Raw genomic sequence first — 106,504 nt, forward strand, 5'->3', positions numbered from 1 at the left:
CTCAGCTAACAGTGTTCAATTAGCTTGCCTAACAACGTTTTATGACCCAGTAATGTTCAGTTTCTCAAGCTGACGTTAGGCGTTATGAAAATCACATTAGCTTTGCAGACGGACAAGTCAGCCGCATCAAGGCTGGCTTCCTGTCAGCCTCCACACATCTCACCCCGTGAGTTTCTGAATTCTGAGTCCTGCTTCAGGTACACAGACATGCCCTCATCTGCCAGGGCCACAGATAAGATGAGAGATAAGAATCAGACCTTTAATTTCCTCAAAGCCTGGAAAATTCTCAACCCACCTAAGTAAAGAAATAAAAATTAAAATACATATTTAACTGGGATGAATTGGGTGATTGGGATTAACATATATACACTAATATGTATAAAATAGGTAACTAATAAGAACCTGCTGTCTAAAAAAATTAAATTAAATTAAAAAAAAAATACCTAACTAAGGTGTGATTCTGATTCTTCCCTATCAGAAATACACTGAAACCCAGGAAATAAAATCTCTCTCCTAATGAGCCCTGGTGCATTTGAAGAGCTCTCCTTTGACATTCTAAGGTTCTTTTCATTCCATTGTTGGAATTAAATTTTTTAAAATAAATTTATTTTATTTATTTACTTTTGGCTGCATTGGGTCTTCGTTGCTGCGCACGGGCTTTCTCTAGTTGCGGCGAGTGGGGGCTACCCTTCTTTGCGGTGCGCGGGCTTCTCATTGCGGTAGTTTCTCTTGTTGTGGAGCATGGGCTCTAGGCACGTGGGCTTCAGTAGTTGTGGCACGTGGGCTCAGTAGTTGTGGCTCGTGGGCTCTAGAGCGCAGGCTCAGTAGTTGTGGTGCACGGGCTTAGTTGCTCCACGGCATGTGGGATCTTCCCAGACCAGGGCTCGAACCTGTGTCCTCTGCATTGGCAGGCGGATTCTTAACCACTCTGCCACCAGGGAAGTCTGGAATGAAATTTAAATTGACTTTTCATAAGCAAAAGTCCACCCAAAGGAGGGATTGGTGCCTCCCCCATCACTGGTTTTCAGCCTGCGGCACTGCAGCCAACAGTAATGATTTCTATTCAAAAAACAAACCTCAGTTACACACGTGTACACGCTGAGTAAAAGAATTTGTGCAGTGTGTTCATTGCTTACTTTTCTCCTGGAATACATGATGAATTTTTATGGAGGGTAGGATAGGAAGGGAAGAACCACATTCAAGTGAAACCCAACATCATTCTCCTCTACAGTGTCATTTCAAAAGCCAGATAAAAGCCAAACGAGGAGGCTGGGAGAAGAGTGTCCAACGTAGCTGTTCTGAAAACCACCCTCCATTTCATTCTGGAGCAGGGAGGTTATACCACACATCACAAAAGCTTCTCTCCTCGCAGAAAATTAACTGGTAAGTGCTTTCTTGTTTTCTTTGAACTGCCGCGTTTGGAACTGACCTGATGAGGATGCCTGCAGATGATTTATTTATAAAGCAGTATTTGGACTAACTACCAGCTGGCAAAAAAGGAAAAGGACTCCTGATAGTTTATGAAAAGCTCTCTGTGCAGATTCATATTTTTGGTCCTGTCAAAAGTGTTTAGGAAGAGTGTAACAGGGTTTACAACAGCTGTGATTAAATCTAAAACCCTGAGATAACAGGAGGAGGTTGGTAGGGTAGGGGTTGGAAGGGCACAATGAACTTTCAGTCATTTCCTCAGCTTTTACCTAGCAAATTACAACTCATAAATGTAGTCTTGACTCAAAAATGTCAAACATCATTAGTGGAAAGCCCACTGTAGTGAAATCGAGTAGGAGGAAATGGTAGTCAAGATGAAAATTGACTTTGCCCTCCTTCAATTACAAGGCAGGAAAAAAGTTCTAAATTGAGTTGTAATGTGGCTTGGTTTTCTCCTGTCTTTTTAAAATGAATAGCTTGTGGCTCTTCAAAACAAACATTTCTTTGTTGTTGCTGCATTTTTTGAAATCTCCTAATCAATTGCCTGTTAGAATAATTGGTATCTGGGCTCATCTAATGAAGGACAAATGGCTAATTGAAGGCAAGTACTTGGAAGAAAAGGTTCAGCTAACTTGACTCTTCTTTTGGTAGTCAGATAACTGGGAGTACCAATTGTTTCTTGTCTGATCGTTTATCCTTCCCTCCAAATGAAAGCTAGTGAAAACCAAATGAAAATTTGATAACGGAACTTTCACCAGCAATTATTCTCTTAAATTGGCCCTTCTCACTTAAAAGAAAACTCGTTCACCCAAGCTTCCACAAACTTGTTGCTAAATTAATCCACTAGTATGTTTTGTTTTGTTTCGTGAAAAATTCAAGGGACTGCTCTTGAATCTCAAATTACCTAGTTCAAATAATTCCTCTTTCTAAATAATTCTCATCATGTTTGCACTTCTTCCAAACACTAAATGATTTTTAAGTTTTTTCACGGCCTTTATTTATGATTTTACCCAAGACTTAAGTCCTTTAGTTTATAAAAGAATGTCATACATTTTCTGTGTTACTTTACCACTGTCATCTCCCCGAGAGATAGCTATTTAACCCAACATTCCCCTTTCAAAGGCTACAGCAGTTGAAGCTAACTCATGGAAGTAATTTTAAAAGAAGAAAAAGTTTTATGCTAAAAGACTTTTTTCCAAATTGCTTTTAATTTTAAAAAGTCAGAAGCTACCTAAATATCCAACAAATATGCAACAAATAGCTTTCTAGTGCAACCCAAATCTATGGTTGCACTAGAAAGCTAGTTAAGAAACGTCTTGTATATTATCTCAATGGAAATATTTAGTAGTCATTAAGTTATAACTTGGAGGGATGTGTAGCATCATGGATGAGTACTCATAATACTAACAATAATTATAATTATGTAAAAAAGTAAATGGAGTTGAAAAAATTGAAGAAAAATATGCAAAATTGAAAATGGTTGTGTTAAGCTGATAGTGAACTGATGGTATATCAGGGAGGAAAAACTTTTACTCTGTCCTCTTAAGTTCTGGTTCTGAAGGCCTGTGAATTAAACTAACGAATGACAGATTAGCAAGAGATAACACAACAAAATTTAATCATGTATTTTTATTAACATACATAGGGGAGTTCACAGAAAATTGTGACTCAAAGGGAAGGCTAGAATTTGGAGCTTATATACCATCTTAAGGGGAAGGGGAGAGAGAGAAAGATACAGGAAAACAAGTGACTTCTTAATAAGGGAAGGGGAGAGGGAGAAAGGGGGCTTATGGGAAAACAAATGACTTCTTAGAAATATAAATGGGCTTTAGGAGAATAGATAGACTATACGATAGTTTTTGTGAGACTTCTCATCTACGGCGATGAGTCAACCTTTCCTTGTTGCTCCTGGGGAGGGGATTTATGACAATTGAGTTCTTTTGGGACCTCAAATGCCTTCTGCTCAAAATAATTTTTATGCCACAGTAGCATATGCTGGACCCCTTCAGATGATATAGCTCTTCTTTTTTCCCCAAATTTTCTCTAATAGTCCATTACTTGTATAATTTTAAAACTTCAAAATTTTGAAAAGTCCCATCTACTTTTTTCTTCAGGTCTCAATTTTCATATAAACCCCAAAAAGTTAAACCCTCAATCTGGTGGGAGGTCTTCAGTTCTAATTCACCTGGTTTCTTTGGTGGCATTAACTTTAGTAAAGGTTCCTGCCTCATAAAACTTCTTTTTTAAAAGGAAGATTTATTGAAGTATAGCTGTCTTACAATGTTGTATTTAATTTATTTTTTTTTCTTTTTTTTTTTTAAGTTCATTTATTTATTTATTTTTGGCTGCGTTGCTGCACGCGGGCTTTCTCTAGTTGTGGCGAGCAGGGGCTACTCTTTGTTGTGGTGCGTGGGCTACTCTTTGTTGTGGTGCGTGGGCTTCTTATTGCAGTGGCTTCTCTTGTTGTGGAGCACGTGCTCTAGGTGTGCAGGCTTCAGTAGTTGCGGCATGAGGGCTCAGTAGTTGTGCCTTGAGGGCTCTAGAGCACAGGCTCAGTAGTCGGTGGTTCACAGGCTTAGCTGCTCCGTGGCATATGGGATCTTCCCAGACCAGGGATCGAACCCATGTCCCCTGCATTGGCAGGCGGATTCTCAACCACTGTACCACCAGGGAAGTCCCCTTGTGTTTAATTTCTACTGTACAGCAAAGTGACTCAGTTATACATGTATATATTCTTTTTCATATTCTTTTCCATTACGGTTTATCACAAGCTATTGAATATAGTTCCCTGTGCTCTACAGTAGGACCTTGTTGTTTATCCATCCTACATGTAATAGTTTGCATCTGCTAATCCCAAACTCCCAATCCATCCCTCCCCCACCCCCACTGCCTCATTAAACTTCTAATGAAAGTAGTAAAAGCCAAGACCACAATAAAAACTGATAGTATAAAAATTTTAAAGATAGAAAAAACAGAACTAGCTAAATGAAGGTTAGTAATGCAGCATTATCTTAAATTGGACAATTTCCAAACATGCCGCCAATCTGTGGTTCCACAATATCTTTTTTTTCTCGGTACGCAGGCCTCGCACCACTGTGGCCTCTCCCGTTGCGGAGCACAGGCTCCGGACGCGCAGGCTCAGCGGCCATGGCTCACGGGCCCAGCCGCTCCGCGGCATGTGGGATCTTCCCGGATGGGGGCACGAACCCGTGTCCCCTGCATCGGCAGGCGGACTCTCAACCACTGTGCCACCAGGGAAGCCCCACAATATCTTTATATTTGCTATTTTGCTTCTGTCTGTCACCCCAGAGTTTAATCCCAACTATGCCTCTGACTTGTTTCATGGCTTGAGGCAGAGCAAACTTCATGGGCCTCAGTTTCCTTTCCTCTTAAATAAACCTGACGGGCAAGGTTCCTTCCAGTACTCCAATCTCACCCCCTTCCCCTTTTTTCAACCTCTGCTTACTAAGTCATTGCTCAATGTGCTATATATAATGGGTTCCTAGCACATACAGTGGGTACCTAATAAGTATTTGGTGAGACAAATCTTTTATTCAGATTCTATGCTTTCATATTCTTCAGTTGTCATAGTATGTTCTGATTATTCCAAGATACCCAGATAAGATGAAAAATGCTCTTCATTGTTAAAGAAACTGGTGTCAGTAGGAACAAAGTAAATATAAGTCAGGCACAAACTTTTTGCTAGAAATTATTTGCAAGTCCTTCCTTCAGCCTAATGAATATAATGGGCAAGATGATTCATTAGAAGGTAGAAGGGCAGGGGTTAAATAGACCCTGGCTTTGCCTCTGGAAGAGTTTCTCTCTGTGTGAAGCATACTGACCCAGGCAAGAGCCAACCATCCAACCTTAGTCTCATTGGCCCCTTGTTCAGCAAACACAATCAACCAGCCCATGTGAACGCGAGTGTGTGAAACACTGCACACAGCAAGTCTTTGCAGGATGAGTACAAATAAAGAATTTGCTTGTGATAAAGGAATTTATCACATCAAATGAAGAAGGTATGTTAGGGCTTTCTGAATGATTTAAATTTTGTTTTGTTTTGTTTTGGAAGTTTGCTATTTTCCATTATGGGGGTGGTGAAGGAGGTTGTTTGTTTATCATTAACTAAGAGAAACCATCTGACATATCACATTCAGTCAAGCAAATATTGAACCATCAGCTGATTTGCTAGGAGAGGACACAAGGATTTTAATGGAAAGTTCTTGCCCTCAGTAAGCTTAGAGTTGTGCTGCCTGGGAGACATAATTAAGTTATTAAACTAAAAAGTTTTAAAACTGGGCTTCCCTGGTGGCGCAGTGGTTGAGAGTCCGCCTGCCAATGCAGGGCACACGGGTTCGTGCCCCGGTCCGGGAAGATCCCACGTGCCGCGGAGCGGCTGGGCCCGTGAGCCATGGCCGCTGAGCCTGCGCGTCCGGAGCCTGTGCTCCGCAACGGGAGAGGCCACAGCAGTGAGAGGCCCGCATACCGCAAAAAAAAAAAAAAAAAAAACCTATGTAATACTTACAGGATATAGAGTTTAGAAAAGGGAGGGATGGAGGTGGATGCGAGTATGCAAGTTAACAGTTTATGCAAGAGGTGACACAGTGAGAGAGGTGGGTACTGGTGTCCCATCATGAGTCAAAGTGAGATGACAAGATTTGGACTTGACTGAGCAACTGATGGAGTGTACCCACTAGAAGTCCTTCTTGGCCTGAGGAAGCTTGTGGAAGAACTTGCTGGAGGGGGATCCCAGAACAGCCTATGACCTCTGAGAGGAGAGGGGGTGTAAGAGCAGCATGCAATTAAAAATGCAGAGTTGGGCTTCCCTGGTGGCGCAGTGGTTGAGAGTCCACCTGCCGATGCAGGGGACGCGGGTTCGTGCCCCGGTCCGGGAGGGTCCCACGTGCCGCAGAGTGGCTGGGCCCGTGAGCCACGGCCGCTGAGCCTGCGCGTCCGGAGCCTGTGCTCCGCGACGGGAGAGGCCACAGCAGTGAGAGGCCCTTGTACCGCAAAAAAAAAAAAAAAAAAAATGCGGAGTTGTTTCCACTAAAACATCAGGGCACAAGCAGGCCTATTTTGGGTCTCCTCTAACAAAAAAAAAGATCTATATAATGGAAGCGAATTGAGCCCACTGCCCTCACTTCATCCCCAGTCTCTAGCCAGCTTTGACAAGGCGGGTAGCCAGCACTCTGGCAGCTCACCTGATGGAGTCGTGGTACCCAAGAGGAGCAAACGTGTCTACAGACACATGTAATGCATCTTCTGGAGGCCCTGGAAATACTTTCCAGTGAACTCTTCTCAAGTATGATCTCTTTATTGGGCAAACATAGTGGATATTACATCAGCCAATGGGGACACCTTAATGAATCCTGAATTAAAATTCTAAATACTACCCCATTTGTGCCCACTGTCAACAGGGGAAATTTTCAGGTTACAATAAAAATATACTTACATAGCACTTTACAGTTTTCTCTGTGTTATTTCTGTTCTCTAGGAAATCCATGCCTAATTAAATTCTGCATTGAAGTTTCTCATTATGTCCTGAAAACCTGTAATACCAGTGTTGCTGATATACATACAGTATTTCAGAATTTAACCAAGCCAGATAATATAGGTGCAACTCAAAGCCAGGCTAACCCAACTAGGACCAAGAAATTCTCAAGTGGACTTTACTTGGGGTGTATTTTTTATTTTTTTAATTGTATTTTTTAATTTAAAAATTATTTATTTATTTGGCTGTGCCAGGTCTTTAGTTGCGGCACACGGGATCTTTGTTGAGGCATGAGGGCTCTAGTTCCCTGACCAGGATTGAACCTGGGCCCCCCTCACTGGGGGCCCCTGCATTGGGAGCTCGGAGTCTTTTTTTATTTATTTATTTTTGGCTGCACTGGGTCTTCGTTGCTGCGCGCAGGCTTTCTCTAGTTGCGGCAAGCCGGGGCTACTCTTCGTTGTGGTGTGCAGGCTTCTCATTGTGGTGGCTTCTCTTGTTGCGGAGCACGGGCTCTAGGTGTGCAGGCTTCAGTAGTTGTGGCACACGGGCTCACTAGTTGTGGCTCGCAGGCTCTAGAGCGCAGGCTCCGTAGTTGTGGTGCACGGGCTTAGTTGCTTCGCGGCATGTGGGATCTTCGCAGACCAGGGCTCGAACCAGTGTCCCCTGCATTGGCAGGTGGATTCTTAACCACTGCGCCGCCAGGGAAGTCCCAGGGTGTAGCTTTTAAATTGAATACTGAAGTAGAGTAGAAAAAGAATTCAGGCCCACCAGGGGGTTAGATGGACTAAGTTAGAACACCAAAAACATGAGACCTTGTTGGTACTGCTGACAAAAATGCAATCACTAGATGGCAAAGTTCAAAGCATGGTGAAACCAAGAAAGTAATTTATTTCATAAAATTTAGCATATGAAGAATTCAGTAAGGAGAGGTCATAGTCTTCGCTCAGGAATCATGCAGAAGCAAAGGTTACGCTGTGTGCTTTGAAAGCCCTCAAGGGTTACTCTCTGAAGTTCTAATTTTGTGTTTCTTTTTATGCAAGAAACAAAAAAGTTATTTAAGAACAGTCCATGGTCAACCAGCCAGTCACTTAGTATAATAACCAAATCAGTTGGGTATTGTAGGGGTAGAAAACTTTTCCCTTCTTCCCTTCTAAGTTCTTTGGCTGGTGTAATAATTAAATCAGCATCAAACTGATTAACAGGAGAAAAATTTAATGTCATGTGTACGGGAGTCCATATAATAAGAGATTCAAAGAAGTAACCAAGGCAGGCAGATTTGATACCTTTTAGACAAAGAAACAATAAATTTGTGAAGAATTGACAGTACAAAGAAGTTTGGGTTTGGGGTAGTAAATTAGTGAAGAAGTAACAAGTTTTGTTTATACAGCCTTCTTGGCCCTAAATTCCCTATTTCTGGTGATAAGGATATCTTCTACCCTCCTGATACTGGGAGGGTACCTTTCACATAGGAAATTTATTTTCTGCTTTCATGAGGACAAAGGAGGGTCAGAGTGTCCTTCTTGTACCAGCTGTTTCTCAAGTAATTTTAATTCAAAATATTAACATGCCAAAGTGGCATATTTGGGGGTGGCATATTCTGCTCCCTTTCAGTATAGTTCCTCCATTATAAATGCTTTACACAATCTTGTATAACAGACCCCAGCATTCAACAAAAAGTGATCATTATACACAGATATAATAATTATAGAAGTGTTCGAGGAACACTAGGGGGTGCATCAGGGCTTGGGATAAAGGCAGAGTTAATACTAAAAAGGGAGAACTTCATGAAGAAGGACTTCTGCAAGGAGGTATGCAACCTGGCAGCTTAGAAAAGAGAGAATCAAAGCCAAGTGTAATAATATGTGCTGGGTTAATTTTCATTAGGACCTAAGGGCATGAAAAATAATTTGTATATGAAATTAGATCATTAGACCTAGAAGAAAGTGCTTATAGATATGACACCCTTAATTTTTCATAAAACTTTCTCTTTGGCGGTTTATAATGATAAACCTCTGTTTCAGTGGAAAACATCTGGTAATGGAGCATTCTGCTTAATTATGTAGCTAAGAGTTGACATAGGTTTTTTTTTTTAATGAAGTTATACCATATAAAAGTGCTGTTATTTGACCTTGACAATGTCGTATGCTTCAACATAAAATATGGATTACTAATTTAACAAAAACAGTAAGATATATTCATATATTATTTGTTTTATTACATAAGTATTTGTTTGATTTGTGTATTTTATTTATGCCCATTATATAGTTAACTATGTTTAACACTAAAACTGTACTAAACTTACTATAGTTTTGAGGATGAGAAAGTACTTCCTGGGGCTTCCCTGGTGGCGCAGTGGTTGAGAGTCCGCCTGCTGATGCAGGGGACATGGGTTTGTGACCCGGTCCAGGAGGATCCCACATGCCACGGAGCAGCTGGGCCTGTGAGCCATGACCACTGAGCCTGCGCGTCTGGAGCCTGTGCTCCGCAACGGGAGAGGCCACAACAGTGAGAGGCCTGCGTACCACAAAAAAAAAACAAAAAAAGAAAGTACTTCCTCTTTCATTCACTAAACTTTTATTGAGCACCTATTATGTTTCCTGCACTCTGTTCTGTACTTGAGATACAAGGATGAGTAAAACTTAGACCTTGCCCTTAAGGCTCTCACGTTAAGCAAGGGAGATGAACACCTTAACAGATGATTACTACAGAGACGTTGTGTACAAGGATTAAGAAGGAAGTCCCTGAAGTCAGACAGACCCAGAAGTCTTGCCTGGGCTTCACCACTTTTGCTAATTGCCCAACCTCTCTTAGCCTTATAGAAATAATAATAGTACCTCACAGGGTTGTTGTGAAAATGCATGTAAAGTTGCTTAGCATTGTAGCGTACTTAACAAGTACTCAGGAGGTGTTACCGTATTACTGTAATGTGTTAAAAGGTATTATATACTTAGGTGTGCTTGGTATTTGCTTCCTCATTTTGCATGTATTAGGTAAACTGGTCTTAATTATAAGTAATACATTATTAGACAACTGGTTTATAGTGAAGTAATTTGCTCCTGATAATAGTTTAGAGAAAAACCTCATCATCTTTCCCTGTAAGTGGGACCTGTTGTCATTTAAAAGTCCTGGTCTAATTAAGTGGCCAGACAGATTTAATACATCTCTAAGGAGTGAGATGCAACATTCTTTTTAACACCTTTAATAAGACGAGGAACTGAGAACAAGACCTAATGGATTTGATGGTAATTAAGAGCTTAAATTTCCTTCTCAAACTCACCTTTGCCTTCTCAGACAAATATAAATAAATGTTAGTTGCTGCGATGCCCGTGAGCATGAATGCCTTTTATCAAAACCCACTGAATAGCTGTTCTTCTAGTCAATAAATATTATTGAGCTCTATTCTCTGCCTGGCATTGTGCTAGGTTCTGGGAGTATAAGGTAAGCAAAACTACATTCTGGTGGAGGAGAGACATTCATCAAATAAGCATTCAAACATATAACTAAAAATTCTGTGTGAAGAGTGTAGAGCAGGGACCCTGAAATAAGTTGGGGGATAGGCTCGTAGAGATCAGGCAAGAATTCATTAGGAAAGTAATATCTAAAAACACAGCTTACCCTTTAGAAGAAATGGTGGTTTTCTCCTTAATACCAAACCATCAGCAAGTTCAGGAAATAAGAGCTTAGTCAAATCAATTGTTTGGTTACTTTACAGGAAATACTAAGTGTAAACAAATTGTTTATTCTATTACCCAACTGTATAGATAATACTAAACATGACTCTTCTGTTTGATTGTCATTCTGCCCCATATGGGCTTTCATTTCATTAACTCTATTCAAAATAAAACCATTCACCTCTGGGGTGATTTTATCATTATCAACACACTCACACACACAACGTATTTAATTCAGTTCTTTACATGCACCAACCAAGAAGATGGAAAAACTTAGAAGATAGTAAAATGACTAAATTCTTCCTTCCTTGTGTGGGAGAGATGCCTTGCTCTGGAATGATATTTCATGTATAAGCATAGCGTTTCTCCTTGGTTTGGTTTTTGAGAGATTGAATAAGGAAGGGGGAACTTCAGCACACACCTAAAACTGTTTATCTCTTAAGAGGAATTATAATATACCAAACACAATATAAAAGTGGTATTCTCAGATTTCCTCAGAAATGTATTCTATCCCCCAGAACACGGGCAGGCGTGGAGATGACTGTGGAGAGTGTCTCTTCATTTTAACGTTTTATTAGATTATTTACAAGAATATTCACTCATTTTATTTCAGTCTTAATTAAACAAAAGCTTGATTTGTTAAAAACTACATCTATTTTCAAGCCACGTCAAATGCAATCTGCTCAAATTCACTGAGTGCACTTCAATAATTTTCTTGAAAATGACCATTTCAGGACTTCCCTGGTGGCACAGTGTTTAAGAATCCACCTGCCAATGCAGGGGACATAGGTTTGAGCCCTAGTCCAGGAAGATCCCACATGCCACAGAGCAACTAAGCCCATGTGCCACAACTACTGAGCCTGCGCTCTAGAGCCCATGAGCCACAACTACTGAAGCCCATGTGCCACAACTACTGAAGCCCGCGTGCCTAGAGCCCGTGCTCCACAACAAGAGAAGCCACTGCAATGAGAAGCCTGTGCACCACAACAAAGAGTAGGCCCCACTCGCTGCAACTAAAGAAAGCCCGCGCGCAGCAATGAATACCCAAAGCAGCCAAAAATAAATAAATTTTTTTTAAAAGGCCATTTCTTCCTTTTTACACTTTCTCAAGCTCAGTAAACAATTCATTCATCAAACTGGAGAGAATGCCCAAACAGAATTTCTTTGGGAAAGCTCGTTTTTTGTTTTATTTTTTTTTTCTGAGCCAGACAATTGTTGTATTTTCTAGCCAGTTGGATTACAGCAAGTCAGTGAGATTACAGCAAGAAGCTCAGCTACTTCGTTTCCATCTTCATCACAAGAAATGAACTCATCTACATGAATCATTTGATGTAAAATAAAATAAACTCCTTTAAGTAAAACATTATCACAGGGTCAAAATGTCCCCCTTTGGAAAGGAAGGAATGAGCATAATGTAGCTTTACTGTAACAGTAGGAAACCATTATTTTGTTGCTCAGAGTGGTATCTTTCAGCTAATGTTTTCTTTTAGGATGAAACGTAAGTCCAAAATGATATCTAAACTAATTACAAATAATATCATCAAACGAGCTCTCTGATTAGAACCAGTGATCATTAAACTAGCTGCAAGCCCAAGAATTCCCTACTTTTCAACAAAGCGATATGTTAGTTATGTGAATTATTTCATAATACACCCTAATGAAAGGATTAATAAAGTGAGATACAACACAATTCCTGAGCTCTTACTAGGAGCCAGGCACTGTGCTAGGCACTTATATACATTATCTTGTTTAATTCTTACAACAGCCTTACAATGGTTTACTGATGGTGTTTCTCCCCAGATCACAGATGAAGAAACTGAAATTGCTTGTAATCAAAAAATATGGTACATGTGACCACTGTCATTGATTTGCTAATGTAGGGGAGGAAAAAAATATCATTTCTTCCTCTTCTAAAGTCTCAGCTGGGGCACTTATAACAAAAGACAGGTTAACAGGGGGAAGGCATACACATTTTTAAATAAAAGTTTTACATGACATAGGAGCTTTCATAAGAAAATGAAGACCCGAGGAAATAGTTTAACCTGAGTATTTTTTTTTTTTTTGCGGTTCGCGGCCCTCTCACTGCCGTGGCCTCTCCCGTCGTGGAGCACAGGCTCCGGACCCGCAGGCCCAGCGGCCGTGGCCCACGGGCCCAGCCGCTCCGTGGCATGTGGGATCCCCCCGGACCGGGGCACGAACCCGCGTCCCCTGCATCGGCAGGCGGACTCAACCACTGTGCCACCAGGGAAGCCCAAACCTGAGTATTTTTATGTGTACTAGGTTGCATGAAAAGTGGTCATCGAGAAATGTGATAGGACCAAAGGGGTATGTGCTAAGGGTGGTAAATTGGGGGAAACTTAGCAAGGCCTGTTCATTCAGATTCCTCTCAGAATCCCTCCTTCTTTGGAGATAAAGATGCTCCTTTCCTAAGGGTGTGGAGAGGGCACCTCTCACATGAGGATCTCACGTCCTGACTCAGGGGAAGGTCAGAAATCCTTCCTGTACCTGTTGTTTCTCATATTTCTTCAGTTTAAACTATTCCAGGGCTTCCCTGGTGGCACAGTGGTTACGAATCTGTCTGCCAATACAGGGGACACGAGTTCGAGCCCTGGTCCTGGAAGATCCCACATGCCTCGGTGCAACTAAGCCCGTGCGCCACAATTACTGAGCCCATGAGCCACACTACTGAAGCCCACACACCTAGAGCCCGTGCTCTGCAACAAGAGAAGTCACCACAATGAGAGGCCCGTGCACGCAAAGAAGAGTAGCCCCCGCTCGCCGCAACTAGAGAAAAACCCGTGCGCAGCAACGAAAACCCAGTGCAGGCAAAAATAAATAAAATAAAATAAATATTAAAAAAAAAACTATTCCATATGCCAAGGTGTCATATTTGGGGCTAGCATGTCTTGAACCTCATCAGTATCTATGTTGGACTGAGGGGAAAAATGTGAAGTAGTACCTACAAATAAGAAAATAGGAAATTGGGCTTCCCTGGTGGCATAGTGGTTGGGAGTCTGCCTGCTGATGCAGGGGGCACGGGTTCGTGCCCTGGTCTGGGGGGATCCCACATGCCCCGGAGCAGCTGGGCCCGTGGGCCATGGCCGCTGAGCCTATGCGTCCGGAGCCAAGGCCCGCGTACCGCAGAAAAAAAAAAAAGAAAATAGGAAATAGAAGTACACTAGAAACAGAGGGAAAATAGGAAATAGGAGACTGGAAACTGAGAAGAAGGTTATAGTCATAACAGATGACTGTGTCCGACACTGAGCTTCACTCCATTGCCTCATTTCCTCCTCACAGCTGCCCGATAAAGTAGATATTATTGTCCCTGTTATCATTTTTACAGATGGAAAAACTGATGGTTAGAGCTTTTGACTGACTTCCCAAGGCCACACAGGTAGGTGGTAAGTGGCACTGCAGTTAGAAGCCGAGGCCTGTCTGACCCCAGGGCTCTCATTCTTAACCACCATAAAATACTGTCCAGAAAGGATGGTAATTGTTTCTGGATTACGTCGAAGCACGTGGTCAGGAGGCACTGGTAGGGAAGAGGAAATTTTAACCAAGGGGACAGAAGAGAAAGAAGACGGACCGGGAGGACTGGAGAAGGGAATGTAGAAATAAAAGTCCACTCTGCATAAACACCCTGATGGGTTTAGTTATCCCAAGGGAGAGCTGAGGCAAGGGCAGGAGCCGATCAGATAGTACTGGGACTTCTCTTCATCCCTCTTCGGTGAGGCAGACAGTGTATCCATCCTCAGGCCGAGGAAGGCATTCTGTGTTCTCCAGCTGCAGCGCTGATCAGGCAAAGTGCCATGTCTAACCAATTATTTTGGAGTTTGGTGTGGCTAGAACACTGGCTTGACTCCCTTCCTCTGAGTAGCAGCTGAAGGGATTAAGAGGCCTCAGTCTGACTGCAAAAAAAATAAAAGAGAGAGAGAGAGAAAAGGAAAGCTGCACATATTTGAATGCTGTGCTAATATCCTGGCTGTGTCAAACAAGTGTATTAATCTTCCAGCAGTCATATCAAGGGCCTGGCTTTAACATATGGCCTTAAAGAGAGCAGATAGGAATGAAGGATGCAGGGAAAAGAGGCTGGGATCCCTAAAGAAAGAATTTGCCTCAGCAATACAAATGTGGGGGGGTATCAGAATTCTCTCTCCTTCAGCCCTTCCCTGCTTGCCTGGTATTGCACCTAAACCAAGCCCCCCAGCCCTACCCCACCCCTTTCCCCTAAATGAGTGCTTCCCCCTGTCCCGATGCTCAGTTCCATCATCATCTTAGGAGTGGAAGGTAAATTTAGGTTTTGGAAATTGAGTGGGCCAGAAAAAAACTTCATGTACACTTTTTAAAAAACCACCTCTCCCTACTCATTTGTCCTCCTAAGGTCAGACTAATACTTTTAGACTAAAGGCCTATTAAAAGACCATTTTTTAAAAAACAGGTAAATCATGACTCACAAATATAAAGTTAACCTGTTTCAAAGGTTTTATTTAACTCTATTAATGATAGAATCAGTTAAGATGTTACAATGGGGGGCTTCCCTGGTGGCGCAGTGGTTGAGAGTCCACCTGCCGATGCAGGGGACGCGGGTTCGTGCCCCCGTCCGGGAGGATCCCGCGTGCCGCGGAGCGGCTGGGCCTGTGAGCCATGGCCGCTGAGCCTGCATGTCCTGTGCTCCGCAACGGGAGAGGCCACAGCAGTGAGAGGCCCGTGTAACCGCAAAAAAAAAAAAAGAAAGAAAGAAGATGTTACAATGGGTAAAAAGAATTCACAGTCTCACAAATGTGTAGACCATCAGGAATGTTGAAATGGATTTATAAACAGTTACAAAACTGGCAGAACTCGTCGGTATTTACAGGGCAATAACTGATTGCATTCCATTAGACACAATTCATTTGTATTTCTCTGGATGAGACTATTACACGATTGCAAAATAGACGAAGACAATGACAAGCAGAGAGAACCTGAAATAAAACCCAGCCATAAACCGTATTTTTCAGGATGCCTAAATATCATAAGTCATGTCTGACAGCGTACCTCTGTATCAAGACCACTGTACTGATTTTACTTCCAGTGTTCCACCTCAATGTGTCAAGAAATGGAGGAGTGTGGTCCTTTTTAAGCAGTATGATAAGACGTCACTTTGAAAACATTTCAGATAATTTGCTGATCTGTTAGTTTAAAAGATAATTTTAAATTATTCAATGCAAAATAATTATAAATTTAAACACATTATTTTGAATAAAAGTTGCCTAGGGAGAAAACAGCTTTCTAGATTTGCAAATGAGAAGGTGGGCTCTGGATGGGAGGATAAAGATGAAAAATTGCAGGCTCTTGGTGATACTTTGCTCTACTTTCTCTGATTCTGAGCTGGAAGTAGAAACAGTAAGGATAGTAAAGCAGAATATAAAGGGTGCCCTGAAACAACAGCAGCGTGTGCCTCAGAGGGACACTTTAGCCCCAGTTAGCCACAAGCACCGTCAGCCCCAGTGGTTTGTCAGGAGGTCATGATCATGGGAAGGCTCTTGTTTCATGGTTAACACTTCTACCCAGGCCCATGTGGGGAAACAGCCAAACAGGACAAAACTGATGCCTCCAGCCGCTGTGCCCTATTTCCACATCGGTTTAGTTTCCTCTTGGTTCCTGCTCCAGTCCTAATTTCTGCATTCTGATTCCTGGCTACTCTGTCTCCTGCAGCTTTAGTCATTTCCAGTCTCACTGAGTGAGTACTGACAATTTGCTAATAAATGGGCTATATTCTCTGACGTGCAGCTTCATAGAGCCTCCTGACTTCAATCCTCCACATGTAGTGGAGCATTGGTTCTCCTGTTTCAAGTCGGCTCAATCCTGTGTGGTGGGTCCTCTCCTCCTAAGCCCTTAGCTACCATTGCACCTCTTTCCTCAAGGTCACCCTGCACCTGAGCACCCTAATGGGTTTGCATTCAAAAGACTCTCTGCTGCTTCCCCCAGGAACCCAGAAGCACTACTTCAAGCTACTTCCCGGCTCAGCTTCACCCTGATTAACTACTTGTTTGCTGAAATAATGACAAAATTCTGATTCTCCCAACTTGTAGTAAGAAAGAGAAAGTAAGCAAAAACAGTAAAACCAAATTTAATTTTGACCATAATGATAGGAGTTGATTTGGTAGGTAAAAGAGTTGATTTGATAGGAGTTTGGTAGGTAAAATTATTCATCTATACCAAAATCATAGTTATTTTAGATCTTCCTCACTTGTTCCTTTAACAGGTATTTACAGAGCATATTCCATGTTCTAGGAATTTATCTAGCAACTAAGGACATAGTAGAGAATAAAAAAAGCCAAAGTTTTGGTACTCAGAGTTTATACTGTATATCTAACAGGGTTTCTTAGAGTGAGGAGGTAAATAGTTAATGATCTACAGAGTTCTACTTTATAGAGGGGGAAATTTTAAGAGTCTAATTGGTATGCTAATCTGTGTTCTCTAAGTTAATCACAAATAGAGTGACCAAAAGCTCGTGGCAGCAACCTGAAATAAAGGCATAATCTTTTATTTTATTTTATTTTATTTTATTTTTGGCTGTGTTGGTTCTTCGTTGTTGCCCATGGGCTTTCTCTAGTTGCGGCGCGCGGGGGGCTACTCTTTGTTGAGGTGCACGGACTTCTCATTGTGGTGGCTTCTCTTGTTGCAGAGCATGGGCTCTAGGCGCTTGGGCTTCAGTAGTTGCAGAGCGCAGGCTCAGTAGTTGTGGTGCACAGGCTTAGTTGCTCCGCGGCATGTGGGATCTTCCCGGACAAGGGCTTGAACCCGTGTCCCCTGCATTGGCAGGCGGATTCTTAACCACACCACCAGGGAAGCCCTAAAGGCATAATCTTGCAAGCCTTAAAGAGGTAAGCCACAGCAAACATCCTGGCCTGTATTTTCTTTCCAAATTATCATTATGAAAAATTTTTAACATTCAGAGAAGTTCAAAGAATAGGACAGAGAGCAACTATATACTTATAACATAAATCAATTGTTAACATTTTGCTACAGCTGGTTGATCTGTTATTATTTATATTTATATATACATATATATGTACATATATTTAATTTTTTATTTGAAAATAATTTCAGGCCTACAGAAAAGTTGCAAGAAAAGTAAGAAGAATCCTCTCACACCCCCTTTACCTAGCTTCACCAACTTTTAGACTCTTGCCCCATTTGCTTTTTTTTTTGGCCAACCTATGATTGAACCTGGGCCCTGGGCAGTGAGAGTGCAGAGTCCTAACCACTGGACCACCAGGGGATTCCCTGCCCCATTTTCTTTTACTATATTCTATGTATGTGTGTATGTACGTTTTCTGAACCGTTCAAGAGGAAGTTGCATGCAATGTGCCCCCTTTCCCCTATATTTTTCAGTGTCTATTTCCTAAGAACAAGGACATTTTCCTACATAACCACTGTATATTTACCAATTACAGGAAATTTAAAATTGATGCTGTACTTTTTCTTAATTGAAGTATAGTTGATTTACAAGGTTGTGTTCATTTCTGCTGTAGAGCAAAGTGATTCAGTTATACATATATACACATTTTTAGAAAAATATTTATTTGGTTGTGCTGGGTCTTAGTTGAGGCAGGCAGGCTCCTTAGTTGTGGCATGTGAACTCTTAGTTGCGGCATATACGTGGGATCTAGTTCCCTAGCCAGGGATCAAACCCAGGCCCCCTGCATTGGGAGCATGGAGTCTTAACCACTGTGCCACCAGGGAAGTCCCTATACATTCTTTTTTTAAATATTCTTTTCCATTATAGTTTATCACAGGATATTGAATATAGTTCCCTGTGCTATACAGTAGGAACTTGCTGTTTATCCATTCTATATATAATAGTTTTGATGCAATACTTTTTAAAATCTCATCTGTAATCCACATTCTAGTTTGTCAATTGATCCAGCAGTGTTCTTTTTGGTCTTTTATTTTCCTCTAGTACAGGATGCAGTCCAACATCACATATCTCATTTAGTTGTCATGCGTTTCTCTAGTCTGTTTTATTTTATAAATTTATTTATTTTACTTATTTATTTTTGGCTGCATTGGGTCTTCATTGCTGCGCGCGGGCTTTCTCTAGTTGGCGCAAGCGGGGGCTGCTTCTTCGATGTGGTGCACGGGCTTCTCATTGCGGTCGCAGAGCACGGGCTCTAGGCTCATGGGCTTCAGTAGTTGTGGTTCGAGGGCTCTAGAGCACAGGCCCAGTAGTTGTTGGTGCACGGACTTAGTTGCTCCGCAGCATGTGGGATGCTCCCGGACTAGGGATCGCACCCCTGTCCCCCCAACCGGGGACAGGCGGATTCCTAACCACTGCGCCACCAGGGAAGCCCTCTAGCCTCTTTTAATTCAGAACATTTCCACAGCTTTTCTTTGTTTTTGATGACACTGCTATTTTTTAAGAAAACAGAACTTTAAAAAAAAATGTTCATCATTTAGAGGTTGTCTGATATCCATCTTGTGTCGCAGATTCAGTTCTCCTAGAAGACGACTTTGAGACAGAATTTAAGGGTCAGATATTTACTAGGTTGTGCCCTTAGGATCGATACCTGCATGTGGAATGGGGCGGGGCATTGGGGGAACAACACAACCAGGCAGAGGGAGAAGTTGAGCTGTAAGGTAGGACTGACAGACAGAGCTGACTCCAAATGGACCTCTGAAGCTAAAATGGACCCATCAGGAATTATCCCCCATTGTTCCAAAGTGACCAGGCCTTTCTACTTCCACCTCAATCACCGCTGACAGTTGGCTATCCTAGAAGGGCATGACCTTGGGCAAAGGGGCTCTGTGTAGTAGCAGCAGTCTCTGAAGGGCTATTAGTTGGATGTGGCCTCTTGACAGCTCTCCCAGGAGTTAGTTTGTCCTTGTAGGGGGATCTGGACAATGCATTTCCATTTACCACATTTCATGATTGAAATCAGATTTTACATGCCCAGCTAGACAACTACTATGTGTGTGTACATATATATATATATTTCTTTTCTTGTCTTTTGATTTACAATGCTGTGTTAATTTCTGCTGTACAGCAAAGTGACTCAATTATACATATATATACATTCTTTTTTTTACATTATTTTCTATTATGGTTTATCCCAGGACTATATATATATATCTTTCTGAATCTTTTGAAAGTTAAGTTGTAGACTTCAGCCCTAAAAACTTCAGCATGCACCTATAATAAAGAAGATTCTCCTACAAAACAAGATCATTAATATACCTAAGAAAATGAAAAGATATCTTAATGATATTCAATTCATATTCAAATTCTCCCTATTATCCTCAAAATATGTTTTATAGTGTTTTAAAATCAGTATCTACTCAATAGTCATGTTAAATTCCTTTTTTTTTTTTTTTTTTTGGTCTTTTCTCTTTTAAACTGGAACAATCCCTCTGTTTTTCCATATCAAAGACTTTCTAAGGAGACTGGGTGTGATGTCTTGAAGAACCTTCCTATTTTTCAGAGTGTTTTTTGTTTGTTTGTTTTTCAAATTTGAAAGACATAATGTCACAAGAACTGAGGAAAATACCATTTGCTTTTTCTTAGATGATTTTAAGTATTAATACAGATGAAAGAATTTTTAAAGATGTGGACTATCTTTGTTAGAATAATAATTAAAGGTCTGCTTTTATATCCATTATTAATTAAGGAGAGTCAAAGAGAAGTAAAGAGATACAACGTTTTGGTTTTTTTTTATAAAACGGTTTTTATACCGTTTTCATTACATTTTTATAAAATTGAGTTGTCATTATTTGTGCACGTATGTGTTTGTGTGTGAAAACAGCCAGATTCTACTTAACGTTCACATCTTCTCTAACAAAATAAAGCAAAATGAAAAGCCACTTAGTTGTTTTTGTAATGTGTTAGTGAGAACAGGAAATGAAAGAATCATATTATCTTATCCCATCATATTATGTTATATCATAATCATATTATATTGTTAGTCCTTTAAATGTAGCACTCTCATTATAAGCAGCTCTAATCCTCTTAATATATTATGACTCATTCATTATAACAAATTAAGAAAGACATGAGACACAAGAATCTTTTCAGATGATTTCCAAACAGGCTTCTTTACCTAATACCCTTCAATTGAGTTAGTTATGAGTTTTCTGATGGAAAATAAGCCTATTTCTGCTAGGTGTTTGTCAGAATACTTGCAAAATTTGTCAGTGGCCACCACCTTGACAACTGACAAGAATATCTTCCTGTCTCCTCCCTCCTTTCTCCTTTCTTCTTTTTTTTAATGGAAAGAATTTACTGTTAAAACTATATTATAGGCTCTTGGTCGCGTTGACTGGCTGTGTGTAACCGCGGGTCACGGGCGCTCGCCTCCCACCACAGCTCAGCCCAGCGCCGCTGAGGCCGTTGGCCCCGAGCCTCCGCCATGGACTTCGAGGACGATTACACACACTTTGCTTGCAGAAATACTTATCAGAGCTTTAATGGAATGGATCGTGATTATGGCCCCGGATCTTATGGAGGGATGGATCGTGACTATGGCCATGGATCCTAGGGGGGTCCAAGATCCATGGACTCCTACCTAAACCAGTCATATGGCATGGACAGTCACAGTGGTGGTGGGGGTAGCAGGTAAATTGCTTCATCACTTGGCCAAATAATTAGATGACTGTAAGATTCTGGATATTCTGATTTCCTATTCCTTAGGCATGTGACGCTACTTGAACTTTGCTATTTAGAATCACCTTAAATGTTGAAAGGTGTTAGTGGTTCTAAAAATTATCTCAGCATCACTGGCAGACATTAGGAAAATCTCAGGAAAACCTTTATCATTTCATTATAATAGAATAAGATTTCCTGTCTTTAGCGGTGAGCATTTTTTTTCCTTCTTTTACCTTTAACTGCTTATCAATCAGAATGTCCTGAACAAATGATATAAAAATGTTATTGGAAATATTATTTGTGAAGCTTTTTGTTGTGAATCTCCAAAAATCTTTACTACTGTGGGGTACTCTATAAAGCAGCAAAGCAGTCTTTGACTAGAATGGGTTTAACTGAACCAGTCTAGCAACATTCAATTTCTAAGAAACATTTAAAATAGTTATTCTTTTAATTTTAAAGTAAGTTACAAGAGCATATTGTAATAATAAAAGTGTTCTTTAGGGCTTCCCTGGTGGTGCAGTGGTTGAGAGTCCGCCTGCCAATGCAGGGGACATGGGTTCGTGCCCCGGTCCGGGAAGATCCCACATGCCGCGGAGCGGCTAGGCACGTGAGCCATGGCCGCTGAGCCTGAGCGTCCGGAGCCTGTGCTCCACAACGGGAGAGGCCACAACAGTGAGAGGCCCGCATACCGCAAAAAAACAAACAAACCAAAAAAAAAAAAAAAAAGTGTTCTTTAAATCATGTCTAGATTATTTATTGGCAGGTACTGCTTATACCAGAAACACTTGTGCTCTAGACTAGGAACATTATATTAAAGCCATGAGTATGATACCTTTGCTTATTTTAGTGCAGTAGAATTTAGATTGTACTTATGTTTCACTGTCAATGCTGTGTAAAGCTTAAACCTAGTTGAACTCCTACAGGCTTTAGGGTTGACCACATTTCAGGTCAAGGGGGGTCTACTGTTGGAGGCACAAAGATTCCTACTAGATATAAGTAAAACTAGTTAGGAAACATTTGAAAGTATTGTCCTTCTTCATAAATTGAAGGATCTGGATTCCTTAAGGATGGACCGAATGATGCTTACTTTTCTTTTTTCTGCTTCAAGTGTGCCATTATGGTTTAGAGTAGAGAAAAATCAAGAAGATAGATACAACAATTTTGTTTACGTGATAGATGTTTTGAAAAATGTAGTTGAAAAGAGGAATAATTTTTATATGGTTACTAGGATTCAGAAGTAAATAGTACCTTCTATTTAGTGATCTGTAAATAATTGAAGTAATGTAACACATTTAAATGTTTTACCATATCTCTTCCTGCCCTATTACATTGTATGTAACGTGCGTAAACTATGTAGATGTTATCATTTATCTCGTGTAATTGTGGGCCTTTATAAAACTATGTTGTAAGTTTAAAAAAAAAAAATCTATATTATAGGACTTATTTTTTACCCGAACTAAGATATAGCTATCCCATAAAAACTAAAGGAAGTGGGAACTCTTCAATATAAAAAGTATACAATTTTATGTGGGATAAATATAAATCCAAATATTTAATGTTATGAATAGGATAAGATATAATAGAGAACAGGTCAATTTTGCCTATTTTGAGCCAATCCATTTTGGCTCAGCACTATTCCTTGAGTGTCCATTATGTTTAAGTCCCTGTACTGGACCCTTTGATGAGTCACGGATTTAACTGATTAATTCATTTATTTATTCATTCACTTTTATAGTCTCTAGGGCTAAATCAAGCTTAAGAAGGAGAAGGAAATGGTGGGAAAATATACATTTTTCCATAGGAATTTAACTATTAAGTAGTCTACATTCCTCCTAGATTTCATAAGCCTAATTTTTAAAAGAACACCATGCTATTTGGGCCAAGTGGTTTCCAGACACACAGAGTATGCCAGTTCAAACTCCCTATCGAGGTGACATCAGCAAAAATAGTGGAGTAAGGACCTCAGAAAATTCTCTCTTCCACAGAAGCAACAAGAAACTGGCTAATGGTCAGAATCAAATGTTGCAGAACTCTGGAAATTTCCCAAAGGCTTGCAACAATCCGGGGAGTGTTTAAAAAGAAGGAGGAGGAGGAGAAGGAGGGGAAAAAACTGTTCAATCTCAGTAAAAGCAATGAGCTCTGTGGCATTTTTCACTTGCCCTAGTCCCATCTCGGACTCTCCTGCTTTGTGATATCCTTGAAAACCAACAGCCTGCATTCATGGTGAAGACCAGCAGCCCGACAGCCACTGGAAGGAACAGAAAGGGGCTGGAGCTCCTTCAAAGCTTCATCCCCAGAGACTTACTATATGACCTGTTTGTTCCCTGGAAAATCCCACTTGCAAGACTGACTTAACTCAGAGCTCATTAAGTGTGAAAAACTTTTTCCCCATAAACATTTGTCGAAAACAATTACAGGCAATTACTTAACCTTGCAGCTGTCTGAGGTGATGGATACCAGTTGGGGGAAAACATTAGACTAACAAAAAATTAAAAACAGAATGAGACATACAGAGGGGCTTTGGGAAGCTTCTGAATCAAGAAGGCCACATGCATGTATAGGGTGGTGCACATGCCCAGGGCTCTGTGCATTGACAAGAAAGACCCGAAAAGGCCCTAAGCTCTCACCTCTGGATGACCTTGAGATTCTGTGCAAGGAAAGTGGAAGCTAAGGCAGAGTTGAAAATGCACCCCCAATATGCACACAGAGCCTCTCACCAAAAACTGGGTTGCTTATTGGTTCTAGGCATTTAAGGAAATTTCCAGGTCCTACCTTATACCTTCTGAGCTTTGCATGGAGGTAAGAACAAAGGAAAGATCACATGGGTGATAAGACAGCCAAAAACTATGATGTCTCTCTAGATTCCTGCTCCCATTTCAGTTCAGGCCACTAAGGATTTTCCTTACTTTATTGCTAGCTCAGCCATACATTTAAAAAGATGATTTTTACATTTAGTACAGTGGCTTTTAGAGATTTTGTAGTGAAAAGATTTAAAAGAATATCTATAATACCATATTGCCAGAAACACAACTCCACCTAGCTTTTGAGATATTATTGTTGTCCTTAGGAAGGTTCTACCTACACTGTCATTTCTTATCTGACTATAGTAAGGAGGAAAAACTTATTATGTTGACTGCAGTGATACATTGTTGGGGAATCCTGCTTGTGTTTCTCTACTGTTCAACCTCAGAGCCAGGCTTGAACCAGCTGCCGGTTTTCTCTTCTTATCCTTGAGGAGCCCCAGAAACTCCGCACTTTCCTCTCTCTCAGTAGCTGACTCTACCTACTTCTCTTGTCACAAATCTCTCCAACTTCCATATTCTTTGCTCCGCAAAAATTTATATTTGTCTTAAGGACTTTCCTATTACTCACTAGAGGAGAATACTTAGATAGCAAAAACATGATCAATATGAGAAATTTACAGGCATTTCATAATTTTACAAATCACGGTTCTCATTTCCTTTTAGGATGATTTTTGTCTTCCAATTTTATTCTCTTAAAGAGTTGTTCTGTAGTTAGATGAAGACCACAGGAATCCTTCCTCCTAAACCACAGATGTAAGGGTTTGTGGATGCTCTCAAGACAATGGGGGACCCTCTCCTCTCCAGAGAATATCTGGCACCTCTGAGAACCACCAGATTGAGTGGTACCCAAATCAGTCATCCTCTGTCCTGATTAGGACTATTATGGACATTATTTTATAATCCTTTATTATTGAATGATCAAAACATCTGAATATAAACTAGATTCTGATTGTGGATACACTTTTTCTTTTGTCTTTATTTTTAAAATTTTTTTAAAGATTCTTGGCTTTTACTTTCTTTCTTTTTTGTTTATTTATTTAGGTTGCGCCATGCCTTAGTTGCAGCACGTGAGATCTTCCTTGCGGATGCAGACTCTTAGTTGTGGCATGCATGTGGGATCTAGTTCCCTGACCAGGGATTGAACCCAGGGCCCCTCCGTGGGGAGCACGGAGTCTTACCCACTGGCCCACCAGGGAAGTCCCTGTGCATCCACTTTTAACCACCTGGTTAACACAAGGCTTTATCCCTTCTGAAACTCTGAGTTGATATATGTTAGATCTTCTTACTCTTTGCTCCTCATTTTTTAGCCTTCCTTTCATACCTTTCATATCATTGTCTCTCTGTGTTACATTTTGGATAACTTCTTCAGATATGTCTTCTAGTTTACATTCTCCCTTCAACTGGGTCTAAGCTACATCTTATGCATCCATTAAATTAAATTTCAAGATTAACTTTGTAATTTCTAGAAGTTCTATTTGATTCTTTTTTTGGCCGTGCCATGCGGTATGTGGGATCTTAGTTCACCAGCCAGGGATTGAACCCGTGCCCCCTCCACTGGGAGGGCAGAGTCTTAACCACTGGACCACCAGGGAAGTCCCTCTGTTTGATTCTTCATAAAACTTTCTTTGCCCAAAGTCGATATTCTGCCTAAAATTCTAGTGGTTATTGGTGCTTCTGTCTTTCTATTCAGGTCTTTTAAAGTGTTCTGCTAAATTTCTGTTTTCTTGTGTGACCAGAGTAGATTATCTCTACTATCTCATCTTACTTTAAGGACTATGATTCTGTGGTTTTTAGCCACCTGACTCCTTCCTCCTTCAAAGAGATTAAAGAATTGAAACTGGTCTGTAAAGGAAGAGCTCCCATTCCCCAAGCAATAATGGCAAGTTGAAAAAGAATAAAAGTAATAGAAATGACAACCAGATCTTTGGGGGTGAATATGGGACATAAGAAAATTGTTTCCCTTCACTGTACGTCACATATGAAAGAACTTTTATAGTGTTTTCTCTCCATGCCACCCCATCCCTCTTAGCACAAAATAAAATAAAATAAAATGAAGCTACACTTAGCAAAGGCAGCACTGCATATACGCATTGACTGATAGAAGACCATGGCTAAGCCACAGAATCAGAGCCATACATCCTGACCCATGGCCAGGAGAGCCATCAAACTGCATCAAGTGTAACATGAGAGTAAACAAAACATAGAGTTTCAGGGTTGGCAGAATTTTAGACATTAAGTCCAGTCACATTCGATGCCAGAAAAACCTTCAATTTATGGTTGTCTCATTAAACATCTCTAAGTGTGAGAAATGGGCCGTTATCTGACAAAGCTTTGTGCTAGGCTGAAAGCTCCATGGCTTCAGCTCATCGCTATTCGCTTCTGTTTCACTGGGGCCTAGAACACGTAGGAGATGCTCAGGAAATACGTATTAAATGAAGAAATGCCAATTTTTAACAACTATAATCTCTAGAAAGTTTTGCTTCATACTGAGCTAAAATTTCTCTTTCCCTCATATTCTTAGCTTTACTCTCTGGCCAGATAAAACAATTCCCTTCTCTGCATGAAAAACGTTATCCTGCTCTTTCATTTCCAGGATAAATAGCTTCCACCAGTTCATTCAGCACTCCTCCCATGATGTCATTTTAAGCTTTCTCTTCAACCTGTTCCCTCTCTTCTGGACATGCTCCAGTTTATCCTTGTTCTTCATAAATTTAATTCCAAGGAAAGAACACAGCACCCCCGGGTGCATTCTGACCAGCTCAGGCAGAGTTGGACAAATCCTCCCCCAATTCTGTGAAAACAGCCAAGGGCAAATTCACTCCCCCTCTTTTTATTTTAGGCTGCCACATCCCTTTCTTGACTTACTTGAGCTCACGGTCAAGGAGAAAGCTTGTACTGAGCAGAAATTTAGCATGCCCAAAGGTCAGAAGAGGTCACCAAAGGGCACCAATCTCAGTACCTGGGTGAATGGTGCCCATCCCATGGAAATGCAGGTGAAAGTGGTTGATTGGGATACCTTCTGGGTACATCACATCGACTCCCTTCTCATGGTTGTTGAAAAGGCACTGAATAAGCCATGAGTTCATATTATCTATCTCTTCAATGCAGGCTTACCAAATCCATTTTAGGGTAATAATTCAGGGCCTGTAACTGCTGCCTCAGCACATTACAGCTGGGAGAACCTGTTTGAGAAGATGATTTGCTTTGCACTGTAACTGGCATAAAGTTCAACGCAGGTGTTGCTTAACAAGCTAGTTCCGAAGTGAAAGACAGGTAAATTCTAAAGGACATTCTGGACACTGCCTTTCAGTCAATTTTCCAGGTCGGTATGGTGGAATTAGACTTTTTTGGGGTTTTTTGTTTGTTTGTGTGTTTGTTTGTTTGTTTTGCGGTACATGGGCCTCGCACTGTTGTGGCCTCTCCCGTTGCGGAGCACAGGCTCCGGACGCGCAGGCTCAGCAGCCCTGGCTCGCGGGCCCAGCCGCTCCGCGGCATGTGGGATCTTCCCGGACCGGGTCACGAACCCGTGTCCCCTGCATCGGCAGGCGGACACTCAACCACTGCACCACCAGGGAATCCCGGAATTAGACTTTTTTAGAAGTAACAGAATGACCATTCTGAATGTCTCTTTCCGGAAGCTTCAAAACTTTATCTTGAATGCAAGCAAAACTAAAGTGTTTTTGACTCAAGATATCGATGGTTACTATTAACATGACTATTCTTAAGTGGCTTTAAAGTTGAGCTTAGAATTGCCAAGATTTTTCTTTTAATAACTAGTCACATGAGTTATTAAACATAGTCTCAGGGAATCAGACTTTAGGCTTGAAGTGGTTTGTCTGACTTTGTCTTATTAGAGAAAATCTGTGATGGACAGAAAAGATAGAGGAAAGTGTTCTAAAAGTAGAATTTTTAAAAAGAAATTTTATTGTATCAAGTGATTTGCTACTCAGTTTCTTCCAAGCTCCTTGTCAGGAAATCAACTGCTTGCATTATGTTTCAGTGATGATACATTGTGTTACTTGTATAGGTGCCAGGACATCTTCTGACTGCTTTCTTAGGCTTGAGTGCTTGGAGAAATACTTGGCTTTTGAATTATCCAAAGTACAGACCGTCCCCGACTTATGATGATTCAACTTATTTTTTGACTTTATGATTGTGCAAAAGCAAAGCACATTCAGTAGAAACTGTACTTGGAATTTTGGATTTTGACCTTTTCCCAGCTAGCAATATGCAGTATATGATATAGCGATACACTCTCTCCTGATGCTGGGGAGCAGCGGCAGACACAGCTCCCAGGCAGCCATGGGATCACGAGGGCAAACAACCAGTCCACTTACAACCATTCAACCGTAGCCCCCTGCAGTGGAAGCGGGGGCTTTTGCTTCCACTGACGTCAATGGGCTCAGGTGTCATGGCAGGGCTGGAACTAGGGTGAGGTAATTAAGGCAAAATTTAACAGGCACCAAAAATCTCAGTAAACAAAATGTATGTAAAAGATCCATGCTGAACAAACTATCAAAATTTTAAGTGAAGTCAGGATCTGGCTCTGTACTTGCATGACCCAACCTCACTTGCCTCACCCTAATCTTGACCCTATGTCATGCAATCTGAATTTGTGGGTGGACCAATGGGGAAAGCCAACAAGAAACTATTCTGGAACCGGGACACCAGGGATAATTGTGAAGGAATCCTGGAATGGATAGAGTAAGATGTCCAGATGTTCAGAGATGGGTCACAAGTATCCACAGTAGTGTACTGAGATAAAATAGCTCTCGTTTGTTTCAATAAGAAACATATCTAAGGTAAGAGGAAAATCTCGAGATGTGACGATGGGTCATGCCAACCTCTAGGGGGCACTGCTCCCATGAAGAACCTGGTTCCTGTTGAGGGCTCTGCTAGGTGAGGACAAAATGGAGTCCTCAGAGCCTCACAGTGGGGTTTGGTTGGAGGGCTTTGATCAGAAATAGAAACTGGGGGGCTTCCCTAGTGGCGCAGTGGTTAAGAATCCGCCTGCCAATGCAGGGACACGGGTTCGAGCTCTGGTCCGGGAAGATCCCACATGCCGCGGAGCAACTAAGTCCATGCACCGCAACTACTGAGCCTGCGAGCCACAACTACTGAAGCCCACGTGCCACAACTACTGAAGCCCGCGTGCCTAGAGCCCGTGCTCCGCAGCAAGAGAAGCCACTGCAATGAGAAGCCCGCGCACCACAACGAAGAGTAGCCCCTGCTCGCTGCAACTAGACAAAGCCCGCGCGCAGCAACGAAGACCCAATGAAGCCACAAATAAAAAGATAAAGAAAGAATAAATTAATTTAAAAAAAAAAGAACTAGAAACTGGATTAAATTTTTCTTCGTCTTTCTGATTTTCTTCTCTCTCACCTATGTCCTGTGCCTGAAGTGTTAAGCCAAGATGTGGATATGCACCCTTTGAAAGTACCCTTGCCCATTGTAGGACAAGAAGAAATCACAGTGGGGTCCCGGCAGAAAGAAGAGGCTCTTGGGCAAATGCAGTCCATATATGGCCCAGGTCACCATAAGAGACCACGAGGGGACTTGAGACTTAACCTGCTATGGAGCAGTAAAGAATATGTGTTTGCCTAATGTCCTCAGAATCCAGCTGCCGTGGCTGGATAGGAGTCCAGCCATGGTCTGGTAATTTGGCTCCTGGTCTGGTAATTTGGTTCTTCACTTTTCCACATTTGCAGTAACTTTAACAGCAGAGTTAGAACCAGGCCCAGGAATAGAATAGATTCTGGGTAAATACGGGCCTCTGGCACAGCACTGCTGTGTAGCCACAACACAAGCTCAAAGATAAAAACCGTTCTCACAAGCTGGGGCCACTGGGCCTTGGGGGGGGCGGTGAGGAGTGGTGAGAAAGGGTCTAATTAAAAAACAAAGAGGATTTCTTTATCTTATATCATTCTGAGCTTCCTCCAACGTAGTCTTCCTCAGGGGAGAGTGGTTTATTTTTGTTTTGCTTTTTTATTCAGCCACAGGTATAGTTCTAGAAAAGGAAAGTCGAATTATTCTCTAAATTCAGTGTCATTCTCAAAAACTATTTCCTTAAACACTCTTGAGGAAGGATTCTTGTACCTTGGGTGCCCAGAGGGTAAAAACTTGGGCACTTACACATTTCGATAAGAATCTAACCGTGGCAACTTGCCAACTGAATGGTTTTTGCAGTTTCCTCACCTTCAGTTTCCTAAGCAGTAAATAGAGAATAAGGGCTCAAAAGTAATGTCTATTATCATAGACTCTTGTCCTTAATGGATGATGTTAAAGACCCCCTGAGTGCAGATGTCAGTGCCATCTACAGTGTCCCCACCAGCAGCCATTCAAGTGCAATGTATACATATCTCTTTGGTTTGTTGGTTGGTTTTCTCTTTTTTTTTGGCCTTGTCTCACAGCGTGCGGGATCTTAGTTCCCTGATCAGAGATCAAACCCAGGCCCCCTGCAGTGGCAGCATGGAGCCCTACCCACTGGGCATCCAGGGCATTCCAGTTGGTAGGTTTTGAACAGCTATAAGTTCTTGGTTCCACTAAGCCAAACGTTTTTTTTAATATTTATTTTATTTATTTCTTTTCTTTTTTTTTTTTGGCTGCGTTGGGTCTTAGGTGTAGCACTTGGGATCTTCGTTGAGGCATGCGGGATCTTTTGCTTCAGCGCAGGCTCTTTTGCAGCACACAGGCTTCTCTCTAGTTGTGGCATGAGGGTTTTCTCTCTCTAGTTGTGGTGCGCAGGCTCCAGGGTGCATGGGCTCCGTAGTTGTGGCGCACGGGCTCCAGAGTGCATGGGTTCTGTAGTTTGTGGCACTCAGGCTTTCTCGTTGAGGCGCGCGAGCTCAGTAGTTGTGGCACGTGGGCTTAGTTGCCCCGCGGCACGTGGGATCTTAGTTCCCTGACCAGGGATCGAACCTGTGTCCCCTGCGTTGGAAGGCGGATTCTTTACCACTGGACCACCAGGGAAATCCCATCCACTAAGTCAAACTTTTCCTAGCTATTATGCCAACCAATTTTTTGCCCTAGCTCCAACTTTGGAATCAACATAAATATCTTACTATTTATGACCTTAAGACAGCATAAATGTCTTACTTTTTCCTCATCTTCAAGTATCTGAAAACAGCTCTCAGACTCCTTTATTTTTAATTAATTAGTTTATTTATTTATTTTTATTTTATATTGGAACATAGTTGATTAACAGTGTTGTGTTTCAAGTGTACAGTAAAGTGATTCAATTATACATATACATGTATCTATTCTTTTTCAAATTCTTTTCCCATTTAGGTTATTGCAGAATATTGAGCAGTATTCCCTGTGCTATACAGTAGGTCCTTGCTGGTTGTCCATTTTAAATATAGCAGTGTGTACATGTCAATCCCAAACTCCCAATCTATCCCTCCTCCCCTACCCTTCCCCCTCCATAACCATAATTTCATCCTCTAAGTCTGTGAGTCTGTTTCTGTTTTGTAAATAAGTTCATTTTATCGTTTTTTTTTAAAGATTCAGCATATAAGTGATATCATATGATATTTGTCTTTCTCTGTCTGATGTACTTCACTTAGTACGATAATCTCCAGGTCCATGCATGTTGCTGCAAATGGCATTATCTCATTCTTTTTAATGGCTGAGTAGTATTCCATTGCATATATGTACCGCATCTTTTTTTTAATCCATTCATGTGTCAGTGGACATTTAAGTTGCTTCCATATCTTGGCTACTATAAACAGCGCTGCAATCTCAGACTCCTTTAGTCTTCCTTTCTCACTGATTCCTTCAACCATTCCAACAGATATAATTCAGTCTCTGGAGTCCTTTCTTCTGCACTGCTTTTTTTTCCAGTGGTCTCCTCAACATCTGTTTTTGCAGACCTCTACAAACTACACCTAATATAGACTGACCATGATAAAGTGGAATGCTGAGCCTGCTAGCTTTACTTTCACTACTGTCAAATAATTAAAAGTGTTCATGAAGGATGTCTCTAAACCATCGCAATAATGATTGTGGAATTCAACGTTTGTTTACTGTCAATGGGCAAATCTTTCAAATGGTGCTTTATTTTATCTTCCACTACTACATTTGATCCTATACTCCCTCCTATATCTCCTTCTAAGTGAAAAAAAGGCAGAAATATTTTCAGGCGTAATCTTGTATGAATGGGAGGAAGTTCTAGAATTGTTGTCCCTCCCACCTCCCCCCACTTTTCTGCTTCTGTCTTGAAAAACATTACCGTTGCTACCAAAACAAGTTTCCCGTCCACCTGCTTTACCAAGTTCACTACCTCCCTCTCTGGATGATGAATAGTTTTGTGAAGTGTCTGCAACTTCAATACATTTTGCAAATTACTTGAGTGTTGTTCCTTCTTTTTTTTTAGAAAGGAAATACCTTGATACAAATTGAATAAGCATATAATAGCTGCTAATTCAGTTTCTATCCTCAACTGGGAATTCTTCCTAGATTTCTGTCAATGTTATTGACAATATGTGATTAAGGCCAAAACATTTTTAGTGCCAAGTAATGATGAAACAGAAAACAGAGGTATATTACGGTAGCAGCACAAACTTCCACTCGGTGTCCCTGAGTTTTCTGAAGCATATCTTTGCAGAGATTTCAGGTCATGGTTAACGATTTTAGACGCAGACCAATATAGTCACGTACAACCTTTTTTTACTGTCTAAACCATGGTATCAATTTTTGAGCAGTTTAATAATCTGGTAGGTATTCTGTTGTGGCTGCTGCTTCCAAGATCAGTTCTTCAGTAGACATAACATTGCCCCGAAGACCCTAAAAAGGATGAAAGCTCTAATTTTGACTGCTTATGTGGAGGAAAATATCCACGACATAAATTGAACAATTCAGATCTCCAGTAGCTATCTAGTCATATGCCTACAAAAACAGAGTTACAGAAGTCCTATGGCATCAAGGTTTCCAAATTAAGTGCCTACTTCTTCTTGCCAAAAAAATTATTTGCATACATAGAAATCACTTTTTAAGGAAATATAGGGATTTCTGCTCTGACCAAGGCTTTGAAACATTACATTGCTAATGGTGGTGATTCTTTCCCAGACTCTAGATAAAATTTGGAGAAAAGTGAGGTAAAGACCTAGACCTTTAACAAAAGATGAAAATAGCTTTTTTAAAAAGGAAGAGAAATATAATGCTTTACAGTGTCTATTTTCTCACCACTCTTGGTCAGATTTGGGGATAATAGTGGCCTTTGGGGGCTCGACATAGGGGTCCCCCAACTGCCTTCAGAAGGCAGGCATCTAACAAGGTGTGATCTCAATACAGATCAATATTTTTCAAAATACAAAACACGCAAAACAAGTTTTAAAATCTGTACTTAAATCTTCTCATTTTTCTCCTGAAGTGATACAAAGAAATCTCGTTACCTTTCTACTTTCCCTCTACCCCCCTCCATTGTGTACTGCTTTTAGTCTTCAACTGGTAGTAATCAATAGCTATAATTATTGAGCATGCTCTCTGTGCCGGGCACTGACCTAGTCACTTTCTGAGGATTTCCTTTTGTGATCATCATTAGCAACCCTATGAGTTAGAACTATTACTACTCTCATTGTACAAATGAGGAAACTGAGGCTTCAAGGTAGTAGGTGATTTGTCTAAGATTCCACAGCCAGGAAGAAATAGACTGGGATTTGAAAGCAGGCATTCTGATTCCAGAGCGATAGACCACGTTATGGCCTGATATTTAAATTTTACCCATGTGTTCATTATCTTAAAGCCTTGCAAAGAAATTAAGCCTGAAAGTTTCTCCCTGACCCAAGGTTAATCATTCACTCTGTTTTCCTCCCCACAATCAACAGAGCCATACAGATTGTACAAATCGGGACACAAACTTCTGGGTGGAGCATTAAATCAACTGTTATGTAAGTAGGCGTTGACCTTTCAAATATGTGCTGCTGTTCTCTTAAACTGTCCTAGTGAAGCCTGAGGGTAGGACATGCAAATCAGCCTGCAAGTGCCTTTTATGAAAAGACCTTGATCTCAACAGAGTGAAAATAGGTATCATTTCATGTGCACTTGATTCAATTGTATTTTTTTCATAAAGAAAAAATTTTCTCTTCCCCCACCCCATTGCCTTTAAAATGGAATAAAACATTTGTATGCCTGAAATTAGCTATAGTTTTTCTATCCAGGGTTGATTTTCAATGACAACTCAATAAAAAAAGTTATGGTGAAGGTTATCCTAGCTTAGCTAAGCTTCCTGAAAGCTTCTATTAATTTCCTAAATGAATGTCTTTCAAATAAGTCTCCCTCATCTCCATTCTAACTCTCACTGCCTAAGGCCCTTCCATCTTTGACTTCAATTGCAGCAATATCTCCCAAACTGCTACCAGATGATCTTTACAAAAACAAAAATTCAGCAATGCCACTCCCTGCTACAAACATTTTTATTTGCTCCCAGCTGACAATGCAATAAAATCCAAATGCTTAAGTATGACCTTCAAAGGCCTTCATTACCAAAACACTCCTTTTTTTGTTGTGTCTTTTCCAGCCAATCCAAAACACTTACATTTATCCTAATAAGCCAAAGAATATTGTCATTTGTCTTAAAGTATGGCATTAAGCAATAAATGACATGGGAGCTACAGATAGGCAAGACGCTTCTCTTATTCAAGGTGAGGCTGTGCCAGGCCTTGGGGTGGAAAGGTGCAATCCAACAGTTACCTTTCTACCACCTCCCTACCCCAGGAACCATCAATATCACACTCAACCTTCAATTTCCATTGAAAACTCCCTTGTTTCTCTTGGGTGAATAAACAGGGAATCTTTATAAAATACTACTGTGCCCCAACACCTTCCAAGCAGAGATCGCTTTTCCAAAGGGTAGCAAAATATTCTGCTGGTGCCAAACATCTTGAGCACAAACTGGGGTGTGGTATACAGTTTATATTTGATAGTTAGTGGAAAATATTGAGCAATGACCTCAAATAACTCCCCCCACCCTCACACACACACACACACACACACACACACACATGCTTTTCAACAAAATCTCTCTTCCCTAAGTAGATGGCTCTTGAAAAGTAAAGTTTGCTGACGATGTATGTTTGCCGGGTAATGGATCTGTGGTTTTCACCAAAGAGTTTCTCTCTCATGTCCATTGATTCTTTCTACTCATTCCTGTCATTCAATCAGAAGCAGAGTACAGGTTCCCTCAAGCGCCCCTGTTCTTTTCACGGGAGATGCATTTTACAGGAGATACGTTCTTTTCTTTTTTTCTTTTTTTTTTTTTTTTTTGCAGTAGGCGGGCCTCTCACTGTTGTGGCCTCTCCCGTTGCGGAGCACAGGCTGCGGACGCGCAGGCTCAGCGGCCACGGCTCACGGGCCCAGCTGCTCCATGGCATGTGGGATCTTCCCGGACCGGGGCACGAACCTGCGTCCCCTGCATCGGCCGGCGGACTCTCAACCACTGCGCCACCAGGGAAGCCCAGAAGATACATTCTTGAGTTCTTTTTTATCAGCGTGTATGGGGAACTCTACAAAGGCAATCCACGTAGACAACTGTCAGCAACACCAAATCCTTCTCTCTGATCAAAGCAGATAAGAGCCTAAGTTTTCTTAAGGTTCTGTTAGGTATACATTTCTGCAATGGTCCATGAAAACCCATCTAACTCAACGATATGGAACTAGATTGAACCCCTCTGCATTCACCAAATGTTCTGCCAGAAAGAATCTGTGTTTTGTCAAGGTGGATAAACAAAATGTTTCCCTCTACAGCCAAGCCTCATTTAAAACCACACTTAAAAGTTTAATGATACACATTTCTACCAGACGTCCTTTCCCCCAATCATCTGGATTTTATAGACTATTTATCACTATTCTTTCTGCCAGAACTCTTTGTAGTGAAATCTATTTACTCAGAAAAGAGTTTCAGCTTTACCATCTATTAAATCTGCATAGATAAGAAACCCGTTTGTTTAATTCAATAAACAGTTCTGTGCTCCAGAACTAGATATTTGTCACTTGAGTATCGAAGTAAATGTAACCCAGGAATGTGATAACTTGGTTCCTCACAGCAGCTGAATCCCTGTAGTAAATATGCCTCTTCACATTCTTTGGAAACCAAACCACAAACTTGAGGGATGCTTCTCTGAACTTTGCTGCACACCAAGCATTTTTCACACATTTCTAATGGACTTGGGTGGACCTGTTTATATTCATGTCCACAATGCAGCTTGGCACTCACTTCAGTGGCTACTCAAAAGATTTAAGATCATATAGATCTTTATTAGTCTTTATTTCAGTCAGAATTATTTATTTGCCTTTCAGCAACACAAATGGTTTAAGACAAATACAGTAGCTATTTCCTCTTTTCAGTCAAGTCTAAAGCCTCATCCTGGCATTGTTATTGTGCTCTTCTAAACTGAGAAAAATATATGACATCTCAATGGAAAGTCACTGCCAGCCAAGACGGTTTGCCTCTTCCTATTTAATAAATGACAGTTTCCTTTAAACCTGGATTTAAAGACCTACGTCTGCCTGCTACCCATCTTCATTTCTGGTTACTGCCTAGCAAGGCTTTTTTCTATTGCCCAGATATCCCTCTAGTTTCACCTCTGCATCTCTGGGAAATTGGGATTGACATATATACACTAATATGTATAAAATGGATAACTAATAAGAACCTGCTGTATAAAAAAACAAATAAGGGGCTTCCCTGGTGGCGCAGTGGTTGAGAGTCGGCCTGCCGATGCAGAGGACACGGGTTCGTGCCCCAGTCTGGGAAGATCCCACATGCCGCGGAGCGGCTGGGCCCGTGAGCCATGGCCCCTGAGCCTCTGTGGCCGGAGCCTGTGCTCCGCAACGGGAGAGGCCACAACAGTGAGAGGCCTGCGTACCGCAAAAAAAAAAAATAATAAATAAAAATATAAAATAAAATATGAAAAAAAAGTAGTGTGTGTATATATATATATATATATATATATATATATATATACACACACACACATATATGCATATGTATGTACCTGTGTATGTATATATATAGCCACATGGTGAAACTGAGCGCAAATTCCCCCATATTTTCTTTCTGCACCTCTTTTTGCTCTTTCTCTCTTATCTCATTAAGAATAAACAGATCAGTATAACACATCATGATGGATGATACAGCAGAACATCAGTTTTTAAAAGTTTAAAAATACATGTTCTTAAAAAAAAAAAAATACATGTTCTTAAATGTAGGTCCTTAAATTTAAATTGGCAGAAATGCCCAAGGCAGTAACCTTTCTTTGCAGACCACATTTTTACTTTGAGATTGCAGATATTATCTTGAGATTGCATTATCACACACTTCATTTGCACCCTCATATGTGTATAGTTTTATTTTTTTCAATAATTTTATTTCTTTTTTTCTTTAAATTTATTTATTTTTGGCTGTGTTGGGTCTTCGTTGCTGCGCGCGGGCTTTCTCTAGTTGGGACAAGTGGGGGCTACTCTTCTTTGCAGTGCGCAGGCCTCTCATTGCAGTGGCTTCTCTTGTTGCGGAGCACAGGCTCTAGGCATGCGGGCTTCAGTAGTTGTGGCTTGTGGGCTCTAGAGCACAGGCTCAGTAGTTGTGGCACACGGGCTTAGTTGCTCTGCAGCATGTGGGATCTTCCCGGACCAGGGCTTGAACCCGCATCCCCTGCATTGGCAGGTGGATTCTTAACCACTGCGCCATCAGGGAAGCCCAGTAATTTTATTTCTTACTATATACAAGGCATAGTGTTAGCAAAGACTTCAAATTCAAGTACTGACAGCATCCTGGAAAGTGTCATAAATGAGTGATTTGGAAGTGGTGGTGACCATGGCAAGTCAGAGTACATACCTTGTCTGGAGAGGAATGCAAATGCTGCTACAGAAAATACAGGCCCGTTATTACCAGATGATACAAATTATCAAAAGAAGCTAAAAACTGCAATATTTTTGTGAAGTCTATTAATGTTTTGTTTTTGTTTGTTTTGTTTTTGCGGTACGCGGGCCTCTCACTGTTGTGGCCTCTCCCATTGCGGAGCACAGGCTCCGGACACGCAGGCTCAGCGGCCATGGCTCACAGGCCTAGCCGCTCCACGGCATGTGGGATCTTCCCGGACCGGGGCATGAACCTGTGTCCCCTGCATCGGCAGGCGGACTCTCAACCACTGCTCCAACAGGGAAGCCCTCTATTAATGTTTAATATTAGCATCTACACCAAACATCTTTAACACTTTTTCAACCACAGACACACAGACCAACACACAGACTAACAGTCTGCAACCTCTATAAAACACAGTTGGTTGGTAGCGGGATAGAGCAGACCAGGCCAAGCCAGGACTCCCAAGATGAAGGTGCCCACGGGAAAAGAGCAGATTCAGCAGCAAGAGATAGAAGAAAGGAGTTCAGACTGAGCTCAATGTGTGTAGATCAGGGTTTCTTACCTTTGGCATCCTTGACTTTTGGGGCAAGATAATTCCTTGTTGTGGGGAGCTGTCTATTACAGGGTGCCTAGCAGCATCCTTGGCCTCTACTCACTAGGTACCAGTAGCATTTCCCCCCTCATCCTCCATCCCCTGTTGTGACAATCAACAATGTCTCTAGACATTGTCAAATATCCCCTGGGAGGCAAAATTGTCCCTGGTTGAGTACCGCTGGTACAGATGTTGGTGGTAATAAGGGATGAGAATTAGTGTCAGAGCAATGCCTCCTGGGGTGGTAAGTCAGTAGTCTAACCAATGTAGGAGAGAAGCATGGATCCTCCCAGAGAGCAAAGGAGCAGAGTCATGGAAATGTGGTAACAGAGGTCAGTGTTTTCCAGAGGACCTAAGGTATGGCAATCCAAAACTGGAACCTGGGAGCAAGGACGAGGGACAAGGCAATAACCCAGTTACCCAAATCAGAGAATGAAGTAGAAAGAGAACCATGGATCAGCATGACTGCTAAGTTACACTTTGAACAAGGAACATATTTGAGTTCAAGTCTGGGGCACAGCAGAGCTTACAGGTAGGAGTTGAAAGGCCCAAGTTGTGGGACTTAGAGCAATGATGAGGCGGGGACATAGGGATCTAATGAGAGGTGGCAGAAGACAGGGTGAGGGTCATTTAGCAGGGAGTTTACTCACCATTCCTCTTGAGAACCAGCTTTGTTACCACTCCAAGGAATAGCTCTGGTTCTAGGTTATGATCCATTTCTTTGCCTTTCTTATCATGGTCCTCTGTAGTAACTCTAACAGAAACCCAGTAAGGTTAGGAACTTGTACATAGCATCTTTTTTCCTGGAGAAAAAAAGAGTTGTCTCAACTCTTATAGTCAATCTCTTATATCAAATTGGAGAAGGTTAAAATGAGGATCTATGGAGAGGCCCCGAGGAGCATAAAATCTTATGGTTGCCTTGCTGGGACAAAGAGGCAAGTCATTCTCAGAGGCCAACTCAGAGTTTCTATTTCCATTTTATTTTTATTTATTTATTTGTTTGTTTTTTGAGATTATGGAAGTCAATTTTTATTTTCTCCTTTTATACTTTATACTTTTCTAACTTTTCTACAATGAACATTTACTATGTTTATACACAGAAGATAAAAACTATATATGTGTGTGTTGTTTATTCAATTCTTTAATTATAAGACAAGACAGAGATCACTTCTTCCAGAAAGTCTCTGAATTTCTTTCTTTCTTTTCTTTTTTTATTGTGGGAAAATATATGTAACATAAAATTTACCATTTTAACCATTTTAAGTGTACGCTTCTGTAGCATTATATACGTTCACATCGTTGTACAACCGTCACCATTATCCATCTCCAGAACTTTTTCACCTTCTCCAACTGAAACTCTGTACCCATTAAACAATAAATTCCCATTTCCAGTCTTCCCCTAGTCCCTAGCAACAACCATTCTACTTTTTGTGTCTATGAACCTGAATAGTTATGCATACAAGAACAATCATACGTTTGTCCTTTTGTTCCTGTCTTATTTAATGTATAGCCTCCTCCTATGCTTTTGAAAAGCTCAGAGTCTTCAAAGAGTTTGCCTTCCCCAGAGGTCACAAATTTATAGCTGGGCTGAATACAGCCCGCAACTATTTCGTTTTAAAACAGTAGTTTAGGAGTTGGAAACTTTTCACATTAAAAATATAGATATTCAGCCATTTGTCAAAAACTCTGGCAACCCTAAGCCCTCATTTCCCACGTGGAAGCAGTTGGCTGGAACTGAGTAGCTGCTCTCCACTGAAAGCAAGTCCACTGCTCTTTGGTTTACCCAAATCCCATTGTCTCCCCAACTTGGACTGTTGCATCCATTAAAGTTCCCTGCCCTTGGGACATTTAAATTATGAAATAAAGGGCAGAGGTTGTTTAACTCTGCCCGAATAACATAGGTCTATTACAACTCTAGATCTGCCCCTCATTTCCTTACAAAGCAGGAGTCTTACCAGCCCACCGTAATCAATTGAATCAATTGCAAAAACTCTCTCACATTCTCTTTTGATGGCTAAAAAGGATGTTCATTAAATGGCTCCCTGACCATTGCTGGGGTAAAAGAGATCCTCCTTACAAAGCCAGGTTTTTCCTCTTTGTGCTCTCCCTAAGGGAAGCTCCCCTCTCTTTCTTCCGGAAGCCATGACGATTGTTAGGAACAGTTCCCACCTCAAGGGTTTCTTATAACATCTTTCATAGGAGGTGAGCACTGACAAGTCTCCACCACAGTGCTTAAAGTCAAGGCCTAGAGAAGCTATATTAGTTAGGATACAGGTTCAGCTGCTTTAAAAGAATAGTGGGGGAAATATTTTCTCACTTAGTAATCCAGAAGGAGGTGGTTCAGAGAAGTAGGGCAGCTCTGCTCCATGAGGTCATCCAGGGACCCAAGCTTCTACCCTGTGAACAATCATGTTTTCCTTATCCACCTGGTACATGATGGCTCATCACTGCATCCTCATTCAGCCAATGAGAAGAAGAGAAAGAGGGTAGGGGAAGGCCCGAGACTCTGGCGTAGAACGAAGAGGTCAAAACATCTTGTTGCATGTACAAGCCAAGAACTGCCAAAGTTTGCCAACAAACCACTGGAATCTAGACAAGAAGCATGGAACAAATTCTCACTGATAGCCCTCAGAAGGAAACAACCCTGCCTACACCTTGATTTCAGTTTTCTCCAGACTTTGAAACAATAACTTTGTTATTTTAAGCTATCCAGTTTAGAGTACTTTGTTACAGTAGCCCTGGGAAACTAATACAGTTAGTTAGTCTCTAGATATTTGGGTAGGTCTAAGTAAGGTTTGGAAATTCTATCTGGAGGTGCCTATAAACTATAAAGCAATATACAAACAAGGTACAATAATTAAGCAAGAATATGCCCTCAAGGGTTAACTGTCTCTAGCCAAGGACTTGGTAGGATAGTTGGCTGAATTCTGTCTTACTTCTCACTTTTCTTCATCCCACCCCTCCCTCTCACCATCACCAGCACACAAAAACATCTACTCAAGTCCGAGGGGAATTCCTAGCTTATATTTGTTGTGAAGGATTCAGCTGGGCAGTATTCAGCTCCTCTTTTTTTTTTTGTATAATGCTGTAAAAAGCTGCATTTATTGCAATTTTTTTTCTTTTTTTTTGAATTTTATTTTATTTTTTTTATACAGCAGGTTCTTATTAGTTATCCATTTTATACACATCAGTGTATACATGTCAATCCCAATCTCCCAATTCATCCCACCCCCACCCCCACCACCCACTGCTTTCCCCCTTGGTGTCCATATGTTTGTTCTCTACTTCTGTGTCTCTATTTCTGCCCTGCAGACCAGTTCATCTGTACCATTTTTCTAGATTCCACATATATGTATTAATACACGATATTTGTTTTTCTCTTTCTAACTTACTTCACTCTGTATGACAGTCTCTAAGTCCATCCATGTCTCTACAAATGACCCAGCTTTGTTCCTTTTTATGGCTGAGTAATATTCTATTGTATATATGTACCACATCTTCTTTATCCATTCTTCTGTCGACGGGCATTTAGGTTGCTTCCATGACCTGGCTATTGTAAATAGTGCTGCAATGAACATTGGGGTGCATGTGTCTTTTTGAACTGTGGTTTTCTCTGGGTATATGCCCAGTAGTGGGATTGCTGGGTCATATGGTAGTTCTCTTTTTAGTTTTTTAAGGAACCTCCTTACTGTTCTTCATAGTGGCTGCATCAATTTACATTCCCACCAACAGTGCAGGAGGGTTCCCTTTTCTCCACACAGTATTCAGCTCCTCTTGAAGATCTTTCTCCAAGCCTGAACTGTTCATTGCATCTAACCTACTCATCTGCTTTCTGGAAGATTAGGAATTTCTCTGGAACAAGGGTTTCTGTTTGAAGGGATTCTGTTCAGAAAAATCACTCATCCTCAAGGTACCTCCCCCTGCCCCAAGAGAAACGGGATGAGGGGTGGTTGGAATCCTTCAGCAGGCCCTGCGACCATTCCGGCTCAGCACAGTCAGCAATGACTTTGTAAGCTCCTGACTTGCTGAGGATAGTGGTTTTGTGTAATTAGAAGTCCTCCACTGGCTTTTCTATATTTGGGGAATCAAGTTCCATCTACTCACCGCTTAGGGTTTTGTAAGGTGATTTAGGGCCATTTGACCTCAGAATTGCTCATAGTCTAAAAGAATAGGTCATAGGCACCAGGAAGGTAAGGGTGTCTTAGTATACAGGCAGAAAACCAAGACAGGGAGTTGGAGATTAGGCTGGAAAGGATTTGACATGGAGGGGGTTCAGCTACCAGAAGGAGTGAAGAGGGCAGAGTAAGGTCCCAGACCTGAAAGAAAAAGGTAGCGGGAAAGAAGCCAGTCTTGGACACATGAAGGAAAGGACTCAGTGACAAGGAACAAGTCTAGATCTTGAGGATAGAACTGTGGGTCAAGGCCAGAGAGATTCTGGCAATGAGAGTGACTTAGGGGTGAACTCACAAACTCTCACCTGAGGCTTTAAAATTACATTTGGTTCTGAACAGGCTTTCTAGCAGAGCCAGTTATTTACTGAGCACATGTTGAGCACCTGTGAGATGTTAAGACCTGTACTAGGCACTGTGGGTTACAGAGATGACAGTCATTCTCAAGGAGTTCACAGTTTGGTAGGGCAGGAATCAAAGAGAAATCAGTGACAGTATAGTGTATTAAGTACAATAAGAGAAGTATGGCAGAAGAGGGGAATGTCGTAGTGGTTAAAAGCCCAGGATCTGGCTTCAACAGATTTGAATTTAATCTTGACTCTCCAATTATAGGTTGCGTGAAACTGGGAAAGTCACTAAGCTTCTTGAAGTTTCAGTATTTTTTCTTGGAGATGGAAATAACAGTAGTACTTATCCACTTTATATGATTCTTTCAAGGGTCAAATTAGATCATACATGCCTGGCATCTAGTAAATTCCCAATAGCATTGACTATTGTGTGTAATAATAGTTGTTATTATGTATTATAATTATATGGGGGAAGGTAATGTCAGAAAATGTTTCCAAGAAAAGGTGGCATTTGAGCTGAATGTTGAAAGATAAAGAGAAGTTAGCTGGGTCTGGGGTTGGGAGAATGCTAATGAAGTGCTTTTGTTTTTAACTATGCTCTGCTAGATTCCTCAAATGATTTTAGGTAGGATGATGAATTTAGTGTTAGTCAAATTGAGTCTGAGCTGGCTGTGAGCAACACAAGATGTTTTGACCTCTTGGTTCTAACCCTACTATAATCTCAAATCTTACATATTTGCCCCATTAATGATTAGAGCTCCATGAAATGAATATAACTATTAGTCTTTTTTCTACTTGATTTTGAATACTACAGATAGAAATAACACAAAATAAATTGATGAAGCTATATTTACACCCAGTAAACAATTTGGTTGAAAAATTGACATTCAAGTCTTCTTAACGCAGGAAACTGGACTGGATAGCAGGGGGAAAAAAAAAAAGGCCACAAAAGAAAACTTACTTTGCATGAAATTATAATAGATAACATTTGGTATGGATAAAAATAAACAAAATAGGGGTGAGATAGGGAGTGTGGGAGGGAGACGCAAGAGGGAGAAGATATGGGGATATATGTATATGTATAGCTGATTCACTTTGTTATACAGCAGAAACTAACACACCATTGTAAAGCAATTATACTCCAATAAAGATGTGAAAAAAATAAAGGGCTTCCCTGGTGGCGCAGTGGTTGAGAGTCCGCCTGCCGATGTAGGGGACACGGGTTTATGCCCTGGTCCGGGAAGATCCCACATGCCGCGGAGCGGCTGGGCCTGTGAGCCATGGACGCTGAGCCTTCGGGTCTGGAGCCTGTGCTGGAGGAGCCTGGGCCACAACAGTGAGAGGCCCGCATACCACAAAAAATAAAAAAATAAAAATAAAACTGATTAATAAATCAAATCTTTGTTGTAATGTAGAAAAGAATTACTTTGAATTAATTCAAAACAAAGTAATTTCAGGAAAATAAAAAATTTAAATAAAGCTTAACTGCACTCTATAAGAAATTAATATAGAAATTAAGTGGTCATAGTCAAGTTCATTCCAAAATATATCTTGTAGTTGAAAAGCCTTCCATATTGATATAATTCTGATGAACATATTTGAATTTATAAACCTAGAATCAAAACATCCATGGGTGCAAAACAGTGGGTCAAAATCTCCAGTGCTTGCCCGTGACATCCAGGTGGATGAGCCAAAGAAGCAATTGGAACTCTGTCTAGATCTTAAGAAGTCAGGGTACAAATAAGGATTTTGAAGTCATCACCACATAAGTATTCATCTGTTTTCTTTTGCATCTTCCATAAAATAATAATGCCTGGTAAGAACTTAATAAATATTTGTTGAATGTTAGATTCTCTCTAGTCAGCCCTACAAGCATTATGAACATAGGAATTGTACCTATAGAGTCAATCATTTTAATTTAGCACTTACTGAATACTTTACAAAACTAAACTCTCACAGCTTTGAGAATAATTATAGCAACACTTAGGTCCACTGAGACTTGGACACCTGGAGTGTCCAACAGAAATATACTATTTCTAGTTCATAAGATGAAAAACTTTTTTTTAACATATGATATTTCTTTAATGGTTGTAAGTCTATTCAGGTTTTGTTTCTGCTTGTGTCCATTTTGGAAGAGTACTTTTTTTCTAGGAAACATTTTGCCAAATATTTCAAATAAGTATTTTTTTCATAGCTTCCTCTCATTTAAAAAATCTCTACTTCTGTGGTTACGTCCCCCTTTTGGTCCTAAATTGTTATTAGTGTCTATTAAGATAAAATATTTTTATCCTTATGTTCTGTATCATTCACTAAACATTTGTTCTTTTAAAAATTGTTTTCTTTCTTTTTAAATTTGCTTCCATAGATTTCTTCATTCTGCATTTAGCAAGGTCATGGAAGATCTAGAGGAAACATTATTTGAAGACTTTGAGAACTACTCCTATGCCCTGGAATATTACTCCCCAGAGACTGATTTGGAGGAGAAAGCACACCTAGGAGTCATTCACTGGGTCTCCCTTGTGTTATACTGTTTGGCATTTGTTCTGGGCATTCTAGGAAATGCCCTTGTCATTTGGTTTACGGGATTCAAGTGGAAGAAGACAGTCACCACTCTCTGGTTCCTCAATCTAGCCATCGCAGATTTCATTTTTCTTCTCTTCTTGCCCCTGTACATCTCCTATGTGGCCATGAATTTCCACTGGCCCTTTGGCATCTGGTTGTGCAAGGCCAATTCCTTCATTGCCCAGTTGAACATGTTTGCCAGTGTTTTCTTCCTGACGGTGATAAGCCTGGACCGCTATATCTACTTGATCCACCCTGTCTTATCTCATCGGTACCGGACCCTAAGGAACTCTCTGATTGTTATTATAGTTGTTTGGCTTTTGGCTTCACTAATGGGTGGTCCCACCCTGTTTTTCCGGGACACTCTGGAGTTCAATAACCACACTCTTTGCTATAACAACTTCCACGAGCATGATCCTGACCTCACGTTGATGAGGCATCATATTCTGACCTGGGTGAAAGTCATTGTTGGGTACCTCTTCCCTCTTCTAACAATGAGCATTTGCTACTTGTGCCTCATCTTCAAGGTGAAGAAGCGAAGCATCCTGATCTCCAGTAAGCACTTCTGGACCATCCTGGCTGTGGTCATTGCCTTTTTGATTTGCTGGACTCCGTATCACCTGTTTAGCATTTGGGAGCTCACGATTCACCACAATAGCTATTTCCACCAGGTGCTGCAGGCTGGAATCCCCCTCTCCACTGGCTTGGCATTCCTCAATAGTTGCTTGAACCCCATTCTTTATGTCTTAATTAGTAAGAAGTTCCAAGCACGCTTTCGGGCCTCAGTTGCTGAGATACTAAAATATACGCTGTGGGAAGTGAGCTCTTCTGGCATAGTAAGTGAACAGCTCAGGAACTCTGAAACCAAGAATCCGTCTCTCCTGGAAACAGCCCAGTGAATTCTTACTCTTGCACAGATCATATGGCTTTTGTGTGGGTCCCCTGACAGATGCTTTCGGATTGTTTGGGTCCAAGACATAGAGCTGACTGTATCTTTTTATTGTTTTTGGTCATTTTATTGGCATCATATTTTTCTATTGATATAAAACATAAGAAGAATCTTCATTTTTTTCCAGCAACTTAAATTATGTGTTATTCTTGCTAATTATACTGTAGTGGATTAATTAACACTATTTTTTCAATTTTAATGACTTTTTAAAAGTTCTAAATCTTAATATTAAATATATGACTAATTTCAAAAATATAAAAACATGTGTGCTTAAGCTCACTTTAATTTTGCACAAGTAACCTATTAGACCTAGTCTTAAAATACAACATATGTACTTAATTTCTTTATTTCATGTAATCTGTATTTGCATTTATGAATTAAAGTAATAGTTGGTTAGAGTAGGTTAAAACTGTCCCAAAATCTAGTCGCTTAAAATAGCAATTTATTATTATTATTATATCTCACAAGTCTGAGGATCAGCAATTTAAACAAGGCACAGAAGGGAGGTTTGCCTCTCTGCTTCGCAATATCCGGAGCCTCAGCTGGACCAGGATGACCCAGCTGCCTGAGGTTTAGAACAGCTGGGGACTGGCTGAGCGGCTCTCCTCCCTTCTCCCCATCCCCTTCCCTTCCTTCTCCTTCCCCTCTCTCTCCTCCCCTTCCCTCCTCCCTTCTTCTCCTCTCCTTTCTTCACACGGGTATTCCAGCATAGCACCTCAGGGTTAGCCAGACTTATATGGCAGTGTGGGGCTCTAGAGACCAGGGTAGAAATTCCTACTCCTCTTAAAGGCTATGCCAGACACTTGCACAGTATCACTTCCACTGTACTCTATTGACCAAAGCAGTCACTGGCCAGCTCAGATTCAAAGGGAGGGGACATATACCCTACCTCTCAATGGGGATATATGCCCATCTTTAATTCCCCATGATATCATTATAAACATTAATGTTGGGCTTCCCTGGTGGCGCAGTGGTTGAGAGTCTGCCTGCCGTTGCAGGGGACATGGGTTCGTGCCCTGGTCTGGGAGGATCCCACATGCCGCGGAGCGGCTGGGCCCATGAGCCATGGCCACTGAGCCTGCGCCTCCGGAGCCTGTGCTCCGCAACAGGAGAGGCCACAACAGTGAGAGGCCCGCGTACCGCCAAAAAAAAAAAAAAAATTAATGTTTTTGGAAAATTCTGAGTATGTATATACGCAAATAAGTATAAGATTGCTATAAACATGAAACACTGACATCCAGATAGTAGATAGGCCAGCTCAATATCAGAATGATTTCAGGAAAATAAAGCATGTATGACGTATTGATATATTTCTACCTTCTATTCCTATATTTATAAGACCAATAAAGTATACCTTTAAGTCAGTGACCTCTTCATGGTGCAAATCTGTTGCACTTAAGACTAATAGTATTTTGACTTCTATTCATTTATGCCTTTAGCAAATAGATGAATAAGAGTTATACAGAACCATGGTAGACAGATACTGTGAGGGATGCCAAGATGCATAAGGTACTTATAGGGGGTGAGATTAAACTTGCATAAAAACAATCCTAAAAAAAAAAAAAAAATCCTAAAACAAGGTAGACAGTAGTAAGTGCCGTAAGAGAGCCAAGACAAATGTAGACTGTTCAGAGGAAAGAGATGGCCTCCAGTGTGCAGGTCAAGAAACACTGGAAATCTATGTCCTTGCAGTTGGGGTTTCCTAAAGATCCTGCTCCTTTTTCACGTCTCTGTTTGTACCCTTTTATGAATACAAACTCTGCTATTTACTGCAATTTTAAAAACATTTAATTTTCTATAATTTCTCGGTTTTATTTTGAAAGTCGTGAGGGGAGCTATGTTATTCCTTGAATCGGTATCCTTTTTTATTTCATCTCATAGTTTTTAAAAATGCTAAGATCAGATCATTTATTGGCTCTGTTCTTTACTGTTAGCCCCATGCAACAATCAGATCTGGTTTGGAAATCATTCCAAGAAAAAAAATGTGTGGCATAGCTCAGCCTATCCCAAATTTCTGTCGTTCCCAAGATTCCTGGCTTCTGCCATACTCAGTATGGGTTAAGGGAAGACAAGGAGAGAAAGGCTCATTGTGAGTTTCCAGCCCTTTGTGCACCCTTGAACCCCGCCCCTGCACCACCAGGGCTTGCGATATTCCACTCTGATGTCCCCCTCGACCCTCAATGGACAGGCTCTCAGGATCAGGAGAAAAGCTGGAGGATCCAAGAAAGAAAAGAGAATTCTGTAGGTTCATCCCTAGTTTGGGCAAAGGGAGACACTGACTCTGAAGGCTGGGGGAGAAAGAGGAAGGCTGAGGAGCAGGAAGGAAGGGGATTAAGCAACCAGGGGCAAGAGTACTTACAGAGCTGGTGGTGGTCGGGAAGTTACATTTCAGGGCGGTGCTTCCTAAGCTTTGTGAGTTAGGAACCCGGGCGGAGCTGTTCGTTTTCCCCACGCTACGGGCTACAGGCACAGTATCTAGGGCTTGTGAGCTTTCCAGAGGCCTATGAAAATATTTGAGATCCTGAAAAGTATCATTGGCTCTAGAATAGAAAAAGAAAACTTGAGGGAATTCCCTGGTGGTCCAGTGGCTAGGACTCCGAGCTTTCCGTGCCAGGGGCCTGGGTTCGATCCCTGGTCGGGGAACTAAGATCCAGCAAGGCTCGCAGCATGGCCAATAAATAAATAATAAATAACTTGAAAAGTCAGAATTAATAAATACTCTGAATTCATTTGAAAATCGATGGAAAGTTATGGGTCCTTTCCCTAGAAAAAATGCTTTTAAATAAAATTTCAGGGGATCCTTGTACCCTAGGCTAAGAACTCCAGTTTTAGTGGCTTTTTAAATAGCTGAGAGTGGGGCTGGGACTTACAGGAATCTACCTGTAGAAAGTAGCAACCAGGGCAGGAACTTTCCAGCAGAAACAGGAGTTAATTTTTTAGTCTCAGCTTGAGGGAAGATCTAAAGTGTAGCATAGGACCCAAGCTTGGACCCAGCATTGGAGACTCCCCAGCCAGCTTCCTCCCCTGGCAGCTGGAATCTGGATAGTGGGGCTCTCCAGGGGTCTAATGACCCCTAATGGGCAGGATGAGTGACTGAAAGGACAGAGGGGCTGGAGGAGAGGAGGGCACTGGGGCAATCTGAGGAGGAAGCAAGGAAGCTCAATGCCTAGTTGGCAGGAGAATAAAGAATCTCAGGGCTCCCAGGGACTGGGGCATAAACCCAACAAGACAGACCTGGCTCCCTCTCGATGGAAGGAAGCTCTTCGAAACAGTGGGCAAGTTTCAGGGACTCCAGAGGCAGGATATCTGGCTTTGCATTATGGCTCCAATATATCCTAGCTCTATGACCTTGGCTAAATTAATCCAAATTTCTATACCTCAGTTTCCCCCATCTGCAAAATGGGATCACAATAGTAGTAACTGCCACATAGGGTTATTATGAAAATTAAATGAATTGACACAGGTAAAGCACTAAAAGTGGTGCTTAGCCCTATAAATACCTATTATTAATATAATATTACCTGGTATTATACTTATTCAGTGAAACTCTTGGCACCTTCTGACATAGTAATTACCTAGTAAATGTTAGATCCCTTCTTCCTCTTGAATGAATGTAAAAATCTCATAGGAAGAATAAGGGAACTTACACAAAGAACTTCAAAATTTATACATTTTATTAAAAAATTCATAAAGTTTATTGGGAATTCCCTGGTGGTCCAGTGGTTAAGCCTCCGTGCTCTCACTGCCTAGGGCCTGGGTTCAATGCCTGGTCAGGGAACTAAGATCCCACAAGCCACGAGGTGTGGCCAAATAAATAAATTAATTAAATGTTTTCTAAATTTTTTTTAATTTACACAGTTTATAAATACTATAAAAGGATATGGGCTGAGAGGCTGCAAGGGGCAGGAAAAAGTAGATTGAAAGACTTCTTGAAAGAGGTAATTTAAGTGCATCTTGAAGAATGACTATAATTTTAACAAGTGCAGGTGAAAAAACGCTATTTCAGGTAGGTGGCATAGCAAGAGCAAATGTTCAGAGGCTGGAAAACAGGCTACGTTCAGAAAAGAGAGACTAGTCCCATTTTATAGGGACAAAGTGAGGAGAGAAGATTCCCAGGTTGGAATCAGGCTTGAATAGTAATTCATAGTTCTTTAATATTCTCACATATGAGCAGTAGTTCTTTTTTTTTTTTTTCCGCACTACGCGGGCCTCTCACTGTTGTGGCCTCCTGAGCAGTAGTTCTTTAGGTGATGCATACTTAGAAGTCTACGGACAGTTTCCTCTGATTTTTACTTTACTAAAAGCTATTCAGGCCAATAACATTCCAAATGACAGACTTCCATTTGGGACATTTTCTAAATGCAACTAATATCATCTATACAGGGCATGTATTGAGAGAATATCTGTTTAACTGCCTCAATTTTCATTTTAGGTTTACACTTATGTGATTTTAACGTTCTTACTTTTCCTAATTGAGGGTATGAAGAAAGGGTTACGTGAAACAGAATCAAATTTCTAAAAGCAGGGATGAAGAACTTTCCCCATTATTGCCAATACATTATCTGGCCCATGAAGACCTGGTTTTGAGTTCCTCCTCTCTCACTTACTAGGTGGATAACTGGGGAATCATCTTTCAGAGTTGTCTCCTCACCTGTAAGTGCTGATAACAGTGTTTGCCTTTATCTCACAGGCTTATAATGGGGTTCATATTAGACAATGTATGTGAGGCATGCATTTTTTTTCCTTTTTTGTTCTAAGGACACATAACTGCCATTGCCAAATGTATTTGTTTGGGAAAAAATGACACATACATCCCCCAACACTAATGCAACTCTTTTGGTGTCTTTGTCCATAAGTTTATCTTTTCATAGTTACAGTCAATGAAAAATCAAACATTTTTCAATGCTGCTATAATCTCCATTACTTTCTAAAGTAAATATATTAAATTTATAAAATGTTTCACATATGCCATAATTTAGCCCTTTCTGTTTATTAAAACAGTCCTCTTATTTCCCTGATTCTATCCACATCATCTCCAGATTGGAGCTCTGCCTTTTTTTTTTTACTGAAATACAGTTGACATTCAATATTATATTAGTTTCAGGCGTACAACATAGTGGTTTGACATCTATAAACATTAAAATTGATCACTACAGTAAGTCTGGTAATCACTTGTCACCATACAAAGTTATTACAATTTTACTGACTATATTCCCTATGCTGTACATCATATCCCCGTGACTTATTGTATAATCGGAAGTTTGTCCCTCTTAATTCCTCTCATCTATTTCACCACCCTCCACCCCTCCCACCCATTCCCACCTCCACCTCTGCTCTGCTTTTGTCATTCTCTGGCTTGGAAACCAGGCTTCCCATTGCGCTCACAGAATGAGCCAGCCTATAATTCAGATGCCTCTAAAACCTGGCCCTATCTAATCCCAAACTGACGCTGCAAAATCCAGCCAAACTGGTCTAATTGCCTCCCAAACCTCTGTTCTCATTCTTGCCTTTATCATTCTGCCTTTCACAGCATCCTGGATTTTTTTTTTTTTTTAAACGGATTACTAAGGTCTCTCCAGCTCAAGTCCTAACTCCTCTAAAAAAACTTTTATTTAATTCTAGCCTTCCCTGACCCTCTGGACTTTTGGATTATTGTCAGCCCTCCTTATCTGCAGGTTCTACACCCACAGATTCAACCAATCACGAATCAAAAATATCTGAAAAAAGTCCAGGAAGTTGCAAAACAACAAAACTTGAATTTGTCGCCTGCTGGCAACTACTTACATAGCATTTACATTGTACTAGATATTATGAGTAGTCTACAGATGATTTAATGAGGAGGGTGTTAGCAGGTTAAGGTTATATGCAGATACTACACCATTTTATATAAGGAACTTGAGCATCTGAGGATTTTGGTACCTGAGGGTTGGGGGGTGGTTCCTGGAACCAATCCCCCCTCAGATACTGAGGAATGACTGTACTTGTTTAATCACAAAATTACTTTTATTCTTAACAGTTTTAAGTATGTTTGAACCACCTCCCTTATGGTTTCTTAATCCTTTTGTATTTTTATAGCATCTAACATAGTGACATTAAATGAATCAGTTTTGAATTCCCACACTGTGCCCAGTCCTTGTACTAGCTATGGCTGAATGTGAAAAAGAAACAAGGTTTCAGGGTCATGTAATCACTTATGGAGCATGCAAAAAAACGTGGGTTCTTATTCCAAAGCCAGAAACAATAAAAAAAAAAAATCTCTTTATGTATACCTGTGCCTTCTGAACCCACTGGTTCAAAAACAGTTCATTCAGTATCCTGGCTCACATGAATATGTAAGCACTGCTCGTAAGAGCAAAACACTGAAAGCAAACTAAGGATCCAATAACTAGACTGGTTCAGTAAGATATGAGACAATGGATTCTGTAACTGTTAAAATATGAGGAAATCTTTTATGTACCGATACAAAATATCCAAGATATAATCTCCAAGATATCCAAGTCTATTTCTAGGGACAAAACTTAAGATGCAGAAGTTTGTGTCATATGCTACAATTAGCCTACATATATGCTTAGACTAGCTCTGGAAAGACCTAAAAAACTGGTGACATTGGTTGCTTTTATGGAAGTGAATGGGAGACCTGGGGGACAGGGGAGGTGTAACTGTATAACCTCTAGAATTTTGAATGATGTTAATGTATTATCTACCTTTTAAAATGACATTAAAAGATACCATTAAACATTTTTTATTCAAGGCCATAGAGTCAAGATCTTAAAAGTCACATGCTTCATCATTCATTATTTTAAGATTCACAAGACAGCTGTGGTTTGTTGACTATTTAAATTTTTTAACCACATTTTTAATCATTTATCAATAATTTTTTTTGTTTTGTTTTTTGCGGTACGCAGGCCTCTCACTGTTGTGGCCTCTCCCGTTGCGGAGCACTGGCTCCGGACGCGCAGGCTCATCGGCCATGGCTCACGGGCCCAGCCACTCTGTGGCATGTGGGATCTTCCCAGACCGGGGCACGAATCCGTGTCCCCTGCATCGGCAGGCGGACTCTCAAATCATTAATAATTTTTAATACTTAATGTTTTGGCCAAACTATTTGGTACTCAATCAAGCTGTTACTCATCTCACTGGTTGTGAATTAGTTTTTGGCTATTCACTACTACACCTCTACTTTTCCACAGCATTTCCAGAATCCCCGGGCTCTCCTGTTCTCCAGAAAATGAAGTGCTGCCCTCTGCTGGCTCTCACGATACTGAAAACCTGAAAATTTCCCCAGTGATTTTAGACTGAGTCTGTTGGACTAAATGTTGAAGGTGATTTTATTCATCAGTACATATATGTCCGATTGAGTACATTTTCTTTAGAATTTAAACAATTTCCCACATTCAAGTTGGGTGGCCACATACAAAGAAAATCAGATTGGGAGGGAAGAAAACAGCATCGTCTGGTTCAGCTAGGAAAACCTGGACCTCATTCAATTTCCTTGGCCTACAGAGACTACAAAATGATTTGTAGAGGTCTACAATTCCCAAGCCCTACTTTTGTGAACACTACTACTGTAAAAAATATGTACTCAAATATTCGATACATCCCAAATTTAACTGTTAAGATGCAGTGGTTTCCAATACTGGAGTCTCACCTGACTACAGTAACACCATCCTCTGAGTACACTCACCTGCAGCACCACCGTAGTACTGAAGTCTCCACACCCCAACAGGCTCAATCAGACTTACAAACCCAGGTAAGATGTCCCACCTCCACACCCAAGCCAGGCTTATGAACTGCACCCAAGGGATCAGTCACCCATGTAGGCTCCCTCCCAGGACACACTACTACTCAAAATCACATGCTCAACACAACTTCTCCCTGAACAGTACAGGAGGCATCCCTTAAATTTGCAACATCTGCCTCCACAAACTCTGGGACTCCTCCCCTCCCCTGGGTTAGGCGTCCTTTAGTAAATCGCACGTGCCAACTCATAACATTAATTTTAGGTGGGATTTGTAAACGTGTGATTTTTTTTTTTTAGTCACAAGTAACCCCTAACTTGAAGATGCTAGGTCACAACAAATTACTTTGTCAGCCACTGTAAAGTCACTGGTTACTAACTATAAATTAGTCCTGGCATTTAATTCCTTTATCTCCAAATGTTTCATGACCTGGCAAATGACATTATTTGCTGTGTATTGACCTGAGCACTTCCCTGTTTTTGACTCATTTCTCGATTCTTTAAGGTACTCCCAACATTCACATCGAGGAAAGCCAGCTCAGATATTAAAGAACTTTGTAACCCCTTGCAAAGGGCAAGGTCTTGAACCATTATATATGGGACTAATCATCTAAAATCAAAACTCTTGGGAGTTCCCTGGTGGTCCAGTGGTTAGGACTGGCTGCTTTCACTGCCTTGGGCCCAGGTTCAATCCCTGGTCCGAGAACTAAGGTCCCGCAAGCCGCGTGATGTGGTCAAAAAACAAACAAACAAAAAAACCTCTTACTACAAAATTTTCAGTCAAGTTTACCTCCGCGATTTCTTGTAAAAAACAAGGCAAATATAAACACTTGAAATACTGTAGTAAAAGTTGTATCATCGCATACTGAGGACATCACTAATGGGTAAAGAAGTTGTACTGAGTCCACTTCTGTTAATTTGTTTATGAAGTCTACTCTACATCTATGCATAGTCACAGTATTTACAACAGGTAGTTCCCTCCTTCTTTGGGCTAAACGTCGAACGACAATGCGGACCCAAATTTATATTATTTATGAATTATCTATCCATTAAATTTCTTCCTTCAAAATGGAAGGAATATAAATAAATACCATCCTCTTATTTAGGAGTCAAGAGCCAAGAGTGTCTTTCAAGCTTTTATTTAAGAGCACTGATCCACGATGGATTTTAGATCTTGTTGAACGCAGCCACGTCCATAGACTGCACATACTCGTCAAAAGCAGTGATCTGCTCCTCCAGCATATCCGTTCCAACTTTATCGTCTTCAACTACACACTGTATTTGAAGTTTTTTAATTCCATACCCCACCGGAACTAGTTTAGCTGAAAAGAGCATCAAGAAAAATCTTAGTTAGATAAGTCCTGTTGATTGACAAAGGTTTAAACTGTATGCAAACTCCAGATGCCAGTGTCAAAAAGGCAAAGACTAAACTCACAAGAGCCCCAGACTAAGCCGTCTGCTTGAATGCTTCTGACGCACTCCTCTAGTTTTGCCATATCTGTCTCATCATCCCAAGGTTTCACATCTAATAAGATGGAAGACTTGGCAACAAGTGCTGGTTCTAAAAAAGAGTACAAGGAACAGCATTATTCAAATAATTATTTTTGCCCTACTTCAAGACACTTAACAAATCTTAATTTGTTTCTAAATGGATCATCTCCTTAGCCACATAAAACTATAGAAAATACACCTTGTGTTCGTCACACATATGCCCACTTTCTATTTTGCTGAGAAAGAGGTGTTTAGTTGTGTAACAGTTTCTTTCCCACAGAGGAATGCCACAACTGCTACCATAAAAACAGCTGCAGACCAGTAGCTGTGGAAGTTTTGAAGCTCCACTTCAACAGAAGGTTTTGAAATACTGACATATTCAACGAATGGGGAGGAAAAGAAATTACTTTGGGGATCAGTCTTTGAAAAAGATTATTCAAATTATTATGAAAACAATTAAGTTAAACACAAATTATAAAATGACCTACTTTTGGCTTTCTTTGACTCATACTGTGCAAGGCGTTCTTCTCTTAGCCTCTTGGCTTCTTCACTTTCCTGTAAAGAAAAAATTTAATATACTTCACAAAGCTGGTTGTTCCTCAGCTTAAGGCTGGTGGGTCCTCAGCTTAAAGCAGACCAGCTTTATCAGAAAAAAGCAAATCCATCATGAGCTCAGCCGAAAGATGGCGATTTAATTTTATTCATCATGTAGCCAGTGAGAATTTTTAAAAGGCAGGTAATAAAGTGAAGCCAGGATTCAAACCCAGGCACTTTGGCTACAGAGCCTGTGCTTAAGCACAATGATACGCACAAATGTCAACTTATGCCATACCTCCTCATCATCAGATCCAAAGAGGTCAATGTCATCATCATCTTTACTATCTGTAGCTCCACTTTCTGTGGTGTCTTCCACATTAGCAGGGCCATACTTGCCCAAAGCTTTCTTCACTCCTGGCAGGCTTGAAAAAAATTTAATCAGCTAGCTACTATTAGGTCGGTATGATGTCCCTTTTCAAACAATACATGAGAACTTGTTTTCATTACAAGTTATCAATAGACCCCTTTTGTACCAAGAATTTACCCTTCAACATTCCCAGGTAAATGCTTTTATATGTTTAGCTCCTCACCCAACAAACATTAGTAGCATGTGAAACACTATATTCAATACGCACAAAGATTTACTTTCAGAATGAGTATTTCTGTTTGAGATTTCATTAAGTACGCTCAGTTCCATTCTTAGTGAACTGGAGTCCACCTGCCCAAACTTCCATCCTTGTTAGCCATTTCAGAAGAATGGCAAAGGACTGAAAGAATGAGCCACCCCTCACCCCTGAGGTGGGTCCCCCAGGCCAGGGTGGGGAAAAGCTGAATTGCTGTTGTTGATGAACTAAAATTCATATTTTGTGGCAAGACAAGACAAATTTAAACATAAAAATTTTCTTTGCCTGTTTGGGCCACCTCCCTCCTCTATACTGTGTATCGTGCACCTGCATTAACCAGCCCTCCTGAGGAGATAACATTCCTTCTGAATCTTGGGCCATGATGACCCATGACCCACTACTCGCTTTGCACCTGTAGATCTGGATTGTATAAACTGTCAATAATACATTATTTAATGCGCAACCTTGTCTCAAAAACTTATATGCGAAGTGAGAGAGTAGCATGGACATGTATACACTACCAAATGTAAAACAGATAGCTAGTGGGAAGCAGCCGCATAGCACACAGCACAGGGATATCAGGTCTGGGCTTTGTGTCCACCTAGAGGGGTGGGATAGGGAGGGTGGGAGGGAGGGAGACGCAAGAGGGAAGAGATATGGGGATATACGTATATGTATAGCTGATTCACTTTGTTATACAGCAGAAACTAACACACCATTGTGAAGCAATTATACTCCAATAAAGATGTTAAAAAAAACAAAACACAACACGAAAACCCAAAACAAAACAAAAACAAAACAAGAACTTATATGGATGGAGACTTCCCTGGTGGTGCAGTGGTTAAGAATCTGCCTGTAAATGTAAATGCAGGAGACACGGGATCGAGCCCTGGTCTGGGAAGATCCCACATGCCCCGGAGCAACTAAGCCCATGTGCCACAACTACTGAAGCCACACAGGCCACAACTACTGAGCCCGTGAGCCACAACTACTGAAGCCCACGCGCCTAGAGCCTGTGCTCCGCAACAAGAGAAGCCACGACGATGAGAAGGCTGTGCACTGCAACAAAGACCCCAACACAGCCACAAGTAAATAAATAAATTTAAAAAAAAACCACTTATATGCACAGAACAGTTTTCAGAGGTTTCTGATGGGCTTTTCACAGGTTATAATCCTCAATGTGGCTTGAATAAAATTTTCTCTTTCTTAGATTGACTAATTGTTTCTTCAAAATTGTCATGTTCTACCTGTTACATGTTCTACATGAAAAAATGGAGGATTTCAGCCTCTTGGCCTTCTAAAGTCACAGAGAAATTTAGCTTACAATATCCCCACAAAACTAAAGTAGCCTGAACCCTAACTTGTCACGTGAAAACCCTGAGTTTAAGCTTAGAAAGCATTCTATTCTTCAGATAAACACAAAGATACTTTTACCTGGCCTTTTCCTTTTCGTAAGATTTGATGTGATTATACCAACGTAGGGCATGACACAAGTCGGCAGGTGGTGGGCCGGAGACTGCTTCAAATACTGCCACATCTGCTTGTGATGGAACATACCTGCCAACGATGCAAAAGTAACTGCACACACCTTTAAAAGAAAAACCACAAACACCAGCCAACGAACGACAAACGCTAGCTACAACCGTCAAATTAGTGGTAATTCGCCCTCTTGTTACCGGGCTACCTAAGCAGCTTTAGTTTTCTGTAAAAAATAAACTCCTTAGGATCAGGAATCATTTATTTGGTTCTCCGAGCTACCCTGAGACACAACTGCCACTTCGACCTCAGAAATTGCAATCGCTAACGTGGACCTACAGGTTTACATTTGTTAACTGAGCAAAGACGCGGAAACACCTGGTGGAGTCAAGTAAGCCGAAACAAAGCACATTTTTAACCCTTCTCCCCTCGCAGTCCCCTCCCGGGGGAGAGCCCTGGGGTCGGGCTTCCTTTCCTCCAGCCGCAGCCGAGGCCGCGCCACGTGGCACCACTGCTCCCGGCCCTGCCCAGACCCCGGCCCGTCAGCTCACCCTTCGATGTAGCTCTTGTCCGCCAAGTAGTCGTTGAGCACCTGGAGGCCGGCGGGGCTTTTCAGGTCTCCAAAACCCATGGCGACGGCTGACAGGGAACTGGGAGGCAGCGGAGGAAAAGAGGAGCGCAGACGGTCACTGCCGAGCGCTAACAGGAAAAAAGGCCCGCAACGAGGCCGGAAATGCCTTATATAGAGACGGAGGCGTTTCTCTCCGATGCCCCCAGCCGCAGGTTAAAAGTAAATTACGTTAAGATTTCTCAACGTAAAAATCAAGGGCTCTTAATTAACGGCCCACAAATTATCCGCCGAGCTTTCTTTGTGTTTGCAAATCAATTAATAAAATCGGCATTGCTTAAATCACAACCTCCTAGGTTTGCAAAGACTACCGGAACCGCCCATTGAAGCGCCGGAAATGACGGAAGACGCTCGGCCTCGGCCCCAGGTTACTTCCGGCGGAACTTCCCGCCCCCGCTTCCTCCCGGCTGCTACGTCCTCCACCCCGCCCTCTGTCAAGCTGACGGAAGTTGCCGAGCTCAATCTAAACGGGAAATTGTCGAATTGTGGTTTCTAGTCCCTCCCGACTTTCCGTTCTTCCAGGCCCGGCTGACTGAGATACCCGAGGCCGCCATATTGAATAAGAAACCCGGCCTCTGAAGGAGACGGCAGGTAGGAGACAATTCTGCAGGGCAGCCTCGGCGGCGCCAGGGAGAAGGTGAGGTTGTGTTTGGGGGAGAAGGCTGAGGTGCCTTGGTCCCCGGAGTGTGTTTATTGACGAGACTGTTTTCTTTGGCCCAACCGACTCATTCTCCTCTTGTCCTTGAATGGGCGCCGCGTCCCACCCCGCCTCCTCGGGAACCCCCGAGAGCTGGCAGGTGAGGACTGTTAGCCAACGTCTGTGCTCTGACGGAGCAGCGAGGAGAAGGAAATCACGAGGCCCTGGGGAGCACTGGCCCGAGTGCAGCCTTGTGGGTGACCTTCCGTCTGCAGGGGAATGCAGGACAGTCCCCTTCCTGGAGAGGAGGCCGTTTTGTTTCCCGGGAGAGGACCTGTCAAGTGACTTAGGCCTAAAGACTGAGCTTTTCCCCCCAATTACTACATAGCTGGTATAGTGCATCCTTGTTTGGCTGCTGTTGCCTTAGCAACCGTCCATGCCTCTGTTGTTTTGTGTTTTGGTTTTGTCCATAGATTGCGTTGGCTAATACTTCCTATTCTTTTCACTGGTGGGGCAACTGAGGAAAAAAGACATTTGAAAAGTTGGCTCAAGGTCGCACTGCAAATAACAAAGCTACGTTGTTTAAAAATTTTGGGAATCCAGTGCATGTACATGTACTGTAAAAACGTGGATCCGATACAGCTCTGCTCAAAAACGAATTGAGGGTATAGAAAATGTAACGTGAACTGTTTCTGATGAATAAACATCAAGTTGGTTTTTTGCGGAACGTCCTTTTTTCCCACTGAATTGTGTGTGCATCTTTAAGCAGGGTGTTGTAAGGCTGCCGGAGCACCTGCACTCTTTAATACCAGGAAAGTGGAAGTGATGGCCAGGGAGTAGAGATAGAATTCATTTAACAGATAGTTGTTGAATACCTATTATAAGCTATAAGTGAGTCCACAAGGAAGAATTAAATGGGTGATGTGACTGGGGAGTAGTTAGGATATTTTGGTTAGGCTGGTCAAGGAAAGTCTCCCTGAGAAATGCCTTTTAAGCCAAAATTTGGAGGATGAGGAGAGGCCAGAAAGATCTGAGGGAAGAGCATTTCCGTCTGAGGTCACAGCCCCTGGGAAGATGGGAGAGGCTGTGGGAGCAGTGTGGAAGCCAGGAGACCTATTAGGGGGCTACTGTAACAGTCCAGGCAAGAGATGATGTGGCTTGGAATAGGACAGTACCTAGAGAGAGAAGTGGATGGATGCGGGATACCTGGTGGAGAATGTGTAGTAGTATTGTCCCTGCACCAAAAAGTGTCCAGTCTAGTTTTAGAAATGATTATTCATTAGCATTTTCCCATCTTAGAGATGATTATTTCTGTTCTTACATGGTAGCCAAATAAGTGTAAAGTGCTTATCAAAGTTTTGCAAATCTGTATTTCTTATGTTGGGGCTATGCAGTCTTCCACTTGACGCTGGGTTTTCAACAGACAGCCTAGTCCTGGTGGATTTCCTAGCTAAAGTGGGCACCACTTTCATATTGTCTTGGAGACAAATGTAATATTAAAGTTTTTACATTGTTGTATGAAATATTGTTGATTTTGATCTGTCTTTAACTTAGCAAGTTCAGTTTTACCTTTATATGAATAGATTTTAATAGGACAGATGCTATTCATTCTGGAACTTGGTGGTAAGACTACAGTTGACCCTTGAGCAATGAGAGGATTAAGGGTTCCAACCATTTGTGCAGTCGAAAATCTGTATATAACTTACAGTTGGCCTTTTATATCCATGGTTCTGCATCTGAGGATTCATCTCAGGATTCAACCAATCTCATATCTTGTAGTATTGTAGTATTTACTATTGAAAAAAAATCGCCTGTAAGTGGACCTGTGCAGTTTAAACCCATATTGTTTAAGGGTCAACTCTGTTTGATGGTTCATTTTCTTAGGGGCACTGTGCTAGGTCTTCAGAAAAGGGAAATGACCAAAGTGCACCATTCCTTGTCAAGGAGCTTACAGACTAGAGATACTGAAATTGATTGCTAACTTACAGTTTAGTAGGTGGAATAATAAAGATATATATATGTGTGTGTGTGTATATATATATATATGTGTATATATACACACACATATACACAGTGTGTGCTGGTAGTAAAGAGAAGGAGCACAAAGGAAGAGCCCTTTAAAACTGATTTTCAGTGGCTAGTACCGTCTAAATTGAATTCAGATATAACTGACATTTATTGAGCTCCTACTGGTAACACATAGCCTAAGAGGTATTGTTTTCTTTTATAGATAAAGAGACAGAAACTGTGATTTACCAAAAAGTCACTCACTAGTAGGTGACAGATGTCTGCAGATTCAGTATCACAAATTCTGAATTAATGAATTGTTTGAGTTATTGATGTCTGAATTAATGAAATTTCTGTGAAACATGCTTAAAACTTATGTATATATACAGTTTTCTACTATAAACTTTGAAATTCTTTATGCGATACATTCTGATCACATAATTTGTTGTATTTTTAAGAGTTCCAAATGAAAAATTAGATGCTTAGCCCATATAATCAAGTGAGTAGACAGAAAGTTCAGTGCTTCGCCGATATGATCAAGTGAATGGACAAAAAACTCTAAAAGATCAGATAACTTTTCTCTCTTTTTTGCTTATGAATACCTTTAATTGGTGTTAATTTATATAATCCACTTCCATTTATTTCAGTAATTCAGCAAATCCTTTAGAGAGGGCTCCTCAACTGCAAATCTGTTGACACTTTAGGTAATTCTTTATTATGGGAGATTGTCCTGAGCCTTGTAGGATCTTTAGTAGCACGCTGACCTCAACCCACTTGATGCCAATAGCTTTCCACTAGTCTCGACAACAGTTTGTCCAGACATTGCTAAATGTTCCCTGGGAAGCAAAATTATCTCTTATAGAGAACCACTGTTTTAGAGCTTACTGTGTGGCAGCCTTGGGGGTAGGTACTGAGGATAGAAAGATTAAAGAAGTTCATAATACAGGGGGGGTAGAACAGGCACATAAACAGATAATTGCAAATCTGTAAGATAAATGTACTACTGGACACAGAAAATAGCACTCCAGAGTTTTTAAAGGCTTGGGCTTGTGAGCCAGCTCAGAATATCTCAGAAGCATTTAGTAGATAACTGCTCAGAACGTAGAATGTTAGAATGCATTTTAGCAGGAAATGAAGGCAGAAAGGTAGGCTTTATTTTACATAGCAATTAATGATAAACTCACTGTTTTTAGTAAAATAAAATAAATTTGAAATAAACAAAAATAAATTTATAGTAAAATAAATTTGAAATAAATTTTTCAAATTTATTTTACTATATAGTAATATATTAAGTTTGATCATTTGTTTATAATTAAAAACAACAAATCTGCCCTTTATATAGAATTAGAAGATTCAAATTTATGTGCTAGCTGCTCCTTTGTAGCTTCTTAATGTTGTACAAGTCAGTTAATCTGTCTGAGATGGAGTATTCTCATCTCTAGAATTTCAGGAAAAATATCAGGACTTGTGAAATGTTCAATGAAATAATGTATATATATGAAGTGCTTTAAAACCATAAAATATTATCCAAAAGTTTGTGATTGGCATTGTTTTTCCTATGATAATATAACTCTTCTTTGTTTTATTCTTAGCAATATGTTAAGGATACCTGTAAGAAGGGCCTTAGTGAGCCTTTCTAAGTCTCCTAAAGGATGTGGTGAGTGTCTTTTTTTGAATTTGCGTTTGTGGGTACTAGACTTTCTGTCTTTGTAAATTCATAAGTTTATGGAATGTTTCTTGAAAGACCCATAATATATTTTAAATAAAAATGGAAACAGTGACCCAAGTTGAATAGAATAATTTTCAAAATACAACTTTAAACATTTTATAGAAATTATCGTGGAATAGAAAGTAGTAGGAATTGCCCATCAGTGCCAAAATGGAAAAAGCAGTCATTTTGCTTTTGAGAAGTGGTCTTCCCAGGAACATATTTTCAGTGGTATTAAAAGTTACAACTTAAACTGCTGTTAAAAGTAGACAGCCATTTTCTGTTTGGTATTCAGGACCGGAAAAGCTTTCCTCTAAGTCAATAATTTAGAAGTTTGCGTCTAGAGAAATAGAAGGGAATAGTACAAAATGAGGAAAAAATTTAGATGTGAAGGTTAATTAATCCATTATCCTCTGCTGTAATAACTTGAACTCTGTTAATTTCATTTTCACCTCAATATTTTTGATGGTCAGTTCGAACAACTGCCACAGCAGCAAGCAACTTGATTGAAGTATTTGTTGATGGTCAGTCTGTCATGGTGGAACCAGGAACTACCGTCCTCCAAGTAGGCGTTCATTTTAATTCTTTATTTTTGCGTTTGTTCTGATTTAAAAAAACAAAAATAATTTATTTTCTTTATACTGTTCATTTGCTTCTAAAATTTTCAAGATTCCTTGACAAATGCTCATTAAAGAACTATATATAGATAGTAAACTTATATGAAAATAAGTTTGATTTGAAATCTTGGCATTTCAGAGTGAGTGAACTATCATTTATCAGTTTCTGACTTTCTAAGTGAACTGTGGCCGTTCTTTTGTTTCACTTCTGCCTTCAAATAAATTCCCGTTTAGAAGTTTTAAGTTACCTAAAATAAAATTTTAGTTAATATAGGTAAGTTTGGGGAAAAGGTGACCTTTGTTGTGAGCCTGCTTGATGCTTTTCACTTTTATGTAACCTTTCTATCTTTAATAATATTTCTAGGAATGTGTCCTACAAAGCAGATAAATGGAGGGTAGTAGGTTCTCGAATTTATGCCCTAAGTATTTAATTTCTCCAAATTCCTCCAGAACTAACAGAGTTGGTCATGGAGAAGAAGTGCTTCATTCCATCGTAAATTATTGCAGAGCTAAATGCTCTTTATTCATTTTAACAGTAATTTCTAGACTGTCAGGCATACACATGTAAACATAAATATATAACAAAATTATGTACAATGTACAGTGGAGAGTATTTTGGCATGTATAGATAGAAAGAGATGTCAGGAATATCTCAGGTGACCTCTGAGAAGATTTTAAAGGATGAGTAGGTTTTTATATGTGGACAAGGAAGCTTCAGGTAGTTTGGTATTGATGGAACATAAGGTATGTGTAGAAGAGGAGATAACAGGAAAGCAGATTATTCTGGTAGAGAAGGTCTGGTCATTAAAGACAATCTATGCAATGTTGAAGAGCTTATAGTTTGGACCATCAAGAATATTCATGGCTACTAAGCAGTATGACAGTGACTGTAGAGGATGGTGGTTTGGAGAATAATAAGACTGGAATGAGACACAGAAAGAGTATATCTTGCATTAGTGGAGCAGGAAGTGAAAAGGCCTAAAATAGTGGCAATGGAAATGAAAACAAGAGGGTATATTCAGGGGAGAGTGAGATGTAGATAGACAGGCCTTTAGGAATGATGAAGAGCAGAGGAGTTTTTATGATTTCTGCCTTTGTTAGCTTATTTGGGGATGTATAGTAGGGGACAGAAATAGATTGAATTTTAACTGTCTGTAGAGTGTACACATGTGAATGCCTACTTACATCTAAAGAAGTGGAGGCCTATCAGGGCTGCAGACCCTCAGGGCCACAGATGAAGTTTTGAATGTAATCATACGTAAATGAGCTAGTGTGAAGGCTGGGACAGTTGACCCACCGCATCTAGCACCCAGGAAGACTCCATACGTTTTTGCTAAGTAGTTAAAATATTGAAAATCGATGAGATTGCTTTAGAGTGAGGGCTAAGGATGGAAGAACTAATTCTAGAGGAAGTTTGAGTATGTTTATAGGCTCAGAGAAGGAGCAGGGATAATTGGTAGAGGGAACTAATATCCTTCACTAAGCAAATGGGAACTGGGAAGGGAGTGAGAGTCCTGGCTGGGGTATTTGGAGCCAAAGATAGAACCAGATTATAGTCAGCTGGAAGGTGTAAAGTGGAGTCTAATCTAAAGGAGGAGGGCTAGTCAATGAGGAAGTCAAGGTATGAAACCACTGGGACAGAGTTTGAAGGAGGAGTCTTTGTAGACAATGGTTCAGAGTAGAAATGGGGAATCAAGCCTTTAGCACAGTCTGAATATGCTTCTTTATCCAGTTTCTTTCACGTAAGGTATAGGCACGGTGAGGATCTTTAAAGAGGTAGCTTCAGAGCAGACAGGGGTTGGAATCAAGAGGAAAGAAAAGGAGGGGAATCTCTCTGAGGATCAAGTTACAGATATTTGTAGGTAGGAGTAATAAGATAGGTAGGGGATGGCCTCATGTTTTTTTGTTTGTTTTTTGTTTGTTTTTACTGTGTTTTAGACAAGACAAGGATGAGGTCAGGTTATTCTAGTGCAAACGTTTTTTACTTTGTCTTCTAGGCTTGTGAGAAGGTTGGCATGCAGGTCCCTCGATTCTGTTATCATGAAAGGTTGTCTGTTGCTGGAAACTGCAGGATGTGCCTTGTTGAAATTGAGAAAGCTCCTAAGGTACTTGATACCTAAAATTCCACACCATGCTGTAGAAGGTAGAAAACTTTAAATCTTGCAGCAGACTTTATTTAGAATCAGTATTGTTGTAGTGGAGAATCTGGTCCTGTTTACTTCTGTCTTTAAGTTTATTTTTTGTGTGATTGATTCTCTTCATTTCAAAACTGGAAACACATTGAAGAAAGTGCTTTATATAAATGCAAGTGGCATATAATGGTAACATTTAGAAATTAAATGGGTCTTTTTAGAGCACTCACTATTTCCAAATGGTGTGTGACACACAAGTAGGATGTGGAGCTGCCAAGCAGCACATTAGAAGTGCTTATGCTGTGCCATTTTCACTAGAGAAAAGGGTTGCAGTGAAGAGGTTCACTTTCAGTTTAATTTCATTTTGTCTTGTGCAATTTTAATTCAGTACTGCCTGCTAATCAAAACACAGTTATTTGACGTTCTATTTCAGAGCCTCTTATAAAAAATCTCATTAATTATTAGAATAAAATTAAGATGTCTAGTTTCTAAGAGAACTGTATCGTGCCAGATTGTCATATTATAAATATGAAAACTAAAAAACTCAGTCTTCAAAAATACTCTGTTCTTTCCTGGTTTTCTAATGTTAATTTAATATTTTTGTATATTGGGTTAACTTATAATTACAAATAAATACAAATACTTAGAGATTTTTGCATTGAAATTCCAGGTTGTAGCTGCTTGTGCCATGCCAGTAATGAAAGGTTGGAATATCCTGACAAACTCAGAGAAAACTAAGAAAGCCAGGTACTTTATTGTTAACTTGGCATAGTGACTTTTATTAGAGCAGAAAATTGCACTTTTCAGTATGTAGACCTTCCCATAGACGAGAAATTCAGTATCAAGCTCTGAAGAAGTTGGCGTGCTTGGCTTCTAGGAGCAGTTGGAAGTGAGTACACATAGAGGAGGTGAAGTCAGGTGTTTATGGTTTTGAGCCTGCGGCAGAATCAGCATTAAAATCCCTTGTTTAGAACCTTGCTCATCTTGTGGTAACAGTGAGTTTGTTTGGGGCTTATTGAACTGAGATTATTGCAGTGATATTGTACTGTACTGTACTGGCACTGATTGTGTTTGTTTTTGCTTTACATTCATGTTTTTTTGAATTAATGCCAGTGTTTTCTGAAGACCATTCAGCAACTTTTGGTATTTCTGTATTGTTAAAACTCAATTTTCTAGGTTCTCTAATGATGTTTTATTCTGGACTCCTATAAACATTTTTTAGATTATGTATTTAATACTACTCTTATGATAGTTACATTGGCGTTTCTTATAGTAAATGTAAAATCCATGTTAACTATATTAGAGTATACATCTGTGACAGTTATTTAAATAGGCTATATGTAAACCATTTTGAATGTCAGCAATTTATGTAATTATATATATTACAATTTTCTTTACAGGGAAGGTGTGATGGAGTTCCTACTAGCAAATCACCCACTGGATTGTCCTATTTGTGACCAGGGAGGTGAATGTGATCTGCAGGTATGTAGTCTAATTCCTTAAATCTTTTTGTTTTAATTTTGTTAGCAAAATTTGGTTAACTCTTTCATAATCTACTTAAGGACCAGTCCATGATGTTTGGAAGTGATAGGAGCCGGTTTTTAGAGGGGAAACGTGCTGTGGAGGACAAGAACATTGGGCCATTGATAAAAACCATTATGACTAGATGTATACAGTGTACTCGGTGCATCAGGTAATCTTTTTCTCCTTCTCTCTTCTGCAATATCATTTGTATACTTATTTAATATTCACAAAATTTGGTGGAATAACACCACTGGAACGGATATCAGCTTTTATTTGGTGAAAGAAGAGGAATGTTGTATTCAGTGTTTTTTACATAAGCCAGTAAAATGGATAAGTTTTCACTTTTAGTTAATATCAACTTCACTTGGATTTAAAAATCAAAATCTACAAGCATTAACTTTGTGATAACTTGCTGAGCTGTGCACATGATTTGTGCAATTTTTTGTACGTGTGTTACACCTCAAATTAAATGGAAACATTTATTATTTTTATTCAGGGACTACATTTTCCATTGAAAATCTATCTTTCTAGTGTTTGGAAAATCATTACCTTTGTGATAATGAATAGGAAATGAGGTAAGTTTGCTGCGTTTGACCATTTGATGGTACATTTTTATCTTGCAGATTTGCAAGTGAGATTGCAGGAGTAGATGATCTGGGAACAACAGGCAGAGGAAATGATATGCAAGTTGGCACATACATTGAAAAGATGTTCATGTCTGAACTTTCTGGGAATATCATTGACATCTGCCCTGTAGGTGCCCTGACCTCTAAGCCCTATGCCTTTACTGCTCGGCCTTGGGAAACAAGGTATTCATCATGGTATTTTTTGTCCTTTAATTCAGTACTATTCAAAAAATTTTAAGATTCATTTTCTTCATGAGTTCTAATTGTTCTGGTCCAAGTTTTTATTTATTTGCTTTAAGTAAAACCCTTTTAATAGAAGATAAGTTGTTAAATTGAAGGATAGGATGAAACTGTGCAAATTAATTGTAATTTTCTTGGAAATTAATTCCAAAGTACTTAATCACAAAATTATTTTATTCACTTGTTCTTCCAAGGAATAAGATTGTCTTGATTTTTAAAAATTTATAGTTTCCTCTCATTGTACATTAAATTTTCAACCACGTATACATATTATACTTTAATTAGTTCTTATTAGTTCTTTATAATTACAAATCTATTTATTAAAATCTATCTATCTATTTATTTATTTATGGCTGTGTTGGGTCTTCATTGCTGTGCATGGACTTTCTCTAGTTGCTGCAAGTGGGGTCTACTCTTCATTGCAGTGCGCAAACTTCTCATTGCGGTGGCTTTTTCTTGTTGCAGAGCACGGGCTCTAGGCGTGCGGGCTTCAGTATTTGTGGCACATGGGCTTAGTTGCTCTGTGGCATGTGGAATCTTCCTGGATCAGAGCTCGAACCAGTGTCCCTTACATTGGCAGGTGGATTCTTAACCACTGCACCACCAGGGAAGTCCTACAAATCTAAAATAAACATATTTATAACTTTTCTTATATATCTCTGATTCTTCTGATTAAATTAGGAAATGAAATAGATCGTTGCAATAAACTTGTATACTTTTAAGGTTCTAGAAATATATCATCAAATTGCCTTCTGATTTTAAACTCCTACCAGAGTACCAGAGTATATGGGAGTATCTTAAAATTCCAGGCTTAAAAAAAAAAAAAAAAATTCCAGACTTTAAACCATGTATTTGTGTATACAAAAGGTTTAGGGAGCTGGGGGCAGGGAGGAGACAGTACATAATTGAAATGTCTAAATAGAGAGTGTTTTCTCCTCTCCATAATACATACAAATGCTACACTTAATGTTGTGTCACAGGTCTTTGAGACACTATTCATTTTTCTTAAAACTTTTTTTTTCTTTATTCTTCAGATTGGATGAATTCTGTTGATCTGTTGTCAAGTTCATTCATTCATTCTTTTGTCATCTCAAATCTGCTGTTCAACCCCTATAGTGATTTGTTTTATTACAGTTATACTTTCCAACTCCAGAATTTCTATTTCGTTCTTTTTTGTAATTTCTGTATCCTTACTGGGAGTCTTTGTTGATTCAATGCTTCATACTTCCCTTTAATCTTTAAACATGATTTTCCTTATTTCTTTGAACATATTTTAATATTCTTGTTTTTATTTTTAAGCAAGGCTTCTTAGGAGTTGCTCCTGTGTCTGCATAGCTTAGTAGTCAGATAATGACTGTGCTTAAATTCTTTGAGCCAATAAAGCTTTCATCCTCTGCCATTGGATCTGTGTGTGAATAGAAGAGCATATTCAGAGATAAGGCTGTTTTCAAGTCTACCCAGCTTGTACTTTACACCAGGTCCTTTGGGTCTCTGTGTTGTCCAGGAGAGTGTGAATAGCCTGGGCTCTCTCTGGTTTCAGCTGCACATATGTGCAGCCTCCACTAGGAATGCTTGCCCTGACTGTGACTACAGCCTCAGGCTAGTACTGTTGACTTTCCTCGGCTCGGTGGCCTCCAAGATACCACTTCCACAGACAACTTTTGCCATTTCTCCAAAACGAGTGAGCCTTGTCTGTAGGAAAGAAAGAAGCTCCTGTCTTCATAGCTTGCCCCATCTTGGCAGAACCTCCAGTTCAAGGTGGTAGGAAAGGGGATAAGAATAGTCCCAAGCCAGAACACCACTGATTTCCACTGTTCTTTCTTGAAGTTCAGGAGTTTTTCCCACACATGAAAGCTTTTCATGATATTGTGTGCTTTTGTTAGCTCTCCAAAGAGCTGAATTGGTTGCTTTTGTCAGTTTTTGTCTAGCTTTATTTTTGTTTTTGGGGGGAGGATTTGTCAAGCTCCTTAATCAGCCATACCCCAAAATCTTGCCCCTCTTATTATTTATTTTGATACTCTAATTGTCCATATTTTGCTATTTGCAGCTGTTCCAGTTGGTTTCTGTTTTAGATAACAGTTTTAAAGGCTTCATTTTTGCATTACGGTCTGTTCAAATATGAGGGTATATTTATTTTATTTATTTAATTTTTTAAATCACAGTTCCTCTGAGTTCCATTAGTTTTAGAAATTCAGAAAAGAAATTTGTAAAATTTTTTTTTTTTGGTAAACCCGGTAACAAACTTTTTCCTTATTTTCAAAATCAACTAGTAAATATATGTGTTTATTTTCTTAGAAAGACAGAATCCATTGATGTAATGGATGCAGTTGGAAGTAATATTGTGGTCAGCACAAGAACTGGAGAGGTAATGAGGATTTTGCCAAGGATGCATGAGGACATCAATGAAGAGTGGATCTCTGATAAAACCAGGTATGTGCTATATTGTTTCCTTTAACTTTTGGACTTGATTTAAAGGAAATTTTATAATAATTTTAATATTAAGGAACAGTCTTTTATATTTGCAAATTAATATAGACTATTGAAATCTGGACTGTTTATATAGAGAATTAGACAAAACTGACTTTAATAGTCCTAGGTATATCACTGGCTTTCATATTAACTGGCTTTCATATTGAGAAATATGTTTTTTCCTCCCAGATAGAGAAATTGAAGTAAATTAAGATACTTTATCTATTTCAGTTTGCCTCTGTTTCATTGGAGAATAGAAGCTAAATATAAGTTAGATTTGCACAATATAATTTTGATGAAATATCTAAAGATACTCAAGTTTTACAAATGGTTTGGCTTTTTCAGCTACCAGATTTCTTGTGTATTGTAATTTTAAGATTATTCAGGTAGCTGAAAATAAATTATAAGAACTCAAACATTTTAGGTGGTATTTTAGTTTTAGATGATGTTTGTAGCATATTTATTAGTTCATCTCCAAAGAAACCTGGAATAATTATTTTATCCAAGTGTTTGTTCTATTTGACCTTTAACCAGTACTGTATTTTAATAACATTTCTTTTAGATTTTAAACTTGAAAATTATAGTTGCCTTTTTTAGCAAGTTTCCACAAATGGTATAATTTCTGTCATCTAGATTTGCCTATGATGGGCTAAAACGTCAAAGACTTACCGAGCCGATGGTCAGAAATGAAAAGGGGCTTTTAACATATACCACCTGGGAGGACGCACTCTCTCGTGTAGCTGGAATGGTAAAAAATTGAAGTATAGAATAACTATATTTGTGATTTCCAAGGCACATCTTTCTAATGAAGAGGGGATATGTTTCTCTTCACTTCTTTCATCTTACCAAGATTATCTTCCATTTAACAAACATTTATTGAGAAAAAAAGAAAACATGTATTGAGAACTGTACAACATGTCATGCTAGATGTAGGGATATAAAGACCACTAGCACATAGTTCTTAACCTCCCACAGTCTTTTAGGAAAAGATGCATAATTAAGCAATTATCATATGCTGCTTTGGGTAGTTGTGCAGAAAATGATATATGAGAGAGCACATTGGAGGGATGCCTAACCAGGTATCGTGTCACATAGGTAAGGTGACTCCTTAGGCAAAGTCTAAGCATGAATAGAAGCTTGCCAGAGCAAAAACGGGGAATGGCCTTCTGGTCAGAGAAGAGCAACATACATAAAGGGCTTGAAGGAATGACAGATCCTTCAGATGAAGTTGTATTTAAATATAATTCCACAGTCTTCATCTTCCAGACCTCATTTTGAGACCCTTTGTTCCTAATTTAAAAACAAACAGGAACTTCCCTGGCTGTCCAGTGGTTAAGACTCCACACCTCCACTGCAGGGAGCACAGGTTCGATCCCTGGTCAGGGAATCAGATCCCACATGCCACACAGCGCGACCATAAATAAATAAATACATGCATACATACATACATCTTTATTCCAGGCTGATGTTATTAACCTTGGCCCCACGTACGCTTCTGCTTCTCACTTTCAGGTTAATAATTAGTGTGAGAACGTTTTAGTTAGAAGTTTGTTCCTTTTATTGTACTTGAAAATGACAGTATTGTTTTGTTTTCTGAACATTTCATTGTGATCCTTTGCTGAATGAAGGTTTCTTGGTGATAGCCTTTCCATCCATTTTTAGTTGCAGAGTTTTCAAGGCAACGATGTGGCAGCAATTGCAGGTGGCTTGGTGGATGCTGAAGCCCTAGTATCTCTCAAAGATTTACTTAATAGAGTGGACTCTGACACCCTATGCACTGAAGAGGTGTTCCCTACCACAGGAGCTGGGTGAGAAGTTTGAAGCTAGAATCTAGGCTTTCTTTTTTTTTTTCTTTCTTTTTTTTTTTTTTCTGGTTACAAGTTGTGTTTAAACCAACACATCTATGGCATCAATGACTTTTATGTGACAGCTTGGATACTCCAACATACCAACCAGCTTATTATCACATATAGACCAAAGTCAGACCAGGAGCTATTAGAGAATCCAGTTATTAATAAGTATCTGAACCTTTGATGTAATTTAAGAATGCTTCATAGATTCTTTTTTTCTCTGGGAGTGCCATGGGTTTGATGACAGAAGAGTATTTCATGGATTGTCAGTGTGTATTAGTTTTAAAGTAAAACTTGCATTTTATATTTCATGTTTCTAGCACAGATCTACGTTCCAATTATCTTCTTAATACTACAATTGCCGGTGTGGAAGAGACAGATGTTGTCCTCCTGGTTGGTACAAATCCACGTTTTGAGGCACCACTATTTAATGCTAGAATTCGAAAGAGGTTAGTAATAATATTCAGGGTTTTAAAAACATTTATATGATAATTTGTTTTATATATGAAATAAAGACTATTTTAGCTGATTCCTAATAGTGTTAGTGGGAGTGAGACTCCAAAAGATAATTGGAGGGCAATTTCTAACAGCTCCATTCCCCGCTTCTCCCCCTGCTGATCTTTTTATCTTTTTAGTTTGAAATAATTCAAGATACTTGAAATGTTCTTTGTATACCCATTTTTGTGTAATGTTCACCCGATTAGTCAATGTTCATGTTTCATATATTTTTTTATTCTCTCTCCATGTATATATTTGTTTGAATATAACCATCTGAAAGTAGGTTATAGACATAATGCTCTTTTTATCCCACACTGAGTACTTCTGTGTGGATTTCCTAAGAACAAGGGATATTCTCCATTTAAGAATTTGATTATTTAATCAAGAATTTACTATTGATACAGTATTCTTATCTATAGTTTGTGTTCAGATTTCACTGATTCTTCCATAATTTCTTCTATAATTTTTTTTTTTCCTGCCCAGGATCCAGTCTGGAGTTACACATTGCAGTTAGTGTCATGACTCTTCAGTCTCCTTTTCTGACTTTTTTTTTGAAGAGTACAGGCCAGTTATTTTGTAGAATGACTCTCCATCTTTTTATATCTTAGAGACTTAATAGATCGACCATATAATTGATTGTCTAAACTGGGACACTGTTGAGAGTAGAAAGGGGAGTTGTTAATTACTCCAGGATGACAGGTTAAAACCACCACTGTCTCTGACAAACCAGAGTTATATGGTCACCACATTTATAACTATTTTTGGAGGAGCTGAATCCATACTTCCTTGTCATAGAGAATAAATATGAATGATGTAGTTTGTTTTTTATGAAATTTATTTAAATGGCCTGAATGGATAATTAGGAGGTAACTGACTCTGCTGTGTAAGTATGACAAAATAAAAATTACAGATCATTTATTCTAAAATTAAAGTCTTTGTTTATAGCTAGCTTAGAGTTAGCATTCTAACACAGCAAATTAATTCATTTAATTCCTTTGGTGTGTACGGGCTTACCTCATTTTGTTGCACTTTGCTGTATTGTACTTGCAGATATGGTGTTTTTTGCAAATTTAAAGTTTATGGCAGCCCTCATTCAAGTAAGTCTTTTGGTGCCATTTTCCAACAGCATCGGCTCACTTTGTGTCTCTGTCATATTTTGATAATTTTCAAAATATTTCAAACTTTTTCAGTATTATTACATTTTATCATGGTGATCAGTGATCTTTGATGTTAGTGTTGTAATTGTTTTGGAACACCACAAACCATACCCGTATAATATGGTGAATTTAATAAATGTTGGTGTGTTTTAATAACCTACAATGGCTTCCAAGTGTCAAAGTGAAAGAAAGAGTTGCACATCTTTTACTTTAAATCAAAAGCTAGAAATGATTAAACTTACTGAAGAAGGCTTGTTGAAAGCCGAGACAGGCCAAAAGATAGACCTCTTGTGCCAGTTAGCCAAGTTGTGAATGCAAAGGAAAAGTTCTTGAGAGAAATTAAAAGTACTACTCCAATGAGCACATGAATGATAAGAAAGCAAAATAGCCTTATTGCTGATAATGGATAAAGTTTGAGTGGTCTGGATAGAAGATCAAACCAGCCATGACATTCCCTTAAGCCAAACCTAATCCAGAGCAAGGCCCTAACTCTCTTCAATTCTGAAGGCTGAAAGAGGTGAGGAAGCTGCAGAAGAAGAGTTGAAGCTAGCAGAGGTTGTTTCATGAGATTTATGGAAAGAAGCCGTCTCCATAACATAAAAGTGCAAGGTGAAGCAGCAAGTGCTGATGTAGAAGCTGCAGCAAGTTATCCAGGAGATCTAGCTACGATAATTAATGAAGGTGGCTACACTAAACCACAGATTTTTCAGTGTAGACGAAACAGCCTTATATTGGAAAAAGATGCCATTGCTGGAGAAGGACTTTCATAGCTAGAGAAGAAAAGTCAGTGCTTGGCTTCAGAGCTCCAAAGGACAGACTCTGTTAGGGGCTAATGCACCTGGTGACTTGAAGTTGCAGCCAGTGCTCAACTTAACCATTCCAAAAATCCTAGGGCCCTTAAGAATTTTGCTAAATCTCTTCTGCCTGTACTCAGTAAATGGAGCAGCAAAGCCTGGATAATAGCACATCTGTTTGCAACATGGTTTACTGAATATTTTAAGCCCATTGTTGAGACCTACTGCTCAGAAAAAAAGATTCCTTTCAAAATATTACTGCTAATTGATAATTGCACCTGATCACCCAAAAGCTCTGATGGAGATACACAATGAGATTAATGTTGTTTTTTGCCTGCTAACACAACGTCCATTCTGCAGCTCATGGATCAAGGAGTAAGATTTTTGGGTCTTATTGAGAAATACATTCATAAGGCTGTAGCTGCCATAGCTAGTGATTCTACTGATGGAAAGTAAATTGAAAACCTGGAAAGGATTCACCATTCTAGATGCCATTAAGAACATTCTTGAGGGCTTCCCTGGTGGCGCAGCGATTGAGAGTCACCTGCCGATGCAGGGGACACGGGTTCTTGCCCAGGTCCGGGAAGATCCCACATGCCGCCTAGTGGCTGGGCCCGTGAGCCATGGCCGCTGAGCCTGCGCGTCCGGAGCCTGTGGTCCACAGCGGGAGAGGCCACAACAGTGAGAGGCCTGCGTACCGCAAAAAAAAAAAAAGAACATTCTTGAGTCATGGGAAGAGGTCAAGATATCAGTGTTAAAAAGGAGTTTGGAAGAAGTTGATTCCAAACCTCCTGGATTACTTTGAGGGGCTCAGGACTTCAGCTGAGGAGGTAACTGCAGATGTGGTGGAAATAGAGAACTAGAATTAGAAGTAGAGTCTGAGGATGTGACTGCATTGCTGCAATCTCATGATAAAACTTTAATGGATGAAGAGTTGCTTCTTATGGATGAGCAAAAAAAGTTGTTTCTTGATATAGGATCTATTCCTGGTGAATTCTGTGAAGAAATTGTTGAAATGACAACAGTGGATTTAGAATATTACATAAATTTAAGTTGATAAAGCAGCAGCCAGATTTGAAAGGATTGACTCCCAATTGTGAAAGAATTTCTACCGTGGGTAAAATGCCATCAAACAGCACTGCATGCTACAGAGAAATTGTTCATGAAAGGAAGAGATCATCGAAGCGGCACACTTCATTACTGTCTTATTCTAAGAAACTGCCACAGCCAGCCCAGCCTTCAGCAACCACCACCCTGATCAAAGTCAGCAGCCATCAGCACGAGGCAAGATTCTCCACCAGCAAAAAGATTTCCATTCACTCAAGGTTCATACGATGTTTAGCATGTTTTTAGCAATAAAGTATTTTTTTTAATAAAGCATTTTTTAATTAAGGTGTGTATATTGTTTTTCTGACATAATGATTTTGTACACTTAATAGACTGCAGTGTAGTGTAAATATAACTTTTATATGCACCAGGAAACCAAAAGATTTGTGTGACTTGCTTTATTGTGACTCACTTTATTTTGTGGTCTGGGAAGGAACCAACAATATCTCCAAGGTATGCCTGTATTTTTACAACACTTTATTTTTGAAAGGTACGCAATAATATCTGTTAAATTTAAATGTTCTGGGAGGGCTTTAGTGCTTTTAACATTTTCTAATTTAAATAGATGTAGCACATAGCATTGAAGAGACCAGTAACTGCTAACTTAGTGATTTAGCTCTAAAAACTCTGTTGTTTTCTTTCAGTTGGCTCCACAATGACTTAAAAGTGGCCCTTATAGGCAGCCCTGTTGATCTCACTTACAGCTACGACCATCTGGGAGATTCTCCCAAAATTCTTCAAGACATTGCTTCGGGCAGCCATCCTTTCAGCCAGGTGCTCTTGAGTTATATGTATCTACTCATGTTGATTTTTAAGTATTATTTTTAAAATTTATTATTTTTGGAATAATATGTGATTGCTGTTAAAAACTACATATATATAGCAACATAGAAAATAATATATAAGAAAGTAAACATTATCCAAAATCCCACTACCCCAAACAAGCATTGATGAAACATCGTACAGTCATTTCTCTATTCATATATAGAGCAAGATGGATGGATAGGTAAACAAAAATGAAATCCTACTGTACATTTTTATTTATCAGAGTTTAATTTTACTTGAAGTTATCATTAAAAAATGAAGTAAAACTGAAAGAATTAAACTTTAAACTTCAGTGAAATCTTTCTTTACAGCAAGGGTTATTATTCCTAAAGAAATTTCACCAGTTTTTGTTTGTTTTTTATTTATTTATTTATTTTGTCCACACCACACGGCATGTGGGATCTTACTTCCCGGACCAGGGATCGAACCCATGCCCCTTGCAGTGGAAATGTGGGGTCTTAACCACTGGACCACCAGGGAAGTCCCTCACCAGTTTTTTTTACATGACTTTTTCATTACTAAGTTCTTTATTTACATTCATTTAATTGCCATCTGGAGTTTAGAGCTTTTGGATTTGTTTTTGTTTGTTTTTGTTTTCTAGAGGAGATGTAAGTGCACCATTCCTTGAGTTCTTTCTTGCTTGAGAATGTTTATTTTATTCCTGAAGAGAGCCTTGACAGGATATAAAGATCTAGGGTTATACTTTTTTTCCCTCTGAACTTTATAGATACTGCCTTTTGTAACTGTGGAGAAGCAGCCCAGTGTCAGCCATATTCTCTTCCAATCCTGTCCCATTTTTTGTTGTTGTTGTCTAGATACTTTTTTATTGATAGTTCATGCTTGATTTTTTATCTTTGAAATTTAGTAACTTCACTAGAATATGTCTTACTGATGGTGGTTCTCTACCATTTTTTTTTTTTAATGGGACATACAGCTTTCAGTCTGAAGATTCAAGATTCTCTTTATTTTAGGAGTTGTGTGTGTGTGTGTGTGTGTGTGTGTGTGTCTGTTTGTGTGTGTATGTGATGTGTGGGATGGTGATTGTTAAAAAAATGTAAAAGGTTTCTGTTTCTCACATAACAGTGGTTCTGAAGGTAAGCAGTTTGACAGATGGTGCAGTTGTCCAAGGATGTCATCAAGGCAGGAGCCTACCTTCCTGCTTTGCTATCCTCAGTGCATTTACTCACTCACGTGTGTTTGTGTGTGAGCCTCTCCTCATGGTTCCAGGATGGTTGCTTTACCGACAGCTTCAGGTGTAGGCAAGAAGAAAATCAAGTGTGAGGGGACAAAGCAGCCAAACCCAACTTCTTTGTCTGTCGGTTTTGAATAACATCATTATTGTTACTGTGATCAAAAGTATTTTTTTTTAATGTATTGAGAAGAATCCTTCTCTTCTCTCTAGCTCACATCCCCATACCCCAGAAGGTGATGAGTGTTCATCAGGAAAGTTTTCTTCTCTAATATATTTAAATGTATTTTCCATTAATTAGTTCTTTTTGTTAAGAACTCTTAACAGTGCAGATATTGGATCTCCTCTTCTATCTTTTCTGTCATTTTTTCTTTATTCTTTTCTTTTTTGGTTTATTTTATATAATTTCATATAAACTATCTTTCTTGTCCCGGTATTTATAGTCATGTTTAATTCTGTTTTTTATTGTTTCTGGAATGATTTTCATTTCTGCTTTGTTTCTCTTCTATTTCTTTCTTGAATTCTCTGATGAAAGTCTTCCATAATACTCTCTATTATGTAACTTCTCTGAGCTCTTTTTTTAAGTGAGGGATTGTTTTTCATTTTCTTTGAGGCTATTGAAAACTGTTTCTTATTTTTTTGAGGCTACTGAAAGCACTTCACATTTCCTTGGGAAATTCCTCTTGTGAATATCCTCCTTTTTGTAGTATCTAGGCATAATTCTCATGCTGATTCATTGATTGGGTCCAGCTATTTATTGAAGAATGACACAGAAGATGGGCAGGAGAGTGAACTGTTATAGTCTACAGCTTTACTTCTAATTTTTCCATCCTCTACTGTATGTGTAGTTTCTTTTGCACTTGGGATGCATTTCCTCTCAGTTTTTGGTATTCAGGTAGTTACTGTGGCTTAAAGCAAAGCCCTTAACTTTAAGGTATTCTGCATTGTGATCTAGTGATCATTGCTTTCCCTACCTTCTCCTCCCTGTCTGGGGCATAGAGAGTAGATGGACTATAGTAGACATGGTACTTCAGCATGGTTTCTCCTGTTACAAAATATCACCTGAACCTCTGTATGGACATTCCACAATTTTTTCTGGGACCTATCCATAGTCATTCTGACCAAAGGATGTTTGGCTAGAGTTTTCATTCCCAATTATTCCTTTTTGAAAATCTGTTTTATTTGATACTAGTTTAGCTATTTCACAGTAGCATTGGCAAGAGATTTTTGAGTAAATCTGGTTGTATGTATATCCATATGTCGACTAGCAAATTAAGACATTCATGTTAGAACTAAAACTTGGGACAGCATATTATAGATGCAAATTTGGTTAGATTTAGTTACTTCTAATGTTTGTTTATTTTATTTTATTTTTTAAAGCTAATTCTTTTTTTTTCTTTTTTTTTGCGGTACGCGGGCCTCTCACTGTCGTGGCCTCTCCCGTTGCGGAGCACAGGCTCTGGACACGCAGGCTCAGCGGCCATGGCTCACGGGCCCAGCCGCTCCGCGGCATGTGGGATCTTCCCGGACCAGGGCACAAACCCGTGTCCCCTGCATCGGCAGGCGGACTCTCAACCACTGCGCCACCAGGGAAGCCCTTTATTTTATTTTTTAATTAATTTTTTTTGGAGTTTAGTTGCTTTACAATGTTATGTTAGTTTCTGCTGTACAGCAAAGTGAATCAGTTATACATACACATTTATTCCCTTTTTTAGATTTCCTTCCCACTTCTAATGTTTTTTTAAATGAAAGTTCTTTTTTCTTAAAGGTCCTAAAGGAAGCTAAAAAACCAATGGTGGTTTTAGGCAGTTCTGCACTCCAAAGAAATGATGGGGCAGCAATTCTTGCAGCTGTTTCCAACATTGCTCAAAAGATTCGGATGAGTAGTGGTGTTACTGGTGATTGGAAAGTTATGAATATCCTTCATAGGTAAGTTGAGTAGTTGTTTTTTTGTGGTTTTTTTTGTTTTTTTGCGGTACGCGGGCCTCTCACTGTTGTGGCCTCTCCCGTTGTGGAGCACAGGCTCCGGATGCGTAGGCTCAGCGGCCATGGCTCACGGGCCTAGCCGCTCCGCGGCATGTGGGATCTTCCTGGACCGGGGCACGAACCCGTGTCCCCTGCATCGGCAGGCGGACTCTCAACCACTGCGCCACCAGGGAAGCCCGAGTAGTTGTTTTATAATCTATAATTTTGTGTATATTTTGTGTACACTGTCACATTTAGATTTACAAACAACTTAATATTTAGCGACATTTAGCGACATTATCTCAGTAGCAGATGTGAAATAGAAACCTTTATTTTGTGTGAGAAGAAGCCAAGATAGTAAATAATATTTAAAATATCCAAATTGCAGTAAGTGCTAAGAAAATCTTAAAAATCTGTATCATACTGTGGTTCAAAAATTGCAATAAGTCCTCTGACTTTTAAGTGATAAAAATGTAAGCTGGGCTTCCCTGGTGGCGCAGTGGTTGAGAGTCTGCCTGCCAATGCAGGGGATGGGGGTTCGGGCCCTGGCCCGGGAAGATCCCACGTGCCGCGGAGCAGCTAAGCCTGTGCGCTGCAACTGCTGCGCCTGTGCTCTGGAGCCCGCGAGCCGCGACTGCTGGGCCTGCGTGCCACAACTGCTGAAGCCTGCACACCTGGAGCCTGTGCTCTGCAGCGGTGGGGGTGAGGGGGAAGAGGGGGCACCACAGTGGGAGGCCTGCGCACCACGGTGGGGAGTGGCCCCCGCTCGCCGCGGCTGGAGGGAACCTGCGTGCAGCACCAGGGACCCAACACAGCCAAAAATAAATAAATTTATTTTAAAAAATATATATGTAAGCTAACGTGAGAATTCAAATAAAGTGAGGCTTTTCTCTGACAATATCAATAGTGCAGATTTATTTAGAAAAGTTGGAAAGGGAAGAAAGAATACAAAAATGGAAATTATCCATAGTTCACAATCTGTGGATAATTACTGTTGCAGTTTTTGTGCGCTTTGTTCTGGGTTTCTTTGTGTGTGTATATAAATATTTTTTTAGTTATATAGTTGAAGTCATACTGTGTATGCAATTTTGTGTCCTGATTTTGATTGATTTTCATTACCAAACAAGAATTTTCTCATGATTAGAAATTCTTTATAAACATAAACATTAATGGCTATATAATGTGAATATATATAAATTTTTTAACCTTTCCTTCATCTTAACATGTAATTCATTTTGCATTAGTGAGTGAATTTCCAATTTCCTATAATCCTTTCTACCTTAAGTATTATTTTTCAAATCTTCAAATTTGTTTAAGGATTGAGGCTAAACACTTTTAAGTTTGCTAGGCAAACTTTTTTAAATGTAAAAGTGTTCAAATGCGTTCTTAAACATTAGTTTCAGTGTTGTATTTCCCCACTTATTGGTTTAATTTGGCATTGTAGTTCATCACGTAAACATTTTTTTTTACCTTTTTTTTTTTTAAATTTTGGCTGTGTTGGGTCTTCGGTGCTGTGCCCGGGCTTTCTCTAGCTGTGGAGAGTGGGGGCTACTCTTTTGTTGAGGTGCGCAGGCATCTCATTGTGGTGGCTTCTCTTGTTGCAGAGTACGGGCTCTAGGCGCGCAGGCTTCAGTAGTTGTGGCACGCGGGCTCAGTGGTTGTGGCTCATGGGCTCTAGAGCACAGGCTCAGTAGTTGTGGTGCACAGGCTCAGCTGCTTTGAGGCATGTGGGATCCTCCTGGACCGGGGATTTAACCCATGTCCCCTGCATTGGCAGGCGGACTCCTAACCACTGCGCCACCAGGGAAGTCCCCAAAACTTTATATTTTTAAAATAGTTTATTTGCATTGACCACCTCTAGATCCTTTCTAGCCACAATTTTTAGCATTTTAGAATTTTTAGAATAAAAAGAGACTAGATATTTTCTTATTTTTAATTCACTTTTGAATCCATGTCTTTATTAATTTTTTTGTTGTTGTTTGTTTTTACTGAATGGGTACTTAATAACTTCTTAAGAAAAATTTCTGTGTCTTAACAATGTCTTTCTGATTCCTTCTCACAGATGACCACTTGGCTAGATACAAAGATCACAAGTTGTTTCCTTTAATACTCAGTATTTTTTTCACCTTTCTTTCACATTTTAGAGAAGATCTCATCTAATCTGAGTTTTGTCTCTTGATTATAACCTGATTTTATATATGTATGTGTTTTTGTCCACTTGCTTTTTTGGATTCCTTATTTTTGATGTTAAAATTTTCTACTAGAATATAACTGAGTGACATTCATTTGACATTACCTCTGCCTGGGAATATCATAGAACTCTCCATTTTCAAATTGAAATTTTTGATATGGTTTTTCCTTTTAAGTTCAGAAGAAGCCAGTTGGTTTACTTTTACATTGTTATTTGGTCTCATTTTGGCTCTGCCGGGTCTTAGTTGCAGCACGCGGTATCTTCATTGCGGCATGCAGGGTCTTCTAGTTGCAGCATGCGGGATCTTTAGTTGCAGCATGCGAACTCTTAGTTGTGGCATGTGGGATCTATTTCCCTGACCAACAGTCAAACCCAGGCCCACTGCATTGGGAGCTCGGAGTCTTAGCCACTAGACCACCAGGGAAGTCCCTTGTCTTTATTTCTTATAGTAAGTTTATTTCAGAGTAAAGCATATTTTCTAATTATTGGAGAATCTTTTAATCCTTTTTTTGTTTACTGATCATTCTTGCAGAGGCAAACTTAGGTTACTTAGTTTGTTTTCCAAGATGAGGTGGGCTCTGTCATAAGTTAGTGTGTGAGTCTCTGCTCAGATCTTTGAGAGACATCCAGGCTTAGAAGGAGAGACATTTAAAAAATATATTGTGTAGGTGGGGCGGCAGGGGGAGCTAAGTTTTGAAATTGAACTTGGAAAGTGTGAGTTCTCTAACTTTGTTCATTTTTAAGATAGATTTGATTGGGAACTCCCTGGCAGTCCAGTGGTTGGGACTCCACACATTCACTGACGTGGGCCCAGGTTCAATCCCCGGTCAGGGAACTAGGATCCTGCCAGCTATGCAGAGTGACAAAAAAAAAAAGATAGATTTTGTTAGTTTTGGTCCCTTGCATTCCATATGAATTTTAGGATCAACTTGTCAGTTTTTGCAAGGGATTCAGCTGTGATTTTTTGATAGGGATTGCATTAAATCTGTAGATCAATTTGGGAAGTATAGCCATCTTAACAATATTGTCTTCCAATCCATGAACATAGATGTCTTTCCATTTGTTATGGTCTTTAATTTCCTTTGGAGTTGTTTTGTAATTTTCATTATACAAATCTTGCACTTCTTTTGTTAAATTTTTCAAACTATTTTATTCTTTTGATGTCCCATTAGAGAGTTTGACAGAGCAGCAGCATCTATTGGGAGTTCGTTTGACCTGCCCTCCTCCCTTACCAAATACGTAAAACCCAACTAGCTTTATTCACAGTAGGTCCTCAAAATGGCTACTATCTCTTGTAAGAAAATTAACAACAGCAAACTAGACCAAAGACTCCCAAATGTTCAAAGTATAGTTCTTTGAAACCTTTTCTTTAAAAGATTATTATCTGCTTCTCTTAGTAATATATGTTCATTGAAAAAATTCCATAAGAACATACAACAGTATACTAATTATAGTTTTCTCTGAATTAGTTTTATGAGTGGTGTTTAAATTTTTCCCTTTTGGTTTTCAAAATCATCTAATTTTTCTCTAATGACTGTGCTTGACTTATCAAGTCTTACTGTATTGAATAAAAATCAACTTAAGACAATTGCAGTTGGCATAAAGTTTCCAGAATTAGTCCATTAAGTATTACTTCATGAAGAAACAGTGTCCTAAGCATCTTATTTACTTTTTTGCCATTCTTGAAACAGTAAAAGACAGCTGCTTCTGGTTTTGACATCTATTTCAAATGGGTAAAAATGATGAGGGAAGATCTTTGACAGCATTGAATAGAAAAGAGACTAGGTGTCATTTCAAGAATCACATTTAAATTTTTATAATGAAAACACAACAAGTATGCTAAAAACTCGTACTTGTTTTACAGGATTGCAAGCCAAGTGGCTGCTTTGGACCTTGGCTATAAACCTGGGGTGGAAGCAATTCGGAAGAACCCTCCCAAAGTGCTGTTTCTTCTGGGAGCAGATGGAGGTTGTATTACTCGACAGGATTTGCCAAAGGATTGTTTCATTATTTATCAAGGTTAGTAGCATCTATGGCACTAGAAACAGAAGAGAATAGTACATTGTGTATATTAGGAACTATATGGCAATATATTTAGTGGATTGATTATTTTCCATTTGAGAATTTCCCTACACACACACCAATTTTAAAAACATATTTGTTAATATGTATTTTTATAGATATTTAAATGTTTTAGATTTTATATTTAAAAAAATACGTTTATAAAAAATAGGTTTATTAGTTACATAGTTGCTATTGCTATTAAGAATTATCACCTCATGTTTTTTGTTTGTTTGTTTGTTTGTTTTTGCGGTACACGGGCCTCTCACTGTTGTGGCCTTTCCCGTTGCGGAGCACAGGCTCCGGACACGCAGGCTCAGTGGCCATGGCTCACGGGCCCAGCCGCTCCGCGGCATGTGGGATCTTCCCGGACTGGGGCACGAACCCGTGTCGCCTGCATTGGCAGGCGGACTGTCAACCACTGCGCCACCAGGGAAGCCCCACCTCATGTTTTTTAATAACAAATAATTAGAAGAAACCTAAATGCCCCCAGTAATAGTAATTTAAATTATGAAATATTATGTAACATTAAATTCAGTTTTTCAAAGAATATTTAATGTTATTATGTAATCAAGGAGAAGCTTTTTTATATATATAAACAGTGTAAAAGTTAGAAAATCACGAGTCCTGTGTCATAAGACACTTAATGAATTATATTTAATAGCACTCCTTTGGTTTTTTGTGTTTGACTCATTTTCTTGATCTCTAACTCATTGCAAATGTAATCAAGCCTCTTTGGAATAAAAGGAGTCGAGTATTCCTGGATATTTTATAGAGAAAAGTATATAACTTTTCACTTCATTTAACACAAACACCATACACTTACACTAGGCTTTTTATTGCCATACCACATAAAAAGCATTATGTAATATTCCGTATCTTTAGTTTAATAAAGTTAAACCAAAATGCATAAACTAAAATCCTATCCTAGTTCTATCCAGAGATAATCATTGATGATGGTTTAGATAGATGCACAGTACATATGTGCTTCTATGCATATGCAAACATGTACATATGCAAACATGTACATTGGCTTTTCTTTCAATTAACTAAAGTTTCTTTTTTCTTCCAACACCTTCTGTTAAACTTTTAATGAGTGATAGTCTTTCAGCATACTATTTTCTGTAATCTTCTGTTTATGCTCTTAATCATACTCCTGTATGTCATACTCCTGACACTTTTTGTTCCTCCACCATTTCAGTTTACTTTACCAAATTTCACTAACATACATCTGAGCGTTTTCACTTTGTAATGATCAAGAGAAATGATACACCTAGTGGCCCATAATATGTGTGTTTATGTTGTTATACGTATTTGTGTATTTGCAAAAATTAATCTGGGAAGACACATACCAAATGCTTTCACAATAGTTTTCTTTGGGAAGGGAGTTTAACTGTGGGCAAAGTGGGCTTTAATTTTTATTCCAAATACTTCAATACTATATTGTTTTAATTTTTAAAACACTTATAATTATAAAAATGTAATTTTAAAAGGATATATACTGTGTTCGTGTATAATACCTAATCAGCTTTGTGCTAAAATGTGGTTTGCCATTTTCCGTCTTTTCACAGGACATCATGGTGATGTTGGAGCTCCTATAGCGGATGTTATTCTCCCCGGCGCTGCTTACACAGAGAAGTCTGCTACTTATGTCAATACTGAGGGCCGAGCTCAGCAGACTAAAGTAGCAGTGACACCTCCTGGCTTGGCAAGAGAAGACTGGAAAATTATAAGAGCACTTTCTGAGGTATTTGTCCTTAGTGATGCTAATGGAATGTTTGACATGTTAGCTTGTCAGAATGATTTTCGAAGTCAAGAAAGATGCACGTCTGAAATGCAGAGATGACTTGAATAATCTCTGTAGGAAAAACGTGTTCAGAAAACGGGGATTTGGGGAATTCCCTGGAGGTCCAGTGGTTAGGATGCCACACTTTCACTGCCAAGGGCGCGGGTCTGATCCCTGGTGGGGGAACTACGATCCCACAGGCCACATGGCGTGGCCGAAAAAAAAACAAACATGGGGATTTGAAATAGGTGTTTTTACTTTTGACTTGTGTTTTTAACTCTTTAACTATAAAAAGCATTATGAGATTTAAAATAATAATATACAGTTGTCTGTCAACTTTATATATGAGCAATAGCAGGTTAGCCAAAGCATTCAAATTTAGCAAAGCATTTCTTTATTTCATAATCAGTGTATTTTCTAAAAACAAATTACTAATGTATTGACAGCTGTTTATGAATTAGAAGAATTATTTACAGTAGTATTCCCCACTTAACCACCTGCTTAATATACATACAAATGGACACCAATATATTTTTCATAGTAGTACTGCATTATTTTACCATAGTTGCAATGATGTATTATTTGAAATATTTAAGTTATTAATGCTTTATGTCAATTTTTGGAACCTGTTATGTTATAGATTGCAGGTATGACTCTTCCATATGATACTCTGGATCAAGTAAGGAACAGATTGGAAGAAGTCTCTCCTAATCTTGTTCGATATGATGATGTCGAAGGAGCTAATTATTTCCAGCAAGCAAATGAGCTTTCCAAGGTAAAAACACGCCTATACGCAGTTTTCATAATAATGTATCCTCTGGTGTAACAGTACTAATTTTCAATACTATTATTATTGATCTCTTACTCTTTTTTTGCAGCTCGTGAACCAACACCTTCTTGCTGATCCACTTGTTCCACCTCAGCTAACAATAAAAGACTTCTACATGACAGGTACGCAGTTGTCAGCATGGCTGCCAAACATGAAAGGTAGAGAGGAGTAAAATCACCTAATTTAGCATTATGATGCCAACGTGCTAGTGGCAGTATTTGATGTTTTTAATCTCAGAAGATTTTTCAAATATCAGAACTAATGTAACTTTATATTTTCTGATTTTACTCTTAATTTTTCTTTCTGAAATGTAAGTAGTGTTTGAAAATCCAAGAATTAACAGATTTTAAATATAAAATTTTACTACTGTATGAAGAATTACTGTATAGCAATTTAGGGAGAATTTTCTAAGTGACAAACATCTGTGAAGGTTTTTCTGAGAATTACAGTAGAAGAATCAAAACACTAAAATGTGAAACATGCCAAATGGTGCTTCTGATGTAAATGGTTAAGAATGTGCTTAAGGAATGCAGACTAATAAACTTGTTTACTACAGATTTTACAACACTTGATATAACATTTAGGTTATGAGATAGTTGATAGACAATTTAAAATAATTTTCTGTCTAAAAGCAGATAGGAGTATATTTTTCAAGTTCTTGGTGCAGTTTGTATCTAAGATTATTTTTTTTTTAATTTTTATTTTTGATTGTATTGAGTCTTTGTTGCCGCATGCAGGCTTCCTCTAGTTGTGACGAGCGGGGGCTACTCTTCTTTGAGGTGTGCGGGCTTCTCATTGTGGTGGCTTCTCTTGTTGCAAAGCATGGACTCTAGGCACATAGGCTTCAGCAGTTGTGTCACGCAGGCTCACTATTTGCAGCTTATGGGCTCTAGAGCACAGGCTCAGTAGTTGTGGCACACAGGCTTAGTTGTTCCACGGCATGTGGGATCTTCCCGGACCAGGGCTTGAACCCGTGTCCCCTGCATTGACAAGCGGATTCTTAACCACTGCGCCACCAGGGAAGCCCTAAGATTATTATTTATTTATTTTTTTTTTGCTGTACGCGGGCCTCTCACTGTTGTGGCCTCTCCCATTGCGGAGCACAGGCTCTGGACGCACAGGCTCAGCGGCCATGGCTCACGGGCCCAGCCGCTCCGCAGCATGTGGGATCCTCCCGGACTGGGGCACGAACCCGTGTCCCCTAGCATCGGCAGGCGGACTCTCAACCACTGCACCACCAGGGAAGCCCTCAGATTATTTTTAATAGGTTTTTTCAGTTGTATTATAAAAGTTATGTTCATTGTAGAATACATACCTAAGCCCACAAGAGCAAGGAAAAATCACTATGATCCCACTACCCAGAAATAACTATGTTTAACATTTTGGCCAGTCATCCAGGGATATACACATATATTAATTTATTTAAACTAAAAATGAGATTACTTATTTACTCTGGGAGAGAGGGTTTGGACAGCTTTATTGAAATATTCACATACATAAAATTCACCCATAAAGTGAATTCATGGATTTTAGTACACTGTTCTGTAACCTTTTTTCAGTAATGGTATATTGCACATTCTTTTCCTGTCTTTAATACTTTTCTATAATATTTTTAATGGTTGCATACTGGCCCTTTATATGGCTGTATATAATTATTTAATCATTCCTAGGAGTACTTATTAAAAGCATTTAGCTATTAAGGGGCTTATCTTCTGAACTTATTGATTTTACAATGTTTATGTATAGTTACATAGACTCTTCCAGTCTTTTTTATTGTTGTTGTTCCTGAATATGTGCAACAGGAAAGTTTTACTGTGTGCTTCTTTTGAAGTTGTGTTATCAAAACGCACATTTTCTTGATATCTTTCAGATTCAATTAGCAGAGCCTCACAGACAATGGCTAAATGTGTCAAAGCTGTCACAGAGGGTGCCCATGCAGTAGAGGAACCATCCATATGCTGAAACATCTACTAGCACCCAGTTAGTTAAAGGACAGTTATGTTGGCATAATCTCTTAGAGGTGTATCTCTCTAAAAAATAATCTAAATGATGTACTATTTAAGGTTCTACCATGATTTATTTGAAAACGATATTGCAATTGTCAAAGAACTTTGAGGTTTCCAAACATTTATGTATTGCGTGTAAATGTTAAATAGTTTAATAAACATGTATAGATGCCCTTTCATGTAAAAGCACTGATAATCTTTGTGACATAAAAAAGAAAATCCTTAAAATACGAATTTTTGTTTATCTTCATTGATCACTTAGTTTGTAAAATGGATGAAATAATAGCTCCATTAGGACCTATTTTTTTCTAGTGCTAAAGAAAAGATTTAAGTATTCTGTGAAGCTGGGTAAATAGAAAATATATATAATATAATCATACATCAGATGTATACTTGGACAGCGCTAATAATAATCATAATAATGAAGGCTAATGATTATTCAGGATTTTCTACATACTAAGCACTCTGGCTTTACATACATTATATTGTTTTGTCCTTTTACTTCCCTGTCAGCCAGTATTATCTCATTTTACAGGTGAAGAAGCTAAAGCCCATGGATATTGGGTAGCTTGCCCAAGGCCACAGCAAAAGAGTCATAGAATCAAGCCTGGTTCTCTGACTTCAAAGCCCATTGTTCTTAACTGCTGCACATAATTTCCTCCCATTAGTACAGATTCCATAGGTTGTTACGTCTAAGAATCAGTATTGAGAAGCTTAATGGATAACACATTTTTCTGTTTTCTTTTGAATCTGTTTATATAATGTCATGGTGATTTATGGGATATTTTTCTTTGTATAATAGATTGCACACACATACACCCTTGGAATGAGGGAGGTTTCAAGAGACATAATTTAGGTCCTCATTGATGTTCCATATTTATTATATTAACACCATCTGTAGTATTAAGTCAACTAAATTATTCCAGTAATAAAAGGCAAAACTAACAGCTCTCATAATTTTCTATTGTCAAAAAAAATTAAAAATTTACAATTAATCTAGGAGATAATCTAATGCTATATTAATTTGTTTTCAAAATCTATGTTCAGAATCCTTTGTTTTGTAATCCTTATTCCTTTTTGCTTTCATCAAAGACTTAGCCCAACTATAGGTTGCGATTTTACTGATATAACAGAGGATAAAAATTTTAGACTATAGTATGTCACCAGTACTTTATCTTCAAAAATTGTACAAAATTTGTCACCTGTAACAGTTTTTTCAGAATTATTTTATTCACTTCAGTCATGAAGTTGTATACTTTGCTTAAAGTACTTTGCTTAAAATTCTCAGTTGCCTGAAATTGTATAAATTGTATAAATTCTTGGTGAAAGTCTTTGAATTTAATACAAACTTCTTATCTCTCTCTACCTTCTTTATCCCTTAGCACTGTTGCTGACCTCAAGGGGGCAAACACTTTCAGTTTTGTGTTTTGCACAGTACTCTTCAATGAATGAGTGTAGACTTCATAGGATTCTTGGTGAGGGAATATTGCATTCAAATGGAGAAAAGGTGATATATAACTAAGATGGTCCAGGATCCTAGGACTGCCATCTAGGCAGCATGTGTTGAACTTGGAATTCTGTAAAGAATACCTTGTTTGGGCTAAGTAGTACTCAATAAAATTCGTTGGTTTTTACATAAAGTAAACATGAAAGTCTGTCCCATGGGTGCCTATTAGTCACCTAACGCTAAATATTAAGGTTATTGTGACCATAAACATTGAAGATGGTTGCAAGACTTTCTGAAGAAGAGACCCAGATAGAAGAAAAATACATATAGATGGGAAGAATAACAGCTGATGTAATTTTGACTGTAAGCAACAAGGGAGTCAACAATGAGAAATCTACAAAGGATCAAGGCCAAGTCCTTTTAGGTGAAGACGGCAATCTGGAAGACCCTGGAATAATAAATAATACCATTTAGAAAAGATATTCTAATACGTGCCATTAAAGCTTTAAGTACATTGTGTCTAATTTTCACAAAACCCTGCTAACAATTGGTATTAAGACCCAAGAAGTATCAAATAACTTGCCCATTGTTACCCAGTTAAAGACTAAAGGCAAGAATGTTTAATTAGAGATATTTTTTACTGTCCCATTTTGCCTCAAAAAACCTTGTGGACCACTATAAGAATTGAATATATATATACAGGAAAAATTTTAAAGCCTAAACTTCATACAGAATGCCCCCCAAATTTATTGTGAATTGTATTATAATGAATACATCAATAAAAAGTATTATACCTTGTTAACAATACTCAGTATACATTAATTTATTATTGTTTGGTGCTGAGTTGTTTAAACACTGTTTCTTGCCAGGTCAGATCTTGTTCAACTTTGGAAATATTACTTGGAAAAATTTAACTATTTCTTCATCTGTAAAATGAGGATAAATGTTCTAATAATTGTACCTACCTCCAACCTTATAGGGTTGTTATGAGGAGCAAGTCAGAAAGCCTCTAAAACTTGCTTGGCCTATTTCCTGACACAGTGAATGCTCAATGTGCTTAGGGACTGAGAACCATCATTATAGGAAAATGTGTGTTCAGAACTTTGCGGGATGTTTCAGGAGGTTGCAACTAACCATCCATGGGAGCCCTTGAAGTCCCCCTTCTAAGTGAATTGAGTACAAAACTCAATTCCATTGATTGTGAGGGAAAGTCATGCCTAATATAACCTCTAGCTTCTGTTTTCCTAAAGAAATGTATTTCTTTCCTAAGACTGGAGAATTAAATGACTTGTCCAAGGTCAACCTAAGTAACAGAATACTGCTACTACAAACTGTCCAGCAGGATTGTGAAGATTAATTTATTATTGCAGAGCTCTGCATATTTTGATGGAATTTTTACTAGTCACAGTAAGATTTACTGAGTCTGTTGGATTCTAACCCTTAAAAAAGACTACTTCTGAAAGCAAAACCAAAAAGCAATGCAATCAGAAGAGGGAAAACTATATGCTGGTGATAGAAAGGGTACTGAAGGAGGGTAAGAGCTATTGATGTGCATAAAAGGGGACAGGTGAATTCTTTTGCCAACATGAAGCTTTGGCTAATATAAACTGTCAGCTTTATTGTTGCCGGAACAAATTACCCCACCACGATTCAAGCTCCCACAGGGAGAAGAACTAAAGCAGCTTAGCAACAAAAGCAGTGGTAAGAGGTGGGTTTTTTTTTAATGTTAACAATGTCATTCATGACCACTGTTAAAATGTCACTAGCAAAGTGATTACAAACCCCTGTTACCAAAGGCCCAGTGTGGCTGGGGAATAGTTCAAGCAGAAATAAATGACACGCATGAGTATGACAATTTTTTAGACATTTTGTAAGGTTAATCCTACCTTAGCATAGCTAGACCTTAGGTTTGTGATTGACCCAACTTTTGGAAACAAGTACATGTGAAAAAAATGAACCTTGATAAAGACATTTTGGAACCAAAAAAGTATGTGTGTATACATAATGGCCACCTTTTATAAAAAGATAAAGAAAACAGTAATCCCCAAATAATTTTCTAATAACCAGTATTTTAAAATGTCTTAACAGTTGCACAGTATGTTGCTTATTTCATTTAGCCCAAGAGACAAGAATGTTAATGAGAAATTTGATTAGACCTCAGATCTAGATTGTAAGAGAACAGAGATCTCAGAGCCAAATACCCTTGTGCTTAAAGTGTTTTATGGTTTTTATTACTGAAAAATTTTAAAGATTAAAGACTTACCTATGACTGATATTCAAACTATGATTGATATTCAAAATCATTGACATCTTAATTTTTTTAAAATAACTTACACTGAAAAGCATATGTTGACATTGAAAAACAGGGTAAAATGTACAGTCTAGAACTAGTAATTAGTTTATAATATTTAATTTGAATTGGTATATAAAGAGATCATAAGATGAATAACAATTTCCTTCTTATTTCTTTTTGGCCATGCTGCACGGCGTGCAGGATCTCAGTTCCCCGACCAGGGATGGAACCCATGCCCCCTACAGTGGAAGCACGGAGTCTTAACCACTGGACCACCAGGGAAGTCCCTAATTTCCTTCTTAGATGCATATAATTTCGGATCTGAAAAGGACTGTAGAAAAAAATCTAGTATCACACGTACATTTGGTAATTATGGAAATGGAGGCCAAGGAGAATAAGGAGTAAATGAAGGGACAGATCCTGTGATTTGAACCAGCCCTTCCGACTCCCGATTCAGTGACATCTCAAAGCCTGAAACTCAGCTCCAACTTTTATTAAAGATTTGCAGAGTATCTGCTGTGTGTGAATACAATATTAAGTATTAGGACTACAAAGAGAAATACATATATGAAAAGTATCTCAGCAGATGCAAAAAAAACCAATTGTGTTTACCTCTAGGTAGTTCAACTAGTCTGAGGAATAGCATAAAGAAAAGGATTGTATGCCTCTATCATTTGCGCATTTGGGGCTTCCCTGGTGGTGCAGTGGTTGAGAGTTCGCCTGCCGATGCCAGGGACATGGGTTCGTGCCCCGGTCCAGGAAGATCCCACGTGCCGCGGAGCGGCTGGGCCCGTGAGCCATGGCCGCTGAGGCTGCGCGTCTGGAGCCTGTGCTCCGCAACGGGAGAGGCCACAGCAGTGAGAGGCCGCGTGGTGCAAAAAAAAAAAAAAAAAAAAAACCCACAACATTTGAGCATTTGAAGGCTTTTACAATAAGAATATATTGCTTCTGTAATTTTTAAAAACATTGTTTAAATGAAAAATAGCAAAACAAAACATTTAAGTTGATGAAAACTAAAAATAGGATGCAAAATTGTATGCATACTACATGTGGTTGGCAGCCTCTAACATGGCCCCAATGATCCCTGCCTCCTGGGATTCACACCCTTTTGTCATCTTCGCTCCTTGCGTGTGGGCTAGACTTCCTGATTCACTTCTAATGAATAGGGATGCCTCTGCTGAGATGAAGTTTTAAACAGTCTGTGGTTTCTGTCTTGGGCTCTCTGGTTCTCTCCGTCTCAGATCACTGCCTGCCATGTTGTGAGGGTACTTAGGCAGCCTATGGAGAGGCCTCATGTGGTAAGGAAGAGGCCTTCCAGTAACCGTATCAGTGAGCTGAATCCTGGCTGCCAATTGAGTGGAGGTGACTGTAGCCCCAGCCAACAGCCTAATTGCAACCCCATACATTTCTGGATTCCTAACACACAGAAATTATGAGCTAATAAATATTTGTTGTTTTTAACCACGAAATTTTGGGTTATTTTGTTATGCAGTAATAGATAATACACTATGATTACAACCAGGCAAAGGCATACACCAGGGTACCCACATCCAATGACTGACTCACGTGGGAGTATAAAGGCCTGGCCATCTAGACCCAATGGAGGACACTTCTCAAAGGCTGTTTAGCTCTCAAGCGTTCTGTGGGGCTGGCTGAGGCTGTCATTGGACCTGCATTGCAGCTCAACTTTTCCCTCTGCCCACTCCTGCCTTCTTCCTCTCCCTTACAGGTGTTGACCCCCATGGAACTCTTTCATAAATATTTTGCACATTGAATTCTGCTCAGAGTGTGCTACCTGGGGAATCCAAACCGTGACAGCCATGTAGAATATCTATGGATCCTACGTAGCTGCTCCAATTATCACTATGTCTCAGCCAACAAGAAGAGTGAGCGAGAAGTGGAGGACAAGCACTGATGTTTTATTGACATGACTTGGAAATTGCATCACTTCCATTCACATACCATAGGCAAGACTTATAGCCACACTCACCTGCATGAGAGGATGCTGGGAAATGCAGCTTCCAGCTGGACAGCCATCTACTCAACTAAAACAGAAATTCTAAGATGTGTTCTAGTTGATCTTTTGCTATGTAACAAACCACCCCAAACTTGGTGGTGTAAAACAACAACCATTTTATTATGCTCATGAGATTCCGTGGATCCAAAATATAGAAAGGGCACAGGGAGATGGAGTTACAGCTGGATGACTAGAATATTGGGGGATGACTCAAATAGCTGGGAACTGGAGCAGCTGTGGCTGGAGGACCTTCAGTCCCCAGATGGCATTTTCACTTACATGTTTGGCTCCTGGGCGGGAATGGTGGAAGGACAGGGTCAGATGGGATTGTCTTACAGAGCATCTACCTGTGGCCTATTCAGCATAACAGTCTCAGGACAGTTGTACTCACAGGGTGGTTCAGGGCTCCAAGAGCAAGAGCGTTCCTAGAGACCAAGGAGGAAGCTGCTTTATATGACAACCTCAGAAGTTATATAGCATCACTTCACTGTACTTTATTGGTCAAGCCAGTCTCAAGAGCCCACCCAGATTCAAGGGGAGGAAGCATACATCCCACCTCTTGATGGGAGGAGGGTCAAATAATTAAAACCACCACAAAGGGAGAATAGGTATTGGGGGACAATTAGTTCCTGCCATCGGCCCTGTGATACATACTGCAGTAATGAAGAGGGAGATACACAGGAAAAAATGACTCTAATCAACTATAAAGTGAGGTTTCTATAATATACCAATTCATCTATAGCTATTTTCTCATTACTTACCACAACTCGACTGCTTTTGTATTTAGTATAAAGTTGGTAAGTCCCCTCTCATATATAGGATAGAGTTCAGGCCCTTCTCTTTGGCTCTAATTCTTTAAGCTTTTAAATACAACTCAAGAACCTTGGCACCTATAACTGAAATGCTTTTGGGGAGATTAAGGCTATTTAGAGGAGGAAATGAGCCTTTGTTAGGTTGCCTACAGATTGTCCACCCTGGGTTACTGCAGATTGGGTAAGTACTAGGCCAAATGGAGTAATGTTCCTCAAGTAATATATTTAGTATCACAGTTTGAGTACAGTAGTGGAACCCAAAGTGTACTTTTTCAGTATCTTCTATTCCATTTCCACTTCACAGGATTTACTATATTCTTCAGCAGAGTAAGCAACCCCCCTGCCAGACAATGTACTGTATGTTATTAATGTAAATTATTTTCTGAATTAAAAAAAGGTGGCAAGTCATGGGCAAACTAGGACAGGAACTGAGTCTGTTGAGGTCTTTAAACTCTTCCAAGACTTGGGGATTTTCCTTATGTGCCTAGGGTTAGGGTGACCTTGTCCCATTGTTCTAGAACAGAAGCATATACCTTGCTGCTGGAAAGCCCTGGGATAATGTTGGAAATCTAAAAGGAGCAGTAAAGCATGACTAAATTTCATTAATCTCAATTTCCCCTGCCAAGAAAAATAAAGGCCAAAAATTTTTGCCTGTTTCTGCTTTTTTTCTTTGAAGACTGAAAATAACCTGGTCTTGATCTGAGATGTGTTGTTATGTGGATAAAGTTAAATCATAATAGAGCCTTCAGATAGCTCCTCAAACCCCAAACTACAATTCCCATAAAGCATAAAGTAGAAATTTATGGTTTGCTTTGTAGCCGCAACTAAACAGCTGCACCCCGTCATGGGATGGAGCTTGTTTTGTATCTGCAAACCCAGAGGGAATGAGGAGTGAGGGGGCAGCAGCATTCCCTTGGGAATTTGGGGTTGTTCCTCAGTAACTTGCGTATGTCTTTACTCTGTGACCGGTGCCCTCCCCTATGTTTACCCTTCACTTTCTAGTCAAATGCAGGTGTCCATCTCTCTTAAAACCTCTTGTTCCATAAGAGGTGGGATTTGCTCCTCACTTCTTTCACTCTTTATATCTCTAGTGGTTTGTCTCTCATGTTCTTAGCTAATACTTTTCCTCTCACGTCGTTCCCAGTCATATATGAGGCTCATTTTCTACAGGTTCACATTTGTCATTGTCATCTCATGTTATCTGTACCTTTCCTTCATTGTGACTCAGCATACAAAATATATTGCCCTTTGGTTAAAACAGAACGATTCTCAGATTCTCATCCAAAACTGGAATATTAGGATAAATATTTTGTAAGGGAGTGGCTTCAGGGAAGTGTGGTACCCTGTATAAATCCATTGACTGCCAGAAAAGAGATACCTAATCTTTTTAAATAACTTGTTTGATTCTTTGAGAGTCCACATCTTATTCCACTAAGATCTTTTTGATTGGAATTGGTTCTTCCATTTCATGGTTTGTGAGTTAATTCATTAAGTCCCTGTGCAAGAAAAGCAGTTTTCAGAAGGAAAACAGAAACCACCCTAAAAGGGGTCAGAGACATTTCTGCTAGGCAAACTACCAAAGAGATTATTAGGAGCGTCTGTGCTACGAATACACCAACCTGCTATTATCTTTAATAGCTTTACAACTAAGGCTACTAGGCAAGGACTGTACCTGCTCAGTTTTTAAATTTGAACATTGTGATGTTAACTCAAATTATAATGCCTAATCCTCAAGCTTGAGTGGAGCAAGTCAACGGCTCACCCCTGGGAATAAGTTAATTTTTCCCAGGCACCAAAGTACTGATTAGGGCGCTGGGCAAGGAATTTTCCTAAATCGGCCCTGCAGCCCAGGAAGTCATTCCTTTTCCCTGGCAAGCACCTCCCAGAGAGCAGTGTTGACTCACTTCTGACTTAGCATGCTTACCACACAATAAACGGTTGAGAAATTATTGTCTCTGCTAGAGTTCTTGTTGCAGTAGAACATATGTATGCATTTAATGGCCAAAAAGACCACCAGATCTCAGTTTCCTATGGGGCCCATAATTCTTTCCCTGGTCCCTTTTCTCCCCTGAACCCACCCACCAAACTAATACATCAAAAGCGTTAGCTGGTCATTTGCAGCAACATGGATGGACCTAGAGATTATCATACTAAGTGAAGTAAGCGAGACAGAGAAAGACAAATATCATATGATATCACTGATATGTGGAATCTAAAAAATAGTACAAATGAGCTTATTTACAAAACAGAAACAGACTCACAGACAAAGAAAACAAACTTATAGTTACCAAAGGGGAGTGAGGAGGGAACGGATAAATTGGGAGTAGGGGATTAACAGATGCAGACTACCATATATACAACAAATAAACAGCAAAGACTTACTGTATAGCACAAGGAACTATATTCAATATCTTGTAACAAACTATAATGGAAAAGAATAAAAAAGAATATAGATATATACATAATATATATGTATAACCAAATCACTTTGTTTTACACCTGAAACTAACAGAATATTGTAAATCAACTATACTTCAAAAAAAAAATAAAAGCTCAAGAAGAGTGATAACTAGGGATAATATCCATCCCCAGTTCCTGTATGTTAATTGAGCAACTATTATGGGTTGAGGACTGTACAGTTGCTGGAGATAGACCCGGTCATCAGTGGCAAAGACAGACAAGTCACTGATGATTGCATCTATGTGCAAGTGCTGTGACAGAACAAGAACAAGGTGCTCTGGGAACAGCAGAGAAGGCACCTTCATGACAGCCCTGACAGGGAGGGTGTCAAGAGCTATCAGGGAAGGCTTCCAAGAGGAAGTGCTTACTGTGAGGAGTCTTGTGGGTTGAGTAGGAGTAAGCCAAGTGGACAGAAGGAGCACAGCAAGCAAGGACGCAGAGATCTGAGAAAGCATGCCCTTTTGGGAAAACAGCGGCTCTGACAAAATGGTGCCGTAAAGGTTTGTAGATGCCAGACAATGTGGTTTGCTTCATGAAGGAACTTATGCTTTATTTGGAGGCACTGATGGATGTGCCTCCTCACCTAGAGAGGACATTTAAGTGAAGAGCATCGAGTTGAGAAAAGTATCTCGAAGTCATGAACTAATACAGGTTTGGAGTTTCACAGATCCTGGTCAAGCCCCATGTGTGACTTAACCAACCCACTTCACCTCTATGATTTTGTGGTCAACCAGCAAGAACACCCACCCCTTAGGGTTACTCTGAGGACTAAATGGAATTATTTACTCATGTCAAATTGGCAGCAAAGTGTGTGTCACCTAACAAACATTTTAATAAACATAAGTTTTCTTTGCTTTAAAAAAAAGAAAAGTTGGCTGGTCTTTTCTCTCCTCACCCTCCATGTTGCCCCAAAGCCTCTCACCTTCCTTCCCCCGCAAACCCTCGTAATTTACTCTTTTCCACCAGAGCCCCCCCCAAATTTACTCTCTGTTCTTCAACATATATGCACCAAATTTAGCCCCTCTCTAGCTACATATTTTGGGGGGCATTGGAGGGAGGGAGATAGAATGAGTCAGCAACAGACTGCCTTCTGGTTAAGTAGTGCATAAAGCTGTCTTTTTTAAAAAGCTGCCTAGCATTCCATCGTGTGCCTCTACAAAAATGGATCCCAATTCCCTATCAATAATGATAACTAAAATGTATTGAGCATATACTATGGATTAGGCACTGTTCTAAATACTGTCACAACCCAGTGGAGTAAATTTTGTGACTAGCTTCACTTTACAGATGGGTAAGATAACAGCACAGTGAGATAATTTGTCCACGATCACATAGTAAATTATGGAGATGGGATTTGAATCCAGGTGATTCTTAACCACTATACTATACTGCTTCCTTATTGATGGGATATTTAGGGCTTTCCTAGATTTTTTTTTCTATTACAGATAATGTAGTAATAAATATCCTTATAAGTAAACATTTGCATACTTTTCTAAATACATCCGTTAGGACACATTCCTTGAAATGACATCATGGGATCAAAGAGCAGCACAATTTTATTTGAAGAGAAAACGTTTCTCCTCCAAATGTATCATTTGTTTGGAGGAGGGAGCATTTTACTAGAGCAGTAAGCCTTCCTCTTTATACATTTAAAATTTTGCTTGCAAAAGTACTAGAAAGTCATCTTAGTGCTTTACCATCTAGGTGGTTCTTTTCTCACATCATTTCTGTTATTTAACTAGGAGTAGAGACAGGGAAACTAAAGCAAATAGGCCCTGGGTCATAGCAGTTGTTATTGATTTAAATGACTGGGTCTTCCCTATCAAACTACCACTGGCATTTTTCACAGAACTAGAACAAAAAAAATCTCACAATTTGTATGGAAACACAAAAGACCCCGAATAGCCAAAGCAATCTTGAGAACGAAAAACGGAGCTGGAGGAATCAGGCTTCCTGACTTCAGACTATACTACAAAGCTACAGTAATCAAGACAGTATGGTACTGGCACAAAAACAGAAATATAGATCAATGGAACAGCATAGAAAGCCCAGAGATAAACCCACGCACATATGGTCACCTTATCTTTGATAAAGGAGGCAGGAATATACAGTGGAGAAAGGACAGCCTCTTCAATAAGTGGTGCTGGGAAAACTGGACAGCTACATGTAAAAGTATGAGATTAGATCACTCCCTAACATCATACACAAAAATAAGCTCAAAATGGATTAAAGACCTAAATGTAAGGCCAGAAACTATCAAACTCTTAGAGGAAAACATAGCCAGGACACTCTATGACATAAATCACAGCAAGGTCCTTTTTGACCCACCTCCTAGAGAAATGGAAATAAAAACAAAAGTAAACAAATGGGACCTAATGAAACTTAAAAGCTTTTGCGCAGCAAAGGAAACCATAAAGAAGACCAAAAGACAACCCTCAGAATGGGAGAAAATATTTGCAAATGAAGCAACTGACAAAGGATTAATCTCCAAAATTTATAAGCAGCTCATGCAGCTTAATAACAAAAAAACAAACAACCCAATCCAAAAATGGGCAGAAGACCTAAAAAGACATTTCTCCAAAGAAGATATACAGAGTGCCAACAAACACATGAAAGAATGCTCAACATCACTAATCATTAGAGAAATGCAAATCAAAACTACAATGAGATATCATCTCACACCAGTCAGAATGGCCATCATCAAAAAATCTAGAAACAATAAATGCTGGTGTGGAGAAAAGGGAACCCTCTTACACTGTTGGTGGGAATGTAAATTGATACAGCCACTGTGGAGAACAGTATGGAGTTTCCTTAAAAAACTACAAATAGAACTACCATATGACCCAGCAATCCCACTACTGGGCATATACCCGGAGAAAACCATAATTCAAAAAGAGTCATGTACCAAAATGTTCATTGCAGCTCTCTTTACGATAGCCCAGAGATGGAAACAACCTAAGTGTCCATCATCGGATGAATGGATAAAGAAGATGTGGCACATATATACAATGGAATATTACTCAGCCATAAAAAGAAACGAAATTGAGCTATTTGTAATGAGGTGGATAGACCTAGAGTCTGTCATACAGAGTGAAGTAAGTCAGAAAGAGAGAGAAAAATACCGTATGCTAACACATATATATGGAATTTAAGAAAAAAAAATGTCATGAAAAACCTAGGGGTGAAACAGGAATAAAGACACAGACTTACTACTAGAGAATGGACTTGAGGCTGTGGGGAGGGGGAAGGGTAAACGGTGACAAAGCGAGAGAGAGGCATGGACATATATACACTACCAAACGTAAGGTAGATAGCTAGTGGGAAGCAGCTGCATAGCACAGGGAGATCAGCTCGGTGCTTTGTGACCGCCTGGAGGGGTGGGATAGGGAGGGTGGGAGGGAGGGAGACGCAAGCGGGAAGAGATATGGGAACATATGTATATGTATAACTGATTCACTTTGTTGTGAAGCTGAAACTAACATACCATTGTAAAGCAATTATACTCCAATAAAAATGTTAAAATAAAATAAAAATAAAAAAAATAATAAATGACTGCGTCTTTGATATATATTTTTTCATCTGTAAAATGGGGATATTAGGTACCACCTACTTTATCTACCACCTATGGATTTAGAGGCACAAATATGAATGTATACATTTTTCATATGTATCACTGAAAACACATAATGGAGGGTTACCCATCCAGGGACCAGGGAAAGAACTATGGGCCCAATAGGAAATTGAGATCTGGTATCTTTCTGGTCACTAAAAGCATACATGTGCTTTATTGCACCAGAAACTATCAGAGACAATAATTTCTCAACCCCTTATAGTATGTGACCATCTGTATAAGTCCTAGTACAGTTTCCTTAAGTAGGCTCACTGTAAATATTTTATGAATAAATTAATAAAGTTTTCAAGGCCATGCATAAATTTTCCAAAGCTAAAACTAAGGTCCTCTCTTAAAAAAACACAACTTTGTATCTTCTTTAGGAGAACCCTGTTCATAATATAGTTTAAGGGTGTTGCAATTTGATCTCAGGCAAACTAATAAATCAAAAGATCCAGAGCAAAAAGTCTGAAATTAGCTAGTTTGTCAAATGTTGAGTAACTGCCTCTCTATACATTTGGAAAATACAGAAATGTAGAAAAATAATCCATTTATTGACTAGTAGCCCTTCATGCTGTGTAATTTTTATTGGTCTTTTAGGACACTATCTTCTATTTCTTTAAAGTTATTGATAGACAATAACTAATAATAAAATAATAATAATAACCAGGGTTTGAGCCCTGGTCTGGGAAGATCCCACATGCCGCGGGGCAACTAGGCCCGTGAGCCACAACTACTGAGCCTGTGCGTCTGGAGCCTGTGCCCCGCAACAAGAGAGGCCGTGACGGTGAGAGGCCCGCGCACCGCGATGAAGAGTGGCCCCTGCTTGCCGCAACTAGAGAAAGCCCTCGCCCAGAAACAAAGACCCAACACAGCCAAAAATAAATAAATTAATTAATTAAAAAAAAATAACTAGGTTGGGAAATATCTACAAACTTCAACATGAAAATATTTTTGATTCAGGTGTTCTGGAATGGAAAAATTTACACATTTCTATGAATGAAATACGTAAGTACTCAAATGTATAAAGTAAACATGAAAATCATTCTTTCTGACTAGATGTGAACAGAATATATTGTTAAGAATCCATCACAAGGGCTTCCCTGGTAGCACAGTGGTTAAGAGTCCGCCTGCCAATGCAGGGGACACGGGTTTGAGCCCTGGTCCGTGACGATCCCACATGCCCCAAAGCAACTAAGCCCGTGTGCCAAAAAAAAAAAAAAAAAAAATCTATCATGAGGCAGCAAAAATTTAAGTTTCCATCCAGGATTTTTCCAAGAACTGGAGAAATAATACTGTTTTAATCTGTTTGGGCTGCTATAACAAAATACAACAGACTAGGTAGCTTATAAACAACAGAAATTTATTTCTCACAGTTCTGGAGGCTGGGGTCAAGTTCTGGTGAAAACCCTCTTCCAGGGTCTGCAACAGATGGTAGCAGACTACCATCTCTCACTGTGTCCTCAACATGGAAGGGACTAATCCCATTCATGAAAGTTCCATCCTCATGACTTCAGCACCTCCAAAAGGCGCCACCTCCTACTATCATCACCTTAGGCATTTAGGATTTCAACATATGAATTCTAAAGAGACACAAACATTCAAATCATAGCAAATACCTAAATTGATAGCAGTCCAACTTAAATATGGGAAAGTAACGGCCAATGGCAAAAGATACAAGTGTATAGTTCTACCTTATTCTGAATAACTGTGCTGGGAGCTACATTCTCCCTGAGTAACGCCCTCAAATTAAAGAGATGATTTCAACAGCGGTAATGATGAACTTGAGTCTGAAATGTCCTGGGCTCTAGTTATTGTATGTGCATTCAATAGGACTTAGATTTACTAAGTCTGTGCAGCATTTAGGCTGTTTCTAAAGTTTCTGTTCGTATGTATCACAGTCTATTGAGATTACAGTTTTTCAGCTATATGCCAAAGTTGGGGAAAATGATCCAGTTACGAGCAGAATTTGGAACAATCATTATATCCAAATTTTTTTTTTTTAACTGGTGGCAACACTATGTGATACTGTACACACCGATCTGTGTGTTAGAGGAGAAAGCTCTGGAATTGGTTCCCTAGATTTAAGTCCTGGTTCTACTGCTTAGCAGCCATGTCATCTCTATTACTGTTACCTATTGATATGGGGGTGATGATGATAGTAACACCTGCCTCATAGAGTTGACCAAATAACATATTATGTGTAAAGCACTGGGCAGGAATAAGTGTTTAATAAGTTGTTGATATTTCATCCTTTAAAAAGAAAGAATGAAAAAGTATACTTAGAAGCCTGTGATTTAGTATGCAACCAATCTATAGTTTAGTACTAGAATAGAAAGCATTAAATGAATTTCCTTTTATTTGTTGGTTTTTAAAAAATTAATTAATTAGTTTGTTTTTATTTTTGGCTGTGTTGGGTCTTTGTTGCTGCGCGGGCTTTCTCTAGTTGCGGCGAGCGGGGACTACTCTTTGTTGCGGTGCATGGGCTTCTCACTGCGGTGGCTTCTCTTGTTGAGGAGCACGGGCTCTAGGCGCATGGGCTTCAGTAGTTGTGGCGCGTGGGCTCAGTAGTTGTGGTGCATGGGTTTAGTTGCTCCGCGGCATGTGGGATCTTCCCGGGTCAGGGCTCGAACTCGTGTCCCTTGCGTTGGCAGGCAGATTCTTAACCACTGTGCCACCAGGGAAGCCCCTAAATGGCTTTTCACGCATAATACTTGACATCAAAATTGTATTTCTAGTTTGTTGAAAGTAGTAAGAATGGGAAAACCTTGGTTTTAGAAACGAACTCCCAGACAGAAAATAAGTATATAAGAATTAGATATTTGAATTATTCCCTGAGGTTAAGCTTGCTTCTAAAAGCAATATCCCCATATTTTGAACCATGATTTATTACATCTTACTGGTCATCACTAATATCTATCTAGTGTCTTGCACAGTCAGAAATGAATAAAAAGTAAATGCACAGTTATAGGCAGGAGTATGAAGAGAACATGTTTTGTTTGTTTGCGGTACGCGGGCCTCTCACTGCTGTGGCCTCTCCCGTTGCGGAGCACAGGCTCCAGACGCGCAGGGTCAGTGGCCACGGCTCACGGGCCCAGCCGCTCCGCGGCATGTGGGATCTTCCCGGACTGGGGCACGAAGCCGTGTCCCCTGCATCAGCAGGCGGACTCTCAACCACTGCGCCACCAGGGAAACCCAGAACATTTAATTTTTTTCATTTATCTCTGGCAATGTAATTTCCAACCAATAATGTACACACAGGTTATAGAAACCGAGCTCTTTGGACAGCAGAGTAATGCATCATGGTAAACTATAATAATTGCTTTTACAACTGGGTGTGGTCCTGTAAAATCTGTGCTGTTGGTGACAGTGAAGGAGGAGGAGAGACAGATGAACAGGAGTTCTTCACTGCTTCTGGAGGACAAATCAAAACCACTGTCCTACCAATGGAGGATTCATGACATTACTTTTACAAAGGATTTAGACAAATGTGCAAATATATTGCAACTTTTAAAAAAGGGACCTACTGGGCTAAGAAGAAAAAGTAAAAAGGGACCTGTTATTAAAGGGATATTTTCCTTTTGCCTGATTTATGTGGACTGATAGTCCCATTAGTCCAAATATATTTATGTGGTTGGCAGAATAATGGCCCCCAAATATGTCTATGTTCTAATCCCCTAAACTGTGAATGTTACCTTACATGCAGAAGGGATTTTGTAGATGTGACTGAATTAAGGGTCTTGAGATAGGGAGATTATTCTGGATTGTCTGGGTGGGCACAATGTAAGCAGAAAGATCCTAATAAGAGCAAGGCAGGACAAGAGTCAGAGGAGGTTGAAAGACACTATGTTGCTGGCTTTAAAGACATAGGAAGGGGAATTCCCTGGCGGTCCAGTGGTTAGGGCTCCACACTCTTGCTGCCTAGGGCCCGGGTTCAGTCCCTGATAGGGGAGCTAAGATCCCAGAAGCCATGAGGTGCAGCCAAAAAATAAATAAATAAAGACGTAAGAAGGAATCAGGAGTCAACGAAAGCAGGTAGAAGCTTCTAGAAGCTGGAAAAGGCAAGGAAACAGATTCTCCCCTAGAGCCTCCAGAAGGAACGTAGCCCTGCTGACACCTTGATATTAGCCCAATAAAACCATTTCGGATTTCTGACCTGCAGGACTGTAAAATAATAAACCTATGTTGTTTTAAGCCACTAAATTTGTGGTACTTTGTTAGGACAGCAAATCGAAACGAATACATTCATTAATCTGCACCTAACCTGTGGAGACACCAATTTGTAGCCAGTACAAACTGAAACGTACTTCTAGTTCTCTTGGATTAAAACTGGAGTTATCCGGGGAAAAGTGATTTATTCTGGGGCTGGAGCAGGAAAAAATACAAGGTGAATCTAGAGTGTCTTATGGTGTTAGAAAGTAAAGAAGTGCTGAAAAAGGATGAGAGCACGTGGAAAGGGCACAGGAGCTAACCTGAAAGAGCTCCCAATGGCCAAAGCTGGAACAATTAGAACAACAAAATAATGGTAGTGTTGGATTCTAATTCCCCAAATAAAATATATATCCACGCACCCACAATGAAATAAATAAATGGAGGAGAATGGACAGTTCCACTGATGAATGTTAAAATTAGTGTAGGAAGGTTTGAGGAGAAATAAAA

The 106,504-nt window shown here is 39.6% G+C and overlaps 3 protein-coding genes, 1 long non-coding RNA gene, 2 other non-coding genes and 1 pseudogene across 7 annotated transcripts; 3 read left to right on the top strand and 4 right to left on the bottom strand.

Annotated features, from left to right (window-relative positions):
• The first annotated feature begins 16,215 nt into the window (after positions 1-16,215).
• On the top strand, positions 16,216-21,188 carry LOC132522143 (DBIRD complex subunit ZNF326-like; annotated as a pseudogene).
• Positions 21,189-33,841: 12,653 nt separating this feature from the next.
• CMKLR2 (chemerin chemokine-like receptor 2) lies at positions 33,842-46,723 on the top strand. The gene is made up of 2 exons (XM_060152226.1): positions 33,842-33,905; positions 45,350-46,723. Exon 2 carries the CDS (start codon positions 45,378-45,380, stop codon positions 46,443-46,445), a length of 1,068 nt encoding a protein of 355 aa, XP_060008209.1. The 5' UTR covers positions 33,842-33,905; positions 45,350-45,377; the 3' UTR covers positions 46,446-46,723.
• An 8,633-nt stretch (positions 46,724-55,356) lies between these two features.
• On the bottom strand, positions 55,357-59,202 carry EEF1B2 (eukaryotic translation elongation factor 1 beta 2). The gene is made up of 6 exons (XM_060152227.1): positions 58,912-59,202; positions 58,319-58,441; positions 56,557-56,683; positions 56,213-56,279; positions 55,669-55,794; positions 55,357-55,555 (listed from the first exon to the last, which is right to left on the bottom strand). The coding sequence occupies exons 1-6, from the start codon at positions 58,989-58,991 to the stop codon at positions 55,401-55,403; spliced, it is 678 nt and encodes a 225-aa protein (XP_060008210.1). The 5' UTR covers positions 58,992-59,202; the 3' UTR covers positions 55,357-55,400.
• Positions 55,925-56,057, bottom strand: LOC132522500 (small nucleolar RNA SNORA41). Its single transcript, XR_009541242.1, has one exon. It is a non-coding gene; the product is annotated as a small nucleolar RNA SNORA41 (small nucleolar RNA).
• LOC132522496 (small nucleolar RNA SNORD51) lies at positions 56,362-56,440 on the bottom strand. Its single transcript, XR_009541238.1, has one exon. It is a non-coding gene; the product is annotated as a small nucleolar RNA SNORD51 (small nucleolar RNA).
• Positions 59,203-59,457: 255 nt separating the features above from the next.
• NDUFS1 (NADH:ubiquinone oxidoreductase core subunit S1) lies at positions 59,458-92,934 on the top strand. Of its 2 annotated transcripts, XM_060152230.1 has the most exons (20): positions 59,458-59,625; positions 62,280-62,336; positions 63,225-63,289; positions 63,814-63,905; positions 65,955-66,062; positions 66,760-66,836; positions 67,490-67,571; positions 67,652-67,782; positions 68,237-68,422; positions 70,775-70,909; positions 71,582-71,696; positions 72,611-72,756; positions 73,119-73,247; positions 76,999-77,128; positions 80,137-80,297; positions 84,389-84,543; positions 86,157-86,332; positions 87,012-87,146; positions 87,250-87,322; positions 89,071-92,934. In XM_060152230.1, the coding sequence occupies exons 3-20, from the start codon at positions 63,229-63,231 to the stop codon at positions 89,160-89,162; spliced, it is 2,184 nt and encodes a 727-aa protein (XP_060008213.1). In that variant the 5' UTR covers positions 59,458-59,625; positions 62,280-62,336; positions 63,225-63,228; the 3' UTR covers positions 89,163-92,934. The 2 variants fall into 2 exon arrangements, with proteins under 2 accessions (XP_060008213.1, XP_060008212.1); XM_060152229.1 differs by lacking the exon at positions 62,280-62,336.
• Positions 90,415-93,812, bottom strand: LOC132522147 (uncharacterized). The gene is made up of 2 exons (XR_009541094.1): positions 93,559-93,812; positions 90,415-91,101 (listed from the first exon to the last, which is right to left on the bottom strand). It is a non-coding gene; the product is annotated as an uncharacterized LOC132522147 (long non-coding RNA).
• Between the last annotated feature and the right edge of the window lie 12,692 nt (positions 93,813-106,504).

This window comes from Lagenorhynchus albirostris, chromosome 6 (assembly GCF_949774975.1).
Source record: "Lagenorhynchus albirostris chromosome 6, mLagAlb1.1, whole genome shotgun sequence".
Taxonomy (NCBI): domain Eukaryota; kingdom Metazoa; phylum Chordata; class Mammalia; order Artiodactyla; family Delphinidae; genus Lagenorhynchus; species Lagenorhynchus albirostris.

What these genes read in the sequence shown, in the direction of transcription:
- CMKLR2 (XM_060152226.1), top strand. Translation starts at nt 45,378, where the DNA reads ATGGAAGATCTAGAGGAAACATTATTTGAAGACTTTGAGAACTACTCC.
- EEF1B2 (XM_060152227.1), bottom strand. Translation starts at nt 58,991, where the DNA reads ATGGGTTTTGGAGACCTGAAAAGCCCCGCCGGCCTCCAGGTGCTCAAC. An exon ending in TACGAAAAGGAAAAGGCCAG is followed by an intron (nt 56,684 to 58,318) that starts GTAAAAGTATCT and finishes ATTTTTTTCAAG; the next exon opens with CCTGCCAGGAGTGAAGAAAG. An exon ending in TTGGATCTGATGATGAGGAG is followed by an intron (nt 56,280 to 56,556) that starts GTATGGCATAAG and finishes TTTTCTTTACAG; the next exon opens with GAAAGTGAAGAAGCCAAGAG.
- NDUFS1 (XM_060152230.1), top strand. Translation starts at nt 63,229, where the DNA reads ATGTTAAGGATACCTGTAAGAAGGGCCTTAGTGAGCCTTTCTAAGTCT. An exon ending in TTCCCTACCACAGGAGCTGG is followed by an intron (nt 72,757 to 73,118) that starts GTGAGAAGTTTG and finishes TCATGTTTCTAG; the next exon opens with CACAGATCTACGTTCCAATT. An exon ending in AAAAGACTTCTACATGACAG is followed by an intron (nt 87,323 to 89,070) that starts GTACGCAGTTGT and finishes GATATCTTTCAG; the next exon opens with ATTCAATTAGCAGAGCCTCA.